Source organism: Pristis pectinata, chromosome 1 (genome assembly GCF_009764475.1).
Source record: "Pristis pectinata isolate sPriPec2 chromosome 1, sPriPec2.1.pri, whole genome shotgun sequence".
Classification (NCBI taxonomy): Eukaryota; Metazoa; Chordata; class Chondrichthyes; order Rhinopristiformes; family Pristidae; genus Pristis; species Pristis pectinata.
Window position 1 is genome coordinate 79,300,395 of NC_067405.1, and position 144,179 is coordinate 79,444,573.

At 48.3% G+C, this 144,179-nt stretch overlaps 1 protein-coding gene across 3 annotated transcripts; it reads right to left on the reverse strand.

Moving 5' to 3' along the window:
- Positions 1-1,943: 1,943 nt before the first annotated feature.
- On the reverse strand, positions 1,944-97,242 carry igf2bp2a (insulin-like growth factor 2 mRNA binding protein 2a). 3 transcript variants are annotated; one of them, XM_052012685.1, is made up of 16 exons: positions 96,733-97,242; positions 95,278-95,338; positions 38,069-38,117; positions 37,304-37,355; positions 32,985-33,048; positions 31,629-31,904; positions 30,356-30,490; positions 29,614-29,736; positions 29,007-29,142; positions 24,946-25,068; positions 19,963-20,031; positions 12,487-12,603; positions 7,434-7,508; positions 7,062-7,193; positions 5,969-6,082; positions 1,944-2,499 (listed from the first exon to the last, which is right to left on the reverse strand). In XM_052012685.1, exons 1-16 carry the CDS (start codon positions 96,902-96,904, stop codon positions 2,404-2,406), a joined length of 1,794 nt encoding a protein of 597 aa, XP_051868645.1. In that variant the 5' UTR covers positions 96,905-97,242; the 3' UTR covers positions 1,944-2,403. The 3 variants fall into 3 exon arrangements, with proteins under 3 accessions (XP_051868645.1, XP_051868636.1, XP_051868655.1); XM_052012676.1 differs by having other exon boundaries at positions 12,487-12,606; positions 96,733-96,924; XM_052012695.1 differs by lacking the exon at positions 19,963-20,031 and having other exon boundaries at positions 96,733-97,212.
- Positions 97,243-144,179: the final 46,937 nt, after the last annotated feature.

Sequence of the window (144,179 nt, forward strand, 5' to 3'; positions counted from 1 at the left end):
TTCTGTTACCATTTGCGACCACTTACTTGTGCGAAATAGCATTTTCTGCAGTCACTGCCATGAAAATCAAATACAGATCAAGACTGAATATTGAGGATGACATACACGTATGTTTGTCACACATACCACCACGTTTGGACAAACTCTGCAGTGCAAAACAGGCACAACCTTCACATTGAACTGAACACTGAAAGACACCGCTGGTAATTATCGGTGATTGAAATAGTCACTATTTCAATAGGGCCTATGTGCAGTAATTTAAGTGTTGTATGCATGAATTATCGATTGTTTGATTTTGTGGGCTTTGGGGGTCTGCCATCTAACAAGGATATGTTCTGGGGGGGGCTGCAGCATGAAAAAGGTTGAAGACCACTGCACCAGGGGACCGTTTAATAGGCTTATTGTATAACAGCGGGATAGAAGCTGTCCTTGAGCCTGGTGGTACATACTTTCAGGCTTTTGTATCTTCTGCTGATGGGAGAGGGGAAGAAGAGGGAATGTCTGGGGTGGGTAGGGTCTTTGATTATGTTGGCTGCTTTACCAAGGCAGCGAGAAGTATAGACAGAGTCCATGGAGGGGAGGTTGGTTTCTATGATGTGCTGGGCTGTGTCCACAACTCTCTGCAGTTTCTTGCGGTCTCAGGCAGAGCAGTTGCCGTACCAAGCTGTGATGCATCCCAATAGGATGGTTTCTATGGCGCATCGATAAAAGTTGGTGAGGGTCAAAGGGGTCATGCCGAATTTCTTTAGCCTCTGGTGAAGTGAGAGTCTGGAACCCAGTCCTGTGCAGCAGTACCTCTGCCCTGACCCCAGTCGTGAACTCCTGAAACACGGCAGTAACCACAGACTGGGCTGCCCACTGTTGCAGTCCTGCCTGTGAAACCTGTGGCTCTGGCCCTGCCGCTGCCTGTGCTCAGCAGGGAGCCTGGGATGTGTCCCAGCCTGTCCCACCCCTCCTGGGCCAGACCTATCCTGCCAGAGAGGGCCGTGCAGTGTGCCGAGCAGGATTGGATAGTCTGGGCATGCGGAGCCTCAGCCTCTGCTCCTCGCTGTGTGGGAGTGGGAAGAAACGGAAGGTGGAGGTCACCTCTCCTCCAACAACAGCTCTTGGCCTAAACCCGCGATTTGCAGCCCTCCTCGTCCCGTTCTCAGAGTTCCCCCACCTTCTCCCTGGTTCGATGTGGTTGTGGAAAGCCCAATCACTCCAGCCACAGCACGCTGGCCCTTTAAGAGTGGCCAGGTGAACTGGAACATGCCTGTCAGTCTCCTCGGCTGTCCCAGTGAGGAGTGGGGCCAGGAAATACTGGCCGCATGCAACAACTGCAGTGAGCAGCGCAGTTAGTGCAACAACAGCAACAGGAGCACCAGCAATGCAATGGTTGCGACAGGGAGTAACGCAGAAGCTGCAACAGGCAGCACCAGCAATGCAACATGCAATACTAGTAATGCAATTGCTGCCATGGGAAGGCCCATTACTGCAACGATCATGACATGAAGCACGTGCAATGCATGATTGCAACAGGCACACAGTTAATGCAATGACTGAAAAATCCTCGATGGAAGTGATGATGCATTGATACCTGGCCCGTGTCGGGGACGCTTGCCCAGCTGGATCCCGGTCACTGCTCAGATGGTTCCGGACACGTGGGGAACACTGCTTGAATGGACCCCAGACGTGTGGGGGATGCTGCCCAGATGGATCCCGGACATGTCGAGGATGCTGCTCGGCTGGATCCCGGTCACTGCTTGGATGGATCCCAGACGTGCCAGGAACTCTGCCTGGACAGCCCCAGTGCACAGATTGGACCCAGGACCGACCTGCTCCAGCTCCCACACCGAGCCCACCCAGTGACAGTGATCCACCAGCAACTCCCCCCTCCCCATCCCATCCTGTCACACTCGGTACAACCTCCCAAAGAATGGACCACGCACACACCACCACTTCCGGCCTCAAAAAGATATGATTTAATCTCTCAGAAAAAAAAGCAAACAAAATGAATTTTTTTTTTTAAAAAAAAGCACGTGTTATCTACAAAGCAGTGTTAAACCAGAACTAGCTTCAACTTTATTATATAAAAAAAACCCTATTCACACTACTGCAGCTCAAGAGTCTGCTCCGTTTCCTGAGCCATCTACAATTGGGGCGGGGTGACCCAGCGAGGAGGGGAGGGGAATGCGAGGGTTTCTTCACACAGACTGTAGGAGGACTGCCGGCAGTCTCCCTCCCTCCAGATACCCCCGGGGCCACAGCCTTCGGTCGCTGGCAAAGACCCCCCTTGTGTTAGTCTGCTGTGGTGTCGTTTCTTTGGTTCGCTCCCGGCCTGTCGGTCTGGTGTGTCCGTGTGTGTCGGAAGGGCTACATTCGTCTGCTGTTCCTCAACGTGACCGGCTGGCACCTCTCCCTTCACTTGGTGCGCTGGGGGCTGGGGCCGCTCGCCTGTGCCTTCTGCGTCTGCTGCTTCACCTGCTGCACGATCTCCCGGATCTTGCGCTGTGCTGTCTGTGGACGGACGTGGGGGTAAAGGGGGAGGGAGGGGGTAAAATAAGACAATCCATCAGACATAAAGGAAGGGCCCTGTCCGTCTGCTGGCTATCTGAAATAGAATCAGAAAATGCTGGAAACTCTCAGCAGGTCAGGTGGCGTCTGTGGAGGGAGAAACAGTTAATATTTCAAGTCAATGCTGGAAACACTCAGCAGGTCAGGCAGCATCTTGGAGACCCTAAGATATAGGAGCAGAATCAGGCCATTCGGCCTGAGTCTGCTCTGCCATTCAATCACGGCTGATTCTCTTTTCAACCCTATTTTTCCCGTAACCTTCACCCCCTTACCAATCAAGAACCTACCGATCTCTGCCTTAAATACACCCAATGACTTGGGCCTCCACAGCGCTCTGTGGAAACGAATTCCATGGATTTGCCACCCTCCGGCTGAAGAAATTCCCCCTCATCTCCGCTTTAAAGGGACATCCCTTTAATTCTGAGGCCGTGTACTCGGATCCTAGACTTCCCTACCAATGGGAGAGAAGCAATTTTGGGTCAAAGATGGAAACCGTCAGCAGGTCAGGCAGCATCTGTGGAGACAGAAACGTTCCTGTAACGGTCTGGATGAAAGGTCTTTGACCTGAAATGTTGACCCTGTTTTACTCTCTCTGCAGATGTTGCCCGACCTGCTGAGCTTTTTCAGTGTTCCCTGTTCTTATCTCTTAAGAATGAGGACCAGGAGTCAGTCACAGAATAAGGGCACAGTAGTGTAGCGCTTTACAGCGTCAGTGACCCGGGTTCAATTCTGGCCACTGTCTGTAAGGAGTTTGTACATTCTCCCTGTGTCTGCGTGGGTTTCCTCCGGGTGCTCCGGTTTCCTCCCACATTCCAAAGACATATGGGTTAGGAAGTTGTGGGCGTGCTATGTTGGCGCCAGAAGCATGGTGACGCTTGCAGGCTGCCCCCAAAACACACAGTGTAATGCATCTTTTGCGTAGAGTGTTTCGATGTACATGTGACTAATAAAGATATCTTAATCTTAAGGGGTGTTTACGTCAGAGAGGAGGAGAAATTTCTTCACACAGCAGGAGGTGAATCTTTGGATCTCTCCCAGTGACTGTGAAAGCTCAGTTATGGAGCTTCCTTCAAAACAGAGGTTGACAGATATTTGTACGTTAAAGGAATGTGGAGGATCCTGCTGGAAAATGGTGGGGGTAGATCAGCCAGGATGAGTGATAGAACAGGTTCGAATGGCTGAATGGCCTCTGCTGTTCCTAATTACGAGAAATTAGCAGTCCTTATTTCGTGCAACAGTGGAGGAGATCACTTGGCCCTTTAAGGTAGATAGGGCAGTGAAGAAAGCATTTGACACGCTGTACTTCATCAGTCAGGGCATTGAATAGTGTTACAGTTAGAGAACGTGCAGTGCAGGCAGACAGTAAGGGGCAGGGCTATGATGAGGGAGATTGTGAGGTCCAGAGTCCATTTTATTGCACTAGGACATTGTTTAATAGGCTTATAACAGCGGGATAGAAGCTGTCCTTGAGCCTGGTGGTACGTGCTTTCAGCACTTTTGTATCTTCTGCCGATGGGGGGGGGGGGGTAGAGAGAATGTCCGGAGTGGGTGGGGTTTTTGATTATCTCGGCTGCTTTACTGAGACAGCGGGAAGTATAGACAGAGTCCATGGAGGGAGGCTGGTTTCCATGATGTGCTGAGCTGTGGAGGTTATGTTGCGATTGTACAAGATGTTGGTGAGGCCACACTTGGAGTATTGTGTTCTGTTTTGGTCACCCTGTTATAGGAAGGATGTTATTAAACTGGAAAGAGTGCAGAAAGATTTACAAGGATGTTGCCAGGACTCGAGAGAATGAGTTACAGGGAGAGGCTAGCACTTTACTCCTTGGAGGGTAGGAGACTGAGGGGTGATCTCATAAAGGTACATAAAATCATGAGGGGCACAGATAGGGTGAGCAATCTTTTTTCCAGGGTTGGGGAACTGAAAACTAGAGAACATAGTTTGAAGGTTAGAGGTGAAAGGTCCTTGAACCCTGAAGTCATGCATGAGCCTTTGTGTCTTTGAGCATGGCTGATTTACAGCTGCCTGACTTTCCTACGCAGCCATACCAGCTCCTAGACAATCTCTCCTCACCTTCACACCAGAGCAGTATGTGAGTCTTGTGGTCAGACTTGTATATAACATACGGCATAAGTGGAGGGAGCCCCTTGCTGTTAGAATCAGAATAAACACTCTTTGTCCTGTAAAGCTCTTATGTCCTGTACCTGTCATTGTGTGATATATATTAGGAATGAGCAATAAATGCTGGCCTTGCTGATGATGGCCAGAAACCAAAATTGAATTGGAAACAAGGAGATAAACAACAGAAAGTTGCAGAGGGATCTAGGTTTCCTTGTACGTGATTTGCAAAAGGCCAGAATGGAGGTACGGCATGTAGTTAGAAAGATTGGCAGAATAGGAAATTGAATTACAAAAGATGAGAGATTATCCTTCAGTTATATAGAACATTGGTGAAATGACACCTGGAGAACTATGTACAATATTGGTCTCTGTATTCAAGGAAGGATGTTAATGTGTTGGAAGCAGTTCAGAGGAAATTTACTAAACTAATACCTGGAATGGCAGAAATGCAAAGAAAGGTTGGACAGGTGGCTCTGTACACATTGGAATTTAGAAGAGTGAGAGGAGACTTGATTAAAACGTATAAACTAATCGTGAGGGACATAAGGTGAGTGCACGCAGTCTTCTTCCCAGGGCTGGGGAATCAAGAACTAGAGGACATGGGGATAAGGGCTAAACATAGGCAAATGGGACCAGCTTAGATGGGCATCTAGATCAGCATGGACGAGTTGGGCCGAAGGGCCTGTTTCCGTGCTCTGTGACTCTATATCTCCGGAATCTGAGGGGATCCAGATGTTGGGACAGTGTTTCTCCGCAGGACGAGCCTCCTGGTCTGTACGTTGGTCACCTGCAGGCAGGTGGAGAGACGCACTGATGCACGTCGTCATGGCGAGGGAGGATCGAGTGGTCCGGGGGCCAAACTTGCAGCGAAACGTGAGCAGAGCCCACGTGGGGAAGCCCCGGCGTCGATAGATCAGGGCGCAGCCCGAGGGTACCGGGCACTGGATTGGAACAATGTGGGGATGACCCGGGCTCACAGGTCCTGAGGGCTTCGGGGACGTGGAGATGACCCCAGTGTGGGACAGGGTCAGGGATCAGTGGCTGGAGCTGGCTACAGCCGATGCCCAGGGCACCAACTGTGGAACAGCATCACCCGCTCTCACCATACTGCCCTGGCAGTTTGCTTTGCACAGACTGGCACAGTGCCTTGTGCTGCAGCTGGTAGGAACCTGACCGGGGTTTCAGATGGGGTTGAGGTGGGAAGGGATAGTGTACTCTGCTCACACTGCAAACACACGCACACACTCCCTCGCCCCTCCCCCCGTGGAGAGAGCAGGGCCTGCAGCCTACCTGACTGGCGAAGAAATGTCCGACAATCTTGACGATGACCTCGTCGTTGCTGTCGGGTGTCTGGTCCCGGGGGACAATCACCTCGGCACTCGTGATGTTCTGCAGTTCGTTCACCTGGCAGGCAGAGAGGGTGGCGGTGAGGGGAAGGGTCAAACACGGGCCATGCAGAGTCACACAGCACGGAAACAGGCCCTTCGGCCCAACTGGTCCATGATGACCAAGATTCCTGTTTAAGCTAGTCCCATTTGCCCGTGTTTGGACCATATCCCCCTAAACCTTTCCTATCCATGTACCTGTCCAAGTACCTTTTAAATGTTGTTATTGTACCTGCCTCGACCAGTTCCTCTGGCAGCTCATTCCATATACTGACCACCCTCTGGGTGAAAAGGTTGCACCTCAGGTTCCTATTAAATCTCTCCCCTCTCACCTTAAACCTGTGGCCTCTAGTTCTTGATTCCCCAACTGTGGGAAAAAGACTGTGTACTCACCCTGTCTACGCCCCTCATGATTTTATACACCTCTATAAGATCACCCCTCATTCTCTTACGTTCCAATGAATAAAGTCCTACCCTGCCCAACCTCCCTCCGCAACTCAGTCCCTCGAATCCCAGCACATCCTAGTAAACCCCTTCTGCACTCTTTCCAGCTAATGACATCTTTTCTATAGCAGGGCGACCAAAACTGAACACAGTATTCCAAATGTGGCCTCACCAATGTCCTGTACAACTGCAACATCTCTGCCTCATGGCAGAGAGACGGGCACTGAGGGGCAAAGGGCAGGACATAGGGCTGCGGGGGGGGGGGGGGTGGGGGCATTGCCTTGTGCCCTCTCCCCAGGTATCCCAGAGAGGAGGGGAGTATTGGTAGGCACTACCCACTCCCCTCACCCCTGCCCCTCACTGCAGTGGATATGAGGGCTCAGGCCGGGTCACATGTACCGAGGGGGGTAGAGTGGCATGGGGGTAGGGTTTGGGTGGGGGGGGGCAGAGCACCAATTGTGTCCCAGACTGACCCCTCTCCCCTGACTCAGCCTCAGGCCTGGCCCAGTGAGGAAGCCCTCCCTGGGGCAGGGGGAGTGGTCCCTCCTCCTTACCGTCTTGCCTCCCTTGCCGATGACCCTCCCAGCAGCTGAGGCGGGCACCTTGATGTGAGCCTCCAGCTTCACCTCCTCCTTGGGGTTGAAGAAGTTCTCCTCCTTCAGCTTGCCGTAGATCCGACCCTGAGCCTGAAGCACAGCACAGAACGTCATCCCAGGAAGTCAGAGCCCAGCACAGACACCGCAGCCCCCAAGACATCGACCCCCAACCCCGGGGGGGGAAGGTGGAGGAAGAAGGGGGGGGGGGGGGTGGTGGGAAAGAAGAAGGGGAGGGGGGAAGGAGGAGTGGGGGGGAGTGTGTGCGTCTGAAGTGATGCCCTACCCGAGACCCTGGTACCCCTCTGCTCCGTCCTGGGCTCATCCACCAACCTTAAACTGTGCCTCCGGGGAGCCGGTGATGATCACCATCCGCTCACTCGCGTCAGGACCCTCCGCAGGAGCAATCTGTGCACACACACAGCACCGTCAGCAATCCTACCCCCACTGGAAACCACCGAAACACCCTCCCTCCCTCCCCCACCCCCCCATCCCCTCCCACCCAACCTTTCCCTGGGATTTGCCAAGAGCCAATGTTGCCTTCCTCAATCAGCAGCTGGGTGTGGGTGGGTGAGGGTCAGGGGCAGTGGTGGGTGGTTAGACCACTCACTGCCTTGTTCCCACACAGACGTTAACCCCACACAGCACAGCCCAGGTCACAATCAGTACTGCCTCTATGTAAGAACAGCCCACTCCCCCACCCTATCCCCACAGCCCTGCAAATCCCCTTCAGAGCATCTGAAGGGGAAGGATTTGCAGGGCTGTGGTGAAAGGGTCCCTCTGAACTCTGCCTGCACCACAGCTCCCACCAGCCGTGAACCCCAGACCCCAGCCACTGCGGGGAAAACCTTGCCCTCACGTCGCTCCTGGTCCCTTTGCCCATCACCTTCATCCAATATCTCCTGGCTTACGTCCCTTTGGCTAACGGGAACACCTCTCAATCTACTCTGATCTCCTCACAAACCCCCACAGAACTAAAGTCCCTAGTCCCTGGAGTCAAAGAACACAGAACAGTACAGCACAAGAACAGGCCCTTTGGCCCACCATGTTGTGCCAGACTAATTAAGCTAAAAATGCTTAATTAAACTAATCCCTTCTGCCTCCATATCCCTCCATTCTCTGCAGATTCGAGTGCCTATCTAAGAGCCTCTTAAATGCCTCTCTCGTACTTGCCTCCACCACTTCCTCTAGCAATGCATTCCAGGCACCCACCACTCTCTGTGTACAAAACCTGCCCCGCACATCTCCTTTGAACATACCCCTTCTCACCTCAAATGCGTGCCCTCTGGTATTAGACATTGTGACCCTGGGAAAAAGATACTGGATGTCTACTCTATCTATGCCTCTCATAATTTTATAAACTTCTATCAGGTCTCCCCTCAGCCTCCGCTGCTCCAGAGAGAACAGCCCAGGTTTGTCCAATCTCTCCTTATAGTTCCTGCCTTTTAATTCAGGCAGCAAACCAGTAAACCCCTTCTGCACTCTCTTCAAAGCCTCCACATTCTTCCTATAATGGGGTGACAAGAATTGAATCCAATATTCCAGATGTGGCCTAACCAGGGTTTAGAAAGCTGCAACATAACTTCCTGACTCTTGAACTAAATGCCTTGACTAATAAAGGCAAGTGTGCCATACACCTTCTTTACCACCATATCAACTTGTGTAGCCACTTTCCGGGAGCTGTGGACTTGGACCCCAAGATCCCTCTGTACATCAACTCTGATAATGGTGCTGCCATTAACTGTGCACTGTCCCTTTACACGATCTCTTAAAGTGCAACACCTCAAGATTCAAGAGTCACTCAGATAAATCTCTTCAGTGTACCTCCAAAGCCTTCACATCTTTCCTGAAGTGTGCTGCCCAGAACTGGGCCAAACACTCCAGTTGCTGCCTAACCAGTGTTCGACTTTCTTGCTCTGTGTCCAGGATCTCATGCTTTTTAAACCACTTTCCCAACCAGCCCTGCCACTAGCAACAGACCTTATACATATAGCTCCTGTCTCTCTCTCTCTGTACCCTCTGCTTCTCCTCACCCTTCCCTGCAATCATGGCTGATCTGCCCCAGGCTTCTCTCCTCTTCAATGCTAGTGTCCCAAAGACCCCAATTCCCAGATCTTTCAAAAATCTATCTACTCCCTCTTCAAATACCTCCAGTAATTTGCAACCCTGCAGGTTAGAGAATTTCAGAGATTCACCAACCTCTACGAGAAGTTCCCTTGCACCTCAGTTTTAAATGACCATCCCCTAATCTTGTTACTAAGTCCCCTTGTTCGAGATGTCCCCATCTCAACATCCACCCTGTCATGCTCTGCAAAGACCTCATGTGTTTCAATAAGATAACCACTCATTTTTCCAGACCCCGAAGAACAGACCTAATTTCTTTAGTGTTAGGACAACCCTCTCATCCCAGGAATTAGCCTTGTGAATCTCTTCTCCAATGCCAGAATTTCCTTCCTTAAATAAGGGGATCAAAACTATGCACAGTACTCCAGTTGTGGCCTCATCCAGGGATTTCCCCAGGGTTGGGGAATAGAAGGCACAGGTTGAAGGTGAGAGGGGAGAGATTTATTAGGAACCTGAGGGGTAACTTTTTCCACTCAGACAGTGGTGAGTGTATGGAAATGAGCTGCCAGAGGAAGTGGTTGAGGCAGGTACATTAACAACATTTAAAAGACACTAGGTACATGGATAGGAAGGGTTTCAGAGGGATGTGGGCCAAACGCAGGCAAATGGGACTAGCTCAGATGGTAATCTTGATCGGCAATGGACTCGTTGGGCTGAAGGTCCTGTTTCCGTGCTGTGTGACTCTATGACTCTCCGACTCTCCAGTCCCCTGTACAATTGTAATACAGGGGCTCCCCAGGATACAAATGACCTGACTTATGAAAATCCAATCTTTCTGCAAATTCTCACACACATTTTTAAATAATTTTCAAGATTGTAATACTAACAAAATGTTTCACGGTGTTCATAAATGACTAGGTACCGTATATATTCCATTAGATTAGAGAGTCAGTATTCAATGAAATTAAATTATAGCAAGTGCATATAGAGCGATACAATATGGGTAGCTATAGAAAACAGACGTTTCTGACTTATGAATAAATTGGCTTAGGGACACTTCTCAGGAAGGGAACCCTTAGGTAACTGGGGACTGCCTGCAGTTCCCCATTTCTAAACTCCAACCCTCTTGCCATAAAGGTGAATAATATAAATCAATCACACTGAAAAAGGCAGCGTTTCTAACAGAGCAAAAGATCTCTGCTCTGTATTTCCCTCCAGTCCCTGAAACAACGTTCCCCAACCCTCTGAGCCCCGTCACTCAGCCAGTTTTGCACCCTCACTGATGCAGCCCCTAGTATTCCACCCATAGCTCTCCCCTCAGCACTGGACGGAGGCCCCAGCACGGTGCTGGGACAAAACTGCTTGTGCATCAGTATCCAGCTAGCTTGGAATTTAATTTATCATTTACAGGCGCTTTTCAATTTTGTAATGATTTGTAATGAACTTTGGTGCAGAAGGATTGCACTGATCAATGCAGTGACAACAGCGGTAACCCCCAACAACCCTTCCACTGCAGCGCTGCCCTGCAGTTTCTCACCCTTTGCTGACAGGCACATCAGTATCTCACCTCACATAATTTTGTACACCTCTATCCGGTTCCCCCATCAGCATCTGCTCCAAGGAAAACAAACCCACTCTATCCATTCCCCCTCCCCCATTGCTGAAAATTCCCATCCCAAGCAACATGGTGAATTCCCTCTGCATCTTCTCCAATGCAATCACATCCTTTCTATAGTAACACAGTTCTCCAGTTGTGGTCTAACCAAAGTTCTGTTCTATGTCTTTTCAAGGCAAGTACCCCATATGCCTTCTTCACCACCTTATCTACCTGTGTTGCCTTCAGAGATCCTTGACTTGTGCAACAAGGTCCCTCTATTTCTCAATTCTCCTTTGGGACCCAATGTTCATCCAACCCTTAGTCATCCTCCCAAAGTGCATCAGCTTATTACATTAATCAAGACTAAAATCCATCTGCCACTGTTCTGCCCATCTTATCAGGTGATCAGTATCATTCCGACGATCAAATGATTGTCAGGTCATCTGTGAACTTATAAATCATATCACCGACATTTATATCCAAATCATTAATGTAAGGGTCCCAGCACCAATCCCTGTGGTACACCACCAGTCACATGCTTCCAATCACAAAAGCAAATTTCCACCATCACCCTCTATATTACCGTGCCAACTTCGGATCCAATTTGCCAACTAGTCCTGGATCCCACGAGCTCTAACCTTTTGGATGAGTTTCTCATGTGGAACCATGGCAGAGGCCTTATAAAATTCCATGTAGACTCCATTAACCACACTGCCCCTCATCGACATACTTGGTTAGAACTTAGAAAAATTTCACTGCATTGCATCTTTTGCAGATTTGGAGTTTGTCCACCCAAGACCAAGTCATTAATGTAGGCAAAGAAAAGCAGTAGTCCTCGTACCAACCCTAGGGATCTCCATGGCACGTTTCCCTCCAGTCCCAGAAACAACCTTTCCCTACAGGCCACCCATGGGTTACAAACACCTGGCTTACAGACACCCTCACACACGAACAAGCTGCCATAACATTATTAAATTCAAATGTCCGACGTATGTTCGATCCTCGTTACCTCTCTCTCTTCATTTTTAGTAATTGTTCTTTCTTATCAGTCTTGTGTGCTTTTGATGTCGTTCATTACCATACTGCGCAGGTGTGGTCACTATATTGAGCAACTTTTGTGTATTTTCCTATTTATGGACAAAATCGACTTATGGATGTCTATAAAGACAGAACCCATTGATTATGTGGGGACGGTCTGAACTATAATTTCCTGTGAGGCAGACAACTTTCTATCCGTGCTGCTACAGACCCTTCTACTGCATGGCCTTCAGTTTCGACCACAGGACAATGACCCACAGGAAGTTGAGGGTAAGCTGACAATGACCCACACTGCCAGTCACAGTCACACAGCAGGGAAACAGGCCCTTTGGCCCAACTGGTCCATGCTGACCAAGATTCCCATCTAAGCTAGTCGCAGTTGCCCATATCCCTTTAAACCTTTCCTATCCATGTACCTGCCTCAACCACTTCTGCTCGTTCCATATCTGGACCGCCCTCTGGGCGGAGAAGTTGCCCCTCAGGTTCGTATTAAATCTCTCCCCTCTCACCTATGCCCTCTAGTTCTCGATTCTCCAACCCTGGGAAAAAGACTGTGCGCAGTCACCCTACCTATACCCCTCATGATTTTACATAGGTTGCCTAGTACGAGGGGCAGGGAGCTGGGTCCTCAGCCACAGGCAGCCTAGGACGTGGTTCCAGGAGTGGCGACCAGCGAAGGGTCCTTACCTTAATCGAGGCACCAGCGAACCTGGAGAGCTGCTTGATTTGCTGTCCTTTCTTCCCAATAATGGCTCCCACTGCCTGGGTGGGGATGAACAGGTGAACCACCTCCTGTTCCGAGGTCTGCTGGGAAAGAGACGACAGGTCAGTCTGGTGCAGGAAGCATAGACTCTGAACCAACTGGGCAGCAGGAAACACCCTGGGGCACACTGCATAGGCTAAGCCCACCGAACCGGCAGGGAACAGCGGTCAGCCACCAGGTCCGGGTGAGGGGATGGAGGAAGTGAAGGGGAGGGTCAGGAGAGTGAGAAACCCAACCCTATCTATCTCGGGGGACGTGTCACCACCATTTCCTTCCTCGTGTGCGGGGGAAATCGAGGGCCGGTGCGAACTTCTACGCGGATAGTGAAGGGTCGGCGGGCTTGCTCACAGCCGAGGGACAGCAGGAGTAGATGGGAGAGTGGCCACCACAGGAGGCTGCCACAGACCAGCAGAGCTGCAGTGACACCGGTGCAGGCATCCACCTGATGCACCTGTGCTTCACTGCAGCCTTGCAACTGCTACGCATTTCACAGCTGGCGTACACCACGGGCTATTCAACAACAACAGCTGCATGACACTACCCCCTTCTAAGGTAGGACTGGAGGCTGCAGCGGGAGGTGGCTGGATCAAATGGGGGGTGTGGGAAAGGAGTGGGTGGGGGGGGAGGGGGATGGAGGAGAGGAGAGAGGAGTGAGTGGTCCCAGCCCCCAGGGGACGGAAGTGTTGGGGAGGGTCGGTCGAGGATCTGTGTGGAGCTTGGGGTTTCCTCTCACATCCCAAAGACGTGCAGGTTGGTGGGTTAATTGTCTGCTGTAAGTTGCCCCTTGTGTGTAGGTGAGGGGTACAGTCCGGGGGTTGATGGGAATGCATGGGGAAAATACAATAGGATTAGTGTAGGACTGGTGTAAATGGCTGGATGATGGGCAGCACGGACTCAGTGGGCCGAAGGGCCTGTTCCCGTGCTGTCGCTTTGCACGGCAGTGATGACAGAGGAACTTCGGAGGGTACGCTGCACTGCTGCCTGTGGTCTGGTTGCAGGAACTGCTGCAGGGATCGTCGCGGGTAGCAGTTGAGAGTCAGAACCAACCCAGGCCAGCTCCAGGCCCTCAGGCACAGCTTGCAGCAGGGAGATTCCCTCCCTCCAGCAGCTGCCCTGGAGAGGAGGGGTTCGTGTGGGATTCTGAGCCACAGCCACCACAGGATTGTGTGTCCTACAGCTTCCACCTTCAGTGACCTGACAGGGAATGCCACAGCTTGTGTGTGGCACCGTGCTCCTTGTATACAGCGCAGTGCACCTCCATTTATAATGCAGCTTGCAATCTGAGATGGAAGTCGCGTTGCAGCTGTATGAAACTCTGGTTAGGCCGCTCTTTGAGTATTGTGTGCGGTTCTAGTCGCCCCATTACAGGAAGGATGTGGAGGCTTTGAAGAGGATGCAGAAGAGGTTTGCCAGGATACTGCCTGGATTAGAGGGCATGAGCTACAAGGAGAGGTTGGACAAACTCAGGTTGTTTTCTCTGGAATGTCAGAGGGTGAGGGGAGACCTGATAGAAGTTTATAAAATTACAAGAGACATAGATAGGGTAGACAGCCGGTATCTTTACCCCAGGTTCAAAATGTCCAATACGAGAGGACATGCATTTAAGGTGAGAGGGGGCAATTTCAAAGGAGATGTGTGGGACAAGTTTTTTTTTTTACACAGAGAGTGGTGCCAGGTGTGGTGGTTGAGGCAGATATGATAGAGGTGTTTAAGAGGCTGTTAGATTGACACATGAATATGCGGGGAATGGAAGGATATGGACCACGTGCAGGCAGAGGGATTAGGTGTCATTAGCTTAATTAATTCATCATTTAACATGGTGGGCTGAAGGGTCTGTTCCTGTGCTGTACTGTTCTATTTTCTATTGGTGGGGGTAGGAGTAAGGGGCCAGGTGAGGGGGCCCTTGGGGTTGGTCAGAGGAAGGGGTGAGAGGTGACACGAGATGAGGGGAGGTTTGGGGTTTAGGCATGGGTCACTTTCCTGCACTCTGACACCTTCAGAACTATATGCTGACACTCCCCCCTCCCTCCCACAGTGGGGATCTTCCTGCGGTCGGCTCTTCCCCTGATGTTGGACTCGATCACCGTCTATATACAACGTGGCATCTGGAACTGAGACAGTCCAAGATCGCCCAGTCCAGGGGGGAGAACCAGTGACGCAGGTTCCCTACACATTGACTGCCAGTGAAATCTACACATGGTCTGGAGAGACCCGCGCATCCTCATGAACACGTATTGTCACCTTGGCAACCAGAGCCGTTAGCGTCATCGTGGGGATTGGAACCATCACCGAGGAGCACTGTCAGCTTCACTGTTACCATTGGAATGGAGACGTTACTGCGGGGACCAGAGTTGCGCTGTCAGCATCACCACGTGTACCGTCACCAATGGGACCGTTACAGTGGGACTGTCACCAAGGGGCCATCACTGAGGGGGCCGTCACCAAGGGGACTGTCACAGTCACCATCAGCATCACCATTACCATGGAAATGTCGCCATGGGGGCCAGAGCCGACACCTTCACCAAGGGGACTGTCACCATGGGGACCAGAGCTGTCACCCATGCTTTCAGCATACCATCCTACACTAGTTATTGTGACGGGGAAGGACTAACAAACAACATTGACGTGGGTGGTCCTTGGGGTAGAATGCCCATTAAAGTGATTGAATTCTTCATTAAGATGGAATGAGAAACTCGATTCCAAAGATAGGCTCCCAAATCTAACCAACAACAACTATGAAGGTATGAACTGGCTGTGATAGATTGGTTAACATTGACAGTGGATAGGGAATAACAAACAAGTAATGAGTGCCTAGATGAAATACAACAATCATTCTTTACTGCCCTTTGCAAAAATGACACCGCAAAGGTGGCTCAACCACAGAGTGCAAAAGAAATTAGGATTAGTATTGGATCCAAGGAGGAGAAATACAACAAGGCCAGAAGAAAGCATCAACCCTTGAGGATTGACAGCAGTTTAGAATTGAGCTGAGAACAAAGGGATTGTTCAGGGAGGGGAAAATACACAATGAGGGTAAGCTTGCTGACATCATAAAAACTAAAAAGTAAACTGTAAATGGGAAATATAAAAGCATCAAAAAATATGTGAAGAGAAAAAGATTACTGAAGACATATATAGGTCTGTTATGGTCAGAAAAGGGGGAACTTATGATAAAACAAAGAAATATAAAACTTTGGTTAGGCCACACTTGGAGTACCATGTGCAGTTCTGGTCACAGCATTACAGGAAGGATGTTGCGACTGTGGAACGGGTGCAGGCGAGGTTCACCAGGATGTTGCCTGGATTGGAGAGTATTAGTTATAAGGAGAGGTTGGACAAACTTGAAACAAAAGCAGAAATGCTGGAAATAATCAGCAGGTCAGGCAGCATCTGTAGGAAGAGAAGCAGGGTCAAGGTTTCAGGTTAGAGCCCCTCCATCAGAACTGAAAAGGAGAAAAGAGAAGCTGGTAAAGCTGCAGGGAGGTGGGGAGGGGGATGTCTCTGATGAGGTAAAACCAGGGTGACCTTGGAGATAAACTGTAAACAAGGTTATCTGGTCAATGAGTAGATGGAAACAGTTAGAGTGAGAGAACATAGATAAAAGAACCTCGTCAAAAGAATGTGGGAGTTGTGAAATGCAGAGTGGCAGGACAAGGTCAGTAGTGGACAAACTTTACTTATTTCAGTGCACAGAATATTACAAGAATAAGGCAGGTGAACTGTCAGGCATTGCAGAGACTTGGTTGAGAGAAGGGACAGGACTGGCAGCTCAATGTTCCAGGATTCAGATGTTTCAGACGTGATAGAGGGAGGTAAAAGAGGTTGAGGAGTTACATTGCTAATCAGGGAGGATGTCACAGCTGCACACAGAGGGGACATACTGGAGGGCTCATCTACTGAGGCAGTATGGGTAGAGTTCAATAATAGGAAAGGTGCAATCACTCTGATGGGATTATACTAGAGGCCTCCCAATAGCCAGTGGGAGATAGAGGAACAGATATGTCAGCAGGTTATGGAAAGAAGTAAAAGAAACAGAAAGTTGTAGTGGGTGACATTAACTTCCCCAACATTGAATGGGACTTCCTTAGTGACAGAAGTTTAGATGGGGCAGAATTTGTTAGGTGCATCCAGGACAGTTTCTTGACACAGTATGTAGACAATCCATCCAGGGAAGGGGGCCATGCTGGACCTTGTTTTGGGAAACCTGGCCAGGTAATTGGAGTTTCAGTGGGAGAGCATTCTGGGAACAGTGATCGTAACTCCACAAGTTTTCAGATAGTCATGGATAAGAATAAGTCTGGGAAGTGCTAAATTGGGGAAAGGCTAATTACAAATGCATTGGGCAGGAGCTGGGGAGAGTAGATTAGGAGCAGCTGTTATTGGGCAAGTCCACATATGACATGTGGGGGTTGTCCGAACACCAACTGATCCGAATTCAAGATCAGCAGGTTCCTGTGAGGGAAAAAAGACAAGGATGGCAAGGTTCAGGAGATGAGAGATGTTGCAAATTTAGTCAAAAAGGATAAGGAAGCGCAAATAAGGTTTAGGAAGTTAAAATTGAACAGGGCCCTTGAGGAGGCAGGTGAGAACTTAAACAGGGAATCAGGAGGGCTTAAAGGGGCCATGAACTGTCCTTGGTAAATAGGATACAACAGAATCCCAAGATATTTTATATATACAGTATATACACACTTAAAACGAGAGGGTCACTAGGGAGAGGGTAGAAGCACTCAAGGACAAAGGAGGGAATTCATGCTTGGAGTCAGAGGAAGTGGGCAAGATACCAAATGAATACTTCACACTGATATTCACCAAGGAGAAGAACATGGAGGGTAGTGAGATCAGGGAGGGGTATGTTAATATCAAGGAGCAGGAGGTGTTGGGTCCAAGATGGGTAAGTCCCCAGGGCCTGACAGGGCATACTCTTAAGTTATTGAGAGAGGCAAGAGAGGAGATTGATGGGTTCTTGACAGAGATCTTTGTGTCCTCTCTAGTGGGTTCCCAGAGGACTGGAGAATAGCCAATGTTGTTCCTTTAAGAAGGGCAATGGGGATAATCCAGCAAATTATAGGCCAGTTAACCTTACATCAGTGGTAGGGAAATTATTGTTGTAGATTCATAGGGATAGGCTTTACTTGCATCTGGAAAAGCATGGACTTATTAGGAACAATGAAAAACACGACAATGCTGGAGGAACTCAGGCCAGACAGCATCCACGGAGAAAAGCAGGTGGTCAATGTTTTGACTTATTAGGAACAGTCAGCATGGCTTTGTGTGGGGCCGGTCATGTCTAATGAACTTGACTGAGTTTTTTTTTTGAGGAGGTGACAAGGTGATTGGTGAGGGCAGGGCAGTGAATGTTGTCCACGTGGATTTTAGTAAAGCTTTCGACAAAGTCCCTCATGGTAGGCTGTTCTAGAAGATGGGATCCATGGAGACTTGGTAGATCGGATTCAAATTAGGTTTGCCCATAGAAGACAGAGGGTAGTGGTGGAGGGGCATCATTCTGACTGGAGGTCCGTGAGAGTGGCAGGAATCAGTGCTGGGACCTCTGTTGTTTGTAATATATATGTAAATGATTTGGACAAAAATGGTTAGTATGTTTGCAGTTGACATAAACATTTTTCCCCAGAGTAGAAATGCCAAATACCAGAGGGATCAGTTTTAAGGTGAGAGGGGGAAAGTTTAAAGGAGATGTGTCAGGCAGGTTTTTTTTTAAAAACACAGTGGTAGGTGCCTGGAATGTGCTGCCAGGAGAAATGGTGGAAACAGTCATGATCACAATATTTAAGAGGAACTTATGCAGACACATGAAAAGGCAGGGAACGGAGGAATATAGACCATAAGCACCCAGATGGAGGTAGTTTAATTTGGCATCATGGTTAATGCAGAAATGCTGTACTTTTCTATATTTCTATGTAAGTGGCAGACCCATTACATACCTATTTTGCTTCCGTCTTTGCAGAGGAGGATACAGAAAAAATCTCCCAGAAATGTTGGAAAACATTGGGTCTAGCAAGGGGAAGGAACTAAACGAGATTAGTTTTAGTGGGGAAATGGTGTCAGGGAAACTGAAGGGATTCAGGATAAATTCCCAGCCTGATGGCCAGTGTCCCAGAATACCCGAGAAAGTGGCACTGGAAATAGCAGATGTGCTCACATTTTTTAGACTCTGGAACAGTTATAGTGGATTGGAGGGCAACTAATATAATCCCAGTTTTTGAAAAGCAGGTAGAGTAAACAGGGAATTATTGACTGGTTAGCTTGACATTAGTGATGCTGGAGTTTATTATAAAAGATGCCACAGCTGAGCATTTGCAGAGTGTGACAGGATCAAACAAAGTTACATGAATTCATGAAAGGGAAATCATGCTTGACAAATCTACTGGAATGTTTTTGAGGATGTAATGAGCAGAATAGATGAGGGAGAACTGGGTGAGTACATTTGGACTTGCATACAGCTTTTGACAAGAGATTAACATGCAAAATTGAAGTACACGTACTGGGGGTAAGGTGCTGATATCATTGGCTGATAGGAGACCAAGTGGGGGCAAGACAGTGATTGGTGGGGCACTGCAGAGACCCCGGTTATTAATAAGATATATTGATGATTTGGACGAGGGAATTAAATATAATGTCCCCATATTTTCAGATGACACAAAGTTGGGTGTGTCGCGAGGATGCAGAGATGCTCCAAGTTGATTTGGAGAGGTTGAGGGAATGGCTAGATGCTTTACAACCTCAATAACCGTGAGGTTGTCCACTTTGTTGACAATATTTTGATTATTATCTGATTGGCGACATCAGGAAGTGTGTGAAACAAGACCTGGGTGCCCCCGTGCACCAGTCGCTGGAGATAAGCACATGGGTGCAGTAGGCAGCTCAGGGGCAGAGTGTAACACCGCTGCCTCACAGCTCCAGAGAACCGGTGATGTCTGTGTGGAGTTTGCACGTTCTTCCCATGACTGCATGGGTTTCCCCTGGGTGCCCCGGCTTCCTCCCACGTCCCAAAGACAAGCGGGGTGGGAGGTAAAGTAGCCTACCTAAATTTCCAGCAGTGTGAGGGGGAGTGGTAGAATCTGGGGGGATGTTGAGGGCAGTATGGGGAGAATAGGTCACAAGGAACATTAGTGCACCTATCCGTGCGACCTCTTTCTACCTTGTCAGGGAAGATAGATGCTGCATTTAGCGGCACTTTCACCTGGAGCTTTGAGCTATGGTCAGCAGCTGGGTTGGATATCAGTGAGGTTTCTGCCTCCTGCCGGGGGGGGGGGGGGGGGGGGTGGAGGTTTTGGCTGGGTTGAGCAGCAGATAGCAGCCCACGGGAAGGGTGCACGCGTGCGGACAAGCTCGGCTCAAGGCTGTGCCTGCTTGGCACTTGTTTAGTGTGTGGCACTTACAGTGTACGGCTGGGCCATTGCACCGACTGCCGCTGTACTATACAGAGCCCCTGGGTAGCACAGTTGACTCTACATTGGGAGAGGAAAAAGGCGTCAGTCCCTGCCAGCCCGTCACAAGTCATCATACTTATCACAGCGTTAATGTCCTCACTCCCACCAACCACGGGCACAGAGGAAGGGAAGTCAGTCTGCACATGGGGAGATCGAGCGTCCACCTGCACAGTGCAGCACACGTGGTGCACACACACATACCACACCTGGTGTGCTGGTGTGCGCACACACCACAAACACGCACATGCTACAAACGCACACCTGCAGATGAATGCAAACACAGACAAAAAGGGACAAATGGACACACACCAAGACCAGGGGGGATGCTGAGGGCATGACACTGATTCCTGTCACAGCTTGGCAGATGTGGAGTCACTCCCTTTGTCTGTGGCTCTCACTCCTTCCTCCCCGGGCCACCAGCTCCACCGTGTACTGACAGGCTGCTGGTATTAAGAAATGGAGAGAGGCAGATCAAGAGAGTGTGCAAGGAGGTGGTGAGAAATCGGAGGAAGGGAACAGGGAGTAGCTTAAGAAAGTAGCTAATAGGAAGGAGCTTAAGGAGGAGATTAGGAGAGCCAGAAGGGGGCATGAGAAGGCCTTGGCGGGCAGGATTAAGGAAAACCCCAAGGCATTCTACAGGTATGTCAAGAGCCAAAGGATAAGATGCGGAAGATTAGGGCCTATCAAGTGCAACAGTGGGAAAGTGTGTATGGATCCAGAAGAAATGGCGGAGGTACTTAATGAATACTTTACGTCAGTATTCACTACAGAAAAAGATCTGGGGGATTGTAGTGGGGACTTGCAGCGGGCTGAAAAGCTTGAGCATGTATATATTAGGAAAGAGGATGTGCTGAAACTTTTGGAAAGCATCAAGTTGGATAAGTCGCCAGGACGGATGAGATGTACCCTAGGCTGCTGTGGGAGGCGAGGGAAGAGATTGTGGAGCCTCTGCCGATGATCTTTGAATCGTCGATGGAGACGGGAGAGGTTCGGGAAGATTGGATGGTTGCGGATGTTGTTCCCTTATACAAGAAAGGGAGTAGGGATAGCCCAGAGAATTATAGACCATTGAGTCTCACCTCAGTGGTTGGTAAGCTAATGGAGAAGATCCTGAGAGGCAGGATTTATGAACATTTGGAGAGGTATAATATGATTAGTTATAGTCAGCATGGCTCTGTCAAGGGCAGATCCTCCTTATGAGCCTGATTGAATTTTTTTTGAGGATGTGACTAAACACATCAATGAAGGGAGAGCAGTAGATGTAGTGTATATGGATTTCAGCAAAGCGTTTGATAAGGTACCCCGTGCAAGGCTTATTGAGAAAGTAAGGAGGCATGGGATCCAAGGGGACATTGCAGTGTGGATCTAGAACTGGCTGGCCCACAGAAGGCAAAGAGTGGTTGTTGATGGGTCATATTCTGCATGGAGGTCGGTGACCAGTGGTGTACCTCAGGGATCTGTTCTGGGACCCTTACTCTTTGTGATTTTTATAAACGACCGGATGAGGAAGTGGAGGGATGGGTTAGTAAGTTTGCGGATAACACAAAGGTTGGGGGTGTTGTGGATAGTTTGGAGGACTGTCAGAGGTTACAGAGGGACATAGATAGGATGCAAAGTTGGGCTGAGAAGTGGCAGATGCAGTTCACCCCAGATAAGTGTGAAGTGGTTCATTTTGGTAGGTCAAATATGATGGCAGAATATAGTCTTAATGGTAGGACTCTTGGCAGTGTGGAGGATCAGAGGGATCTTGGGGTCCGAGTCCATAGGACGCTCAAAGCGGCTGCACAGGTTGACTCTGTGGTTAAGGCGGCATATGGTGTATTGTCCTCCATCAATCAGGGAATTGAATTTAGGAGCCGAGAGGTATTGTTGCAGCTATATAGGTCCCTGGTCAGACCCCACTTGGAGTACTGTGCTTAGTTCTGGTCGCCTCACTACAGGAAGGATGTGGAAGCCATAGAAAGGGTGCAGAGATTTACAAGGATGCTGCCTGGGATGAGGAGTATGCCTTATGAAAGTAGGTTGAAGGAACTCGGCCTTTTCTCCTTGGAGCGACGGAGGATGAGGGGGGACCTGATAGAGGTGTATAAGATGATGAGAGGTATTGATCGGGTGGATAGTCAGAGGCTTTTCCCCAGGGCTGAAATGGTGGCCACAAGAGGACATAGGTTTAAGTTGCTGGGGTGTAGATATAGAGGGGATGTCAGGGTTAAGTTTTTTACTCAGAGAGTGCGTGGAATGGGCTGCCGGCAACGGTGGTGGAGGCGGATACGATAGGGTCTTTTAAGAGACTGTTGGATGGGTACATGGAGCTGAGAAAAATAGAGGGCTATGGGTAAGCCTAGTAATTTCTAGGGTAGGGACATGTTCGGCACAGCTTTGTGGGCCAAAGGGCCTGAATTGTGCTGTAGTTTTTCTATGTTCTGTGTTCCAGGAAGGGAGTGATGAGAGAGAGAGGGAGGGAGAGGGAGAAAGGGAGGGGCTGGAAGGGGGGGAGAAAGAGGGACAGGGACAGAAGAAATGAGAAAGAAAGAAGGTGGGAGGGGAAGATGGGTGCGTGGGGGCGAAGGGGAAGAGAGTGGGAAAGCACAAGGGAGGGCGGGAGAGAGAGGTTGTGAGGGATCAACAGAGGGGATGGGGTGAGAGAGAGGGTGAAGGTGAGGGAGGAGACCTGCAGTGCGACGGAGACTGCACAGGCACCAGGAGCACAGCGCAAGGGTGCAATATTCAGTGTAGGCAGGCAGGGGCTGGTGAGAAAAGGTGGAGAGAAACTGAGGGAGGCAGAATGAGTTAAGTGAGAAAATGAGCCAAAGTAGGGGAGACACAAGGGAGAGCAGATGCTGGAGTCTGGAGCAACACCATCTGCTGGAAGAACTCAGCGGGTCGAGCAGCATCTGTTGTGGGGGGGGGGGGGGGGGGGGGTGTTGGAATTGGTGCAGGGTCTTGACCTGATCTGCCAACAGTTCCTTTCCTCCCACAGATGCTGCTCAACCTGCTGAGTTCCTCCAGCAGACCGTGCGTTGAGGCAAAGTGTGTGTGCGCATGAAAAGGTAAAGAAAGAGTTAGATATATAGAGCAAGGTTGGGGTGGGGGTGAAAGAGAGCGCGTTTAGTTAAACAGAGAGAGCTGGAGGAAAACAGTGAGAAGGGATGAGTGTGAGATAAACGATGAAATACAACGGAGTGGAAGAACAAACCTTGGAAGATAACTCATGGCTCTAGGGAAGGTGCAGCATCAGCACTTGTGCCATGGGGAACTACTATCTGACCAGACACTCCCTCCCTGATGGCTTGGAAGCAGAGACCTTCACTGTTAAGCACCAGCCTACAGTCTAACATTGTGAAGCTGCTCGCTGCAGTTCAGGACATCACCAGTTGTATACTGCACCAATGTGAAACTTCAGGTGCCCCTGTCGAACAACCTGGCCACACTGAGCCAATGGGAGTGAGTGCCTTCATCCCCAGAAAACCCCAGGATTGGACCAGGATCAGGGAGTCTGCTGATATTCCCTGGAGAGGCAAGGGACTGCAGATGCTGGGATTAGGAGCCAAATCCACCCATCACCTGCCAGCCCCCATCTCAGCCTTCCCCTCACCTCATTACCCTGACCATCTCCTCTCTACACTCCCAGTCCTGATGTAGGGTCTCGACCCTGAAACATTGACCATTCCCCTGCCTCCACAGATGCCGCCTGACCCGCTGAGCTTGTTTGCTGCTGCCGATATTTCCCAACTGCCGGACAGGTGAATGGCCCCCGGATCCCATCCCTCTCATGTTATCTTGGCGCCTGTTCCAAACCAACGCCCACTCTGTCCAGCTCACTGAGAGCGGTCCCGCTCCCCCCACCAGATGTCAGCATTCAGCACTAGTTTGGTCCTTCCACAGTGGAGCCAGCAGGCGGGAGAGGTGGGTGTCCAATGCACGAGGAGCCCATTCTCCATTAATAAGTTTGACCCCATCAGATGAACTGGGAGCTGCAGGGCCTCCTGCTGCTGGTGTCTACGAAAGGAGCCTGGTGTCACGGCACAACTGGGGACGAGACGGTGTGGGGGGTGTCCAGCAGGGGAGTTTCATGGATAAACTGTCAGAGGGGATGGGGAGGGAGGATTTAAACATGCCTACACGTGTCCGCCCCCCCCCCCCCCCCACCCCAGGAGCACCGTTCAGTCAGACTGCACTCGGGACCAAAGTGCACAGAGCTCATGGCCCAGCAGATGAAGGGCTCAGGGAGATGGAGAGCAGCCAGTGCTCCCTGTGCGGCGAGAGAGGATGGAGGTGGGGGTGCAGAGATGACAGCAACCCCGCCCAGAGGCCATGCGTGAACTGGAGTTTCTCCAGCCAGAGACTGGCGAATCTGTGGCCACAGAGGGCTGTGGAGGCCAACTCACTGGGGGTACTTAAGGCAGAGATTGATTGGTTCTTGATTGGTTGGGGGGGGGGTGTGTGGTTAAGGGTTATGGGGAAAAGGCAGGAGAATGGGGTTGAAAAAAATTCAGTCATAATTGAATGGCGGAGCAGACTCGATGGGCCGAGGTAGCCTAATCCAGCTCCTATGTTTATGGAGGTTCTTGTAGAATGGCAGCTCCCACATGCTGCACAAGAGGGCAGCTAGCATGTGTGGGAGGGTTGTGGAGCCGGTGGGTCAGGAGAGGCTGACGGGCAGCCCTGTCCCAAAAATACCTAACAGACAGGGCTGGGCAAATGGCCAAGTACGGGAATGATCCCATAGACCCTGGGGAGGTAGGGGGACCCGTTCCACAGACCCTGGGGGGGGGGTTGGGGAAAAAAAAAGAGGGGAATTTAATCCCAGGAGCCTCCTTTCCAGAGGTAGGGGTCCCGCCCACGACACCGCCGCCACCACCTCCCCCCCCCACACTCTTGCCCATCCCTGGGCACCACCAGGACCACAAGGTTGCAGGATTACAAACTCACCACAAAGGGACTGTAGGAGCCCCCTCCCCCTCGGGGTCGACCCGTTGACGGAAGGACCGACATCCCCGATGAGAAGATCCCCAGAGCGTTCAGGTTCAGACCCGGGATCAGGTTGGCTTGTTGCTGAAAGAGTAGCGGGCAAACCAGAGTCAGCTTTCGGCAGTGTGGTCCTCCCGTTCCCACTGCCCCTCCCTCTCCTCGACCCCAACTGAGCCCTGACCTTAGAACCTGGAACAGCACAGCACAGGAACAGGCCCTTTGGTCCACCATGTTGTGCCGAACTAATTAAGCTAATGACATCTAATTAAACTGATCCCTTCTGCCCACACATGGTCCATATCCCTCCATCCCCTGTATATTCATCTGTCTATCTAAGAGCCTCTTAAACACCTCTATCATATTTGCCTCCACCACCATCCCTGGCAGCACATTCCAGGCACCCACCACTCTGTGTAAAAAAAACTTGTCCCGCACATGTTTGAACTTACCCCCTCTCACCTTAAATGCAAGCCCTATGGTATTAGGCATTTCGACCCTGGGGAAAAGATACCGGCCGTCTACTCTATCTACGCCTCTCGTAATCTTATAGACTTCTATCAGGTCTCCCCTCTGCAGCCACTGGCAACCCTTGGGTCAGGGGTGGAATCGGGATCGTACCACCAAACTGGCAGGTACATTGTCATCGAACCTGGTGACTCAACCGCCAGCTGCCCGCCACTGCCATTAACGTACAACTGGGCCGACTGTCGTCAGCGCCCTCAGACACTGCAGCAGCCAGTATTGCTGAAAGGCAATGCACTGACCGATACACCGCTCCTACAGTGTAACCTGAGGCAGGTCAGAGCTTCAGACTGTGGCGTCAAGGAGACTGGGCAAAGTGGAAGCCATTTAACAGTTGGGGGGGGGGGGGGGGGGGGGGGGGGGGGGGTCGGTGAGGAAGCAATAACCAGAGAGATCCTGCCGTTATCTGCGTGTTTGGATTTCCCAGCAGTTGCGTTTTGCCTCTACCTTCACATTCCCTGCCGCTGCAAGGGTTGGGGGTGTGGCGCATATCGCCGGGTGGTTTCATTCTAACCAACAGGGCCCACTCTCCACACCTGAGGTGGTGGGACAACAAAAATCACAGCTGGAGACCTAAGAGACCGCAGATGCTGGAACATGGAGCAACACACCCGATGCTGGATGAACTCGGTGGGTCAGGCAGCATCTGTGGAGTGAAATGGGACAGTCGATGTTTTGGGTCAAGACCTTTCATCTGGACTAAAAGATAGAGGGGAGACGGGTGGATCTGAGTGAGGAGGGATGATTGGCAGATGCAAGAGGGGAGACATTGAATTCTCCAACCTCTGGTAAAGTGCTCCCTCTCCATGCCTTTTCTTTCTTCTCCTGATCTACCCAGTTCTTCCTCCACCCACTGCAGACCCCATCACCCTGTTTCTTTCCCCTCCTCCACCCATCTGCCCGTTACCCACACATTCCTCCAACTGGGTTCCCTCCCTCACTCTTCCCATCTCCCTCCCTTTATTCCAAGCTTCACTTTCCTCTCCTATCAGATTCCACCAGCCCTCGGTCGCCTCCACCCATCACCTCCCAGCTTCTGTCGCTACTTCCACTCTCCCCTCCTCCATCTGCCTACCACCTGGATCCACCTATCACCTGCCAGCTCTTGCTCCACCCCTCACCTCTTTAGACTGGCTGTCTCCCCTCTATCTTTTTATACTGACTATCTCTCTTCTATCTTTCAGTCCAGATGAAGTCCCTCGACTCGAAACATTGACTGTCTATTTCCTTCCACAGATGCTGCCTGACCCAACAAAACCAGAGATTCAAACAAGACGGAGGTGGTGGTTTGGTAAAGTCAGAGTTCAGTGGAAGTTTACAGACACAGCAGAGGTGACACAGAGAGGAAATGCTTGAGAACAAGTCATCCCAGGTGTAGCGCCAATGTTTATGAAGGCCAGGGTAGTAGAAAGGGGAATGGTCCCCAATCCAGTTTCATGTCTCTTGTCAACCAAAGTGATAGAAGGTGTCGACAGCAGTGCTGTCAAGTAACAGCAACTCACTGATGCCCAGTTTGGGGTTGCCAGCTCCACACCACATCCCAGCCTTGGTCCAAAGAGCCAAATTCCAGGGGGCAGGTGAGTAGGACAGAAAGCTAAAGGCACTGTGACACTCTCAGGTCTTGAGGGACTGAGTCATTGGGAGAGGTTAGACAGGCTGGGCCTTTACTTTGGAGCATGAGACTGAGGGGTGATCTCATAGAGGTGTATAAAATTATGAGGGGCATAGATAGGGCAAGGGTTTTTTTTTCCCCTGGGGTTGGGGAATCGAAAACTAGAGGTCACAATTTTAAGGTTAGAGGTGAAAGGTTTAATAAGAACCTGAGGGGCATATATATACGTCCACACAGTGGGTGGTAGATCGATGTAGATCGATGGAACCAGCTGCCAGAGGAAATGGTTGAGGCAGGTGCATTGAAGTTGTATGTGGACAGGTATATGTCTAATATATTACATATATAGACATGCATGGGCCAAAGGACATTTTTCTGTGGTGTATGACTGACTTTCCTTTATTACCCAGAGCACAGAATATCAGAGCAGGGGACTATTCTAGAACCATGCGCATACCATACCCAGTTTTACCACACTAAAGGAGGGATGTAACTGCACTGGAGGGGTGCTAAGGACATGTACAACAGTGTTGCCAGCACTGGAAGCAATGAGGAAAGTTGGATCAGCTGGGGTTGTTTACTTTGCCACAAAGGCTGAGGGGAGACAAGTGAGGTGTATAAAGAGAGGCCCAGACAGAGGAACTAGTAAGGATCGTTTTCCTGAGCACAGGGGTCAAAACCAGGGGCAGACGTTGAAAGCAATTTGTGGATGTATCAGAGGGGAGGAAATACTTTATTCACCTGGTGAATATTTGGGATCTGGATCTCACTGCCTGTAAGAGTGGAGGGGTCAGAAACCCCCATCACAGCTAAACAGTGCTTGGGTGTGTACTTGAAGAGGGGTGACCAGCAGTGAGTGACTCACCTCCTGACACCCCAAGGTCTTCCCATCACCTACAAAGCACAAGTCAGGAGGGTGATGGAAACCTCAACATCATCCAGGACAAAGCAGCCCACTTGATTGGTGAGCCATGTGCCACTCTCCACACCCCTGCCCTACACCACTGGCACACAGTGACTGCAGTGTGCACGGTCTACAAAATGTACTGCAGTTACTCGCCCAGGCTATTCTGACAGCACCTCCCAGACCCACGACCTCTACCACCGAGGGCAACAGGTGCAGGGAACCAGCTGGAGCTCAGTATTGGAGATCACCCCTATTTCACCCTGGCTCCTCGATGCTGCATCTGGTCAAATTCGTGACTGCACATCTTTCGGCAAGTTTAGAGCAGGCTTTGATGAACTCTGGAGACAAGTGGTCCTGGAAGCACAGTCACATCTCTTCCCTACCTTCGAAAGCATCTACAGGAGGTGCTGCCTCAAGAAGGCAGCATCTATCAAAGACCCCCACCATCCGGGCCGTGGCATCTTCTCGCAGCTACAGTCAGGCAGGAGGTACAGAAACCTGAAGTCCCACACCACCAGGTTCAAGAACAGCTACTTCCCTTCAACCATTCGGTTCTTCAACCAACCTGCACAACCCTAATCACTACAGTTTACCAACACTATAACCACTTTGATCACTTTGCACTAAAATGTTTTGTTTTGTTCTAGTTGTGTTTTCTTGTAAAAGTTGTGTATAATATCTTTGTTTCCCTTGTGAATGCTGCTTATATGATGCTGCGTGCCTGTGATGCTGCTGCAAGTAAGTTTTTCATTGCATCTGTGCATACATGTACTTGTGCAGATGACAATAAGCTCAACTTTGACTGACAACCCACACGGGCCTCGGTGAGTAGGTTATTGGCAAGTGCCACTCTAAAACACATGAGGCTGTGCACTTGGGTAAAACATCAAGACAGACCACTGGGTGCTGAGTGCCAAAGACACCTCTCATCACAAGGGAAGTCTATCCTCAGTACAGTCGCTTGCCCCACACGGAACTTACATTCATAGCAGCAAGGTCATTCTCGTAAGCTTCTCTGAGTTTCTTCATGATCTCCGCCTGGGCTTTGGAGCAGGCTTCAATGCTACCCTTGACAGTGATGGTTCTCTCGGGGTTGTACAGCGTCAGGTCATGTAACCTAGCAGCCACAACATGCAGCATTAGAACACCAGCACTCCCGGTCACAAGACCTACCACCTCCCTCTCCTCCATTCACTACCCCTGGTGGTAGGAGTGCTGCCTGTGGTGGGCTGGGCACAGTGGAAGGAGGCGGCGGGGGACGATGGAGGCTGGGAGGGGAGGGATTGCACCGATGGCCGTGCTCTCTCTGCTGCCTCTCCAGCTGGGGAGGGGGCCTATTCAGAATGCACCCTCCCCATCAGCTTTCTCCCACCGTCGAACCCTTGGAGCTCCCCTCCTCAAGCTCAATGTGCCCCACTGTTGCAGCGAGAGACCTCTGCCCGCTCCTCAGCTCGTGCCCCAGAGCTGGCTGGCCTTTCCCCAGCTCGGGATTAGCCCGCAGCCCAGCAATGGGGGGGGGGGGGGGGGGGCAAGGTCGCCCATCACCCAGCCCCACTCTCCACATCTCCACAACCCAGGCTTAACTCACGAGGAGATGGTGATCTTGGTGCCAGTCTCCTGCTCGATTTTCTTCAGGTTGCGACCCTCCTTGCCAATGAGCCGGCCCACAAAACTGTCATGAGCGAGGATCTTGAGCGGAATCTCCTCAGTGCTGGTGACACAAGGACAGTCATTACACATGCAGCCACTGTCTCCCTCACACACTCCACAGCACTACTGTGCTGCAACTGTCCTCCCGAAGCCCGATTCCAGTGTGGAGGGTGCATTCCTCAACGCCTGCTGCCCCGGCCCCGCACGTGAGTGACTGAACTGCGTGGAGGAACTTTACTTGTACCCGGTGCCCGCTGTCCCTGCCTCGGCAATGTGTGACGGGAGAGGGCAGAGGAAGCTTTACTCTGTGCCGAAGCCACGCTGTCTCTGCCCTGAGAGTGTGTGGTGTTGCAGTGCAGAGAGGAACGGAGCAGGAGAGGGGGAGTGTGCAGACAAGCAAGGGGAGGGAGCTGCGCAGGGAGAGAGAGCGAACGAGGGAGAAAGGTGGCCAAGGTCGGCTCTTCCTTGGTGTTTAAAGCAGTCCGGCCACAGCTCTGGAGTGCACGGGACGCAGCTGTCGAGGGTCCACAGTGGTTCCTGCCTGCTGAGCCTCAGGGAGGGTGAGCAGAGATTAGGGAGGGTCAGAGCGAGACCAGCTCCTGCAGGGAAAGAGAAAGGGAGAGAGGGATCCACCCACGGCAGAGAGGGGGTGCAGATGAGCTGCGGGCCCAGGTGCTTACAATTTGGTGTCCTGTGCTTCCTTGTGCATGATCTCCAGGATCATCTGGCAGGCTGCGGTGCAGCCCCCGGCCGTCGAGTGGATGGTGATGGGCTTCTCCGCTGCGCCTGCGTTCTCTTTCCGATGGATGTCCACCCTGGGGGAGAGGTGGGGTGGAAGAAAGAAAGAGAAAGGGTAGAGGGAGAGTGAAGAGTGGGGGGGTTGCGTCAGCATCGGGGGCAGGATTGCTGAGGGTCACTGGGAGACCGTCACTGACCACCACCCACCGCCCCCCCACCCACAACCAACAGCAGGGTACTTCAGTGTGTCCCAAGGGCTTGGGGCTCTGGGCTTGGCCCAGAGCCTGTGTTTCAGCCACTGGGGCAAGACCCCACGCCAAAGGGGAACCTGGCCCACTCAAAGGGGGCTCCAACCTCACACCTGTGGGAATCCCTGACAATGGGGCGGCTGCCCTCCCCAATTGACCCGACGGTAGGATCTCAGTGATTCCACCACCCCGGTCCCCCGATGGGAATCCCAAACGTCTCCAGCCCAACAGGCAGCTGGTCCACATTGTCACAATGTGGGAGCTTGGCTCTCCTGTGGCCCAAAGGAGAGCTTGTCCTCACCCAATGGGGATCCCAACCTCAACCCAACGGGGATCCCAACCCTCACCGGCCAATGCAAAGCACGGCCCACTATCAACCCACTGATGGGATCTCAGACCTCCCCCAACCCAATGAAGTCCAAAGTAGCCCAATATCCATGGGGAACAGAGGTCCCACCAACCCAATGGGTGATTGGGGAGGGGGTGGGTGGGGGGCGGTGGAGATCTCAGCCTCCACAAAACAGGGATCCCAACCCTCGCAACAGGGAGTAGAGCCCCCAAACCATTCCCCCTTGACAGGGAGTGTAATATACCCTACCTCAGGCCAAAAGGTACTCCCACCCAAGGGGAACACAACCTTCACCACCCCCACCCAACCATTGAGCTCCATCCGCTCTACTTAATCTCATCCAACAGGAGGCAACCCACCCAACATATTTAAACTTCTTTCCTCCCCCCCCACCTCTCTGGGGGTTCAAACCCCAATCCCTTCCGGTTAATGGAAGAGCGGACCAGGGTCCAACTGCATGGATGGGTGTCCCACCCACAACCCCCACCCTCTTTGGGGGTTCAAGCCCTAATCCCAGGGTGAGGTCCGATCCATCGCGGATGGGTGTGGATCATCAACAACCCCCACCCCGCCCCTAGGTTAACACCCGGATGCCCCAGTGTGTGGGACTCCACTTACTTGGACTGTGTCTGCTGCGTGACGCTCTTGATGGTCAGCCCCTCCTTGCCGATGATAGCCCCAACAAACTGGGTGGGGACCAGGATGCGCAGCGGGACGTCCAATGGCTTGTGGGAGGAGCCGGGGGTGGTGGAGGAGCCATGGTCCCGGCTGGGGCGAGCGGCTGCCCCCCGGCGGGGTCGGTGGGCCGGTTGCTGCGTTGCCTCCTCATCCGGGATGTAGGAGATCCTCAGGGCGTGGCTCTCGAACTGGTGGCCGTTCAGCTTCTCGATTGCACTGCGGCACAAGACAAGGTGGCAGTCCGTCAGCGCCATGACTCGCCCACGCCCCAGCACCACGCTGTCCAAAGCCCACAGAGGTCTGTTGCCATGACAACACAGGCCTCTGGGATCAGGCACAGGCCTCTGGACATTCACCCTCCGTACCCACAAGCAGATTGAACCACCATCAGCTGCTCCTTCGCACAGATTCTTCCTTGGGAGGGGTCCGGGGGCTATTGGCAACCTTTGCCTCCAGGCAAAGTCCCCTCCTACACCCATGCCGTGTTCCTGTTCTACTTCAGAGTCTCGGCAGAGAAACAGACCCCTGGGGCCCACCAAAACCTCACCAACCATTCACACCAAGTCCCATTTCACTCCACCCACAGTTTCTACCACCTACCCACACGAGGGGCAATTTACAGCAGCCAATAAACCCACCAACCTGCACGTCTTTAGGATGTGGGAGGAAACCAGAGCAAATCCACGGGGAGAATGTGCAAACTCCATGGAGGTAGCACCAGATGGAACCCAGGTCTCTGGAGCTGGGAGGCAGCAGCATTACCTGCTGCGCCACTGTGCCAAGGCAGTGTGTGGATTCCCCTAACTATTCCATTGGTGCTGTCAGTGGCGCAGTGGCTGCATCACATGCACCCAATGTCAGGTTTGGGTCCTTTCACCTACCCCACTCTACCCAAATCCCTCCCCACCTTCAGGATTCCAAAATCTCTAGATGCATGTCGTATTGATAGAGAAACATTCAACTATCCAAAAAGTTTCTCAGGGTTCTTCAAATGTTTGATGCAAAATAACCTGGGCTACAGTATCGGTGGGGACGGGTCTGTCATTGTATAACACTGGGGTGTAGTACTGGTGGGGACGGGTGTGTCACTGTAGAATACTGGCACTGGTCTATCTGTACTGCTGGGGATTGGGTGCTAGTTCGAGCTGACAACATTACACAATGGCAGAAGCAACCTACCAGAGGCGAAGGCGTTACTGGGCAGTGTTCTTATTGTGTTTGGTGCCAGCTTGCAGAATAAATTCAATGACAACACCGAGACCTTTCAAAGTGTAGAGAGCCCCCATCATCACTTACGTCTTTGCGTGCTCCTTTGTTTCGTACGTCACATTCACAACTGCTGTCTCACTGTCTGTGTTAACTGAGAGAAGGAGAAGAATGAGTCAGCACACAGACCGTGCACAGCACATCAGGTCCTGTGCACCCCTCTAAACCCATGACCTCATAGTTCCCGGCGCAGACTGGCACTGACCTACTCCGTCACATGGGTCAAAATTACCGGGCCTCACACACCAGGGTGGGGGTGGGGGGGGGGGGGGGGGGGGGGTGAGGTGGGTGCAGTGGGGTGCTCCAACTCCTGGTCACTCACCATAGATGGCAAGTGACAACAGGGTCCTAGGGTGCACTGGTACCATTCAGGATCCCTTCCCCGAAACAAGAATGCTGAGTGCCTCTGAAAGGGCCCTGTACCCTTTGGTTTTTCTTGTACATATTTTTCATACATAAAGTTTATTTCTAAAATAAAAATAAGGGGATCATTACCTATTCCACTCTCACTTGGCACGCGCCCATTATGTGCCTCACTCTCATTGGACGAGTGGTGTCATGCACTGTCACTGTGCCAATGGCGTTTGTGTTCTCATTGGACGGGTGATCACAGCCAACATGGCTGAGTTGGCAAATTTTGATCATTTTACTGAAATAAAATTTGGAAACAAAAAAAATGATATTTTTTCCCCTAAGCTTGGGCTGTTGTAACTGATCTAACTCTACAAGGATTGCCAGTGTAATGTAGTTTGGGTGCAGGAGTCTAGGATCCAAGGGCACATCCTCACAATAAAGGGAAGTGTCTTTAAAACTAAGATGAGGAGGAATTTCTTCAGCCAGAGGTTGGTGGATCTGTGGAACTTGTTGCCACAGAGGGCTGTGGAGGCAAAGTCATTGGGTGTATTTAAGGCAGAGGCTGATCAGTTCTTGATTGGTCAGGGGATTAAGGGTTGCAGGGAGAAGGTGGGAGAATGGGGTTGAAAAAGAAAAAAAAATCAGCCATGACTGAATGGCAGAACAGACTCGATGGATCGAATGGCCTAATTCTGCTCCTATATCTTGTGGTCTAGGATCATTTTAATTTGGACGTTAGCTAGGATTAGGTGCCACCATTAACCATACATCAAAGCTTCAGTGGGGTATCTGAGGTATGGAGAATGTTCATTCATGTTCCTGACAATTGTGACTTTTTGATGACAGTGCTGTTCTTTGGAAGACCATTCTCCACTTCATTAACTCTGTGCTAAGCCATGCACTGGGCAACTAGAACTCCTCAGATTCTGCTCCACAAACCATGCTGCAGAATGCAAGCTGGCAGCAGGACAACACTGTGGGGTCTTGTCCTCACACGAGAAGTGTGGGGCTATGCAATTTGATGTCCTGTACTCGATGGGAGTTCAGAAGGATGGGGGATCTCATTGAAACCTACTGGATACTGAAAAGCCTGGATAGAGTAGATGCAGAGAGGATGTTTCCATTAGTAGGAGAGTCTAGGATCCAAGGACACAGCCTCAGAATAAAGGGATGTCCCTTTAAAACCGAGATGAGGAGGAATTTAACCAGAGTGGTGAGTATGTGGAATTTATTGCCATGGAGGGCGGTGAGGCCAAGTCATTGGGTGCATTTAAGGCAGAAATTGGTAGGTTCTTGATTGGTAAAGGGGTTAAGGGTTACAGGGAGAAGGTGAGAGAATGGGGTTGAGAAAAGAGAAAAAAAAAATCAACCAATGGCGGAGCAGACTCAATGGGCCAAATGGCCAATTCCACTCCTTGGAGACTGGATTCCGGTCAGTAATCTTGGAGACGGGAACACACACCGGATGGAGGGAATATTGCATTGTGCTCAGATGAGACATTCACCTCCCATCACCACAAGTGACCGAGCAGGAGAGCGTCCCACCCCTTCCCCTAATGCGGATACAAAGCTCCTGTTGCCCATGGTGCTATCCCTGATGTCGAGCCCAATATTCGACCACTGGTCGTTCTCACCTGTGAGTGTGTGGTCACCACAACTGACAGGACACCAGCATCAATGTTTGTAAAGCACCATGGGCCATGTCCTGAGCTCACCACAGGGACTGCAAAGGGCACCTCCCTCTGCCCTTAGCTACCAAGATTGAAAGGGACGCCTCATTCAGCAGAGGATTGAGGCTGCAGTGTCAGCAGTGAACTCCTATGGAGGTTGGGGGGATTGAGGGGCGAGGAGGCAAATTGACACAGCCTCTTCAGCAGCAATTTACCACAGCACCTTCTCTTGCCCTCAACCTCTCATGGCTCTCAACTACGGTCGATAGTCACACACTCAGCACCTCCTCTGTCCTCAACTTGGGAGTACTGTGTTCTGCTTTGGTTGCTCTGCTATAGGAAAGGTGTTGTTAAACTGGAAAGAGTGCAGAGAAGATTTATGAGGGACTCGAGGGCCTGAGTTATAGTTGAGCAGGCCGGGACTTTATTCCTTGGAAGGTAGGAGAGGACTGCAAGTCTTTGGGACTCTTGCCGCAGACAGCTGTGGAGGCTGAATGTGTGAATATGTTCAAAGCCGAAGTGGGTAGATTGTTAATCAATGAGGGCTAGTGGAGAGAAGGTGGGGAAGTGGACCAGGAACATTGGATCAGCTTGAGGGGCCGAATGGCTGGCTCCTGTTACTTATGGTCTAATTTGTGGGGGTGGGAAAGGGGGAGGAAATTCAGAGGAATTCCTCTCTGATCCAACTGCCCTCCGGAAACTGGCGCAGCAGGTGAAATAAAGGCATCCAGTCTCTATCTGTGCGGTGGCTGAAGAATGTATAACACCCTTTCTGCGGAGCACAAAACAAAGGATCTTCTCAGAGCCACCCACCACCTCACAGAGGGAGCAGTGACCCAGGAGTGGGGATAGATGGAGATTGTAATTATTTGATTTCACTTTAATGCATTTAATGAAGTGTAGAATTCACTCTGCAGAATGGTGGGATGCAGTCCTCCTTGGATCTATCTGCAGCTCCTTTCTTACAGCAGGTGACTCCCACAAAACCAGTTACAGAGGAGATTTGTGAGGCTGTTTTTGGAATTGGAATTGGTTTATTATTGTCACATGTAGCGAGGTACAGTGAAAAACTTGTCTTGCATACTGTTCATACAGATCAATTCATTACACAGTGCATCGAGGTAGTACAAGGTAAAACAATAACAGAATACAGAGTAAGTGCAGTGCAGGCAGACAATAAGGTGTAAGGCCATAGCTGAGGTAGATTATGAGGTCAAGAGCCCATCTTATTGTACAAGAGGTCTGTTCAATAGTCTTATAGCAGCGGGGTAGAAGCTGTCCTTGAGCCTGATGGTACATGCTTTTGAGACTTTTGTATCTTCTGCCTGATGGGAGGGGGGAGGAAAGAGAATGTCTGGGGTGGGTGGGGTCTGATTATGTTGGCTGCTTTACAGAGGTAGCAAGAAGTGTAGACAGAGTCCATGGGGGGGCGGGGGGGGGGGGGTGCGGGGGTGGAGGGGACAAGCTGGTTTCCGTGACACACTGAGCTCTGTCCACAACTCTCTGCAGTTTCTTGTGGTCATAGGCAGAGCAGTTGCCATGCCAAGCTGTGATGCATCCAGATAAGATGCTTTCTATGGTGCATGTATAAAAATTGGTGAGGGTCAAAGGTGACATGCCAAATTTCTTTAGCCTCCTGAGGAAGTAGAGGCACTCGTGAGCTTTCTTGGCCCTGATGTCTACGTGGTTGGACCAGGACAGGCTACTGGTGATGTAGGAGCTTGAAGCTCTCAGCCCTCTCACCTCAGCACCGTTGATGTGAGAGAATGGTGGGTGCCTGGAACTCACTGCCAGGGGAGGTTGTGGAAGCAGATACGATAGCAACGTTTAAGTAGTATTTTAATAGGCACATAAACAGACAAAGAATGGAAGGATATGGATCACGTGCAGGCAGATGGGATTAGTTTAATTTGGCATGGAGGATGATGGGCTGAAGGGCCTGTTCCTGCACTGTACCGCTCTATGTCTGAGAAGTAGCCACTGCCTGCTGGTCAATGAGTTGGGTCTGCTCTCATTCTTTCCCCACAGTGATGCCTCCACACTCTCCGCGCTCCTGCATCACTGCTCTTTGTTCCGCATGCACTGCTAACACTCAGCTGTACACCTCCCTGCTCCGAAACCAAGCCATCCACTGTCTGGGAACTCTGGAATTTAATCATCAAGGAACATTGCACAAAATGCCAAGATATTCTTTGGGTACACAAACCCGATGGGAAGAGGGGTGGGCAGGGGACCTCCCGTTCCCCACGACCCTCTCTCCCACCGCACTGATGACAACGGGGAGAAGGATCCAAAGGAAATGGGGTGAGCACAAGCCCTGCCTACCTTGCTCTACATTCTCCACTGTCCCGTGCTGAGCCAGGAGTCCGTCCAACACCTGAAGGAAACCAAAGGCTGCAGAGTTAGATGGAACTGTCCAGGTGTTGCCCTTCACCATGCCACCAACCTCAGACCTTGCCTGCCCCACAAAGGCTTTGCCCCCCTCCCATTCACCTTGCCCACACTGACCCAACTCTCACTCATCCCGGCCAGTGCTTCAGAGCTTGCAAATCCGTTCCCGGATGGACACAGTGCATGACCCGGACACAAGTGCCGGATGCAATTCACAATTCCAACAGCCACAACAGCAGTGAGAGTGTCATTGTGGTGGGTGGGTGGGTGAGCAAGTGCATTGGTGGGTGGCCGTGTGTGGCACAGTGGTTCAGCCAGTAGAGCCGCTGCCTCCCAGCTCCAGCGTCCTGGGTTCAATCCTGACCTTGGGCACTGTTGTCTGTGTGGAGTTTGCACGTTCTCCCAGTGACTACGTGTTCCCCCTGGATCCCAAAGACGTGCAGGTTGGTAGGTTAATGGTCCCCTGTAAACTGTCCCGAACGTGTAGGTGAGTGTTGGAATATAGGAGGGGAAAATAAAATGGGTTCAGAGTGGGATTAGTATAAGAACGGGGGTGAGTATACTCGATAGTCGGCAGGGAACCTGTAGGTGGAAGGGGCTGTTTCCTGCTGTACCTCCCCCCACAGCTTGCCCTCCCCATGACACCCACTGAGGCCAGCGATGGGGAGTGAGGTCCCGCTCCCTCCTGTTGCCACTCACCTCCCACTGCAGATGTGGAGGGATGTTTCGGATCTGAATCTTCCGACTCCTGCAAAGGAACACACGGTGCCCGTCAGTACAGGAACGCACACCGCTGCCCCTCCCAGCCCAGACCACTCCCTCCTGCCCTCGCACACCACAGCCCGTGGCAGGGGACAAGCTGAATGAAGGGCACCTAGTCCCAAAATCTGGGGCACCAATGGAAACAGCCCCCCACTTCACCCCAACATGCAAGGTGTGGACACCCTGGGACGTGTTCTGGCTGCTGGGATCCAGCCCACACCCAGAGGCACCCACATACTGCAAGGCTCACCAGGAGGGTGACAAGTCCCCAGCCCCTCAGAACATCCCATCCAAGGGAGGCAGAACCCAACACCCCTTGCATCATATACACCCCACCCACTGCAGGGGGCGAGGGGGGGGGCGAGAGAGTGGGGGGAGTTTCCTAGCTCTAACCCAGGGAGATGGTCCCAGTCCTGACCCACACACTGTTCCACGTTGGAACTCTCGGATGGTGTGAGACATTGGTACTGGAGGGATCCACGCACGTGGCAAAGCAAAGCATGGACTGACCCCCAGAGCTTGACCCAGGCCACACAGCATGATCCATGAGAGAGAGAGAGAGAAAAGCAGGGTGTGTGGGGCGAGCGGAGGGGGAAAGAGAACAAGGAGATCCAGCCACATGGGCAGAGGGAGAGGGGATGTGAGGGGAAAGAGGTGTAATGTGGGAGGGAGGGAGGGAGGGAGGGAACAAGTCATCAGCACAGGACTGTGGGAACCAGTGATCTTGGTCAGGGACCAGTACCCTGTGCTGGGCCCTGACATCAGCAGAGGCTGCCAGATGACAGTGACCAATGAGTGGCCACACTCCCTTTATGACACCTGTTCCCGCCCATCCCTCGAGTGCCCCCCACCCCTCTTCCTCACCCACCTCCACCACCCAAGCCGACAGGCTGTCTCCCCAGCTCGATTGGAGGACAACGCTGCTTCACAGCGCAACTTCCTTCAATGCAACAACCCCCAGGCAGGACACAGGGCCCTGTGGATCAGGCACTTGGAAGGCCACTAAATATTTTTGGGTTGACGGGCTGTCAGGCACTTTTGGGTTTGTAATAATTCCATTCGCAAAGGGGTACAGGGTCATCCGGGCTGTTAAACCCATCAGTCGGTGTGGTGCACTGAAGAGATGGACTAGGGCCAGATTTCCTGAGAGTACCGGTTCAACACAGCACAATATGGAATGAGGAGTATTCTCCCCATGGTTCCTCAGTGGTGGCCACAGGGGTTCAAACACTTGCCCCACTTTCCTTGGTCTGACAGCAGAGGGAGCCTGGAACAAGAGTCTCCCCACTGCGGCTTGACAAGGACACCGCACCTGACATGGCAGTGACAAGTGTGGACCTGGCCCCAGAGCTGATGGACCCAGCCCAAGGTGCCCCCACGTACACAGCAGCGGGACCCGAGAGAAGGACACCTGGTCACGGGTATGTCCCACCACTGAACATCATGGCCGATCCGCCAACCTCCTCTCAGCCCCTGCCCCCTTAGGAGGGCCCAACAGTCAAACATCCACGGTCCTCACAACAGCCACCAACTGCAGGGCGGCTGCTTGTGGTTCGAGGTATAATGGAAAGGAGACAACTCGGGACAGTGAGCTGGTACAGAGCTCATGTAACAGCTCCTGCTCTGGCCCATGTATAATTAAACAATCACTTCTGACAAAGCATCAAGTTCCTGGCCAGTGTCTAAATCGCTCAGCTTGGCTCGTACTCCTCAGCCACCTCATCACTGGGCTTCCACCTGAAATCCGATCACAGCCGACCGTGATCATGAGAACTGCGGCGTATGGTGAAGGATGCCGACCCCAGGAGCCGCACACCTTGGGGCCTGGCCAGAGACCAGAGCAGGGCCTGGCGGCCATCCTCCATGGAACACAGATACGAACGGGGGTTCCATCATCAGCACGGTCAAAGCAAAACCCGTCTCTCTTCAGTCCAATATTTAAACAGATAACTGAAAACTTCCATCACAAATTACAGGCTTTGGTTACACTGCAGCAACGTGATACGAAGCTGGTACCAAGTAACAGCAACAGTATTAGTCACTCTCACATCAAACCAGCCTCCCCTCCACGGACTCTGCCTATACTTCCCGCTGCCTTGGGATAGCAGCCGGCATAATTAAAGACCCCCACTCACCCTGGTCATTCTCTCCCCTTCCATCGGGAAGATACAAAAGCCCAAAAGCACGTACCACCAGGCTCAAGGACAGCTTCTATCCCACTGAACGGACTTCTCATTTGCTGAAGATGAACTCTTGAACTCCCAATCTACCTCGCCAAGGCCCTTGCACCTTTATTGTCTACCTGCACTGCACTCTCTCTGTAACTGTTACACTTTATTCTGCATTCTGCTTTCCTTTTCACTGCCTCATTGTACTCATGTATGGAATGATCCAAACAGATGGCATGTAAACAAAAGCTTTTCACTGTTTCTCAGTACATAGAAAAAAGAATATGACAATTCATCATTTTTACAATAAAATATTTGAGTTAGATTAAGTTATCAGATATCTTTCAGTGCGCATAAAAGTTTTACTTTCATCATCACTTTATTTATTGCATCTTTTCCAGATTTACATACAGTACAGCTCAGGAACAGGCCACGATGTTATACTAAACTAGTAATTAAATGCCTAACTAAACTAATCCCTTCTGCCTACACAAGGTCCATATCCCTCCGTTCGCTGCACATTCATGTGCCTACATGTGACAATAATAAACACTACCAATGCAGCCCCCACGGTGTTCAAACATGACTTCACGCCCAGCTAGAAGCACATAAGCAATGCACACCCCCTTTTTTCACGATGCTATCGCCTGAGGCTCAGTTATTTATCTAGTGCCTCCTCTCTTACTTTGTTTTGACTGCTTTAGAATCACTTATGGTGCAGCCCCATGCAGGGCACGGCTGTGGGATGAGAGAGGTAAATGCCAGCACACTTGGTCATGGCCACAAGACCCCAAGCATAGAAATCAGACACTGGCCCCAGAACTCAGCTCCACAAGCACAGCACAGCTCCCTTGCTCTCCCACATGGAGGCATCGCTCCACAGCACTTGCCCAAAATTATACTTGCTAATGTCACCAATGCACCTCACAACACAACCCACACCAGCTTGGGACAGTGCTCCACCAGCGACAACCCAGCTTCGCACACACTGGGAGGCTTCGGTCCCACGGCCTTCCATTTCCCACACACATCAGCGGGAGCTGGGTCACACCAGGCCGGCTGCATGCAGCTGGTGTGTGGGTCTGCAGTCTTATTGCAGCGAATACCCCGGCCCTTGCCCCACTCTCTGCAGTTTGATCCTCTCAGAGTGTGCCAGCTTGTGGTGAGCTGGCTTAGCCCTGGTCACTGCTCTCTGAGCGCTCTCCCACTCTTCTACCAGGTCAGCCGAGATTCAACGCTGAAACAGCAGCAGTTGCTTCACTCTGTCCCGGGCCAACACTCGAGTGGCATCCAGTTTACCCTAGTCCCAGGGCGGTCCATTTCCAGAGCAAAGAGGCTTTTAAAAGTGCGATATCAAGAGTCCAGGGACAGCACATTCCTGTTAGGGTGAAAGGCAAGGCTGGCAAGTTTAGGGAACCCTGGCTGATGAGAGATATTGAGGCTCTGGTCAGGAAAAAGGAGGCATACATCGGGTTTAGGCAATCAAGAACAAGTGAATCACGCGACGTGTATAAGGGATATAGAAACATAGAAAAACTACAGCACAATTCAGGCCCTTCGGCCCACAAAGCTGTGCCGAACATGTCCCTACCCTAGAAATTACTAGGCTTACCCATAGCCCTCTATTTTTCTCAGCTCCATGTACCTATCTAACAGTCTCTTGAAAGACCCTATCGTATCCGCCTCCACCACCGTTTCTGGCAGCCCATTCCATGCACTCACCACTCTGAGTAAAAAACTTACCCCTGACATCTCCTCTATATCTACTCCCCAGCACCTTAAACCTATGTCCTCTTGTGGCCACCATTTCAGCCCTGGGGAAAAGCCTCTATCTACCCTATCAATACCTCTCGTCATCTTATACACCTCAATCAGGTTCCCCCTCATCCTCCGTCTCTCCAAGGAGAAAAGGCAGAGAAAAAGAGAAAAGGGAACTCAGCCTGCTTTCATAAGGAATGCTCCGCATTCCAGGCAGCATCCTTGTAAGTCTCCTCTGTACCCTCTCTACGGCTTCCACATCCTTCCTGTAGTGAGGTGACCAGAACTGAGCACCATACTCCAAGTGGGGTCTAACCAGGGCCCTATATAGCTGCAACAATACCTCTCGGCTCCTAAATTCAATTCCCCGATCGAAGGACAATACACCATATACCTTCTTAACCACAGAGTCAACCTGCGCAGCCGCTTTGAGTGTCCTATGGACTCGGACCCCAAGATCCCTCTAATCCTCCACACTGCCAAGAGTCCTACCATTAAGACTATATTCCGCCAACATATTTGACCTACCAAAATGAACCACTTCACACTTATATAGTACACTTAAGCGGGAAATCAGGAAATCACAAGATGGATCTTGTAGGCAAGGTTAAGGAAAAGTCCAAGAAATTCTACAGGTATATTTAGGGTGACTAGGGAGAAAATAGGTCCGCTTAAAGATCAGCAGGAGGTGGGTGAGATTTCTAATTAATATTTCTCATCAGTTTTCACTGTGAAGATCATGGAAGCCAAGGAATTTGGTAATTGGTTTACTATTGTCACATGTATCAACGTACAGAAAAAAACTTTGATTTGCATGCCATCCATACAGATCATTTCATCATATCAGTACATCAAGATAGTACAAGGGAAAAGCAATAACAGAATGCAGAATATAGTGTTACAGTGACAGAAAAAGTGCAGTGCAGATAGACAGTAAGGTGCAAGGACTGTGGCGAGGTAGGTTGTGAGGTCAAGAGTCCATCTTATTGTACAAGAGATTCATTCAAGAGTCTTATAACAGCAGGATAGAAGCTGTCCTTGGACCTGGTGGTAACGTGTTTCCAGGCTTTTGTGTCTTCTGCCCAATTTGGTGGGGGGGGGGGGGGGGGGGGGGGGAGGAGCGTGGGAAGAAGAGAGAATGCCTGGGGTGGTGGTGGGGAAGAGTTGTGTGCAGGTCTTTGATTATTTTATCTGATGGAAGCAAATAAATTACGATGTCTTGGACCACATGTAAATTACCAGGAAATACTGGTGGTTCTAAAGTACATCGAGATGGATAAATCTTTAAGTTTACTGGGAAACGGGCCAAAAGCAGGCAAATGGGACTGGCATAGACGGGCAGCTTGGTCAGCATGGACCAGTTGGACCTCTTCCTGTGTTGTATAACTTTAAGGATAACATGTAGGCGGGATGGCAGGTATATTGGGGGAACCTCCTACTTTGTCTCAGCAACGAGCCCTCGAGGAGTCTGTTCAAGCCAACTGCCTGCTTCTCTTCTAACGATGTATTGGTGCCCAGGTGTCCCTGGAGAGGAAGCTTGCTGGAGGCCTTCAAGCACTGCATCCTGGACATTGAGGACAGGACTTCAAAGTTCTGTGAATCTTTGGTTACTAAAAAGAAAAAGCTCAAAATACAAAATGGGGGCTTTGGAATAAAGATGCCCATTGAATACCCAGGCAGAATTTTGTGGGAGGGCTTGCCGAAGGTTGGCCCAGAGGGCACCAGTTGATGGGACGCCCCGCTGATGCTGGTGAAGCTGACCGTTGCCCCCCACCAGCTCCAGAGAGGCAAGCAGCTGGGCAGGATGGGCAGACCATGGATCTGTGCTGGCCCACTCCAACGCAGTCCCAGACCGGTCCAGTCAGGGTAACATCCGACTGGTCCAGGGCCTGGTCCACCCTTTCGCAGACGGTTGGTGTGTCAGTCGCCTTTCTCTCCCCTCATCAGGGAATGGTATCAGTGGATCACAAATAACTCTGCGTAGCTCTGTACGGGTTCGGATTTGGGTGGCAAGGGGTCTGCTGAAAGTTAACGGGACCTTGTGGGGTGCCCCCCTTTGCTTTGGGAGAGGAGTGCGCTAGGGATGCCCCATGTCCGACCAGCTGCGTCCCGTTTGTGCGGAGCCATTTCTGTGTCCTCTTTGGAGGAGGTCGGTGGGCAGTGAGGGAGCAGAGCGACAGGGTTTATTCCGAGGCGGATTTCAGCCGGGCTGCACCTCTGCCTTGTGTTAAAAGCCTGGCGTACAGCTGAAGGCTGCAAAGACAGCATAGAAACTGAAAGTGAAAGTGCTGGCGGGAGTGGAGGCTGGGAGCTGGCCCCACAGTCTCTGCTCCCACCACACCCTCCTCCACCCAGCTGTCCCCAACAAGACCCTGGGCCGTGACAGGTGGGCTCCACCAGCCAGCCCCCGGAACCTGGTGCCAGCCACTGGCTCCCAGTACTGGGCACAGTCCCAAATGGCTGTACACCCAGGTCCCGGGCCTGGTTATAGCTTTGAAGTAAATTTAACCTAGTGCTTGTAACACCAAGTTGTCTGCTGATGACCACAAAAGCTGCTCCGGAAGATTCCATGGCTTACTTGCAGGTCAGCCAAATCCCTGCTATGACTAAGCCCTGCTTAACGTAGTAAGCCCAACACAGAGAACCCCCCCGCTGCCAACATGTGAACAGGTAGGCACAGACTTGCATTAACATAGTTGTGTGTGTATACACACACACACACACACACACACACACACACACACACACACAGAGTCTCTCTCTCTCCCACACACACACACACAGCTGTGGCCTGTTTGCTCACAGCCTCCCTGCAGGGACGACTGAACCTGCACAGCCAACTGTCCAGACAGCACCTGTCTCCCAGACCCAGGCAAGTTGGGGGGGGGTGGTGGGAGCAAATGAGCCAGAAAGCAGCAGAAATAGGAGGAGAAAGCAGTTTAGCCTCTTGTACTTGCAGCCCCATTCAATGACATCACGGCCAATCCTTTACCTCAGCACCACTTTCTTGCACTATCCCCATATTCCTCGATTCCCTTACTCTCTCAAAATCTGCCGATCTTTGTCCTGAATATACCCTGCCTCCAAACACCTTAACCAGGGAAACATCAACAACTGAAGGAACTCTGGAGACACAAGAGACTGCAGATGCTGGAATCTGGAGCAACTCACAAGATGCTGGAGGAACTCAGCAGGTCAGGCAGCATCTGCGGGGAGAAATTAGGTGCTGCCTGAACCACTGAGTTCCTCCAGCATCTTGTGTGCTGTTGGAAGAACTATGTAGGTTTCATGGAGATCACCTCACATCACAAAATCAGCCTCCCCGCCACAGAGTCTGTCTACATTTCTCGCTGCCTCGCTTAAAGCAGCCAACATAATCAAAGACCCCACCAACCCCAGACATTCTCTCTTCTCCCCCCTTCCCATCGGGCAGAAAATACAAAAGCCTGAAAGCACGTACCATCAGGCTCAAGAACAGCTTCTATCTCGCTGTCATAAGACTATTGAATGGTCCCCTAGCACGATAAGATGGGCTCTTGACCTCACAATCTCCCTTGTTATGGCCCTTGCACCTTATTGTCTGCCTGCACTGCACTTTCTCTGTAACTGTTGTTTTACCTTGTACTACCTCAATGCACTGATGTGATGAAATGATCTGCATAGATGGCATGCAAAACAGTGTTTTTCTCTGTACCTCTGTACATGTGACAGTAATAAACCAAGTCACCTCTAGACTGCACTGTCTGCTTAACTTCATCACACTCCTTAAGCCCCACCATCGCTGGAATCAACATAGTGATCCTCCGCTGCTCACAAGTGTACCCTTCCTTCAGTAGGAAGGTCAGACCTCTCCACAATATTCCAGATATGGCTTCACCGGGGCCCAATTCAATTGCAGTAAGACACCTGCACTCTCTCACTCAGATCCTCTTGCCATTTACCTTCCTAATTTCTTGCTGTACCTGTGTGTTAACTTTCAGTGATTGGTGTACAAGGACACACAGATCCTCTGAAACACCAACACCTTCCACTCTCTCTCTCTCTCCATTTAAAAATTTATATCTTTTCCTCCCGAAGTGAAGTGACCTCACATTATGTTCCCTCTGCCACGTTCTTGTGCTATCCCGCAGCGTGTCTGTGTTATCCGGAAGCCTCTCTGCATCATTCCCGTGGCTCACTTGGATTCAGATTAGTTTGTCACCTTCACCAGGATGCAATGAAATTCATTGTTCGTATGAAGCTCACAGAGTAAACAGTACACTCGTGGTGGTAATAAATACAAAACAGCTATGAGTGCAAAACAACAGGATGGTGCAAAGATTGCAGTGCAAACTAAATAACATGAAAAGAAATGCTAAAGTGACAATAACGGGAAGAGATAGAGTTAAGAGTCTGAGAACGTGGCAGCACCACCAGAAAGGGGAGGTGAAAGAGGAGGTTGGTTCAGAAGTCTGATAGCAGTAGGGAAGAAGCTGTTCTTCAGTCTGGATGTCCTGTATCATCTCCCAGAAGGTAGAAGATAGAAAAGGGAACGGCCAGGGTGGCAGGCACCCTTGGCGAAACTGTTAGCCTTCCTGAAGCAACACACCGTGAAGATGGACTGGATGGAAGGAAGTGACGAGCCTGTGATGGACTGGGCACCCAGCTTCGTATCGCCAGCAAGCTTGAATACATCAAACTCAATCCTCACCTCCGAATTATTGGTATGGGTTGCGAAGAGCCAGGATCCCAGCACTGATCCCACTGCTCTCAGCCTCCCAACATGGAAGTGACCCCTTTGCGCCTACTCTGAGTACAGTACTGGTGGGTCTGTCACTGCAGGCAGAGGCTGGCTACAGGGAGGGGGCCAAGGGTCAGCAGTGGGGACGCAGGTAAAGCCCGTCTACGACTACCTCCTAGTACCCACGGGTGCCTGAACTGCGAGCTCACTGAGCAGGCTCCCTCTCCTCAGGATCACTGCCCGCTTGAGGGTCCGTCGACGTCCCCTCCCCCTGCAGAGCCCGAAACTGCTTCCCTCGGCTCATACTCCCCTGCGCGGGGTGGGGAGGGGCTGGACATTACCCTCCCCAGGCACCGGAGTATGAGCTTAGACGTGAACCCGACACTGCATCTGCCAGGGAAGATCCCACAGTGCTCAGTCATGGAGAGATACAGCAAGGAAATAGGCCCTTCGGCCCACTGAGTCTATGCCGACCATCGACCACCCATTCACACCAATCCTATTTTATTTTCCCCCACATCCCCATCAACTCCCCCCAGGTTCTACCCCTCACCCACAGACCAGGGCCAATTAAGCCTCTGACCCCCCCCCATCTTTGGGATGTGGGATGAAACCGGAGCACCCAGGGAAATCCCACATGGTCGTAGGGAGAACGCGCGAACTGCACGCAGACAGCGCTAGGAGTTGGGATCGAACCCGGGCCTCTGGAGCTGCGAGGCAGTGGCTCCACCTGATGCACCACTGCCTCGTATTGTTTGAGGAACCACAGGGGTTTTCTCCCCAGGTGTGATTTTACTTCTCCAATCATTCCCACTAGTACTGACGGCCCAGTCATTCAGCCCCCTGCTCATGGGGGTGGGGGAGGAGGAAAGAGATTGGGTGCTGCCCCGCCCAACCAGTTCCAGGGAGCAAACGCCCACGGCCCTCAACAGGATGAGGCAAGATCGAAGGTCACTGGCAGACTGCCTGAGTGTTTGACCACCTGCTCTTTAAATGCCCCCCCCCCCCCGCCCTTTCCAATTGAGGGGCATTCCACAAGAAATGCCACCTTCCAAGCACCTTCAGACCAAAATCTGCCCCAGGTACCCGGGGTACAGTTGGTATCTCGCCCTGTCCAGCCCATCAGCTAGCGGACAATGGACCTGCCCACAGCCAAGGTAGGCAGGGTTCTGATCTGGACACAGGGACCTACAACCTCTGCTGGACAGCACAATGGTGCAGCAGGTAGAGCCTCACTGCTCCGGAGACCCAGGTTCAATTCTGACTTCAGGTCCTGTCTGTGTGCAGTTTACACATTCTCCATGTGAACGTGTGGGTTTCCTCCAGGTGCTCCGGTTTCCTCCCATTGCTCCTGGGTGAGTGGTAGAACCAGGGGTAAGTTGATGGGAACGTAGAGGGAATGAGGAGATTGGTGAAGTTGTGGATAGTGTAGAGGGCTGTCAAAGGATACAGCGAGATATAGATCAGAAACAGATATGGGCAGAGAAATGGCAGATGGAGTTTAATCCAGGCAAGTGCGAGCTGTTGCACTTTGGGAGGTCAAGTGTAGGGGAAAGTACACAGTTAATGGCAGCACACATTACAGCATTGATGCACAGAGGGATCTTGGAGTCCAAGTCCATAGTTCCCTGAAAGTGGCTACACAAGTAGATAGGGTGGCAAGGAAGGCATACGGCACGCTTGCCTTCATTGGTCGGAGCAGAGAGTACAAGAGTAAAGAAGTCATGTTGCAGTTGTACAAAAACTTTGGTTAGGCCACATCTGGAGTATTGCATACAGTTCTGGTCGTCCCATTATAGGAAGGATGTGGAGGCTTTGGAGAGGATGAAGAGGTTTGCCAGGATGCTGCCTGGATTAGAGGGCGTGTCTATAAGGAGAGATTGGATTGTTCTCTCCAGAGCATTGGAGGCTGAGGGGAGAACTGATAAAAGTTTAAAAGATTATGAGAAGTAGACAGCCAGAATCTTTTACCCAGGGTAGAAATGTCAAGTATTAGAGGACATGCATTGAAGACAAGGGGTGGGGGGTGGGGATGTTTTAAGGAGATGTGTGGGGCAGTTTTCAATATATTACACACACACAGTACAGGTGCTTGGAACTGGCTGCCAGAGAGTGGTGGAAGCATGGAAGCAGATACGATAGTGGCATGTAAGAGGCTGTTAGGTAGGAAATGGAGGGATATGAACCAAGTGCAGGCAGAAGGGATTTGGTTTAACTCAGCATTATGTTTGGTGCAGACATTGTGGGCCGAAGGGCCTGTTCCTGTGCTGTACTGTTCCATGTTCTAACAAAAAATGGGATTAATATAAGATTAGAGCAAATGTAGTATAGTGTTGGTGGTCAGTGTGGCCTTGATCAGCTGAAATTCTGTTTCCGTGCTGCATTTGTCTACAACTCCCTCGCTCAGCTGACAGAGAGGACATGCAGCTGACTGCCAGGTGCAAAGACCGGGACTCCGCACTGGCACGGACTCTGCATCAGTTTTGCCAACAGCACCAGGGCTTGCATTGGAAAGCAGCAGTTTCCCTGAACACCGTCAAACTGAAGCACACACTACCTTTGAGTGGCATCCTCCTGCTTACCTTCAAGGGTGTGACAATTCACCTCGAGTCCCTCAGCCTCATCCCACTCCCTCCAAACAGATGGCACTCACTCCTCCCCCAACCCTTCTGCCCAAAAGGCATCCCTTACACTTGGGGCTTTCCCCATTTCATCAGTGGACTGGCTCCTGCTGTTGGTTGTCACTGCCCTACTCACGACTGACTGTGACTGCTCTACCATGAGGGGAGAATACACACAGCTGGCTCAGGGGAGCTGTAGTGTTGTCGAGTCAGGGCCCTGATCACTCCCAGCAGTAACACACTCCCGTCCATGTGCACAGGCTAACTGCACCAGAAATTCCCCAGCATTAACTAACACGCATACACGTGCCTGCTTGTGCACACACATCGTCCTGCTCACATGCAGCCACAGGACCGCACACTGAAACACAGACACACATGCACAAACACATACACAAGTTTGAAGACCAAGTGGAAACAACCAGAGAGGTTACAATCAAGCAGGAATTCCAGGGAGGTGAATCATCACCACAAAACTCTTTATCAGACTCAGCTGAAAAGTAACTAAAATTAACTTGCAAAGATTCAGCATTCTGCACTATTTTGCAGCAACCCATGCAGCCGGCAGAAACAGCACCACTGCCCCATTTCACTTCAATGTGACAGACACACGTGCAAATAAAAACAAACTTACTTGTAGCCCGCAGTGAAGATGCGTTCAGTGTGGATTGTGAGCCCGGTGCAGACAGAGAGATTCGGGTGGGACCTCTGCTCAAGGGCCCAACAAACCCTGCAGAAACTGTAGGCGTTGCGGCACCGGTGGGATCAAAAAGACTCCCTTCCAAACACGTACATGGAGTCATAAGAGTTACGCAGCACAGAAACAGGCCTTTCGGCCCAACTTGTCCATGCTGACCAAGGTGCCTACCTGAGCTGGTCCCATTTGCCTGCATTTGGCCTATCTCCCTCTAAACTTTTCCTATCCATGTACCTGTCCAATTGTCTTTTAAACATTGTAATTGTACCCGCCTCTACCACTTCCACTGACAGCTCTCTGGTCCACTTTAAATTTCCACCCCCCCCCCCCCCCCACCTTAAACCTATGCCCTCCAGTTCATAATTCTCCAACCCTAGGAAAAAAGATTCCTTATCTCTGCCCCTCGTGATTTTATATATCTACAAGGTCACCCATCAGCCTCCTACGCTCCAGAGTAAAAAGTCCCAGTCTGTCCAATCTCTCCCTATAACTCAAGCCCTCCGGTCCCAGCAACATCCTTGTGAATTCTTTCTGCACCCTCTCTAGCTTAATCCAGAGAAAACAGTTAAAAACAAAATATGGAACACAGAAATTAAAGGCAAGCCAAGAACTTTCCACACAGGAACACGAGTGGACCATTCAGCCCCACGAGACTATCCTAACACCCCCCAGAACATGGTGATTTAAATTCTCCCTGCATGTAATCTGTTGGGGGTAAGGTCTTGAACATTTTCAGCGAGTCAGCTTAAACCTTGCAGAATGAATTCACATCCTATAAACACGTCAAGTCTAACAAAAACCACAGGATGAAGGGCGAGCAGCCCAAGACAGTTCCTCTCTCCATAGATGCTGCCCGACTGGCTGGGAATTTCCAGCAATTTTATTTCAGAAATCTATCAGTCTCCCTTTTGAAATCAGCCGAAGGTCGTGATGGGATCTGAGCCCCAAGCAGCCCAGAGCTGAGACCACATCTGCTGCTCAGTGTTTAATAGGCATGGCTGTGCGTTGTGGGTCGAGGTCCTACAGCAGAGGTCCCCATGCTCTGACATTGCCCCTGGCTGCAGTGTCCCACCAACAATCACGTGAAACCCCTCCTTTGCCCATACACCCTCTCCCTTCACAAGCCAGTGCCCAACCTCAACATAACCGTGTCAGCCTCCACCCCCTCTCCTGCCTGCCTCAAACTTCTAACGGACCAGTGTTGTTACCTCACACTTCACAGGTTGCTCTCCTGCCCGTGACCCAGTCTCACTCTGCCCAACCCACAGTCCCTTTGTCAGCTTCCTGATGTACCCTGCCCACGTTAACCCCACACTCCCCCCAATCTGCCCATGTTAACCCCACACCCTCCCGTCTGCCCATGTTAACCCCACACTCCATCCCCCAACCCAATTCCCCCAGCCCTCTCTGGACTGCCACATTAACCGCGATCCCCTCTCTCCCCCCCAGCTTCCCCACATTAACCCCACACTCTGCCAAATCCCCCTCACTCTCCCCGGGAGCTGAGCTGCTCACCGGAAAGCCTTGCAAGACTCTGAACTCCCTGCAGTTGGAGATCAACCCTGACCATTGCTCATCCACCCATCCTCTGCACCAGACCACAGGGGACCTGGGCCACACTCCCTGCGGTTCACCCTCAGGAGGAACGAGCCCTCCGTGACATCAGCCACCCTGACCACACCACCCTCCCACTTCTGCCAACTCAGCAGAGAATGCTGCTGTCCTCTCTCAGAGCCACAAGGAGCTGACCTTTGCCCCCAGCCTGGGCTCCACCACCAGACCTCCTCATCTGCCCCACCCCTCCCCCCCACTAGTGCCCATGTTGGTCGAGTTACCAGGTTGTTGTGACACTGAAGCCACGCTGGTAACTCTCCTCACCTCCAAATCGACAGCTTTTGTTTTAAAAAATCGCACATTTAAAAAGACCCAAAGGACTTTCAGACCTCATTGCAAATGGCCCCAGGTAGCTGGGTCTTCAAGCAATGCCAGTAGTGACCCTATCGTTTGGTAAACTGGACCTCATGGTCAGTGTCTGCTGGTCAAAAGGGTGGACTGGATGAAAAGGTTCACTGCCTGTAGTGACTCTGCACGAGCCAGCAGTTGCAATTCCCCCTCGCTCTAAGGGAGGGCTGAGCGAGGGGGAAAACACCGCACATTGTCCACAGATCAACAATTCTGCCAATGGAGAGGGCAAACCCAAAGCTGCCCCGAGCACACCAATAACTGGCTCTGGAAATGGGGCCACTGTGCCAGCCCTCTCCCCAGGCCAGGGTTAGGCCAGTGACCACTTACTATTACTGTCACTCTGTAACCAGAACAAGTGCAGGAGGATTCCCACCATGCACATTAAACACTCACTGCCCCATCAACAGACAGCAGACACTGGTGGGAGATTAACTTAATACAAACCAAGGAAGCCCAAAAAAAAATCACGCAATGAACAGGAATTCACTTGGAAATAATTTCAACCATTCCTTCTGTAAAACCAGAATGAGGAAGTGGTGACTTAATGAGTTCCACCTGGTGGAGAGAGTGAACAACCAGCAGTCTCTGTTACCTCCCACTCCATGCCCTCCTCATCATTTCCCCAGCCTAGACTGCAATGGCAAACAGTCAAATACCAGTCATAGCCCCCCCCCCCCCCACCCCGCACTGCCAAAAACACACCCCAGGCGGGCCACAGATTAAACACAGAATGAAGCTCCCTCTGCACTGTCCCACCACACATTCCCAGGGTTCGATACAGAGTGAAGCTCCCTCTGCACTGTCCCATCACACACTTCCCCCACTTTTTCTAGTCACAAACAAATTTGAGCATCTGGGAAACTCTCCACCCTGACTGCAGCGCCTTCACCTGGAGGATGAGGCCCTGGAATCGACTGTCTGTATGTTCTGCAGGAGGACTTCTCTTCAGCCAGTGCTTGGACCACCACCTAGTGTGAGTGGGGCTCATTCCACTGCGCAAGAGTGCACAGTCTGCGCACCGGCACCTCAACAACTGGGTGCTGGAGGACGAGCCGTTCCAGGATTCGTTCCGTCTGTTTGGGCCAACTGGGAAAGGTGGATAAGGGCTTCTTCTCCTTGAGGTTACGGTGGGACCTGGGCAGGACTCACTTCTGCCTCATGTCGGGAAAACACGAAGGAGCTGCCCGAGTTGTGGGACTCTGAGATCAGACAGCTGGAGAGGGAGGTGCTGAACCTGCAGCCCAAGGACCCAGCCCTGTGGCAGATGGACAATGAGAAGGGCGCAGTGAGGCACCTGCAGCTCAAGGAGGTCCTGGGAGGTGCATCTGGGAGGCTGTGGATCTGGATCCTACCCAATTTGGACCGTGCCTCTCCTTTCTTCTACCGCTGGGCAAACAGCAGGGTGTTCGTATGCAACTCACGGAGCTGATGGCTGATGACAGCCCCTCCATCGTGGATCTGGGCAGAAAGGGAGACATCGTTCATCTCCTTCACAGGGCTCTGCCCTCTGCTAACTTGTCCGGCGAGAACCTGCACAGAGTCTCTTGGGAGGACCTGCTGAAGGTCAGCCAATTGACCACATGCTCAGACAACACTGGTGGAGCCGACCAATGGCCCCTACCAGATCTTGAGAGGCAAATTCCTGCAGACGGAGGGGCTGACACTGGAACTTTCTGGGATGTCCTGGGGAGTAACTAGGTGAGGGTCCAGGGGAAAGCCTGATGACCAGAGAGATGCCCCTCGTGGCATAGGGTAGTCAATGTCCTGCTGCCTACAGCAGGGAGAGATCTCTGCCTCTTAAGAATGGGCATCCACTCTACCTCATCAGCATGGATTACAAGATCTTTATCCAGGTCCCATCCTCCCATCTGGGTTTGTGCTGGCCCACGTTATCCACCTCAGCCAGTCTGTCCAGGACAACATCTGGTCCACCTTTCCCAGGGAGCTGGTCTGTCAGTTACCTTCAACCAGAGGAAGGGTGAGAAACCAGCTCTCTGGGAAAGGTGGACCAAGTTGCCCTGGAATGGATCAGGAATATCTTTTCAGGGCTCTGCAAGCAATCGGACTCTGGGGGGGGAGGGGGAGACGGAGAGGCCGGGGGGGGGGGGGGGGGAGGGGGAGGGAGAGGCCGGGGGGGGGGGGGGGGGGAGGGGGAGACGGAGAGGCCGGGGGGGGGGGGGGAGGGAGGGGAGACGGAGAGGCCGGGGGGGGGGGGGGGGAGGGGGAGACGGAGAGGCCGGGGGGGGGGGGGGGGGGGAGGGGGAGACGGAGAGGGATTAAAGTAATGTAAGGGTTTTTCAGGTCAGTTCAAGAACCTGGTGTCAGTGGGGAAGAAGCTGTTGTTGAACCTTGAGGTGTGGGTCTTCTGGCTCCTGTACCTCCTGCCTGATGGCAGCATTGAGAGGGCATGGCCTGGATGGTGGTGTCCCTGATGATGGATATCACCTTCCTGAGACATTGCCTCTTGTAGATGTCCTTGATGGTGGGGAGAGCTGTACCCAGGATGGAAGTGGCCGAGTCCACCACTCTCTGTAGCCTCATGTTCCTGTGCGTTGGGGTTTCTGTACCGGGCTGTGATGTGACCAGTCCCCTTCGGGAGAGGAGTGTGACAATGATGTCCCATGTCTGGCCAGTTGTAATCCATATGCATGGAGCCATTCCCTCCGGCCTTCCTCAGAGCAGATGGACTGGTCTGGTTCTGCACAGGCCGGGCACAAGGTACATCCTCTCATCCTGTACTGACCATGTGTTCCTCATGGTCACAGATCTGCAGTGGTCACAGGTCTCTCCATGCGGGAGTGCTCCCCCTTTACATCAGGGACCTGGGTGGAGAGTGTTGCACAGAGTAGTGCTAAGCAATAGGCTCTTAAGCTGGTTCACAGACTTCTGAGTCATGGCCTGGAGGAGTCCGTGATCCAGACTGGACTGCGAGAGGCTGAAGTCCCTCTTTGTGTATTTGAAGGAGTTACTCCTCATGTTCTGGTTGCACTTCAGCCCCATGCTCATGATCTTCGGACACCTGATACAGAGAGGGGGCCGAGTTTGTTAGGGGATGTCAGTCTGCTCCTGGTGCCTGACCATGGCAGCCATTCACAGGTCCAGGCAGCGGGCCATGGAGGGGTTCAGCCAATCAGACTGCCTACCCCTCTTCCAAGGATACATCCATGCCTGGGCGGTGGGGACAGGGGCACGCAGCAGCCACTGGCTCTCTAGAGGCCTTCTGGGACAGTAGGCAGTGCAGGGGCTACAGTACATCCTGGACAGGGATGATAATGTTTTAAGTTGAAAATGATGTGAATTTTGGAAATATTTAAACGAAAATAAACATCTCTTAAAGAAAAATAGGTTAGATGCAAAGAAATGCTTTCTCCACACCTCACTCACACATGGATGTGCATTGAGCATCAGGATTCTCAGTCAGCCTGGGGGGCCTTCGACATTCCCTCAGCAAGTGCTGGCTTCAACCTGTCCCCTCTGCCCCCTGAAGTCCAAAATCCCACTGTCTCCCACACACTTTCTTATCCCAGCTCCGATCCAGGGAACTTCACCATAGGAAGTCACAATAGAAATCCTGGCTTCTTCCTGCAGGTTTGAATCCCAAGCTCAAACCTTCCTGAACAACAACCTTTCCTTCAAAGAGCTGGTTATTGACTTCAGGAAGCAGGGCAGAGTACACTCCCCTGTCTGTATCAATGGTGCTGAGGTGGAGATGGTTGAAAGCTTCAAGTTCCCAGGTGTAAATATCACCAATAGCCTGACCTGGTCCAAACACATGGATGCTATGGCCAAGAAAGCTTACTAATGTCTCTACTTCCTCAGAAGGCTAAAGAAATTCAACATATCCCTCATGACCCTCACCAATTTTTTATAGATGAGGCACAGACAGCATCCTATCTGAATGCATCACGGCTTGGTACGGCAACTGCTCTGCCCAAGACTGAAAGAAACTGCAGAGAGTTATGGACAGAACTCAGTCCGCCATGGAAACCAGCCTCCCCTCCACGGATTCTGTCTACACTTCTCACTACCTCGGTAAAGCAGCCAACGTAATCAAAGACCCCACCCACCCCGACGTTCTCTCTTCTCTCCCCTCCCCATCGGGCAGAGGATACAAAAGCCTGAAAGCACATACCACCAGGCTCAAGGACAGCTTCTATCCTGCTGTTATAAGAATGGACGGACCTCTTGTACAATAAAGATAGACTCCTGATCTCCCAATTGACTGCATAGTGGCCCTTGCACCTTATTGTCTGCAACTGCAACACTATATCCTACATGGTCTTATTTTCCTTGTGTACGACCTCAATGTACTCTCAGGTTTGGAATAATCTGTCTGGATGGCATGGAAACACAAGTTTTTCCACCGTATCTTGGGACATGTGACAATAATAAGCCAATTACTAAACCAGGCAGCATCAATGTCGTCAAACTGCATATAGGGGCCACAGTAACATTTGCCCTCTCCCTCTCAAAAATCAGCGAGTTTCCGCCCACACACAGTGTGGGCCGAACACTCCAATCCAATGGCTGCCCTCTCATTGCAGGTTTGTGGGCCCAGACGGTCACTAAAAGTGCCAGTAAATAAAAACCCTCCCATAACATTCAGGACAGTTTATTAACATCCCGTCAATCCGCGTGCTCAAACCACACAAGCCTGTCAGCAGCACAGGGGCATACACATAGTGAGGGCAAGCCCAAGGCACCACAGGCTGCCACACAGAGGACAGTGGTCATAATGTGATACAGCACTACATCACAATTGAAAGCATTCTGGTTCAACCTGAAACTAGGGTGTTAAATGTGAACGCCAAGTTCCTGCAAGGACTCATTTGAGGAAGGAAGTTAACACGCTGGAAGCGGTTCAGAAAATCTTTACTAGGGTGACACATGGAATGGGACATTGTCTTACATTAGGCAGGCTGGGTTTGTTTCCACTGGAATCAGAGACAGACATGAGATCCTGCTGACTCTTCACAGGTGAATGCAGTCAGGATGTTTCCTCTTGTGGGAGAACCTAGAACCGGGGGCACGGATTAAAAATAAAGGTTGCCCGTTTAAGACAAAAAGATGAGGTGAAATATTTTGAGGGAGCAGCAGGTCTTTGGAACTCTCTTCCTCAGAGGGTGGCGGAAGCAGACTCTGTGAATGATTTTTTAAAGATTGAGATAAATAGATTGTTGATAAGCAAAGAGGTGAAAGGTTACTGGTAGTTGGCAGAAATGTGGGTTGGAGATTACAATCAGATCAGCCATCACCTTGCTCAATGGCACAGCAGGTTTGAGGGTCCAAGTGATCTACTGTTACTCATTTGCATGTTCATATGTAAAGGAAAATCACATTTGATGAGTTTATTTTTGTTGAGGCTGAACCCACAGAATTAGAGCACACAGTAGTGTGGTAAAATACTGGTGCAGACGGAGGATTCATTGACGGACAGACAGCGGAGACCAGGAATAAACAGGATGTTTTCAGGTTGGGAGACTGTCACCAGTTGGGAGCTGCAGGGGACAGTGCTGGGCCCGAGCTGCTCACAACCTGTATTGGTGATTTGGATGAGGGGATCGAGTGTAACGTACCTAAGTTTGCTGACGATACAAAATTGGGTTGCAGTGCAAGGAAAATATGGAGACACTTTGGGGAATATCAACAGGCTAAGTGAAAGAGCAAGGACGTAGCAGATGGAAAAATGCGAGGGTGGACCTGTACTCTCCAGAGTTAAGGAAGAACAAGAGTTGGGAAAGTTATTAGAATCGATCCTCTAGGATGAGGTTATGGAATACCTAGAGGCACAAGGCAAGATAGGTCCAAACCAGCATGGTTTCGTGAAGGGAAGATCCTGCCTGACCAACCTATTGGAGTTTTTTTTAAGGAAATCTCAGGTAGGGTGGATAAGGGAGATGCTGTAGATGTTTTGTATTTAGACTTTCAAAAGGCCTTCGACAAGGTGCCGCACAAGAGGCTGATTAATAAGATGAGAGCTCATGGAATTACAGGTAGGATATTGGAATGGGTGGAGCATTGACTGGTAGGAAGGAAGCAAAGGGTGGGAATAAAAGGATCCTGTTCTACTTGGCTACCGGTTACTAGTGGTGTTCCGCACTTTGTACATTAACAATTTGGATGATGGAGTAAATGGTTTTGTAGCTAAGTTTGCAGATGACACCAAGATAGGTGGAGGTGTAGGGAGCATTGAGGAGATAGGAAGGTTGCAGAGAGACCTAGATAGTTTAGGAGAATGGGCAAGGAAATGGCAGATGAGATTCAATGTTGAGAAATGTGCCATTGTACACTTTGGAAACAGAAATAAACAGGCAGATTATTATCTAGAAGGGGAGAAAATTCAAAGTACAGAAGTACAAAGGGACTTGGGGGTCCTCGTGCAGGATACCTTAAAGGTTAACCACCAGGTCAGATCGGCAGTAAGGAAAGCGAATTCTATGTTGGCATTCATTTTGAGAGGTATAGTGTATAAAAGTAGGGAGGTGTTGATAGGGAGGTGTTGATGAGGCTCTACGGGGCACTAGTGAGGCCTCATTTGGAATATTGTGTGCAGTTTTGGGCCCCATATCTTAGGAAGGATGTGCTGATGTTGGAGAGGGTTCAGAGGAGATTTACGAGGATGATTCCTGGAATTAAAGGGCTTACATATCATGAGCGTTTGTCAGCTCTCGGACTGTACTCACTGGAGTACAGCAGAATGAGAGGGGACCTCATAGAAACATTCAGAATGTCGAAAGGAATGGACAGAGTAGATGTGGCCAAGCTGTTTCCCTTGGTGGGTGAGTCCAGGACCAGAGGGCACAATCTTAGAATTAGAGGGTACAGGTTTAAAACAGAGTTGAGGAGAAATTTCTTTAGCCAGAGGGTAGTGAATTCTTTGCCATGTACAGCAGTGGAGGCCCAATCATTGGAGGCATTTAAGGAGGAGATAGATAGTTATCTAATTAGTCAAGGTATCAAGGGATTTGGGGATAAGGCCGGAAATTGGAGCTAGAAAGGAATAGTTTTTTTCTCTCATGGACATTCCCCCATTTCTCATTTTTTTTCCCCCTTTCTTTGGAGCAGACTCGATGGGCTGAATGGCCTACTTCTGCTCCCTTGTTTTGTGATCTTGTGAAGAGATGATCGCATTGAAAACTTATACAATTCTATACAGGCTGTTACAGAGTAGATGCCATGACAACATTTCTCCTGTTTACCGCAGTGTCACAGTCTCAGAGCAAGATGTCCACCTTAACTGAGAAAATTCCATCATCAGTGCAGATTTTTCTTGTTTTAAGATGGTGAGAGACTGAAAGTTGTTAGTGTTCTAAGAGACCTGGGTGTCCTGATACACGACATACTGGGAGTTGAAGGTTGGTTTTGTAAGCATTTAGAAGGACATGTGTATTTGGGCTTTATTGCCAGAGGACTTGAATACAAAAGTAGATACATTTGGCTCCAATCATAGTAGGCTCTGATGAGACTGCACTGGTACACAGCAGTACAGTGCAAAGACACAAAAATCTATAAATTACAAAAATAAATAAGTGTGTAAAAAAAAGGAAAGGAATAATAAGGTAGTGTTCATGGACCATTTAGAAATCTGATGGCAGCGGGGAAGAAGTTGGTTCTGAAACGTCGAGTTTGGGTCTTCAGGCTCCTGTAACTCCTCCCCGATGATGGTAACAAGAAAAGGGCATGCAGCAAAGGTTCACCAGGTTGATTCCTGGGAAGGTGGGTTTGCCCAACATGGACAGATTAAATAGACTAGGCCCATACTGTCTAGCATCCAGAAGAATGAGAAGTGATCTCTTTGAGAAACAGCAGAGGGCTCCCAAGGTAGACGTTTCCCAATGGGATGTCTCGAACCAGGTGTCACAGTCTCAAGCTAAAGGGTCATCCATTCAGGGTGGAGATGGGATGGAATTTCTTCACTTGGGGGGGGGGGGGGGGGCAGTGAATCTTTGGAATTCTCTGCTGGAGGCTCAGTTATTGATTATGTTCAAGACAGAGATCGGTAGACCTTTGGATATGCAAGGACTCCAGGCATTGTGGGGTTGGTGTGCTGAGGTCAAAGATCAGCCATGATCTGATTGGACGACAGAGAAGGAAGAGGGCTTAATAGCCTACTCTTGCTTCTGTTTCTTACAAATTTACCTGTGTAGGTAGTGTAAAGACCGATGGTGTAAAGTGGCCATGTCCTTCACAGAGGGAAGAACAGTTCCCAGCACTTCCCGAAGGCTCGGGCAAGGGCAGTTATTTGCTGCCTTGTGGACAACTCATTTTGTTGTTTTGTGTGTTTGTACAGTTTTCACCCAACATAACAAAATGGCAAAACAGCAAAAAGCAAAGCTCAATTTAAAATGTGCTTCTCGCTGTCTGGGAGGCACTTCAGTCCTTGTGGTGCCCACCGGTCCTGGAAGGCCTCCAGAGGAGCAGCAGAGGCAGTGCTCCCTCTCCAGGAACACCCAGGCACTGATACATCCTTGGAAGAGGGGCAAGCAGATGTCTTGGATGGACCACCGGACAGCCCATATGTCTGGACCTGCAAATGGCCATCCTGGCCAGCAGCAGACAGACAAGGTGGTTCCAACCTACTCACCAACTCCAACTCCCTCTCCGCACCCAGTACCCAAAGAGCATGGGGCTGAAGTGCAACTGGAAACAGAGGAGCAGCCCTTTCAGATACTCACAGAGGTGCATTCTACCATTGCTGCAGAGGACTTGAGAGGTCCTGTAAACACTCAGTGGTGGAGCCAGGTCCGCAGAAACCAACAGCTATGGCAGCAGCCAACTGGAGACCAGGAGGCAGGAGTGGCAGGTGATGGTGTCTGACCTGAACACTCTGATTTCAGGTGGCATACAATCTGTGGACAGGACCCTGGGTGCGGGGAGATTTGGCAACAGGCAGCGTGACATTCATTAGGATCAGTGAAGAACACAATCTTGGTATTGGTTTATTATTGTCACTTGTACTGAGGTACAGTGAAAAACTTGTCTTGCATACTGATCGTACAGGTCAATTCATTACACAGTGCAGTTACATTGAGTTAGTACAGAGTAGCACAGGTAAAAATAACAGTACAGAGTAAAGTGTCACAGCTACAGAGAAAGTGCAGTGCGATAAGGTGCAAGGTCACAACGAGGTAGATCTGAGCTACAGCAGTGACTCCAGATGGGATGCAGCTACTGGACCAACTCATCCACTGCCTGCTCTTGCTTCAGTCAGTGGTCAGACTCCCTCAGCAGCTGTCAAGCCCCCTTGCTCACACAGAACACATCATCTGACAGTGTCAGTCAGACCAGTCCTTCACTGGCGATTACTCACCACTTACTGGCAGTTCAAAGAATCTGCACAGTAAAATGCTTAAAACCAACAAGATGAGATAGGTTTAAAGGAACATGCAAGTCCTGTGATAATCAGAAGATACAGCGAGGAAGCTGGTGTGGACCCAGGAGGCTGCACTGCGATCATCAGTACAGAGGGGAATTCCACACACCAAACAGAAACACAACCAGTCACTCAACAGGAGGGTCACCACGGAGCTGAGTGCACGGGCAATGCTGCAACAGGGCACAGAGGCTCAGCAAATTGTCACGCACACAACAGTCATCACAAATTCCTCTCACCACAAACGTTACAGGGTGACAGACCTGTCCCCACCAGCACTGTACCCCAGTGTTATACAGCGACAGACCTGTCCCCACCAGCACTGTACCCCAGTGTTATACAGTGACAGACCCATCCCCACCAGTACTGTACCCCAGTGTTATGCAGTGACAGACCCGCCCCCACCAGTACTGTACCAGTGGAGCAGTGATAGGGACGAGGTCAGGGATTGGAGAAGGATGTCTGTAGGTGCTGGACGGGGTTAGAGCGAGGCAGTGGGTGGGGTATTACACAGACAGGGAAGGGGGGCTGTGACAAAGACAGGAAAGGGTGAGACAAAGGAGGAATTTGAAAACAAGGATGAAACCTGTATAGTTGAGGCCTGTTTACCAGGGAAAGATTTGGAGTGGGCGAGCCAGTTTCGTGGGTCTCGCAGCGGGTTTGCACAGTCCAGAACCTTCTCCTGGTAATGGGGATTAGAATGCGGGGGACTGGCCAGGAGGGCTGGCAGCTCCTCTGGGGTACAGTGCTGGTGGGGACGGGTCTGTCACTGTATAATGCTGGGGTACAGTGCTGGTGGGGACGGGTCTGTCACTGTATAACACTTAGGGTCTCAGGGGCCCAGGCCAGTCAGCAGGCAGAGGAAGCAGGCAGCTGCAGACAGGTGGAGGTGCTTAGCACTGGTGTCAGCAGGGTCACAGTTGTGCTATGGATGAACTGAGGCAAAGGCCAGGGATCGGAGCTGGTGCCAGGGACAACACCATTGGTTTCTCTCAATACAGAGTGGAGCAGTGATGCAGCAGGTAGTACCACTGCCTCACAAGATCATACAAGACAAGGGAGCAGAAGTAGACCATTCGGCTCATTGAGTCTGGTCCAAAGAAAAGAAAGGGGAAAAGGGAAAAGAAAAAAAAAGAAAAAAGAAATGAGAAATGGGGGAAAAAAGTCTGCTCCATGAGCTTAAAAACCCCCCAAAAAACCACTTCCTTTCTAGCCCCAATTTCCGGCCTTATCCCCATATCCCTTGATACCTTGACTAATTAGATACCTATCTATCTCCTCCTTAAACACCTCCAATGATCGGGCCTCCACTGCTGTACGTGGCAAAGAATTCCATAAATTCACTATTGTCTGGCTAAAGAAATTTCTCTTCATCCCTGTTTTAAACCTGTACCCTCTAATTCTAAGATTGTGCCCTCTGGTCCTGGACTCACCCACCAAGGGAAACAGCTTGGCCACATCTACTCTGTCCAGTCCTTTCAACATTCTGAATGTTTCTGAGGTCCCCTCTCATTCTTCTGTACTCCAGTGAGTACAATCCGAGAGCTGACAAACGCTCATGATATGTAAGCCCTTTAATTCCGGGAATCATCCTCGTAAATCTCCTCTGAACCCTCTCCAACATCAGCACATCCTTCCTAAGATATGGGGCCCAAAACTGCACACAATATTCCAAATGAGGCCTCACTAGTGCCCCGTAGAGCCTCATCAACACCTCCCTACTTTTATATACTATAACCTCTCGAAATGAATGCCAACATAGAATTCACTTTCCTTACTGCTGATCCAACCTGGCGGTTAACCTTTAGGGTATCCTGCACGAGGACCCCCAAGTCCCTTTGTACTTCCGTACTTTGAATTTTCTCTCCTTCTAGATAATAATCTGCCCGTTTATTTCTGTTTCCAAAGTGTACAATGGCACATTTCTCAACATTGAATCTCATCTGCCATTTCCCTGCCCATTCTCCTAAACTATCTGCAACCTTCCTGTCTCCTCAATACTCCCTACTCCTCCACCTATCTTGGTGTCGTCTGCAAACTTAGCCACAAAACCATTTACTCCATCAGATGTTGTTCCCTTATTCAAGAAAGGGAGTAGAGATAGCCCAGGGAATTATAGACCAGTGAGTCTCACCTCAGTGGTTGGTAAGCTAATGGAGAAGATCCTGAGAGGCAGGATTTATGAACATTTGGAGAGGTATAATATGATTAGGAATAGTCAGCATGGCTTTGTCAAGGGCAGGTCCTGCCTTAGGAGCCTGATTGAATTTTTTTTGAGGAGGTGACTAAACACATCGATGAAGGGAGAGCAGTAGATGTAGTGTATATGGATTTCAGCAAAGCGTTTGATAAGGTACCCCATGCAAGGCTTATTGAGAAAGTAAGGAGGCATGGGATCCAAGGGGACATTGCAGTGTGGATTCAGAACTGGCTGGCCCACAGAAGGCAAAGAGTGGTTGTTGAAGGGTTGTATTCTGCGTGGCGGTCGGTGCCCAGTGGTGTACCTCAGGGATCTGTACTGGGACCCTTGCTCTGTGATTTTTATAAATGACCTGGATGAGGAAGTGGAGGGGTGGGTTACTAAGTTTGCGGATGACACAAAAGGTTGGGGGTGTTGTGGATAGTTTGGAGGGCTGTCAGAGGTTACAGAGGGACATAGATAGGATGCAAAGTTGGGCTGAGAAGTGGCAGATGCAGTTCACCCCAGATGAGTGTGAAGTGGTTCATTTTGGTAGGTCAAATATGATGGCAGAATATAGTCTTAATGGTAGGACTCTTGGCAGTGTGGAGGATCAGAGGGATCTTTGGGTCCGAGTCCATAGGATGCTCAAAGCGGCTGTGCAGATTGACTCTGTGGTTAAGAAGGCATATGGTGTATTGTCCTTCATCAATCGGGGAATTGAATTTAGGAGCCGAGAGGTATTGTTGCAGCTAGATAGGACCCTGGTCAGACCCCACTTGGAGTATTGTGCTCAGTTCTGGTCGCCTCACTACAGGAAGGACGTGGAAGCCATAGAAAGGGTGCAGAGGAGATTGACAAGGATGCTGCCTGGAATGCGGAGCATGCCTTATGAAAGCAGGTTGAGGGAACTTGGTCTTTTCTCCTTGGAGTGAGGGAGGATGAGGGGGAACCTGATAGAGGTACATAACTTGATGAGAGGTATTGATCGGGTAGATAGTCGGAGGCTTCTCCCCAGGGCTGAAATGGTGGCCACAAGAGGACATAGGTTTAAGGTGCTGGGGAGTAGATATAGAGGAGATGTCAGGAGTAAGTTTTTTTTACTCAGAGTGGTGAGTGTGTGGAACGGGCTGCCGGAAACGGTGGTGGAGGCGGATACGATAGGGTCTTTCAAGAGACTGTTAGATAGGTACATGGAGCTGAGAAAAATAGAGGGCTATGGGTAAGCCTAGTAATTTCTAGGGTAGGGACATGTTCGGCACAGCTTTGTGGGCCGAAGGGCCTGAATTGTGCTGTAGTTTTTTCTATGTTCTAGCATCCAAATCGTTAGTGTACAAAGTAAAAAGAAGCGGCCCCAACAGCAACCCCCGCGGAACACCACTAGTAACCGGTAGCCAACCAGAACAGGATCCTTTTATTCCCACCCTTTGCTTTCTGCCAACCAGCCAATGCTCCACCCATTCCAATATCCTACCTGTAATTCCATGAGCTCTCATCTTATTAGTCAGCCTCTTGTGCGGCACCTTGTCGAAGGCCTTTTGAAAGTCTAAATACACAATATCTACCGCCTCTCCCTTATCCACCCTGCCTGAGATTTCCTCAAAAAACTCCAATAGGTTGGTCAGGCAGGATCTTCCCTTCACGAAACCATGCTGGCTTGGACCCATCTTGCCCTGCACCTCTAGGTATTCCATAACCTTACCCTTGAGGATTGATTCTAATAACTTTCCCACCACCGATGTCAGACTAATAGGTCTATAATTTCCTTTATGCTGCCTCCCACTTTTCTTATGCAGCAGAACTACATCTGCGACCCTCCAGTCCTCCGGAACCATGCTGGAGTCTATTGATTCCTGGAAAATTATCTCCAGTGCTTCCGCAATCTCTAAAGCCACCTCCTTCAGAACCCGGGGATGCACCTCATCCAGTCCGGGAGACTTATTTGTCTTTAGTCCATTTAGCTTTCCTAGCACCTTCTCTCTAGTGATCTTAATTGAACTCAGCTCCATTCCTTGAGACCCCTGACTATCCGGTATATTGCTGATGTGCTCCACAGTGAAGACTGATGCAAAATACTCATTTAGTTCCTATGCCATCTTTTATCATCCATTATAATCTCTCCCGCACCATTATCGATTGGTCCTATATCAACCTGTCTCTCTCTTTTGCTCTTCATATATTTAAAAACTTAGTATCCTTTTGAATGTTATCTGCCAACTTCCTTTCATAATTCATCTTTTCTTTCCTAATGACCTTCTTAGTTTCTTTCTGCAGGTTTTTTTAAGAAGTTTCCCAGTCTTCTGTTTTCCCACTAATTTTTGCTTCCTTGTATGCCCTCCCTTTTGCTTTTATTTTAGCCTTAACCTCTCTCGTTATCCACATTTTTGCCTTCTCTCCATTCAAAACCTTTTTTCTTGGAATATATCTATCCTGCATTTTCCTTATTTCTTGTAGAAATTCTATACATTTCTGCTCTGCCATCCCTCCAGATGGCTTACTCTTCCAATCAGTTTGGGCCAGCTCCTCTCTCATACCACTGTAATTTCCTTTGTTCCACTGAAATATTGATGCACCTGCTATCAGCTTCTCCTTCTCAAATTTGAAACTGAACTCAATCATATTGTGATCACTAGTTCCTAATGGTTCCTTTACCTTTAGTTCCCTAATCACCTCCGGTTTGTTACACAGCACCCAAACCAAAACAGCCAATCCCCTGGTGGACTCATCAACAAGTTGCTCCAAAAAGCCATCCCATAGACCTTCCACAAACTCACTCCCCCGAGATCTACTGTCTTGCTGGATTTCCCAATCCACCTTCATGTTAAAATCCCCCATATTTATTTTAACGTTGTCACTCTGACACACTTTTTCTATTTCTAACTGCAACTTATAGTCCACATCCGGACTGCTGTTAGGGGGCCTATATATAACTGCTACTATTGTCCTTTTACCCTTGCTATTTCTTAGCTCCACCCATAAGGATTCCACCTCTTCTGACCCAATGTCCTTCCTTTCTATTGATTTTATATCATTACTAACCATCAGGGCTACACCACCCCCTCTGCCTACCCGCCTATCCTTCCCATACACCGTGTACCCCTGGACATTTAGTTCCTAATCACATCCATCATAAAGCCATGACTTGGTGATTGCCACAATGTCGTATTTATTAATCTGTAGTTGGGCCACTAGGTCATCCACTTTATTCCTAATGCTACGTGCATTTAAATATAGTACATTTAGGCCAGTATCTGCTACTGATTTTGTTGTACTTCTATTGTTCGGCAAATTATCCTTACTTTTCACCTGCCTGTCCTTCTTACCGTCCTCACTGCACACTGTCTTGGACTTGTTAGGATAGAGGAGGTGGTTTATAGAAACATCTTGTATCCTAACATCCTGGTTTCCATCCCCCTGCCAGATTAGTTTGAACCCTCCCCAATAGCTAAATTAAATATTCCTGCCAGGATATTGGACCCCTTGGAGTTTAGGTATAACCCATCCTTAGTGAATAGGTCATGCTTCCCCCAAAAAAAGGTCCCAATGATCCAGAAATTTGAAGGCCTGCCCCCTGCACCAGTCACTCAGCCACGCATTCATCTGCCAGATCTTTCTATTCTTACTTCCGTTAGCACGTGGCACAGGTAGTAATCCTGAAGTTACCACCTTAGAGGTCCTACTTCTCAACTTCCTTCCTAACTCCTTGTATTCCTCCTTCAGGACCTCTTGTCTTTTTCTACCTACATGTACCAAGACTTCTGGCTGATCACCCTCTCCCCTCAGAATATTCTGGATGCGGTCCGTGACATCCCGTACGCTGGCACCAGGGAGGCAACACACCATCTGGGATTCATTGTCGGGTTCACAGAATCTCCTGTCTGTTCCCCTCACTATAGAGTCCCCAATAACCACTGCATTACTCCTTCCCTGCTGGACCACAGCAACAGGCACGGTGCCAAAGTCCTGGTTGCTGTGGTCTTCCTCTGTCGGGTCATCCTCACCAACAGAATCCAGTGACTCTGGTTCTGTCTTGACCTGAGCTGCTGCCAGTGTGGAGTGTGCACATCCTCCCTGCGACTACATGGATTTCCCTTGGATGCTTCAGTTTCCTCCCACATCCCAAAGATAAGTGGGTTGGGAGGTTACTTTTCCTTTGGTAGGTTCATTAATAGGTTAATGACCCCCTAGTGGGTAGGTGAGTGGTGGCATCTGGGGGGAAGTTGATGCGCTTGAGACATGAGAATAAGTTGCTGGTGTTCAGAGACACCAGAGAGTGGAATGGGACTGGTGGGATCACTTGCTGGGAGCCAGTCAGTCACCTGGCTTCCTCCTGTAAGTGAATTTTGAGTTGTAGGAGATTCTTGCTCATCCAACCTTGAATGGCGGGGAACAGTCCGGTTTGAGGATAGCAGGGGGTTCAAGGCTGATGGGCGAGAGAGGCTCGTACTTATGTAATGGCGTCACCTGTCCGATGGTACGGACAGAAGGCACACGGCATGCTTGCCTTTATTAGTTGAGGCACTGAGTTCAAGAATCAGGAGTTTAATCGCAGCTTTATAAAACTCTATAAAACAGCTTTATAAAACCGACCTCCACTCATTTCTGGTCGTCCCATTTCAGAAAGGATGCGGAGGCTTTGGAGAGGGTGCAGAGGAGATTTACCAGGATGCTGCCTGGATTAGAGGGCATGTGCCATAAGGAGAGGTTGGATTGATTTCTCTGGAGTGGCAGAGGCTGAGAGGAGACCTGATGGAAGTCTATAAGATTACGAAAGGCATAGACAGATATCTGGTATCTTTCTCCCCCAAGGTCGAAAATATCAGGCAGCATGCAATTTAAGACAACGGGGGAAAATTTAACAGAGATGTGTGGGGCAAGTTGTTTTTTCACACCGAGTGTGATGGGTGCCTGGAATGCACTGCCAGGGGTGCTGGTGGAGGCAGATTCGATGGAGGTGTTTAAGATGCTCTTGGACAGGTACATGAATGTACAGAGAATGGAGAGATATGGATCATGTGTAGGCAGAAGGGACTAGGTGTCATTAGTATAATTAGTTCCTCACGACATTGTGGATCCTGTGCTGTACTGTTGTATGCTCTAAACAAAGCTTTTCCTTACATCTCAGTATGTGACAATAATAAACCAATACCACAGTCCCTAAGTGAGCAGTCGTGAGAAAATCTGGTGATTCAATCGAGTCTCAGATACACCCTTCACCTCCATCAGTGGGTCCCCTCCTCAACAAACACGGCAGGGGGTGGGAACAGGCTACCTGTGCCTTTAACCCCCTCCAACCAGATCCTCACCCTGCCCTGCCACCCCAAAGCAAAGCAGGATGTCCCTGCCCTGGGTGCAGGGCTCCCAATCACACACAGTGCAGCCCTGGGCGAGTGAGTCAGTGCGCTGCGATGGGAAGTGCTGAGTGTTCAGTGTGCAATCACACGTTTGTCTCCCTGCTGACTCACAGCTTTTAATTCCAGGCACTCTGTAACGCTCCCTGCCCTTTTACAGATCAGGAATCAGTAATCAGGAATCCGGGAAGAGAGGTGCAAGGAGGCAGGTGAGATCATCCACTTCCAGAACCTGCCACACAGCAGCCCGAGGAGAGACCGAGGTCACCACAGTAACCGTTCCCCCTCACTGATGCTGTTCTCAATCACTACTCCCCTCCCCAATAACATCATTCATAACCCCCCCCACCACTGACACCATCCTCAATCACCTCCCCCTGTGCACCCCCGCGCGCCCCCCCCCCCCCCCCAACTTCACTGACACCACCCCAAATCAGTCAGTGCTGTAATGCACTGGAGCAGGCTCCGGATATCTCCCAGTCAGGTGTCTAATGTCTGCCTGGGATAGACACAGAGCAGTCGAAGCACAAGGGCTCTGTTCTCTGGCTGCACACACTCACCGGACCCGTAACCTAGAGTCAAGAGTTCACACCCCATCGTGGCAGCTAAGGAATTTAAAATTCAGATCATAATCTGTAACTTAATTAAAAACTAGTCATCGGTAACAGTGACCACCAAACCACTGGTCACTAATCTTCAGTAAATCTGCCATCCTTCCCCATTCTGGACTGTATGTGACTCCAGTCTGACCAAGCTGGTTAACTCTCCAACGGCGAGCCACTCACTTCAAACAGCAGGGAGGCATGGGCAGTACTTACTGGCCTTGCCAGCGACACCCGATCCCCAGCACAGCTGGGCACCAGCAGGAGGCTGCAAGGTCCATCAGGGGACACTGGCCACACCCTCGTGCCCAAACCGTCCCTTGCCTGAGCATACTTGGTCAGCGTACACAGGGAGACCAGAAATCTCCCCGGGGAATGCACTCACACACGTGTGTAACATGGGATGGAAGGAGCGCACAGGATGGAACCATCTCACGTTGCTGTCACAGCGTGAAGTACACCTCACCGTGTTGGTTCTACGTTGTTCATACCCAGTCAAGGCACAAAGTAATATCAGCATGTCAGCTTGATAATTGAATACATTTTACATACAGGATGAAATACCATGGAATATTTATGAAGACCTTTCCTCACTCGATGATAACTTCATAGATTCATGGAAAGATACAGCAGGGGAATAGGCCCTTTGGCTCAAAGAGTCCGCACTGACCATCAACAACCACCCCCCCATTTCAACCATAAACCACCAGAAATTCCATGTCCTCACCGCCAACTCCATCCTGGTTCCCAACGAGCTTCAACTAGACTGGCCCTAGCCAAGTTTCTCCCCATTGAGACTTCCTGCTCTCGGTGTGGAAGCAGACCGATGGGCTGAATGGTCTGTTCAAGCTGTTGCCTGGCCCCTCCCCATTCCACTATCCCCACATTGCCTTGGCTGGCCTCACATTTCCCACCTCCTGCAGACCTCAACTCTTCCCAAGCTTAGTACGGCAACTGCTCTGCCCAGGACCGCAAGAGATTGCAGAGAGTTGTGGAAACAGCTCAGTCCATCACGGAAACCAGCCTCCCCTTCATGCACTCTGCCTACAGTCTCCGCTGCCTCGGGAAAGCAACCAACATAATCAGAGACCCCTCCCACCCCAGTCACTTCCATCAGGCAGAAGATACAAAAGCTTTAGAACATGGTCCACCAGGCTCAAGGATGGCTTCCGTCCTGCTGTTAGAAGACTGTTGAACGAACCTCTTGTACAATAAAAGATGAACTCCTGATCTCTCAATCTACTTCGTCACAGCCCTTGCACCTTAGTGCAGTACAGACAGACAATTTCTCTGTAAATGCAATGCTTTATTCTGCATTCAGTTATTTGCTTTCCCTTTTATGCTACCTCGATGGTACTTATGTATGGAATGATCTGTCTGGATGGTGTGCAAAACAAAGCTTTTCACTGTAACTCAGTACATGTGACAATAGTAAACCAATCACCAAATTCGGACCCATTGCTTACCCACTTTAGTTTCCTGAGCCCAACCTTTCCAATTTAAAATTTTCAGTCTTATGTTTAAATCTTGTCAGTCCCACATCGGTCTCCATCTCCACATCTTCTCAGCAGCAACCCCAGACAGGCCACTGTTCATTCGACCCTGGACCTTGATGCAACTCAGTTCCCACTGCGGGCAGCCGTGCCAACAGCCAACATCATCTTGCCCTCAAGGTCCCTTCTATGATTCCCTACATCCTTCTTAATTCAAGGTGCTTATGTAGACCTGGTCCTTTCTCCAAGCTTCTCACAGCATTCCCCCCAGTCTCAGCACCCAGAGTTTGATTCCATCCTTGGCAGGTTTTTGAAGTGTTCTACAGAGCAAAGTCTACATGGCATTCTACATTGATGCTGACAATTCCACAGTTTGGAGGGCTGTCAGCCTGTATATTTGCCCTTAGCTTGACATAAAACAGAGCAGGATTGCACTTGAAAACTAAAAAAAAACCAGGAGAAAAATTACATAGAACAGAACAGCACTGGAGAGGCCATTCGGCCCATGACATTGTGTTGATTTTGATGCCAATTTATACTAAATGTCCGCCTCCTGTGTATCATCCATTCCCCTCATATTCATGTGTCTATCTAAAAGCCTCAAGCTCCACCAAAATGCCTACTTCCATTACCACCCCCGGTAACCCACTCCAGACACCTACCACTTTCTGCGTAAAAAAAAACTTGTCCCTCACGTCGCCTTTAAACTTCCCCCCTCTAACCTTAGAAGCATGTCCTGGTGTTTGACATTTCTACCCTGGGGAACAGATTCTGACTGTAGTCAGAAATTGACCTAAAACAAAACAGAGTTCCTCCCTTGACCATATCTTCAGGGTGAGCAGTTGCTAGTTTTTGTGGGATTTCCCTGTGTGCGATTGGCATCCCAGTTTGCAACAGCTACTGAACTTTCAAAGTCTCGCTGTGTCAAGCCTGGGACACTTTTGAAAGATGTGACAATAGATGAATGCAAGTCTTTCTTCTCTGTACTTGTCTGGGAAAGACATCACATAAGAACACTGCTTTCCCACTACCCCGTCACCATGGATATCCAGTCCCTGTACAGTTCCATTCCCCATCAGAAAGACTATAGGTTTCTCCGTTTCTTCCTGGAACATAGATCCAACCAGTTCCCCTTCACTAACACTCGCTTCCGCCTGGTGGAACTTGCGCTTAACCTGAACAATTCCCCCCACTTTCTACTTACATTGGCCCCACCAACACCTGTCATTTTGTTGGCTACATGGAGTAGTCTTCATTCCAAACCTACTCTGGATCCACCTATCACCAGCCAGCTCTTTTCCCACCCTTTCCCTCCACCACTTTGTACCAGTCATCTCCCCACCTCTCTCAGTCCAGATGAAGGGTCTCGACCTGAAATGTCGACGGTCCATTTCGCTCCACAGATGCTGCTCCACCCACTGAGTTCCTCCAGCAGTTTTTTTCTGGCTACAGATTCCAGCATCTTCAGTCTTGTGTGTCTACATAAGAACACCTGACAGGAGCAGAGGCCATTCTGCTCAACATACCCACGTTCATTCATTAAGGTCCCAACCAACCTTTCACCTCTGCACCAGGCCGACATCCCTTCATATCTAAAAGTCTATCTACCTCTGTCCTGAGTATACTCAGTAACTGAGCCTTCACAACCCTCCTGGTTAGAAGATTCCAAAAGACGAGTCCAATACACACTGTGCTTGATATCCAAGTGAACATTCCCAACAAGGTCAGACATTCCCCTGGATCCTCCAGCATAAATTAACACAGAAATGCTACAAACACTCAGTGAGTCAGGCAGCATCTTTGCAAAGAGAAAATAATATAACGTTTCAGTTGAAGGCCTTTTGTCAGAACTAGGTAAGAGTTCCATCACCTTCTCTGCAAATTAAAACTAAATTTGTTTTTTCTCTCAGTTCAACCTGAGACCTTAACTCTACCTCTGTACCACAGATGCTGCCTTACATAGAACTGTACAACACAGGAACAGGCCCTTCAGCCCATCATGTTGTGCTGAACTAACCAATTTAATGACACCTAATCCCATCTGCCTGCACAAGGTCCATATCCCTCCATTCCCAGCACACTCATGTGCCTATCTAATAGCCTCTTACACATCTCTATCATATTTTCCTCAACACCACCCCTGGCAGCACATTCCAAGCACCCACAACTCTGTAAAAAAAAAACTTATCCCACACATCTCCTTTGAATTTATCCCCTCTCACCTTGAATGCATGCCCTCTAGTATTACACATTTCAACCCTGGGAAAAAGATACCTACAGTCTGCTCTATCTTTGCCTCTCATAATTTTATAAACGTCTATCAGGTCTCCACTTACCCTCTGCCGCTTCAGAGAAGACAATCCTAGTTTATCCAACCTCTCCTTACAGCACACGTCCTCTAATCCAGGCAGCATCCTGGTAAACTTCTTCTGTACCCTCTCCAAAGCCTCCACATCCTTTCTATAATGGGGCAATCAGAATTCCACACAATACTCCAGATGTGGCCTAACCAGAGTTTTATACAACTACAACATATCTTCCTGAATCTTGAACTCAATGTCTTGATGAATAAAGGCAAGTGTGCCATACACCTTCCTTACCACCCTATCGACTTGTGCGGCCACTTTCAGGGAGCTATGGACTTTGGGCCCCAAGATTCCTCTATGCATCAATGCTGTTAAGGGTCCTGCCATTAAATGTGTACAAGAAACTGCAGAGAGTTGTGGACACAGCCCAGCGCATCACAGAAACCAGCCTCCCCTCCTTGGACACTGTCTTTACCTCTCGCTGCCTTGGTGAAGCAGCCAGCATAATCAAAGACCCCACCCACCTGGGTCATTCTCTCTTCTCCTATTAGGCAGAAAATACAGGAGCCTGAGGGCACATACCACCAGGCTTAAGGATAGCTTCTATCCCACTGTGATAAGACTATTGAACGACTCCCTTATACGATGAGATGGACTCTGACCTCACAATCTACCTTGTTGTGACCTTGCACCTTATTGTCTACCTGCACTGCACTTTCTCTGTAGCTGTAACAATTTACTTTGTACTGTTATTGTTTTTACCTGTACTACCTCAATGCACTCTTTACTAACTCAATGTAACTGCACTGTGTAATGAATTGATCTGTACGATTGGCATGCAAGACAAGCTTTTCCACTGTACCTCAGTACAAGTGACAGTAATAAACCAATGCCAATACCCTTTACATTTGATCTCCCAAACTGCAGCACCTCACACTTGCCCAGATTAAACTCCATCTGACATGGCAGAGGTATCAAAAACAAGAGGGCATAAGTTTAGGGAAAGAGGAAGGAGTTTTAAAAGGGATTTGAGGGGAAAGTTTTTCTTTTACAAAGAGAATGATTGTTATCAGGGACTTACCGCGAGAGGTGGTGGTGGAGGAATCAGATACCATCACGATGTTTATGAGACATCTGGACAGGCACTTGAATAGGCAAAAAGGTTAGCATGAATGTGGTATGACCTGCTGGGCTTACCCAGTACTTTCTGGTTTCATTTCAGATTTGCAATTTTTATTTTGTTTTGAATTTCACCTCCCTCATTCAGGGTACTGAAGCCAGTTGACTGAAATGAGCATTGAGGCCAACCACATCTCAGCCAGGACACTGTAAGGGTAAGGAGTGCTACCTTGCTCAAGATGAATTAAAGCCCAAAAGATAAAGTATCTTTGTTTCTTTGGAGGGAAAAAAAAGCTTTCTTATAAAACCTTCTGTACCAGTAGTTCTAGAACAGGGAGATCCTGCAAGGCTGGGCCACCTTTCAGATAGATCGGATCCCAAGTAGACTTGCCTTTGAACTGTGACCCTGTACCTCCTACTGCCTTCCCTCTGACATCTGTCCAAGATCACTTGCTTATCACAGGGATGAGACAGAGTGGGGGTGAAGAGCGCATCTCATGCACTTCCACAGCAAACCATCCACAGGCTCACTGTACCTGGGGTCCCTGCATCTCACCAACTTGTCGCGGCTATGGAGTGTCAAGTGCTCGTTTATCTCAAGTCAGGCCAAAGGGTCGAGTGCTGGGAAATGGGATTAGTACAGATTGACAACCAGCACGGACTCAGTGGGCTGAATGGCCTTTTACCATGCTCTGGCACTCTATAGATGAAAATGTGGGAGGGTAGGTGAGTAAGCTTGTAGATGACACAAAAACTGATGGTGCTGTGGATTGCATAGAAGATTGCCAAAGGATACAGTGGGACAGATCAGTTGCAGATATGGGTGGAGAAGTGGCAGATGGAGCTTAATCCAGACAAGTGTGAGGTGCTACACTTTGGGAAATCCAACATAAAGGGAGAATCTGCAGTTAATGGCAGGATCCTTAACAGCATTGATGAACAGAGGAATCTTGACGCTCAGATACATGGCTCCTTCAGGTTGACAGGGTGGTAAAGAAGGCATGTGGCATGCTTGCCTTCATTAGTCAAGGCACTGAGTTCAAGAAGCAGGAAGTTACAGCTTTATAAAATTCTGGTTAGGCCACATTTAGAGTTTGCATTCAATTCTGGTAACCTCATTGTAAGGGGGGGGGGGGGGGGGTGGAGGCTTTGGAGAGGGTGCAGAGGAGGTTTATCAGGATACTGCCTGCTTTGGAGGAGATGTGTTAAGAGGAGAGGTTGGACAAGCTGGGGCTGTTTTCTCTAGGGCACTGGAGGCTGAGGGGAGATCTGATAGAAGTCTATAAAATTATGCAAGGCATAGATAGACAGCCAGTATCTTTTTCCCAGGATTGAAGTGTCTACTACAAGAGGGCATGTATTTAAGGTAAGAGGGGGCAAGTTCAAAGGAGATATGTGGGGCAAGTTTTGTGGGTTTTTTTTTCAAAAAACACGGAGAGTGGTGGGGTCCTGGAATGCACCACCAGGGGTAGTGGTGGAGACAGATAGCATCACAGCATATAAGAGACTCTTAGATATGCACATGAAAATGTAGAGGGATATGGCCAATGTGCGGGGAAGAGGGATTAGATTAATTAGAAGTCATTGGTTTAATTAGTTTAGGCACAACATCATGGGCCGAGGGGCCTGTCTTGTTCTATGTTCTGGAGGAGAGCAGACACATTCTTGCCCTTCAATTTGCCTGGTTCTTGCATTCTGCCCAGTGCCAAGCCTGCTCTGGACTTGCATGGGGAGAAGCCAGGCAGACCAAATATTACGCACAGCACGCAGTGACTAAAGCCAGGTCACCCAACACCTCCAGTCAGTCATTCACTCACTCCGCAACCTGGTGAGTGACTCACTGGTGTTACTCAGCCAGGGGGGGCCCATGGGACTTTTCAGTATATTCAATCAGATTGATGAACTTGCTCTCAATTCCATCTTTCTTTCCTTGGTTCCCAGCTGGAATAGAAACTAAGCTTTTTAAAGCTACGTACGGCCTCAACAGCGGTTCCAGGGGACCTTCTTCCCACCAGCTCTCACCAACTATCTAGCTCTGACTTGGAGGCAAAGTGTTCTCAAAGGCTCCAATAGGTCAGAGTGTGCTGATTACTGTACAACCACAAGGAAGGTGCACCAGCATCTTTACTTTCTTAGAAGGTTAAGGAGGTTTGGCTTGTCACTGAACACTCGAACAACTTAGAACATAGAAAAACTACAGCACAATTCAGGCCCTTCGGCCCACAACACTGTGCCGAACATGTCCCTACCCTAGAAATTACTAGGCTTACCCATAGCCCTCTATTTTACTCAGCTCCATCTACCTATCTAACAACCTCTTGAAAGACCCTATCGTATCCGCCTCCACCACCGTTTCCGGCAGCCCATTCCACGCACTCACCACTCTGAGTAAAAAACTTACTCTGACATCTCCTCTATATCTACTCCTCAGCACCTTAAACCTATGTCCTCTTGTGGCCACCATTTCAGCCCTGGGGAAAAGCCTCTATCTACCCTATCAATACCTCTCATCATCTTATACACCTCAATCAGGTTCCCCCTCATCGTCCGTCGCTCCAAGGAGAAAAGGTCGAGTTCCCTCAACCTGTTTTCATAAGGCATGCTCCGCATTCCAGGCAACATCCTTGTAAATCTCCTCCGCATCCTCTCCATGGCTTCCACATCTTTCCTGTAGTAAGGCGACCAGAACTGAGCACAATACTCCAAGTAGGGTCTGAACAGGGACCTATATAGCTGCAACAATACCTCATAGCTCCTAAATTCAATTCCCTGATTGAAGGACAATACACCATATGCCTTCTTAACCACAGAGTCAACCTGCGCAGCTGCTTTGAGCGTCCTATGGACTTGGACCCCAAGATCCCTTTGATCCTCCACACTGCCAAGAGTCCTACCATTAATACTATATTCCACCAACATATTTGGCCTACCAAAATGAACCACTTCACACGTATCTGGGTTGAACTGCATCTGCCACTTCTCAGCCCAACTCTGCATCCTATCTATGTCCCTCTGTAACCTCTGACAGCCATCCAAACCCCCAACCTTCGTGTCATCCGCAAACTTACTAACCCACCCCTCCACTTCCTCATCCAGGTCGTTTATAAAAATCACAAAGAGTAAGGGTCCCAGTACAGATCCCTGAGGTACACCACTAGTCACCGACCTCCACGCAGAATACGACACTTCAACAACCACTCTTTGCCTTCTGTGGGCCAGCCAATTCTGGATCCGCACTGCAATGTCCCCTTGGATCCCATGTCTCCTCACCTTCTACTTCTACAGATGTACTGTTGAAAGTATCCTGACTGATTGCATCATGGTCTGGTACAGCAATTCAAATGTGCAGGGACGCAAAAAGCAGCAAAGAGTAGTGGACTCTGCCCAGTACATCACAGGCACATCCCTCCCCACCATTGGTAGTATCTACAGGAGGGGCTGCCTCAAGAAGGTAGCATCTATCAAAGATCCCCACCATCCTGGACACACCATCTTTTCCCAGCTATGGGAAGGAGGTATAAGCCTGAAGTCCCACACCAAGGTTCAAGAACAGCAACTTCCCTTCAACCATTCAGTTCTTGAACCAACCTGCACAACCCTAATCACCTTAGTATTGCAATACTATGCCACTTTGCACTACAATGGGCTTCGGTTCTTTTTGTTCTAATTGTGTTCTCTCTCATAAAAATTGTGTATAATTTATGTCTAACTTATGTTTTTCTTGTGAATGTTGTGTCTCTAATGCTATGTGTCTGTGATGCTGTTGCAAGCAAGTATGCACAGGTACAATGAAAAACCTACTTGTGCACATGACAATAAGCTTGAATTTGGACTTTTGCCTGAAAAGCCCTGCATCTTTCTCTGCAGGGGTACCTGACCTGCTGTTAACGTCAGACTTACAACATCCACAACAGTCTGAAACTTCACATTGTGCTGTTCTTGGCTTGCAGTAGCAGAGCTTGCCTCTCTCTGCCCACTCGACCAAGAACTCGGACAGTGCAACAGGGTGATTATCAAGGAAAATCAGGGGCTGTGGAGATAGTGCAGGGCAATGCCGCTGATGAAAAAGATCAGCCGCAATCTGGCCAGAGACACAAGAGACCCCAGATGCTGGAATTTGGAGCAACACACAAAGGAGCAGGAGGAACTCAGTGGGTCAGGCAGCATCTGAGGAGGGAAAGGAACGGTTGACATTTAGGGTGATGAAGGGTCTTGATCAAAAACGTTGGCTATCCATTTCCCTCCATAAATGCAGCCTAACCCACTGAGTTCCTCCAGCTCCTCTGCGTGTTGTTCAATCTGGCTGGATTTTCCTTGGGGCGGAAGCAGCTGAGGGGGACCTAATAGAGCTATGTAAATTATATGTGGGACATCGACTGGATACAGGTAACCCCCACATTACAGCCACTCAAATGACAGAAATTCATCCTTACAGAATTCACCAATCACTACCTGAAAATTTGTGACATGGAATAAAATTCGCTGTCATGGAATTTATGTCAAAAAGTAGTAAATAAAATCAATAAAGTTTTTTTTTCTCTCAACGAGCGTTTCTTGAAGCCAGCGGAGGTGACACAGCTGTGCGTTTTGGAAAATCACCGTACGCACTGTTTTCTAGAAACGCAAACCCCTGCGGTAGGAAACTTTTCCCCGTGGCAGATGCATCTAAAGTTAGAGTATTGTTAGAGGATAGGAGAATTAGGAGGGGATCAGAGGAAGAAGATTTTCACCCAAAGGACAACTGCACTATGGAACACACTGTTGAGTGGGTGATGCAGGCAGAACTCACAACATTTAAGTATCTAAATGAGCACTACGAAAATATAACAAAGTAGGACCAGGAGAAGGCCAATCAGCCCCCTGTTCTGCCATTCGATACAATCATGGCTGCTCTACCCCAGGCCTCAACTCCTCCTCCATTGCCCTCAATGTTCCTAATCTTTATCCACCTCCACTTTAAATACCTCCAATGAGCTAACCTCCCGGGGTCGAGAATTCAGAGACTCGCCAAACCACGGGAAGAAATTTTCCAGGTATCTCGGCTTTAAACGACAGCCTCTTAATCTTGTAACTACATCCCTTTTTCAAGATTCTCCCACTGGTGGAAACATCTCAATAGCCACCCTGTCATGCTCCTCGGGATCTTGTACGCTTCAATAAGATCACCTCTCATTCTCCTCCAAAGAAGTCAGATCTGACGAGACAGGGGGAGGGGGGTGGAAGAGGAACCTATTGGATACGGAAAGGCCTGGACAGATTGGATGTAGAGAGGATGTTTCCGTCAGTAGGAGCAGTCTCGGATGAGAGGGCACAGCCTCAAAATAAAAGAGATGCCCCTTTAGAACTGAGATGAGGAGGAATTTCTTCAGCCAGAGGGTGGCAACTCTGTGGAATTCATTGCCACAGAGGGCGGTGGAGGCCAAGTCTTTGTGTGTATTTAAGGCAGAGATCAATGGGTTTTTGATTGGTAAAGGGGGTTAAGGGTTTGGGGAGAAAGCGGGAGAATGGGGTTTAAATAAAAAAAAATCAGCCATGATTGAATGGTGGAGCAGATTCGATGGGCCGAATGGCCTAATTCTGCTCCTAAATCTTACACAGTCTTATAAGACAATCTTCTCATCCCAGAAATTTGCCTAGTGAATCTTTTGCCATGCCATCAGAAGCTGGTAGATCAAGAGCTGGTAAGTGGAGGTGCTCTGGATGGGTAGATGATGGCTGGCGCAAATAGGCCGAAGAGCCTGTTCCTGTGCTGTAGGAGGCTACGACTACGAGCGAGCTGAACAGAATGCACGTTTGAGTGACTGAGAAGCCTCCTGATACCCTAGTCCTTACGTTATTATGTTCCCAGTCTGATTGTCATTTGTTGTAAAGGTGGGAATTATGAATAAAACAACTCAATAACCATGGACAAAATCTCAGCAACCTGACAGGACAGACAGAGCCAGTGGCCTTGAGCAGAAACTGCTGATTACCCGGAGACATCAATTCAGCAACACTGCTAATTTTAGTGCAAAATTTCCTACACATTTGCACAATGCAGGTGCAAAGGACACAAAGAATTCACGATCAGAGAAAGTACCGTCAGTCCTTGCCCTGCAGCCCTTCACTCCACCAAATCCATAGATACAGGACAAAGTTCATGGGCACAGTCCATGAGGTGGGCTAGATCACATGACCAATAATGTTGTTTATGTCTCTTAAAAAACAACCTGACAGCTGGCGTGATAAGCCACATCTGGAGCCCTGACTGGGCCACTGTAAAAGTTGTAAGGTGTTCAGCCGAAGGGGACTTTATGTTGGGATCCTGTCAGCTGACACGAGATAAAAAAAGCTCAAAACAAAGACTTTGGAAAATTATCATCAGCTCAGGACTCTTCAGGACCTTGGATTTTTGTGCCATACCTGCTCTGCACTGTGAGAGAGAAAAAACTCAGCAGTGGTTTCATTGAGAACGTGCGAAGATATGTGTGGTTCAGTGAAAGCAAGGCGTGTGTCCCAGCCTGTGCTCTGGCAGTCATGTGACACCCACTGATGACATCACTAGAGCAACTGGTGTCTACTTTCAAAACCAAAACAAACTAAAAACCCACGAAGGAGCTGAAGGCTCACTTCCACTTTCACTTCTCAGCAGTTTGTCACTGGAGACATCCTGCAGAAGGGCTGGAGGCATGGGGGACATGTGTGGGGTGTGGGGGGGGGGGGGGGGGGTGGAGAGAGGTGTATATCAAACCCTACAAAATTCTGTTAAATTAACAGTTCACAAAATTTTCCAGATCAGTGTCATCGCGATCTGCCAACCTCCCTCAATTACCGGAGTCTCTGGGAAAGTCTCCAGGCAAATGTGACAACGCTCTCAGATGCATTGAAGAGAAGAATGGTGTGACCTTTCTCCCCCTGGGGTTTTCCTTGAACACAATGTCAATCCACTCCACAAATATCAGGATTTGGGGTCTTTGATAGAGAGTCAAGAACTGTCCTATTGGGAACAAGCACCGGTTCTTGTCACAACAGACCAGTCAGGAGACCTTGGTGGGAATGGGGGAGGAAGGTGGTCGGACACAGGCGATCATGTGATGAAACCAGAGGCAGCGACATGCGAAGCAGCTCAAAGTACAAGAGTGCTGATGGTACAAGAACCAATAAATCTCTATCCCACAAATGGGGCTTCTGGCTGCACGGGCCTGTCCAAATCTGACCTGAGATCTTGAAGAAGGATGCAATTTGTATTTGGGACAACTCAGTGAGACTGTCACAGCTGCCTCAGACCCCAAACACCGGCACAATCTTTCTCCCTCACCATCTATAGAACAATGGTCAACTCTACCCCAAGCTTTTTATTCTTGATCCTCCCAAACTCTGACCCCACACGCTCTGTAAATGCCTCATCCCCTCCCCAGTTTGCTCACTCCTCCACAAGCTCCCAAGAGAAAGGGACGCATTTCCCCGAGGTGCTCTAGTTTCCTACCAAAGACATTTGGGTCAGAGGCTTGACTGGACACTGCAAACTGTCTCCAGTATGTAGGTGAGTGGTAGAATCTAAGGGAGAGGGGTGGGAGTTGTTGGGAATGTGGGGAGAATAAAATGGCATCAGTGTAGAATTAGTGTAACTGGGTGGTTGATGGTCAACACAGACTCAGTGGGCCGAAGGGCCTGTTTCTGTGGTATACAACTCCATCTATTACCTCGTCACTTCTCCCAATCTTTCGTCATACAGCAAAGCACCTCGATTTGTTTTGAGATGCAAATTTAGGTGTCAGAACTCCCTGTTCATTCTGATTGCTCGTTAATCTCGGATAACTGTCACTTAAGGGTCATACACGCACCAGCTTTGGATCAGATATGCCTGGGCAGATTATTCTCCCCTACATCCCATGCCTTGTGTGCTCACAGCAAACAAACTGTACATTCCGATTTCAGGAGAGGCAGAGGTTTAACGATGCATTGGAAAAGGGGGGGGGGGGGGGGCAAGAAGGTCGGAGAGAATATCTCGGGCTACCGGCCCTGTCAGTTGAAGGCAGTGCCGCAAGCAGTGGTGCAATTAAATCCAGGCAAGATGGGGGCAGTGAAATCCGTGGGTTGTAGGGCTGGAGATTGTAGTACAGGCAATCCCCGCCTTGTGGCTGTTTGGGTAATGGAAATTTGCCCTTAAAGCATTCACAAACCACTGCCCAGAAATTTAAAGTACAGAATAAAATTTGCTCTCATGGAATTTACATCAAAGAAGTAGATAAACAAACAATTTCTTCCCCCCCCCACCCCTCTCCCACACCCAAAGTTGTGTTTTTTGACACACACACACACACACACACAGATGGCAATGGCTTCACATTACGGAAAATCACAATTCGGGCCATTTTTTTGGGAACACATCCCCCTGTCACAATATTTTCAGTCCCTGTCCATAATCAGGGAAACTCTGATCAATTTGTAAAGCACATCGGATATTAAGAAATTGCAACATTGTTAGTGTAAAGCTGGGTGGTTGGGCAAGGACTGATCTCAGGAGCACAATTTCACCACAGTTGTAGAAAGAGGCTGGAGCACTAAAGCTCAGTCAGAAAACCAGGCTCCCTCACCAAACCAGCTGGGACAGTGCCCACAGTGACCAGGAAGCTACGAAAACTCCAGCTGGAACAGTCTACTAATGGCCTGATCATAGTGAAATACCAATCCACAGCTCCCCAATGTGCATCAAATGCCTCGCCCACTCACGCAGTCAACGCCACACCCAGCCATCAGCACAGGACAAAGCAAATCTGGTTGCACACATCCCAACTCCAGCACTCTTGGGGCACAGAGGGGCTTGGGACGGAGGTCTACGGTCCTGATTCACACAGGGTTGGTATGCAGGTGGAGGGTTGGTAGTGAGGACGGAGAGTGCAATGTTGGGTATTACTGCTGAAGGTAGGGAGCATAAAAACAGGGAAGTTATAGAACCCTACAGCACAGTACAGGTCCTTTGGCCAACAACATTGTGCCAACATTTTATCCTGCTCTAATATCTATCTAACCCTTCCCTCCCACATAGCCCCCTATTTTTCTATCATTCATGTGTCTATCCAAGAGTCTCTTAAATGTCCCTAATATATCTTCCCCCACAACCTCTGCAGGCAGTGTGTTCCACGCACCCACCACTTTGTGTAAAAAAAACTTACCCCGATATCCCCCTTACACCTTCCTACAATCACCTTAAAATTATGTCTCCTTGTGTTAGCCTTTGTCGCCCTGAGAAAAAGTCTCTGTCAACTCAATCTATGCCTCCTATCATCTTGTACGCCTCTATCAAGTCACCCTTCCTCCTCCTCCTCTCCAAAGACAAAAGCCCAAGCTCGCTCAACCTATCCTCATAAGACATGATCTCCAATCCAGGCAACATCCTGGTAAATCTCCTCTGCACCTTCTCTAAAGCTTCCACATCCTTTCTATAATGAGGCGACCAGAACTGAACACAATATTCCAAGTGTGGTCTGACCAGAGTTGTATAGAGCTGCAACATCACCTCGCGCTCTTGAACTCAATACCCCGACTAATGAAGGCCAACACTCCATACGTCTTCTAAACAACCCTATCGACCTGCGTGGCAACCTTGAGGGATCTATGGACGTGGACCCCAAGATCCCTCTGTTCCTCCACACTGCTAAGAGTCCTACCATTAACTTTTTATTCTGCCTTCATATTTGATCTCCTGAAGTGCATCACTTCACACCTATCCGGACTGAACTCCATCTGCCACTTCTCAGCCCAGCTCTGCACTCTATCAATATCCTGTTGTAATCTACAGCAACCTTCTACACTATCCACAATACCACCAACCTTTGTATCATCAGCAAACTTACTAACCCACCCTTCCACATCCTCATCCAAGCAATTTATATATAAAAAAAATCACAAAGAGCAGGGGTCCCAGAACAGATCCCTGTGGAACACCACTGGTCACTGACCTCCAGGCAGAATACACTCCATCTACCACCACCCTCTGTCTTCTGTCTTCTATTGGCGTGCCAATTCTGAATCCACACAGCCGAGTTTCCCTGGATCCCATGCCTCCTGACTTGCTGAATGAGCCTTCCATGAGGAACCTTATCAAACGCCTTACTAAAATCCATGTACACCACATCCACTGCTCTACCTTCATCAACATGCTTTGTCGCATCCTCAAAGAATTCAATCAGGCTCGTGAGGCATGACCTGCCCCTCACAAAGCCATGCTGATTGTCCCTAATCAGATTATGCTTCTCTAAATGCCCATAAATTCTGTCTCTAAGAATCTTCTCCAGTAATTTGGCCACCACTGAAGTAAGACTCACTGGTCTGTAATTCCCAGGGTTATCCCTACTCCCTTTCTTGAAGAAAGGAACAACATTTGCCACCCTCCAATCATCCAGCACTACTCCTGTGGCCAGTGAGGACACAAAGATCGTTGCCAAAGGCGCAGCTATCTCTTCCCTCGCTTCCCATAATAACCTTGGTTATATCCCATCTGGCCCTGGTGACTTATCTATCCTAATGTCTCTCAATAGTTCCAGCATATCTTCTTTCCTCACGTCGATGTGCCCTAGCATATCAGTCTGTCGTACGCCATCCTCACAAACGTCAAGGTCTCTCTCTCTCTGGTGAATAAGGACCTCCCCTACCTCTTCCGTCTCCAGGCACACGTTTCCTCTTTTATCCCTGATCGGTCCTACCCTCACTCTAGTCATCCTCTTATTCTTCACATACGTGTAGAATGTCTTGGGGTTTCCCTTGATTCTACTCGCCGACGACTTCTCATGCCGCCTTCTAGCTCTCCTAATTCCGTTTTTAAGCTCCGTACTGCCTACCTTGTAACTCTCCAGAGCCCTGTCTGATCTATGCTTTCTAAACCTCGGGTAAGCTTCTTTCCTCTTGACAAGATATTCTACATCTCGAGTCAACCAGGGTTCCTTCACTCTACCATCCTTACCCTGCCTCAATGGGACAAACCTATCCAGAACCCCATGCAACCCCTTAAACAATCTCCACATTTCCGCTGTGCACTTCACGAAGAACATCTGTTCCTAATTTACACTCCCAAGTTCCTGCCTGATAGCATCATAATTCCCCCTCCCCCAGTTAAATACTTTCCCATATCATCTGCTCCTATTCCTCTCCAAGGCTATGGTAAAGGTCAAGGAGTTATGGTCACCGTCTCCAAATTGCTCTCTCACTGAGAGATCTGAAACCTGATCAGGCTCATTGCCTAGTACCAGGTCCAGTATGGCCTCTCCTCTTGTCGGCCTGTCCACATACTGTGTCAGGAATCCTTGCTGGACACACCGAACAAACTCCGTCCCATCTATCCCCTTTACACTAAGAAGGTGCCAATCAACATTAGGAAAGTTGAAATCACCAATGACAACAACCCTGTTATTTTTGCACCTCTCCAAAATCTACCTCCCGATCTGCTCCTCAGCATCTCTGCTGCTATTAGGGGGTCTGTAGAATACTCCCAATAGAGTGATTGCTCCCTCTCTGTTTCTGACTTCCACCCACACTGACTGAGTGGACGATTCCTCCAGGACATCCTCCCTTTCTACAGCTGTGACACCATCCCTGATCAGCAACTTGATGCAACTTCACCAGGCGTTGGTGAGACCACACCTGGAGCACCGTCTATGGTTTGGTCCCGCAGTCAAGGATTAAACCTACATTGGAGGAATCTCTCTGCCCCTTCATCACTGGACAAATGCCCTTCCTGCCCCTCCACTCCCCTGAACTCCACTGCTTCAATGACAGTAAAAATATGTCCATTCATGGTGGGCTGTTCCTGTGCTGTACTGCTCCATGTCCCTGACCTTCCCAATGACTGGCTGATACCAACTTACATCCTCAGGATTGCTGCCCACCAGGGCCATGGATCTGATGTCCCACATTTACCTCAACATGACCTCATCCCAACCCCCTCGTCACCTTCACGCCCCTCCCAGACACCACAACATCCTCCAAAAGACACAGGCTTGGCTGCACAATGTACAGGAATGCACTAGGCACACTTCTGCTCAAATTGAATGATATCCCAGAGCAACGGCCACACAAAGAAGCGAGGACACGTGGCCTGTGTTCCCCTGGGCTGAGATGTCAATGGGCAATCAGGTTGGGGCATTTCAACTGCTGAAGAGGTTCAGGAGCATGGTCACAGATGAAACCATTTAATGCCAAATGGAAACCCAAAACAGAGGATTTCAGAGCTCAGGCTTTCAGAGGGAAACCAGGAGACATTCATAAGTAGAGCAGCGGTCCAAAACTGGCACCAAAACTGAAAACAGTACACAACAGACCCGTTCCCAACAGTACAGTACCCCAGTGTTATACACAGCGATAGACCCATCCCCACCAGCACTGTACCCCAGTGTTATACAGTGACAGACCATCCCCACCAGCACTGTACCCCAACATAACAGGGACAGAAAAGTTCCCACCAATACTGTACTTATGTTACACAGTGAGAGACCTGTCCCTGCCATACTCTACCCCAGTGTTAAACAGAGACAGACCTGTCTCCACCAGTATTGTACACCAATGTTATACAGTGACAGACCAGTCCCCACCAGTTGTGTACCCAGTGTTATTCAGTGACAGACCCATCCCCACGAGTACTGTACCCCAGTGTTATACAGTGACAGACCTGTCCCCAACAGTACTGTACCCCAATGTTATGCAGAGGTACTTCTCACACCACATGCACTGTACTGCCCTGACAGATCTGCCCACATTAGTATTGTACTGCAGTATCTGACAAACCCGCCCCAACTAGTGCTATACCATAGTTTTACAGTAATAGGCCCATACCCACCAGTATCTTACCAAAGTGTTATAGAGTAACAAAGCAGAGACCACTGATACTGCAGTCCAGTGGTATAATGACAGACTTGTCCCCACGCACACTATACCCCAGTTATACAGTGATAGACCCAGCCCTGCCAGTACTGTACCCCAGTGTTGTACAGTGACAGACCGTCCCCACCAGCATCATACCCCAGTGTTATACAGTGTCAGACTCATCCCTACCAGTACTATACCCCAGTGTTACACAGTGACAAACCGGTCCCCAACAGTACTGTACCCCAGTGTTAAGCAGTGACAGACCCACCCCCACGAGTACTGTACCCCAGTGTTACACAGTGACAGACTGGTCACCAACAGTACAGCACCCCAGATGCAAGCTCTGATGTTCCCTTCTCTGACACAGTTCCAATATAATACACTTCCAATACTGGCCCTAATTCCAGGAGTATACAAGGTGACCACATTTTGCTGCCTGTTCTTTTATTCAAATTCCACTCAGTCACCATTTCTCAGGACTGCCTTCCCAGCCACCACTTCCTGTATTTACATCCCTCCTGTACCATTCCTCCCCACCCCCCTACAGTCCCTGCAGATCCCCAGCTGTCCCTGGGAGGTTCCTTCCAGGACACAGCCCACGACTGTGGTTTGAAATATATAGAATGCCAGCAGTCGTTATGGGCAGCCTCCAGTTCTACTGCCCTGATCCCTGAAAGTGATCTCGGAACACTGAGCTGGTTACTGAAACATTCTCCACACACACACGCACACACACACACACACACACACACACAGATAAGCTCACGCTCAAGTCTACAGTCTGCTCTAGGCTCAGGTAGTTTCATTCCTCACGCACCACAGCAGCCCAAACAAAGGCATCCTCCGTGAATTTTGTGTTTTTGAAGTCAACAGCCAATATTCATCATAAAAATATGAATTACAGAAAGTACTGACTAAACATAAATATGCTTCCAGTAAACTGCACAACATCACATTGCCACTTTGAGCCCAGTGTTTTAAATCCTGTCGGCTTTGATTATGTCACCACCCACCAACTCCCCCCACCACCAAAACATGACATGCTTACATTAAGAGTATGTTTATCTGCCTGCTCAAAATGGTACAACCAAAGGATTTCACCAAAGAACTCTGGTGTTAAATCAACAAAATTGCTGGTGGGAAAACAGCTCATTCAGTTTAGAATTCATTATTTCTTTGCAATTGTGCACCTCTTTAAAAATAAAATAAATTTAGACCTTGATTTTCATCTTTCTGAATTAAAACAGGAACAATCTACTAAAACTAGTTGTGTGTCATTTTATCGTAAATTCAATTTGGCAGAGGCTAAAATAGAAAATTGAATACTTATTTCCATTTGAAAGTAACAAAATCAATCTATACTTTTTCTCACTTTCTAGATCCAATTATTTTTAACCCTGTTCACTCCCTCAACCAATATAGCAAATACTCAGATTTGCAGACAATTCAGTACAAAATCCATCTCTCACATCCAGCCTGCGGCATTTAATGAAATGATAATTCTACCCTATCTTCTTTTCCTGAACTTCATTTCAAAAACTGGAGAGGCGATAAAATGCAAGAAGTAAATCTTTTAAATTCAACTAATCGATCTTGCACTTTGTTTTATAATTTCAGACATTCGCTAAGGATCCTCAAAACTGTTTTCTAAACTGGGAAAAGACCATTTAAGAAAACAACCAATTCATTTCTGAGAGGAATAGAAAAGAGAAAATGCTGGAAACACTCAACAGGTCAAGCAGCATCTTTGGAGAGAGAGAACAGTTAACAGTTCAGCTGGGTGGTGCAGAACAGAGTTCTAAGCAGGACTTGGAGCATCCCTGTAGGAAACTAATGACTGAAATTCTGGAAAAGATTTAGTCCCTAAAATGTAACAGCTTTCACCAGCTAAACTACTGATTAGACAATGTCAAATCAGCAACTAGTGTCCCCCATTCAAACTCATTTCCAATTCAAGCATTGCCAGTGATCAGATCAACACATGTGAACCAGCCAAAGAAAAAGCCATTGGCAAAAGTGTGAACTTACAACTTTTGTGCTATTAATTGTTGGGTATTTAGGATTATTATTTACATACATCAACAGATTCTAAATCTATTTAAAATTCATTTTTAGTTGGAGTGACATAAAAAAGCAAATGCCTTTGAACCCAAATAAAAGTATTCCTTCTTTCAGAGATGCTGGAGGTTGAAGAGACAACATACACGCCTGACACACACACAACAATGAAACTACAAAGAGGGTGAAAAACAGGGCATTCAGAAGTTTAGGTGTATTTTAAAAATAAACAAGCAGCAGAAACCTTTGTGTGAAAACAGTGCTTATGGAAAAGTACAAGAATTAAATGTATAGAATAAAGGATAGATTCTCTTCATTAAAAGTTTAATACACAATAATCTCCACAACAACAGCTAACATGCCTTTTGCCTGTCAGCTTCATTTCTGGAATCTTCTATTTTAATCAAGCGTGATCCCCACAGGTTCCCAAGAGAACACTGCATCTTCACTCTCTGTCTCCAACTCAGCAAACATCCCAGCCCCAGCAGTGAACAGCATTTACAACCACATTCTGCCTCTGCTCGGTTTGGTGACAATTCCATCTTGGGGGTGGACTTTCTGCTCTTCCGACATTTCCGTCACGTCCAGGCACAGTGGAAGAGCAGACTACCCTGTACCACAAAGGCACATGCTCAAACATCACTTCTCTGCATCAACTCCAACTTGCAAATTTGGACTGGGCAATTGTGCTTTTTTTTTAAAAAAAAAGGAAAGGTTTGCACCTGCTGCCTCCGAGATAAATCCTCCACCAGCATGTTCAACTGTGAAGCAGTAACATCACCAGGACCACCACAATGAGAATGCTGGCTCAGGGGCTTGGCGTGTCCCAGACCAAACACTGGTCTTCAGGAGATGGACATTTCTACACATACTGCAAATCAACTCACTCAAGACAGATCACAGGACTGTCTAGACTACAGAAATATGAGTCAAAGATTTCATTCCCCTGCATAAATCTGATTGTTTACTCTCAACTACTCACAGCCAATGGCAAATAATTTACCTACTTAAAAAGGGGAGGCTGTAACTAAATGTTTACTATCTGGAAAATAATTTTCTCTCATGCCTGATCTTCAATTTATAACTGATAAATGCCTAATAATCATGCAGAAGATTTTATATTTCCAGCGTTAAACACTTAAGGTACTTTTCACAAAATTGTCTCCATTTTTTTTTGCTTTTCCTGATGTGAGGAATTTGAATGGTATTTTTTGGTTGTGATTTAACAACAGCACCAACCTGACAGCTCCAATGCTCCCCAGTTGATATGGACATTTTTTGGAAAAGATGGGAATTGAGTGAATAATAAATAATTTTACAAAATGAGGCAGAATTAAGTAAATGTCAGCTGAGGCGGTTACTTAGTTCTGCAGGCTGAATGAAACATGTTAAGTCATCTCATCATCAAAAGTGGATTTGGGTGAAACTTCAAGTTGTGCAGACACTGAAAGCAAATCAAACGCAAATTGATAACAAGGCTTTGCACCATTTCTTCCAACTGGGCTTCTTCCCGAGTCTCAGGCAGACAATTGTGAGCATATTATACTCAGGGAATTTTTAAACACCAAAAAGCAGCATAACATCAAACTACAGAGCTGCCTAGGAAGTAATTGGAGTTTGGAAGATAACTAAGTCATAGGTCCCAGAATTCTCAATGAATGCCATAGAACAAAGCAGTTAACTCAGAATTCAAGCTCCCTCTCAAGTGACTTGTTACTACCAGGAGCCTGAAGACCCACACTCAACGATTCAGAAACAGCTTCTTCCCCTCCGCCATCAGATTTCTGAACAGTTCATGAACACTACCTTGTTATTCTTTTTTTTGCACTATTTTTGTAATTTATAGTAATTTTATGTCTTTGCAGTGTACTGCTGCTGCAAAACAACAAACTTCACGTCACACAAATCAGTGATAATAAATCTGATTCTGCTTCAATTAATCCCATAGATATTTAACATACTAACACTGTTGTCTAACACTGTAAAACTCTGAACAACCTCTCTAGATAAAAGTCCAGGTGGACAAAGTCTATACTCATAAATGGGTGTTTGTCATTGATTCAACATATTGTCACCGAGCATTAAATTAATAATAAAGGTAATCTTTTCTCACTTGTAAAGTGGGTCACACTGAAACTCTGAAACTAGTTTACTTCTGACAATCAATAGGTTAACTTCCCCCCTTCCTTTCACAGCAGAAAGGCCAGTTATGGACAGCATCTACATACAGGACAATACAGCTCATTTAACTTGGTGTGGGGGGAGACACAGGTTTAAAATGATGGGCAAATGATACAATGGGGAGGAGGTGGAACACGAGGATATTTTTAAATAGAGAGAGCACGGTGATGCTCTGCAGCTCATTGCCTGCGAGGGAGACGGAGACAAAAATAAATCTTTCAAGACAGAACCGGACAGGCATAGAAGAAAATTACCTGCAGGGTTACAGGACAAAGAGCAGCCAAGCAGGACGGAGTGGATTACTCAACTAGCCTTCCACGCAGTAATTATTCTGTGGCTCCTGGGAAGACCTAGCCAACTAGTCCCACACTTCTGCCCTTTCAGCAGAGCCAGAAACTCTCCCCCACCTCAAGCGTTTAGAAAGTATAAATTGCCTGGCAGTGCTCGGTATCAAAACTTGCCGTCGTACACATCAAAAGGGACAGGGAGCTGAGATTACCGAAAGCAAGACCACAGGGAATGAGATTTAAAATAAAGTCTGCAACATTCCACTGCCCAATACCTCAACTGCAGAGGGCAAAACCAAAGTGAACATGCAGCAACACATAGGAAGACACTCTTAAATCCTTTCATCCTGGTAATTTGCAAGAACATTTTATCTATCAAACTGCTAAAAAGTACAGCAGGGGTAGGGGGAACTATGAAAATCCTCAAAGTGCACAAGTCATTGATTTTTTTATAAACAGAAGCTGAGACCTGCATTATCTTTATTCTGAAACCCCATGCAAACCGATTGCATGAGCTGATGATCTCTCAGTTTGTTGTACCCAAGAAATTCAAAATTTCTCCAATGTGATTTTAAAAAGAATTGTTTCTCTCACCCAAAACACAGTTAATGTGTAACAACGAACAGGACAACTAAGAAAATAATAGAGACTTTCTGAAAAGACACCTGTCCATTGATAAGCTTTTCCTGGCTGAAATTACAGAAAACAAATTTAACGATTTATCCAGGAGCTCATTTTCACATAATACAATCCCTTTTGCAAAGTTACAACATCGACAAGCTCTCAATATTCACCAAATCCAAAATCTAAATTTATTTTCTGCAAAATTTAGTCATTGTACTCACATAAACTTGCATTTCTAACCACTTATTTGCGAGTTTCCTATTAATGTGTTCAAATACATAAGGCACCTCTTCTTCAAAATAAAAGCTTGGTATTCTCCATTTAAAAAAATCCTTAATTACAAGGTCAATATCTTCCTATCACAATTCATCAACTATCTTTTTCTCAGTTACCGTCAAGAAAAATATCTATTGCAAAAGTGGATCTCTTTAATAACAATTAAACATGCAGCCACCCCACCGGCCTAACAGTTATCAAACCCACCAGTATGATGAGGTTTACCACTCCTTCCCTGAACGAAATGGGAGTGACGCACAGGAAGCGATGGTGGACCCAAGACCCAATCCAAGGTTTTTGCTGAAAACCAGCTACGAGGTAAAAGGAACAAGCTTGTTCTGGTTTCTCGTGTGCAACAGGACTGTTACAGAAAGGCAAAGCCTTATTTTATAACTAATTAAATAAAAGAAAATTCTGCCTTTCTATAAATGGACAGAAACATTTTAACTGTTTGTTTTGGAATTCCCATCATTATTAAAAAGGCGTACATTTTCTGCAGTTTACACTTCGCAGGACAATGCAAGTTTCAAAGAGCACAGCAAAGATACAACATAATCCATTGGCACACATTTAAAAAATTGCATTAATTTCTGTTTCCACTCTAACAATGAATCATCTTTACACTGGACCATAGGTGATGTTACTCGTACACTAATACCTCACCCCATTGCTATCTGCACCATTTAATACTGTGCAGTGCATACCGTTCTGTTTTCAGTTTTTATGCAACAATAAAAGATCTTGTGTGACATACAACTGCAACTCCTGACTACGTATTCCTGTTCTGTCTAGAAGCATATTCCCAAAAAATAATTGTGGGAGTTGTGTTTTTTTTTGGAGGATGTGTTGCCGATGTTTCAAGGTCTCTGTAACAGTTAGCAGCTGAACAAGCTTATCAGGCACTACTAATGGAAGGTCTCTCCAGCAAAGAATGTGGATTTCTCTACTTGGAGTTACCAGTATTTGTTTGCTCCCAATGACCCGCTACTATACAAAAGCAGGAAACAGGCACAAGGTATACTCAGAGTTCACCCCCAATATTTTGAGGCACCCTCCTACTTTGCAATGAAACTGTTCTCACATCCCTATTCTTTGAAATGAGCCCATCCTCACCTAATCAGGTCGCACAGTTCTATCTGATTAATACAAATAGTATTAATGTTGTAGAACCCGATAAACCCACTCCCTCAAAATAAGATGGGCTTGGAATGAGAGACATGGAAAGATACAACAAGACCCAAACAGTCATTCATCTCGGTCAACTTTAACACCCCAACACCACAGGCAAATTATCCAGATGTGCCCCTCAGCTGACAAACACACAACTACATTCTTTTCAAGGCAGCTTCTCGTTTTCAAAATCCCATCTGCTACGTATCACTCATAGATCAGTTTAAAAATAAATGGTTCAAAACACATACAAATTGACACCTTCAGAACACTCCACCATTATAGACAAACAAATATATCATTGCAACTGGACTAAAAACATGGCTGACTACAGCTCAAGCCACAGGAGTTTTAAATATATATTGTACCTGACTGCATTTACAATCACATTGTTTACAAAATGAAAGAAGAACCTTCTCTAACGATACTGACTGTGAGGAATCCTCTTCCAACAAGTCAGTTTTGCTTTATCCTGTTGCTGCCTTGTTATAATATGTTTTCACTTTTCTTAAAATACTTTTGGATTATCTTGTTTTAAATTTAGAAAGGGGAGGGGGGGATGTTGCTGAGGAGATTATATTCTAGTATCTAGAATAAACTAGTTTTTGCAATAGCTAGTAATTGTTGGAATATTATCAGGCTGCATTATCAGGGACAATTAACCAACTTTTCAAATAATCATCTTCCACTGCTGTCAAAGTTTAACTAGACTATTTTTGTACTTTATTTGTGAGTTGAGACAACAGAAACAAAATCCTTCCTTGAGGGGAAGACACGAATTTCAGACAAAAAATATAATTTGTTTTTGAGTTTGGAGGGAAAAGATTGAGGATGGAATCTTTTAAAAGTCAGTGCAGTCAATAATATAGCTACCATTAAATATTATTCATTCCGATTACTTTATGAAAATTAATTTTGCACAGATTAGGGACAAAGTTAGTTTCAGGACTCTGTTCTTTCAAAGAGTGAAGTTTTCTTAAACTGCAAAACAGGAAACTGCAAAAATGAAAGTCCCAACAATTACTGACTATTGCAAAAATTAGTTTATTCCAGATGCTAGAATATAAAATTTCCAAGTTTAAAACAAGATAATCCAAAAGTATTTTTTTAAAAAAAAGAAAACACATTTATTACCCTGTTACTAACACGTGGTGTCCTTTACTGAAAATTACATTCGGGTTATTTTTACACATTAAACACACGGGACTCTCGGAAGTGGGATTACACCGGTCAACAAATCTAAACTCTGAAGAAATAATTATGATCAGACGGGTGGGGATTTAAACAGGCTCACAAAACGAGTCACAAACAGCGAACCATTAAAAAAATATATATACATTAAAAATGTGCAGGCTCACCTCTGCTTTTTGGGGACAGAGTAGTCAACTTCGATTACCTTGCCGTGGAGCTCCACTTTGCCTGGTGGGGATAAGGCAGGAGGAGGAGGTGTTATTTTGTTTGGGGAGAGCGGCGGCCGGCGCCAGCCGTGGGGCTGTGAAATTGACACATGCCCCGAGCAACCCGGCAACGTTACACATGAAATTGCAACAATCCGCACTAGTTGCCCCATGCGCTCCTCATTCCCTCTCTCTCTCTCTCTTTCTGCTGCCCAACTTTGTGGCAGGACCTTCGGATGGTCAAACCCGGGGCTTTAATACAAACAGAAATAAGTGCTTGTATTGGGCTGGGGAATCTTGTTTTTTTTTCTCAAAATTTTGCAACGGGCTTGAATTGAACCATTTAACGGGGCATATATTAATATCATCTGAAGCAATGCAATCCGTGTGTTAAAAGAAAACACACAAAACAAAAAAAAAGCGGCGCCAAAGGGGAGAGAGTGAGATCTCTTTTTTTGATTCACAAAATGAAGGACAGAGCCGCCATGCTTCTGAACCACCTCCTGAGCCCGCTCTGAGGAGCAGGCGAGGGGAAGAGGTGGTGGGGCACCTCACATCCACCCCAGAGGCTGGGGAGGCTCTCTGCCCCAGCCCTTGGAAGGGGTTGGAAAGCCCTCCCCAGCTCTCTCTCGTCTTCCTCACCATCACCCCCACCACCCCCACCCCCCCCTTCCCTCACCCACCCAATGCACACCCTGCCCACCCACCCACCCTTTCTCCCCTATCTCTTGGGCTCGGGGTCCCAGTGCTTTTAAAGTTGTGTGTGAATGGTTGAGAAGCTTCCAGCATGTTGAGAGTGTGTGTGTACCATGGCCTGGCGCAGCTCTTCCACCCCCCCCTCCCTCCCCACCTCCCCCACCACCACCTCCTCCTCGCTACCGATTTACAGGCACTTTGCTCCCGAACGGCGGCTCCTCCAGCTTGGACACCTCGTAAAATGATGGGCACCTTCCCGGGGATCACCGGCGCGGGCTTTTCTGCGCCTGAACTCTGCCAGCGGTCCATGAATAAAATCAGGACAAAAAATTCGGGAAAAAAATAAGAGTGGGAGAGAGAGAGATGGGGGCTGCGCTCTGCGCTGCCACGGGCTCCTCGCAACTTGGGCTCCCTATGGCAGAGCCGTCCCAGCCCGGCCCCCGGGGGAACCGATCACCCCCCACCTCCCCTCCCCTCCCCCTGTCCTGCAGTAGCACCTCTTTTATTCTTTGCTGCGATTTGTTTTGCCTGGTGGATCCCACACCTTGTGTGTGTGTGTGTGTGTGTGTGAGAGAGGGAGGGAGGGACTCAGCGTGCAGCCAATGTGGCAATGGGTAAGTGTCCCGGCACCCGGGAAGGGAAACAAAATACCCCCCTCCCTCCCTCCCTCCTTCGCCCTTCTCCCCACCCTCAGCCTGCAGACAGGAGGATCCCACTCACCGGACAGCGCCTCGATGACTCTGATAGCCGCGTTGTCGTCGGGGCAGTCCACGAAGGCATAGCCCGATTTGAGCAGAACTTGCCCGACTGAGAGCTTCCTCTCCCCAAAGAGTTGCTGTATATCGGCGGGGGTCACAGACGAGCTCAGATTCCCAATATACAACTTATTCATGATCTCACTCCCTCTCCCCCCCACCCCCCGCCTCCTCCGCCTCCTCCTCCTCCCCTCTCCTCTCTCTCGCTCTCACACACAATCGAAAATTATCAACAACTCAAATCCTATGCACTCCTAAATTAAAATAGGAGCTCACTCCTCAACACCTCCCAGCCCCCAGACAGAGGAAAATATAGAAGGGGGAGGGAGGGGGGGAAATAAAAATAAACCAAACCCACACAACATACAAGTCAGCCTGCAAACAACTAAACTGTAGCAGCAGCAAGACAAAAGCGAGCGAGTCCGGCTCCAAGTGTCACTATGACGCTCCTTTGGGTTAAGCACCGCCTCTAAATAAAATCAGGCTCAAAAATATCAGAGAAAAAAAGATTGGCGTCCACGTGGTGCCGAGCAAAGGCAGAGGAGGTGGTGAGGGTTGTGAGAAGGGATGGGGGTGGAAGGAGGGGTGGATCAGGACACCTGTGGCTCCAGACCCCACTTCCCTGTGCCCACCTAGTGGTTGCGCCACTCGCTCCGCCAGCCCCCAGACCGGGGGTAGTGACTGGCGATGAGCTGGGCGGAGGGTCCCTGCACCCCCTTCCTCTTTCCCCACACACCCCTTTGTCCCACCCCTGCTGATTGGGAGGGGGCTACCTGTCAGGAACCTGCTCGCCAACCTGAAACCTGAGAACCGTCCAGCACGGCTGATCCTCTGCCCTATCACCACACCCCTCCCTCCCCCTGATTGCCCTAATGCCCAGAGATCTATCCAGCTCCCCTTTGAGTGGGCTCGGTCCTGAACCTCCTCAGCCCCGCAGGGTAGAGAATTCCAAAATTCACCTTCTTCTGAGGGAAGTTATTTGTCAGTCCCGAACGGGCACAATTCATTCCGAAACTTCGAGCCCTGGTTCCAGACTTCACAGTCAGGGGAAGCATCCTCCCCACCTCACCCCTGTCAAACCCTGAAAGAATTTTGTAAGTTTTAATTAGATCCCTTCTAAATTCTAGAGAAGCAGCCGACATAATCAAAGACCCCACCCACCTCGGACATTCTCTCTTCTCCCCCCTCCCATTGGGCAGAAGATACAAAAGCGCTGATATCAGGTACCACCAGGCTCAAGGACAGTTTCTATCCCACTGTTATAAATCTACTGAACGGTTCCCATGTACGATAGGATGGACTCCTGACCTCACCATCTACCTTGATATGGCCCTTGCACCTTATTGTCTGCCTGCACTGCACTTTCTCTGTAACTATAACACTTTATTCTGCATTCTGCTGCAGTTTTCCCTTGTACGCTCTCAATGCACTGTTGTAATGAAATGATCTGTGTGGATGGCATGCAAAGCAAGTTTTCACTGTACCTCGGTACATGTGACAATAATAAACCAATTAATTTACCAATATGGGCCCCAGCTCAATCTCTCTTCGTATAGCAAACTTGCTGTCCCTGGAACCAGTCGAACCTTCATCCATGGCAAGTCCATCCTTTCTTAGGTAAGGGGCAAAAACTGAAAACAATACCCCAGATGTGGTTCTACCAAGCTTTGCAAAGTTGCAGTACACTTCCTTACTCCTGCCCTCAAATCCTCCAGCAACAAAGACCAATGTACCATTTGCCTTCTGATCCACTTTCTGCACATGCATGTTGACCTTCAGTGACTTGTGTACAAGCACATCCTGGTCCCTTTGAACATCAACACTGCCCAGTTTAACAAATACTCTGTTTTTCTGTTTTGTGCACCTCACATTTTTCCGCATTATATCCCATCTGCCAAGGACTCACCCACTCACTCAGTTTGTCTGTAACCCCTTGTAGCCTCTCTACCTCCTCCTTCAAAACTCAGAATCCCGTCTAGTGTAGAAACATCAGCAAACCTGGAAATACATCCCCTTAGCCAAAATCTTTATATAATTGTGATCCAAAACACCAGTCCCTGCAGTACGCCACTACTCACAACCTGCCAACCCAAGAAAGACTTGCTTATTCCCATACCTTGCTTTCTGTCCGAGAACCAATTCTCGATCCATGTTATCTAAAGTATCTTGCATAAATTCCATGACTCCATCACCAATTTATTTCCACTAATTTGGTTTCCCAATCTATGTGTTGGTTAAAGTCCCCGATGATTACCGTATTACCCCGGTACACATATCCCTATTTTCCAGATTTATGCTGTGCCCAATATCACACTGCATTATGTTGATTGCACTGGAGAGGGTGCAGAGGAGGTTCATCAGGACGGAGATATCAGTCATGAGGAGAGACTGCATAGACTGGGTTTGTCTTCCCTGGAATGGTGGAGGCTGATGGGAGAGGGGGGGGGGCGGGAAGGTGTGGGAACCTGATAGAGGTATAAATTGGTAAATTGGTTTATTATTGTCACATATACTGAGGTATAGTGAAAAAATTTGTTTTACATGCCATCGATACAGATTATTTCATCACATCAGTGCATTGAGGTAGAACAAGGGAAAACAATAACAGAATGCAGAATATAGTGTTACAGTTACAGAGAAAGTGCAGTGCAGGCAGACAATAAGGTGCAAGGCCATGACAAGGTATATTGTGAGGTCAAGAGTCCATCTTATCATACTAGGGAACCATTGAATAGTCTTATAACAGTGGGATAGAAGCTGTCCTTGAGCCTGGTGGTACTTGGTTTCAGGCTTTTGTATCTTCTGCCCGATGGGAGGGGGGAAAAGAGAGAATATCAGGGGCGGATGGGAACTTTGATTATGTTGGCTACTTCCCTGAGGCAGTGAGAAGTGCAGGCAGAGTCCATGGAGGGGAGGCTGGTGTCCGTGATGTGCTGGGCTGTGTCCACAACTCTCTGCAGTTTCTTGTGGTCCTGGGCAGAGCAGTTGCCGTACCAAGCCGTGATGCATCCAGATAGGATGCTTTCTATGGTGCATCTGTAAAAATTGGTGAGGGTCAAAGGGGACATGCCAACTTTCTTTAGCCTCCTGAGGAAGTAGAGGTGCTGGTGAGCTTTCTTTGCCATGGCGTCTACATGATTGGAGATTGCTCTTGGTGATATTTATACCCAGGAACTTGAAGCTCTCAACCCTCTCGACCTCAGCACCATTGATGTAGACAGGAACATGTGCACCGGCCCCCTTCCTGAAGTCAATGACTGGCCCTTTTGTTTTGCTGACATCGAGGGAAAGGTTGTTGTCATGACACCATACCACTAGGCTCTCTATCTCCTTCCTATACTCTGACTCAGATTTGGCCCACTACAGAGGTGTCATCTGCAAACTTGTAGATGGAGTTAGAGCAGAATCTGGCCACGCAGTCAGGAGCATATCAGGAGTAGAGTAGAGGGCTGAGGATGCAGCCTTGTGGGACACCAGTGTTGAGAGTAATCCTGGCAGAGTTGTTGCTGCCTATCCTCTGTGATTGTGGTCTGTTGGTCAGGAAGTTACATTTGAGAGTATAGAGAGTATGCATTATGAGGAAAGACTAAGCGAGCTAGAGCTTTAATCTTTGGAAAGGAGGATGAGGGGAGACATGATAGAGGTGTACAAAATATTACGAGGAATAGATAGAGTAGACAGCCAGCGCCTCTTTCCCAGGGCACCAATGCTCAATACAAGAGGGCATGGCTTTAAAATAATGGGTGGGAAGTTCAAGGGAGATATCAGAGGAAGGTCTTTTACCCACAGAGTGGTTGGGGCATGGAATGCGCTGCCTGGGGTGGTGGTGGAGGCACATGGGTCAAATTCAAGAGATTACCTGATAAGCATATGGAGGAATTTAAAATAGAGGGATATGTGGGAGGAAGGGGTTAGATAGTCTTAGGTGAGGTTTAAAGGTCAGCACAACATTTCAGGCCAAAGGGCCTGTATTGTGCTGTACTGTTCTATGTTCTATGTTCCATGTAAGTCAAGGATCCAGCTGCAAAGGGAGGTGTTCAGTCCTGGGTCTAGGAGGTATACAGAATCCTTAGGGGCACAGACAGGGTAGGTAGTGAGAAACTTTTCCACAGAGCTGTTAAGAACGAGAGGACATAAGCTGAGTGTAAGGGGTAGGTGGTTTAGAGGGGATAGGATAAAGAACCCTTCCACCCAGAGGGTGGTTAGAATCTGGGACACACTGCCTGAGTGTGTGATGGAGGCAGAGACCCTCACAGCACTTAAGAAGTATCTGGACAAGCACTTCAAACGCCAAGTCATGGAAGGCTGTGGACCACATGCTGGTAAATGGGACTAAAATAGATGGGTTCTTAATAGTCAGTATGGACATGATATGCTGAAGGGTCTCGTTGTGTGCTTCTGATTCTATGTCTTCATGAGGGCCACTATTTGGTGGCCTATTAAGTAACCCTCCCTCCCATGTTTTCTGCCCTTTGCTGTCTCTTCACTCTGCCCAAGCCAAGACCAACCACATGCCTCATACAGGCAGGGTCCTTTGCTGCCTTTGCAATAAAAAGCATTTTCCTCAACTCCCTCCATCTCTGCCTCTTCCCCCTCCTTCCCCATCCCCCGTAAAGTTAAATCACATCAAAGGAAAGCCTTCCACAATCTCAGGGCAAGCAAAGAGCTCTGGACATCCCAGCTGTAATAGAGGAAGCATGACAGAGTGACTCCTTCAGTACTCGGGAAGATGACAGGCGCGCTGCCGAGGGGTCCACAAGAGGCAGGACAGCAGTGAGTCCCACTAATTCCAACGCACAGGAACACAAGAGGCTGCAGAGAGTAGTGGATTCAGTTCAGTCCATCACAAGCACAGTCCTCCCCACCATCGACAGCATCTACAGGAGGCGCTGCCTCAACAAGGCAGCATCTATCTTCACGGATCCCCGCCATCCAGGCCATGCCCTCTTCTCGCTGCTACCGTCAGGCAGGAGGTACAGAAGCCTGAAGTTCCACACCACCAGGTTCAAGAACAGCTGCTTTCCTACAATCATCAGGTTCTCAAACCGACCTGCACAACCCTAATCCTACCTCAGGAACGGAACACTACAGACCACCTCTTGCACTACCATGAACTTGTCTCTGACTATGTCTTTGTTTTATTTTGCACTAAGGTCTTGCGTTTGCACAATCTTTTTTTTCACTGTATGGTATAATTTTATGTATAATTTCTGGATAATTTATACTCTGTGTGTTGTCTGTACCTATGTACCCGTTATACAGCTGCAAGCAAGTTTTTCATTGTACCTGTACCTCACTATACTTGTGCACATGACAATAAAGTCGACTTGACTTGAATTACAGGGTAGCATTGACTCGGGCGGCACAGACTTTTCATTCTCTGCAGATTACCATTGAAGGAATTCGGCATGTTCCTGTTGACCCTCACCAATTTTTATAGATGCACTATAGAAAGCATCCTATCCAGCTGCACCATGGCTTGGTACGGCAACTGCTCTACCTGGGACCGCAAGAAACTGCGGAGAGTTGTGGACACAGCTCAGCACATCACAGAAACCAGCCTCCCCTCCATGGACTATATTCTACACTTCTCGCTGCCTCAGGAAAGCAGCCAACACAACTAAAGACCCCACCCACCCTGAACATTCTCTCTTTTCCCCCCTCCCATGGGGAGGAAGATACAAAAGCTTGAAAGCATGTACCACCAGGTTCAAGAACAGCTTCCATCCCACTGTTATAAGACAATTGAAAGGTCCCCTAGTATGATAAGATGGACGCTTGACCTCACAATCTACATCATTATGACCCTTGCACTTTATTGTCTGCCTGCACTGCACTTCCTCTGCAACTGTAACACTATATTCTGCATTCTGTTTTTGCTTTTCCCTTGTTCTACCTCAATGTACTGATGTGATGAAATGATCTGTATGGATGGCATGCAAAACAAAGTTTTTCACTGTACCTTGGTACAAGTGACAGCAATAAACCAATTTACCATGTGTGTGCAATGTCATGGTGATTCACTATCAGCACACTGATGCACACTTCATGCAACTTGAGCCCAAAGCACACAGGGTACTGAGTACTGACATCAATGCTCCAGCAAGTCCCATTTGGCCGCACCTTATCAAATGTGGCCAAGCCTTTGCAACCAATGGACAGTGTGGGCAGCGCACAGGAGAACAGGTCTGGTCCATTGGCAGCAGTCCCACACTGTGTGGCTGGATCCGTGATGCCTTGGACTTAGGCATTGACTTAGAACAGAACCTGTGCTCATGGGGCTCCAGGTTGGAGCTGCCAGAGGTCACGGTCTTCCACAGTGAGGCAAAGGCTGGGATATTTTTGGTAACTGCAGTCTTTTAGCTGTGGCCCCCCAGGGCCTCCAGTGCAACCAAGAAGCCAGAAGATGAGACACCCACTGGAGGAAGATGGGGAGGACAGTGGTGGCCAGGAGAGGCTGTTTACGGGCACTTCCCTCTGCCTCTTCCTGTCTGAGGAGCAATCAATCTCTGATGCCTGCTGGCCACTGCCATTGCCACAATGGAGATTCCTGCTTCAAGGAGAGTGGAATCTATTTTGGTCTCCTTCAGCAGAGAGCAGCAGGCATCTCTGGGACCTTATTGGCAAGCCCAGTCCATGAAGAAATAATAAGTTCCCTGTCAAATTCCTCCATAGAGCGGCAAGCAGACAGAATATCACTGGCATCCAATGACATTCCTACTTCCCTACTTCCCTGATGACCCTTACCAATTTCAACAGATGCACCATAGAAAGCATCCTACCCGGATGTATCACGGCTTGGGATGGCAATTGTTCTGCCCAAAACTGCAAGAAACTGCAGAGAGTTATGAACAAGCCCATTTCATCACACAATCCAGCCTCCCCACCCCCATGGACTCTGTCTACACTTCCCACTGCCTTGGGAAAACAGACAACATAATCAAAGACACCTCCCACCCCTGGTTATTCCCTCTTCTCCCCTCTCCCATTGGGCGGAAGATACTTGGACAGATACACGGACAAGAAAAGTATAGAGGGATATGGGTCAAACACAGGCAAATGGGACTAGCTTAGTTGGGAATTTTGGTCAGCATGGACCAGTTGGGCCGAAGGGCCTGTTTCCAAGCTGTACGACTCTATGATATAAAAGCCGGAGAGCACATACCACCAGTCTCAAGGGCAGCTTCTATCCCACTGTTATCAGACTCTTGAACAGACCTCTTGTACACTAAAAGATGAAGTCTTGATTTCCCAATATACCTCATTGTGGCCCTTGCACTTTATTTGTCTACCTGCACTGTACTTTCCTTATAACTGTAACACTATATTTTGCATTCTGTTTTTTTTACTACCTCAATGTACTTATGTATGGAATGATCTGTCTGAAAACAAAAGCTTTTCACACGTGACAATGAATTGACCTGTACGATCGGTATGCAAGACAAGTTTTTCACTATACCTTGGTGCAAGTGACAATAATAAACCAATACCAATACCAATACCAATAATAAGCCAATACCAACTGGCAATCACCCTGGACCAGCAGTTAGTTTCTGAGGCAGTAAGAGCTCATCGGGGGCTGTGTGTTCTGTGTGAGCGATTCAGCTCCAGCATTGCAAAGACCTTCTGTCACCTGCAGAAACCTGTCACCTGATGAACCAGCCAGTTGAAACAGCTGAACCTGTTTCTCAGGAGTCCCCTCCTGATCTCAGTGCAGCCCACACCCACACCTTGGCTAAAGAACAGAGGACAAAATGTGAGAAAGCCTCGCCCTGTGCCGCTGGAGAGGACAATGCCAGACTCTATTGTAACATCTGGAATGTGATCTGCCACGTTTGTAACACGATCTCCCCGCGTGACATGGAGAACCACATGCGTGGGCTGCTCATCCATGGTGCCAGAACTGCCCCGCTACCAGCACTCTGGGGCTTCCCTCACCGCGGGCAATGCCACAGGCTGGGAGAGCAGCTCCCGCCACCTGGCGTGGCACTTTGGGTCATTAACCCATGCCCTGGGGGTACTTCATTGGACGAGCGGAGAGTAGGGGTGGCACAAATCGAGGGAAAGGAGAAGGTGACGGAGGCATCCAAGCAAACACTGGAGAGGAGGCTGGTAGGGGGTGAAGACAAGACAAGAAATGATATCACATGTACATCGAAACACACAGTGAAATGCATCTTTTTGCGTAGAGTGTTCTGCAGGCAGCCCACAAGTGTCGCCACACTTCCGTCGCCAGCATAGCATGCCCACAGCTTCCTAACCCGTACGTCTTTGGAATGTGGGAGGAAACCGGAGCAACCGGAGGAAACCCATGCAGACATGGGGAGAATGTACAAACTCCTTACAGACAGTGGCCAGAATTGAACCCGGGTCGCTGGCGCTGTAATAATGTTACGCTAACCACTACACTACTGTGCCTGCCCTTAGGAATAGTAAATAGAAAAAAATAACTGATGGAGTTATCTATAGGCCACCAAATAATAACATTACAGTGGCACAGGCAATAAACCAAGAAATAGATGTAACAGAGGATGCGGAGAGTCTACAGAGAGATATAGATAGGTTAAGTGAGTGGGCAAGGGTCTGGCAGATGGAGTACAATGTTGGTAAAAGCAAGGTCATCCACTTTGGAAGGAAAAATAGAAGATCAGATTATTATTTAAATGGTGAAAGATTGCAGCATGCTGTTGTGCAGGGGGACCCGGTAGTGCTTGTGCATGAATCGCAAAAGGTTGGTTTGCTGCAACTGTACAGGGTACTGGTGAAGCTGCAGCTACTGCATGCAGTTCTGGTTTCCTTGAGGAAAGATATACTGGAAAGATGTTCAAAGGAAGAATTGAGTTTGCCAAATTGGTACCACTGGGGAGGAAGGGACGAGGAGGACAGCAGTTCGAGTGGTGATAGAGTGAAGAGGGTCAGGATAGGCGTGGGTGCAGATGGTATCAATGTGATCAAAGCCAGTGCAGAGAATGGAGCCATAACAGTGAGCACAGTTCAAAAGGATGCCCACTCACCAGCCACAGACAGCACAGACTGACCGGAGCTACTGTCACCACAGTGATCTCTGGGGGAGGCGGGGCTGGCTGGATTTGGAGGCGGTGGTGGAGGTTGTAGATGGTGATGGTTCACACACCGTTAGTTGGCCCCCTGACATCTCACCGTGCTCTCAGTTTCACTGTTGCAGTGTGAAGGGCTCCATCTCCCCAACAGGACATTGGATGTGTAAAGTACTTAGTGTTGAGAGATACTGGTGAAGAGGGAACTTCCATGAGAAATAGGAAGGGAGCGATCACTCCATTGGGAATATTCTGCAGCAGCAGCAGAGACTCCGAGGAGCAGATCGGGAGGCATATTTTGGAGAGGTGCAAAAATAACAGGGTTGTTGTCATGTGTGATTTCACCTTCCCTAATATTGATTGGCACCTCCTTAGTGTAAAGGGGATAGATGGGACAGAGTTTGTCAGGTGTGTCCAGGAAGGATTCCTGACAAAGTAAGTGGACAAGCCGACAGGAGGAGAGGCCATTCTGGACCTTGTACTGGGCAATGAGCCTGATCAGGTTTCAGATCTCTCAGTGAGAGAGCATTTTGGAGACAGTGACCATAACTCCTTGACCTTTACCATGGCCTTGAAGAGGGATAGTAGCGGATGATATGGGAAAGTATTCAACTTGGGGAGGGGGAATTATGATGCTATTAGGCAGGAACTTGGGAGCGTAAATTGGGAACAGATGTTGTTGGGAAAGTCCACAGCAGAAATGTGGAGGTTGTTTCAGGAATACTTGCATGGGGTTCTGGATAGGTTTGTCCCATCGAGGCAGGGTAAGTATGGTAGAGTGAAGGAACCGTGGTTGACAAGAGATGTAGAATATCTTGTCAAGAGGAAGAAAGAAGCTTACCTAAGTTTCAGAAAGCATGGATCAGACAAGGTTCTGGAGAGTTACAAGGTAGTCAGGAGCAAGCTTAAGAACGGACTTAGGAGAGCTAGAAGGGGGCATGAGAAGTCCTTGGTGAGTAGGATTAAGGAAAACCCCAAGGCATTCTACATGTATGTGAAGAATAGGAGATGACTAGAGCGAGGGTAGGACCGACCAGGGATAAAAGAGGAACCATGTGCCTGGAGTCGGAAGAGATAGGAGAGGTCCTTAATGAATACTTTGCTTCAGTATACACCAGAGAGAGAGACTTTGACATTTGTGAGGATGGTGTACGACAGGCTGATACACTAGGGCATGTCGACGTGAGGAAAGAGGATGTGCTGGAACTTTTGAAAAACATTAGGATAGATAAGTCACCGGGGCTGGAGGGGATATATCCAAGGTTATTACGGGAAGCGAGGGAAGAGATTGCTGTGCTTTTGGCGATGATCTTTGCATCCTCACTAACCACAGGAGTAGTGCCAGATGATTGGAGGGTGGCAAATGTTGTTCCTTTGTTTAAGAAAGGGAGTACAGATAACTCTGGGAATTACAGACCAGTGAGTCTTACTTCAGTGGTGGCCAAATTACTGGAGAAGATTCTTAGAGACAGGATTTATGGGCATTTGGAGAAGCATAGGCTGATTAGGGACAATCAGCATGGCTTTGTGAGGGTAGGTCATGCCTCATGAGCCTGACTGAATTCTTTGAGGATGTGACAAAGCCCACTGGTATTGGTATTGGTTTATTATCGTCACTTGTACTGAGGTACAGTGAAAAACTTGTCTTGCATACCGATCGTACAGGTCAATTCATTACACAGTGCAGTTACATTGAGTTAGTACATTGATGGAGGTTGAGCAGTGGATGTGGTGTACATGGATTTTAGTAAGGCGTTTGATAAGGTTCCTCATATGGAAGACTCATTCAGAAAGTCAGGAGGCATGGGATCCAGGGAAACCTGGCTGTGTGGATTCAGAATTGGCTCGCCCACAGAAGACAGAGGGTGGTGGTAGATGGAGCGTATTCTGCCTAGAGAACGGCAACCAGTGGTGTTCTGCAGGAATCTGTTCTGGGAACCCTGCTCTTTGTGATTTTTATAAATGACTTGGATGAGGATGTGGAAAAGTGGATTAGTAAGTTTGCTGATGACACAAAGGTTGGTGGTGTTGTGGATAGTGCAAAAGGTTGCTGTAGGTTACAGAGGATAGGATGCAGAGCTGGGCTGAGAAGTGGCAGATGGAGTTCAGTCCGGAGAAGTGTGAAGTGATACACTTTGGAGGATTGAATTTGAAGACAGAATACAAGGTCAATGGCAGCACTCTTAGCAGTGTGGAGGAACAGAGGGATCTTGGGGTTCACATCCATAGATCCCTCAAGGTTTCCACGCAGGTCAAGCGGGTTGTTTGGAAGGTGTCTGGTGTGTTAGCCATTATCAGTGGGGGTATTGAGTTCAAGACCCATGAGGTAATGTTGCAGGTCTATAGAACTCTGGTTAGACAACACTTGGAGTACTGTGTTCAGTTCTGGTTGCCTCATTATAGGAAGGATGTGGAAGCTTTAGAGAGGGTGCAGAGGAGATTTACCAGGATCCTGCCTGGATTGGAGAGCATGTCTTATAAGGATAGGTTGAGTGAGCTAGGGCTTTTCTCTTTGGAGAGAAGGAGGATGAGAGGTGACTTGATAGAGGTGTACAAGATGATAAGAGGCATAGATTGAGTGGACAGTCAGAGAATTTTTCCCAGGATGACAATGGCTAACATGAGGGGCATAATTTTAAGGTGATTGGAGGAAAGCACAAGGGGGATGTCAGAGGTGTGTTTTTTACACAGAGAGTGGTGGGTGCGTGGAACACACTGCCTGCAGAGGTTGTGGGGGCAGATACATTAGGGACACTTAAGAGACTCTTAGATATCCACATGAATGATAGAAAAATGGAGGGCTATGTGGGAGGGAAGAGTTAGTTAGATATTAGAGCAGGATAAAATGTCGCCACAACGTCATGGGCCAAAGGGCCTGTACTGTGCTGTAATGTTCTATATTCTATGTTCTATGTTCCTTCACTCTGTCCCTGACCATCCCAATCTCCACCAAAGCGCAAACCATCAACATGACAGCCATTGACACCCGTCAAGTCCTTTGCACATCCAACGTCCTGGTGGGGAGACGGAGCCATTTCATACTGCAACCGTTAAACCATCTGAAGTTCACAAGCCTGGGAAAGCAGTGAGATGTCAGAAGGCCAATTATCATCTTCCACAACCTCCACCAATATACCTCCTCCAAAAAGAGTGCAGAGGAGATTTACAAGGATGTTGCTGGGACTCAAGGGAGAGAGGTTGAGCAGGTTGGGACTTTATTCCTTGCAGTGTAGGAGAATGAGGGGTGATTTTATAGTGGTGTATAAAATCATGAGGGGCATAGATAGGGTTAATGTGATAGTTAATGTAATAGTCTTTTCCCCAGGGTTGGGGAATCAAGAACTAGAGGGCATAGGTTTAGGGTGAGTGGGGAGATATTTAATAGGAACCTGAGGAGCAATTTTTTACTGAGAAGGTGGTCAGTATATGGAATGAGCTGCCAGAGGAAGAGACAAAGTGGTTGAGGCAGGTACATTAATAACATTTAAAAGGTACTTGGACAGGTACATGGATAGGAAAGGTTTAGAGGCATATGGGCTAAACACAGGAAAACGGGACTGGCTTAGATGGAAATCTTGGCTGGTATGGATTAATTGGGCCGAAGGGCCCGTTTCTGAGCTATATGAGTCTATGACCCACCTCGCCCACAGGACACTCAGTGATGGCAGCACCGGCCAGCCTGTGGGTGGGATTCTAACACCCTCCCCTGCAAGAGAGAGGGCAGTGTATAGGTGTCTGTCCTGGTTTCAGTCCTGATGCAGGGTTTTGACCTGAAATGTCAACGATTCCTTCCCCGTACAGATGCTGCTTGACCAGTTGAGTTTTTCCAGCAGACTGTTTTTTGTTGTGTATAAGTGTCTGTGTTTGGTTGTGTCCATGTCACCTGCTATCCTTGGGTGAATGCAGTGCAAGCTAAGAGTGTGCGTATGTATATCTGTTTGTGTGTGTGTGTGTGTGTGTGTGTGTGTGTGTGTGTGTGTGTGTGTGTGTGTGTGTGTGTGTGTGTGTGTGCGTGTGCACACACCAGTCTCCTATGTATCATCACTGAGCCCATAGTTTCCTGTTTGACAACTTTCTCCCTTGTTCCCTTGCTGTAAGATAGGGGGTTACCCCTTTAATGTTGTAGAAGGATTTAGTACATGGTTCCTTGAAAGTGGGGTTGTAAGTAGACAGGGTAGTGAAGAAGGCTTTTGGCATGCTGACCTTCATTAGTCAGGGGACTGAATATAGACGTTGGGATGTTATGTTGCAGTTGTACAAGACGTTGGTGAGGCCACATTTGGAATATTATATTCAGTTTTGGTCACCCTGCTATAGGAAAGATGCCATTAAGCTGGAAAGAGTGAAGAGGAGGTTTACAAGGATGTTGCCAGGACTCAAGGGACTGTTATGGAGAGAGGTTGAGCAGATTGGGACTTTTTTCATTGGAACGTAGGAGAATGAGGGGTGATCTTACAGAGGTGTATAAGATCATGAAGGGCATAGATAGGGTGAATGCGCACAGGCCTTTTCTCAGGGTTGGGGAATCAAGAACTAGGGGGCATAGGTTTAAGGTGAGAGGGGAGAGAATTAATTGGAATCTGAGGGGCAACTTTTTCACCCAGAGACTGGTCAGTACGTGGAATGAGCTGCCAGAAGTGGTTGAGGCATGTACGTTAACAACATTTAAAAGGTACTTGGACAGGCACATGGATAGGAAAAGTTTAGAGGAATATGGGCCAAATGCTGGCAAATGGGACTAGCTCAGATGGGAATCTTGGCCAGCACGGACTTGTTGGGCTGAAGGGCCTGTTTCCGTGCTGTGTGACTCTATGACTCTATACTGCAGTGAGGTGTTTGATTAAGTCATATCATTAAATCATCAAATAGTCCTGGAATTTTCTGTCTCAGAGATGACTATGTTATCACTGACATTGAAAATACTCCACTCTGACCAAGGGAACCAGTGTTTCATATGCACCCTAGGGCAGCTGCCCCTCCTGCACAGCCCTGTGAAATGGCAGCTGGCAGCTGATCTTTAAACATGGAAACACTCCCTGGGAATCCCAAGTGGCATGATATACTTCCCACTGAGTAACTGTTCCAACCATCCGTATGTGATGGGACCACCTCAGGCTGCACAATGCTTTAAGGGGGAGTGAACTCTACATCTCTACATCCTGCCTGAACCAACTCAACACACACCACAAAATTAGTGATTTGGTTTACTATTGTCACATGTACTGAGTTACAGTGAAAAGCTTTGTTTTGCACACCATCCAGACAGATCATTCCATACATAAGTACCATCGAGGTAGCATAAAAGGGAAAATAATAACCAAATGCAGAAAATAGTGTTACAGTTACAGAGAAAGTGCAGGGCAGGCAGACAGTAAGATGCAAGGGCTATAATGAGGTAGGTTGTGAGTTCAAGGCTCCATCTTATCGTATTAGGGGACTGTTCAATAATCTTGTAACAACAGGATAGAAGCTGTCTTTGAGCCTGGTGGTACGTGCTTTCAGGATTTTGTATCTTCTGCTTGATGGGAGAGAGGAGAAGAGAGAATGTCCAGGGTGGGTGGGGTTTTTGATTATGTTGGCTGCTTTACTGATGCAGTGAGAAGTGTAGACAGAGTCCATGGAGGGGAGGCTGGTTTCTGTGATGTGCTGAGCTGTGTCCACAACTCTCTGCAGTTTCTTGTGGTCTTGGGCAGAGCAGTTGCTACTCCAAGCCATGATGCATCTGCATATATAAAAATGGTGAGAGTCAGAGGAGACATGCCAAATTTCTTTAGCCTCCTGAGGGAGTAGAGGCTTCTTGGCTGTGCCTGTGTGGTTGAACCAGGACAGTCTATTGGTGATGTTCACTCCTAGGGCTAATGCTCAGTTGCAGTCCATTGGTCAATGTCCAGTCCCAAGGAAGCTTCTCCCAACAGAAGGGTTGATTTCCAGTGCCATCTCATGTCCCAGTCTCCAATGCCCAAGGCCACATGACTGGGGATACTTGTATGGTTAAAAAACTGGAGTCATGTCCTGCAACCTGCAATCATGTCGGTTTCAATTACATCCGTCGTCTTTTAGAAAGGATAATGTATCAAACACAACACCCTGTCTCGTCACGGTCATTTCCCGATTCCAAAGAAGCTTTTTCTTCTGTGAAACTGTCCTCAATTAGTCTTCCTTTATCAGGATATTTGTACTGGTTTCATATTCAGATGACCTTCCGTATACCAGAAGACTTTCATCCCAACCAGTCTTGACGTAGTTAAGTGTACACTTTGATCACTTTACACTAAAATGGACTTCGTTTTTTTTTGTTCTAACCATTCTTCCTTGTAAAAATTGTGCATAATTTATGTTTAATTTATGTTTTTCTTGTTAATGCTGCTTATATGATGCTATGTGCCTGTGATGCTGCTGCAAGTTTTTCATTGCTCCTGTGCATACATGTACTTGTGCACATGACAATAAACTTGACTTTGACTTTGAAACTATGTAATAGTAAATTCTATCACACTGTCCTTTATCTAGGAGATGACTGCATTAAACATAGTTGAAAAGCAGAAAAGGCTAATATTTGATGCCTCATCCTCTCCACCTCCCTGCCTGATTTGGAGTTGAGCTGAGAAGGTTGGAGACTTTCCAAGAGTTGGCTAGCCCAGTGACCAACAAACTGACCATGCCGGCAGGCTGACCACACACTCACACTGTCCAACCTGGGACATGTTTGAAAAGTTCTGTTCACCAAGTAACACTTTTTAAAGCATTTAATCTTTTCGCTGGATCATATGTAAAAGGATCTGGTCCTCACTGCATAGAAAGCGAACAGTGAAAGCAGGAGGAATGCTGATAGACCTTTAATATGGCTGACATCCGCCATGACCGTCTGGAGCTCTGAGTTGCCAGCCATTTTAATTCCCCTCTCCATTCCCACTCCAACATGTCTGTCCTCGGCCTCCTCCACTGCCAGGGTGAGGTTAAATGCAAACTAGAGGAACAACGCCTCATATTCTGCCTGGTTAGTTGACATCGAATTGCATGAACGTTGAATTCTCCAATTTCAGGTAAACTGCTCCACCTCTGTCCTTTTTCTCTCTCCTCCTGATCTACCCAGTTCTTCCCACATTCACTCCATCACCCTCCCTTTCCCCTCCCCCACCCTTTCCATCTGTCCATCACCCACACACTCCTCCCACTGGTTCCCCTCCCTCAGCTGTTCCCATCCGCCCTCCCCACCTCCCTCCCTTGGTTCCCTGCTCCACCTTCCTCTCCTATCAGATCCCATCATCTGCAGCCCTTTGTCGCCTCCACCCGTCACCTCCCAGCCTCTGTCGCTATTCCCACTCTCCCCTCCTCCATCTGCCTATCACCCCATGCCTGGATCCACCTATCACCTGCCAGCTCTTGCTTCACCCCTCACCTCCACCTTTTTATACTGGTTACCTTCCCTCTACCTTTCAGTCTAGATGAAGGGTCTTGACCCCAAATGTTGACTGTCCATTTCTCTCCACAGATGCTGCCTGACCCGCTGAGTTTCTCCAGCATCTTGATTTTTGCCTCAGATTCCGGCATCGGCAGTCCCTTGTCTCTGCGCTGACATACCTTTCGTGGTCCACCTGTCAACTTCAACCAGCTGATGGTTGAATCCATTTGCAGCTAACCACTAGACCACTCACTCCAAGTGTAGGATCTACCACCAAACAGGCTGGACTGAAAGCTCTTTGTCCTCCCAGCTCATCTTGTATCATCTGGGTAGTCATCATGTACAATATTAGAGTTGTTGATGGCAGTGTAGCGGTTAGCGTAACGCTATTACAGTGCCAGTGACCCGGGTTCAATTCTGGCCACTGCCTGTAAGGAGTTTGTACGTTCTCTCTGTGTCTGCGTGGGTTTCCTCCGGGTGCTCCGGTTTCCTCCCACATTCCAAAGATGCACGGGTTAGGAAGTTGTGGGCATGCTATGTTGGCATTGGGAGTGTGGCGACACTTGCGGGCTGCCCCCAGAACACTCTATGCAAAGATGCATTTCACTGTGTGCTTTGATGTACATGTGACTAATAAAGAAATCATATCTTATCTTAAATGTAGCAAACCTGAAGCTTCGGAACAATGGCACCAAGATTGCCTGCCGCTCCCAAGCCTGCTACAGCTTCCAAGTACCATTCCAAAATTGCTGTAGGACTGCCTCTCAAAATATTATTTCTGTAAGGAAACAATGTAATTTGCACATGAAAGAATTCCAACTCTGACTTCACCGTTGTTCCATAGATTTACTACCTGCTGACTGGAAAAAATGGTTCCGCAGATCGGTTTTGGATATTACCCACATTCTAGTGTCACAGTGAAGCAGTTTGTCATGCTCTATATTACCCGATGCTTTTCCATTCTGGATCCTATACTGAATCACCACATCACCTCTCAGCCTCTCCGTTCCAGTGGCAACATGTCCAGGTTGCTATTGATTCAATAGATTTCAAGCTTCTTTAAGAAAGGAATAGAAAAGGCACACATGAATTTATACAATATGCACTGAAAGTGCTGGAGATACTCGGAGATCAGACAGGTCTGCCGAGAGAGGAACAGAGTTAACGTTTTAGATCAAAGACCTTTCATCAGGACTGGAAATGTGAGAAAAGAAATGTGTTTTAAGTTGCAGACAGGGGAGGGGTGGAGACAACAGGAGAGAATGTCTATGATTGGGTGCAGACCAAGAGAGTTCAGGTGACACACATGCTGCTGTCTGAGAGGGGGTACTGAATGCTTAGCAATTATTTCTGATCTGTCTGGAGAGGGGTAAATACAGATCATAGTACAGAGAACAATACAGCACAGGAACAGGCCCTTTGGCCCACTATGTCTGTGCTGTACATGATGCCAAATGAAACTAAATTCCTTCTGCCTAAACATGATCCATATCCCTCCATTCCTTGCATATTCATTTGTCTGTCTAAAAGCCTCCTTAAACGCCTCTATCATATCTGATTCCACCACCACCCCTTACAGCCCGTTCCAGGCACCGACCACCCTTCGTGTAAAAAAACTTGCCCTACACATCTCCTTTAAACATTCCCCCTCTCACCTTAAATTCCTGTCCTCTAATACTTGACATTTCTACCCTGGAAAAAGGTTCTGTCTACTCTGTCTATGCCTCTCATAATTTAATAACCTTCTACCAGGTCTCCCCTCAGCTTCCGACACTTCAGAGAAAACAACCCAAGTTTGTCCAATCTCTCCTTTCAGCTCATACCCCTCAGCTAAGAAAAGATGTGCTGGCCCTGGAGAGGGTCCAGAGGAGGTTCACAAGAATGATCCCAGGAATGAAAGGTTTAATGTATGAGGAGCGTTTGATGTCTCTGGGTCTGTACTCAATGTTCAGAAGGATGAGGGGGGATCTCGTTGAAACCTACCGGATCCTGAAAGGCCTGGATAGAGTGGACGTGGAGAGGATGTTTCCATTAGTAGGAGAGTTTAGGATTCGAAGGCACAGCCTCAAAATAAAGGGACGTCCCTTTAAAACTGAGGTGAGGATGAATTTCTTCAGCCAGAGGGTGGTGAATCTGTGGGATTCATTACCACAGAGGGCTGTGGAGGCCAAGTCATCGGGTGTATTTAAGTTAAAGATTGATAGGTTCTTGGTTGGTAAGGAGGTTAAGGGTTACAGGGAAAAGGCGGGAGAATGGGGTTGAAAAAAATCAGCCGTGATTGAATGATGGAGCAGACTCAAAGGACCAGATGGCCTAATTCCGCTCCTATATCTTATGGTCATATGGTCTAACCCTCTAATCCAGGTAGCACCTTGGTAAACCTCTTCTAGACTTTTTCCAAAGAGAACAAGAGGCAGGGGAGAGTAAAAACAATATACTGGGGCGGTGAGATACACAACACTACAGCTGCTGGAAATCTGAAATAAAAGAGAATGCTGGAAATACTGCAGAGGGAGAAGCTGAGTTAACATTATAAGTAGATGATCTTTCACCAGAACAAGTCATTACTGCCATAAACAGGAGAGACCGGTTGTCGAAGTTAGTTAAATTCAATATTGAGTCCAGAGGACTGCAATGTGCCTAGATGGAGCCTACGATCATACAGTCACAGAGTTATACATCACAGAAACAGGCCCTTCGGCCCAACTGGTCCACGCCGACCAAGGTTCCCATCTAAGCTAGTCCCATTTGTCAGTGTTTAGCCCATAACCTTCTAAACCTTTCCAATCCATGTACCCGTCCAACTGTTTTTTAAAAGTTGTTATTTTTCCTGCCACAATCACTTCCTCTGGCAGCTCGTTCCACATGGATACCACACTTTGTTTAAAAAAAGTTGTTCCTCAAGTTCCTATTAAAGCTTTCCCCTCTCACCTTAAACCTATGCCCTCTAGTTCTTGATTTCCAAACCTGGGAAAAAGACTAAGTGCGTTCACCCTACCTATGCCCCTCATGATTTTATACACCTCTATAAGATCACCCCTCAGTCTCCTACAGTCCAAGGAATAAAGTCCTAGCCTATCCAACCTCTCCCTATAACTCAGTCCCTCAAGTCCTGGCAACATCCTTGTAAATCTTTCCTGCCCTCTCTCCACTTTAATAACATCTTTCCTATAGCAGGGTGACCAAAACTGAACACAATACTCCAAGTGCAGCCTCACCAGCATCCTATACAACCACAACATGACCTCCCAACTTTTATACTCAATGCCCTGACTGATGAAGGCCAGTGTGCCAAAAGCCTTCTTCATCACCCTGTCTACCTGTGACTCCACTTTCAGGGAACCATGTATCTGAACTCCCAGGTCCCTCTGTTCCACAACACTCCCCAGGGCCCTTCTGTTCACCGTGAAAGTCCTACCTGGAGTTTGAATTTCCAAAACGCAACACCTCACACTTATCATGTGAATTAAGAGCAGAAGGTCACTTGGTCCTTCAGGTCTCCTCCACTATTCAATAAGATCATGACCCAATTTTAATCTCAATTCATCATTCCCGTAAACCCCTGGGAATTTTTCACCCCATAGTTATCAATGTCCAACTACCCCTGCCTTAATAAATACTCAAAGGCTCTGCTTTCGCTGCTGTTTGAGGACAAGAGCTCCAAGCAATGCAAACTCATTCTGTCTTAAATATGTTTTTAAACAGTGACCCCAGTTTTAAGTTATCCCACAGGAGGAAACATCCTCTCCACATCAAGACCCCTCACCTCTGACTTTTCTGTACTCCAGCGGATACAAGCCCACCTGACCTACTTTTTTCATTAGATAACATGTCCATTCCATGCATCAGTCTGGTAACCCTTCTCTGAACTGCTTCCGAGGCATTACCATTCATCCTTAAATAAGGAGACCAGTACTGCACACAGTACTCCAGATGTGGTATCACATAATCAAACCATGACCTCCCTACTTCAGTTTCCCCTTGCAATAAACCATAACATCCTGGAGACACAAGACACTGCAGATGCTGGAATGTGGAGCAACACACAAGATGCTGGAGGAACTCAGCAGGTCAGGCAGCATCTATGAAGGGAAATGGACAGTCGACGTTTCGGGTCAGGACCCTTCATTTGGACTGAAAGATAGAGGAGAGATGGCTGGTATAAAGAGGTGGAGGGAAGGGGTGGAGCAAGAGCTGGCAGGTGATAGGTGGATCCAGGTGAAGGGGGAAGGGGGGAGAGTGGGAATGATGTCAGAAGCTGGGAGGTGGAGGTGACAAAGGGCTGAAGGTGATGGAACCTGATGGGAGAGGACGGTGGACCATGGAATAATGGGAGGGAGGTGGGGAGGGGAACCAGCCGGAGGAGTGAGTGGGTGATGGGCAGATGGAGAGGGTCGGGGAGGGGAAAGCGAGAGAGAGGACAAAAGGGACGGAGGGAGAACGGTTACCGGAAGTTTGAGAATTTGATGTTCATGCCGTCAGGTTGGAGACTGCCCAGGCAGAAGATGAGGTGCTGTTCCTCTAATTTGCATTTAGTCTCGACCTGGCAGTGGAGGAGGCTGAGGACAGACACGTCGGTGTGGGATGGGAAGTAGAACTAAAGTATCTGGCCACCAGGAGATTCCAGCTGGTACAGCAGAGGGAGCGAAGGTTCACGACAGAGCGCTCTCCCAGACTGCGTTGGGTCTCACTGATGTAGAGGAGGCTGCAACAGGAGCACCAGATACAATAAATGACACTGCGGGATTCACATGCGGAGGACTGCCTCACCTGGAAGGGCTGATTAGGGCCCCGGATGGTGGTGAGGGAGGAGGTGTAGGGGCAGGTGTAACACTTAGTGCAGTTACAGGGGAGACTCCCCAGGGAGGGAGGGGGAAAGCGGAGAGGGAAGGGGAGGGGAAGATGTGCCTGGTGGTGGGATCCCATTGGAGATGGTGGAAGTTGTGAAGAATGATATGTTGGATGATACATTGGCCTGGCCTGCTGAGTTCCTCCAGCATCATCGTGTTTTTCATGTTGAATGTGTAGGCTGGTGGGGTGGTAGGTGAGGACTAGGGAAACTCTATCCTTGTTCTGCCTGGGGGGGGGGGTGAGGCCATAACATTCTGTTAGCCCACCTCATTATTTGCTGTACCTGTCTTTTGTAAATCACACACCAAGACCGGTAGATCCCTCTGCATCTCAGAGCTTTGAATTCTCTCACCGTTTAGATCATTTGCCTTTTTATGGTTCTTGCCAAAATGGTCAATTTCACATTATCTCACTGCACTTGCCATATCCTTACACACTCACTTATCCTCCCTATATTCCTTTCTTCAGCCTTCACAACTTTTATGTTCGCTTCACAACTTTTCTACCCAGAGACATGAGAGACTGCAGGTACTGGAAACTGGAGCAACCAACAATCAGGGGGAGGAACTCAGCGGGTTGACCATGAAGTCTCTTCATGGGAAGCTATAAAGTCTTTAATAGTAGCTTCAGCACCTTCCAAACCCACCTCCTCTACCATATAGAAGAAAAAGGTTGGCAAAGGCACAAGGAACACCATCACATGGAAGTTGCCCTCCAAGCTAGCACCATCCCAGCTTGGAAGTATATCGCTGTTTCTTCACTGTCACTGGGTCAACATCCTGGAACTCCCTCCCTAACGGCACTGTGTGTACACCCACATCTCAAGGACTGCAGGGGTTCAAGAAGGCAGCTCACCACCACTTTCTCAAGGGCAGTTAGGGATGGGCAATTAAATGCTGGCTCAGCCTGAGAAGCTCACATCCCTTGAATGAATAAAAAAAAAATTCCCACAACAGATGTTAAGCTGACTGGCCTGTAGTTTCCTGCTCCCTGTCTCCCTTTCTTTTAAAATAAAGGAATTAACTTTGCAATTTTCCAACCAAATGAAACCTTCTCGGTACCCAGGAAATTTTGGAAAATGCAGCAACAATCTCATCAGACGCTTCTTTCAAAGACTTAGAATAAAGTCTGTAAGGACTCAGGGACAAGTCTGCCTGCAGCTCCGATAACTGGTTGAGTATCATTGCCCTGGTGAATGTAATTTTATAGAATCATACAGCACAGAAACAGGACCCTTCGTCCCGCCTCGTCCATGCTGACCATGATACCTACTATGCTAATCTCATTTGTTCACATTAGGCCCGTATCACTCCACGCCTTTCCGATCCAAGTACTTGTCCAAACACCTTTTAAATGTTGTAACTGTATCTGCCACCACCACCTCCTGTGGCAGCTCATTCCAGATATGTCGGCACATGTGAAAATGATAAACCAATTCACCAATTTAATTTACCAGTTTTATTCTAGTGAACCTCCTCTGCACCCTCTCCAGCGTAATCACATCCTTCCTACAGTGTGACGACTAGAACTGTGCACAGTACTCCAGCTCCATTCCTCACTGTACAACAGTGACTTTGCTTCAAAAGCACTGAGTTGCTATTCCACACAATGATGAGTCCCCACATTGTACAGTTCAGCGTTCACCCTATTCCTTCATCATTTCTAAATGTCACTGTTGGGTGCATGTTACAGCGCTGTTGCAGAATTGCAAGAGAGGGCAGCAGGAAGAGGGAGGTGCAGGTTGCAGTGCTGTGGAGGAACCGCATGTTTCGGCAGCTGGAACAGTGAAGCGCTGAGCTGGTGGCTGTCTCTGAGCAGGAGAACAGAGTGGCAATGGTGCAGTCCCTGCCCACAGCTCGCCCCCTGCTGGAAGCACTGGTGGTGGCAGGTTCTCCTCAGCTACCAGCTGAGCTAAAAGCTCTGATAGTTAATTAGCACTTTACATTTTTAGATATAAACTTATAAAAAATGTCAGCCAGGAAAGGACTGACAGCTCACACATCTGTCCCAGGCAGTGTGGTGCCCTCTCTGATAAATACGTCCCACTCCATCAGGTAATCCAAGGGACAAAATCACATATCACATTGAATTCAACCTCTTCCCTTCCCCTTTTTATGATGGCTATCTCCCCTCTCCAGTCCAGATGAAGGGTCTCAACCCGAAACATCAACTATCCGTTTCCCTCCACAGATGCTGCCTGACCTGCTGAGCTCCTCCAGCGTTTTGTGTGTTGCTCCAGACTTCCAGCATCTGCAGTCTCTTGTGCCTCTATCTGAACATTAAATTTTCTAATTTCCAGTGAACTGCTCCCCCTCTGTCCCTTTTCTCTTTCCTCCTGATCTACCAGTCCCTCCTAAACCCACCCCAGAGGAGTCCTTCACCTCCTCAGTCTGGGCTGAATTCGAGGCCAAGTTCCAAAGTGGACATCTAACTCTCCCTGCCCACATCTAGCCTTTGCACTGCACAGCATCAGGAGGGGCATGAGGCCCCCACATTTTATTCTCCTTCTCTGACACTGTTTTAAGTGGGAAGCTCATTGAATGACTGTACAATGTGATCGTGCAGGAACAAGGTCAGAGCTGCTCCTCGGACACTGGTTCCACTGCAACCCTCTCTCCAGTCACCACATCCCTTAAGCAGTCCTGATGAAGGGTCTTGACCCAAAATGCTGGATGTCCATTTCCCTCCACAGATGCTGCCTGATCTGCTGAGTTCCTCCAGCACCTTGTGTGTTGCTCCACATTCCAGCGTCTGCAGTCCCTTGCGTCTCCACTTCCCTTAACCCCAGCTGAGGTCATCACCAGCTCCTCCTCCTGGACCACACAACGGTCAGGCAACACAAACTATGTTGTTAAGTGGGTAGGAGGTAGGTAACCACGGTGAGAACCAGTCGTGGTAATTGATTTGGCCAACAGTTTATAACCAAATGTGGTAAAGCCTGTATGGAAATCTTACTCCAAGGTGAAGCCAAAGATTAACAACCCCCTGAGAGAAGAAGAGGGCAGGCATGGTAGTGTAGCGGTTAGCATAACACTATTACAGCGCCAGTGACCCGGGTTCAATTCCGGCCGCTGTCTGTAAGGAGTTTGTATGTTCTCCCCGTGACTGCATGGGTTTCCTCCGGGTACTCTGGTTTCCTCCCACATTCCAAAGATGTATGGGTTAGGAAGTTGTGGGTATGGTATGTTGGCGCCAGAAGCGTGGCGACACTTGTGGGCTGCCTCAGAACAGTCTACGCAAAAGGATGCATTTCACTGTGTGTTTCGATGTACATGTATGTGACTAATAAAGATATCTTTAAAAAATCTTAAAAAAAGAAATTATTCCTCATCTCAGTCTTACATGAGAGCCCCCTTATTCTGAGACCATGCTCTCTGATTTGGGACCCTCGTTATCCTCTCAGCATTTACCCAGTCTAGCCAATAAGAACCTTATGTTTCACTGAGATCACCTCTCTTTTGTCTAAACACCAATGAGGAGAGTCACAACTTGTTTTGCCTTTCCTGGGAGGACAACCCCTCCATACCTGGGATCATCTGAGTGGACTGTTGTCCTTTGTCCTTCCTGCTGGGTTGGGAGTTGTTGTTGGAATAATCAGGGTGAGTAACTGTGGAGTTTACCTTTAACATTTCAAAGTCCTCAAAGCCACAGAATGTGTTAAAGAGCTGGATAAAAACCTTCTTGTGTGTAATCTAGGCTCTGAGTGTGGAAAATAGTGACATTAAATGTGGTGAATATTCAGAGCAACTGTGCAGCAGGAGATTAACCAACTGTATAACGTTGTGTTCTGTGGTGATCAGTTGTTGACATTACTCAATGGTATTATTGAGTGGTCTTGGTACCAAAATAAAGGGATTCCTGCTCCCACTGATGGGAAAGTGAAGGAATTCTTGAAATAACAATTGTGGTCAATCTTTGATAAAGTAAATTTTTCTTTCAGAGCTAAAGTCCCACATTCTTCTATTATTTGGTATTCGGTATTTGATTCAGTTTATTACCAAAGACTGCTGTAAATGTCTGTAGATGTGTGGTGAAGAGCATTCTGATTGCTATGGAGGCACAGGATCACAAGAGGCTGCCGAGGGTTATAGACTCAGCCAGATCCATCACAGGCTCAACCCTCCCCACCATTGAGGACATCTTCAAGAGATGGTGCCTCAAGAAGGCGGCATCCATCACGAAGGACCCTCACCATCCGGGACACGCCCTCTTCTTGTTACTCCAATGGAGAGGTGGTACAGGAGCCTGAAGACACGCACTCAACGATTCAGAAACAGCTTCTTCCTCTCCGCCATCAGATTTCTGAACGGTCCATGAATCCATGCACACTGTCTCGTTATTCCTTTTTTTTTGCACTACTTATTTACTTCTGTAATTTATAGTAATTTTATGTATTTGCATTGCACTGCTGCTGCAAAACAACAAATGTCATGTCAGGTAAGTTAGGTAACTTTGCACCACGTTCCAAAGCTGGAGATCCCGCCGGACTTAATCAGATCAGTAACTCAGAGTAGAAGATAAAAAATAATCAAGAATGGAATATAAAAATAAGTAAAGAAAATCCAGATGTTGTTGACAGGCCAGCAGTTGTCACCCATCCTTAACTGCCCTTGAGAAAGTGGGAGTGAACCCCTGCACCCTTCTGGCTAAGGATCTCCCACAGTGCTATTAGGGAGGGAGTTCCAGGACTTAGACCCGATGAGATGAAGGACCGGTGATATACTTCCAAGGATGGTTTATGATATGGAGGGGAACCTGCAGGTGGTGGTGTTCATATGTGCCTGCTGCCCTTGTCTTTCTTGGTAACAGAGGTCCTAGGTTTGGGAGGTGTGGTCAGAGTAGATAGACAAGTAACTGCAGTACATTTGTAGATGATACAAACTGCAGCCACTGTGCATTGGAGGTGGGGAGAAATGGATGACTAGGGTGGTAGATAGGGCGTCAGTCAAGAGGGCTGCTCTGTCCTGGAATACGTTGAGTTTCTTGAGAGATTTTGGAGCTGCCCTCATCCAGACGAGTGGGGAGTATTCCATCACACTCCTGGCTTGGGCCTCATAGAAAGTGAAGAGGGTTTATGTGTCAGGAGATAGGTCACTCAACACAGGGTACCCAGTCCCTGACCTGCTCTTGTAGCCACAGTATTTATGTGGCCGGCACAGTTGAGTTTCTGGACAATGGTGACCCACAGGAGAGTGATGGTGTGGGACTCAGCAACGGTAATGCCATTGAATGTCAAGGGTAGAAGGTTAGACCATGGAGATGGTCATTGTCTGGCACATAAATGTTACTTGCCATTAATCAGTCCATGCCTGAATGTTGTCTAGGTCATGATGCGTACAGGCACAGGCACCTTCCTGAGGAGTTGTGAATGGAATTGCACACTGTGCAATCATCAGTGAACATCCCCACTCCTGAACTTATGATGGAAGGAAGATCATTGATGAAGCAGTTGAAGGTGGCTGGCCCTAGCACATAGTTCTAAATAATCTGAGGAAGTCTAATAAAATTGTTTTCTTAATAGTGAGAGACCAGGTGGTGTGGAGGAGAAGAGTAATTTAGATACTGGGTTACACTAAAACAGAGGCAAAATGGTTTACACCATAGAAAGAATCCTATCTGGATGCATCACAGCTTGGTATGGCAACTGCTCTGCCCGTGACCGCAAGAAATTGCGGAGAGTTGTGGACACAGCTCAGCACATCACAGAAACCAGCCTCCCCTCCATGGACTCTGTCTACACTGCCTCGGAAAGGCAGCCAACATAATCAAAGACCCCACCCACCCCAGATATTCTCTCTTCTTTCCCCTCCCATCAGGCAGAAGATACAAAAGCCTGAAAGCACCTACCACCAGGCTCAGCAACAGCTTCTATCTCGTTGTTACAAGGCTATTGGACGGACCCCTTGTACGATAAGATGGACTCTTGACCTCACAATCTAGCTCGTCATGGCTCTTGCACCTTATTGTCTGCCTGCACTGCACTTCCTCTGTAACTGTAATACATTGTTCTGCATTCTGTTATTGTTTTCCCTTGTACTACCTCAATATACTGATGTGATGAAATGATCTGTATGACTGGCTTGCAAAACAAAGTTTTCACTGTACATGTGACAATAATAAACCAATTACCAATTTATCGAGGTGACTGGGAGACAGGGAGGGAATTATGCTTTGGGTGTAGTGATTAGCCTTAACACTAGCCCAGCTTAGACACTCCCTCACCATGCGTGGGGCAATGTGGTAAACATTGGCAATGCTGCTGGGGGTAACTAAGACCATCAGATGCTTTAACTTTGAGTTTGGCAAATTATAGGATTAAAATGGATAAGCTGCTGAATGTTGTTTCTTTTATTTTTGAGATTAAAATTTGATCCTGGCATTTACAGGCACTTTCGGTTTAACTCTGGGTTACGGCAGGTGGAGTTGGAGTAAAGGAAGCCACTGAGCAGCAGTCAAATGAGAGCCCAAGCAACCATTCTGAACAGGACCTATCCAAAGACTGCCACACACCCACCCACAAACACACTTGGAGGATGCTCAGAGGACCTTCGATGAGGTCCTCAGCACAGACTTGAGGCTAAAGAGGGATGATAGAATAAGGGAGGACATTGGACAATTAGTTGGTCGGATAAAAGGAACTAAAGGTAAAAGTTCAGAGATTAAAGGATCGTTCCTATTTAACCACAAGGTTATCCTGGGTCTTAACGTATGAAGAAGTATTTAGCACAGCTTGGCCCCAAAGCTCTCGAGTAGCACACGTCCCAGCCCTGAGCCTTCTTCATTTAATCCCATCAGTATATCCAGTTATACCCCTCCCACTCACGTGCTTGTCTCTCATCCCCTTGAGCACAAAGATGTTATTTGTGGCAATGACTGTTTGTGGAAATAGTTGCCACGTTCTCATAATCACTCATGCATTGACGATTGGACTTTTAAATGCAGCTATTTTACATTCATGTCCCCGAGCTGTGGTTTCACCTGGATCCTGAAGGAAGTATTTCAGACAGAGTAACTTAAATGGGGAAAGGCTAATTAAAACAGTATTAGGCAGGAGCTGGGGAGAGTCGATTAGGAGCGGCTGTTATTGGGTAAGTCCACATCTGACATGTGGGAGTCGCTTAAAGGCCAGCTGGTCAGAACTCAGGACCAGCATGTTCCTACGAGGGAGAACGGGCGGCACGGTAGCGTAGCGGTTAGCGCGACGCTATTACAGCACCAGCGATCGGGGTTCGATTCCCGTCGCTGTCTGTAAGAAGTTTGTACGTTCTCACGTGTCTGCGTGGGTTCCCTCCGGGTGCTCTGGTTTCCTCCCACATTCCAAAGACGTACGGGTAGGTTAATTTGGATTTAAAATGGGCGGCGCAGACTCGTTGGGCCAGAAGGGCCTGTTACCACGCTGTAAATAAAATTAAAAAAAAGAAAGACAAAGAAGGCAAGGTTTGGGAACCCTGCATGACGAGAGATGTTGCAAGTTTAGTCAAAAAGTAAAAGGAACCACATGTAAGGTTTAGGAAGCTGAAATCAGACAGGGCCCAAGCAGGTAAGAAATTAAACAGGGAATCAGGAGTGCCAAATGGGCTATGAAATGTCCTTGGCAAGTAGGATCAAGGAAAATCCCACGACATTTTATGCATACATTAAAAACAAAAGGGTAGTAGGGAGAGGGTAGGACCACTCAAGGGTAAAGGAGGGAATTTCTACCTGGAGCCAGAGGAAGTGGTCCAGGTACGAAATGAGTACGTGGCATTGGTATTCACCAAGGAGAAGGACATGGAGGCTAGTGAGGTCAGGGAGGGTTGTGCTGATAGTCTAGTGCATGTTGATCTCAAGAAGGAGGAGGTGTTGGGTCTTTTGAAGAACATTTAGGTGAATAAGATGAGATATCTTTATTAGTCACATATACATTGAAATTCAATGAAATGCATCTTTTGTGTAGATTGTTCCGGCGCCAACATTAGCATGCCCACAACTTCCTAACCCGAACGTCTTTGGAATATGGAAGGAAACCGGAGCACCCGGAGGAATCCCATGCAGACATGGGGAGAACATACAAACTCCTTACAGACTGCGGCTGGAATTGGACATGGGGCGCTGGCGCTGTAATAGCGTTACGCTAAACACTACACTACCATGCCATGCCTGCTAGGTAAGTCCCCAGAGCCTGGTGGGATCTATCCCAGGTTATTGAGAGAGGCAAGAGAAGAGATTACTGGGATTTTGATAGAGATCTTTGTATCCTCTCCAGCCAGGTGAGGTCCCAGGGGACTAGACAAGGCAATGTTATTCCTCTGTTTAAGAAGGGGAATAGGAACAAACCAGGAAACGATAGGCTAGTGAGTCTTACATCAGTGGTAGGGAAACCATTGGGGAAGATTGTTAAGGATAAGATCTACTCACATGCGGAAAAGCATAGACTTATTAGGGATAGTCAGCATGGCTTTGTGCAAGGGAGGTCATGTCTTACAAACTTGATTGAGTTTTTTGAGGAGGTGATGAAGATGATTGATGAAGGTAGGGCAGTGGATGTCGTATATGTGGACTTCAGTAAAGTATTTGACCATGTCCCTCATGGTAGGTTTATCCAAAAGGGATCTACAGTGACTTGAAATCCACAGTGACTTGGTAGATTGGATTCAAAGTTGGTCTCCTCATAGAAGACAGAGTATGGTGGAGGGGCGTTATTCTGACTGGAGGCCTGAGACCAGTGGTGTTACACAGGGGCCTCTGTTTATGATATATATAAATGCAAACTTACTGAACAGCCCACCTACACATCAGGTGGGCTGTTCAGTAGGTTTGCAGATGACACAAAAATTGGTGACGTTGTGGATAGTGAGAAAAGTTGTCAAAGGATACAGCAGGATATAGACCAGTTGGAGATATGGGCAGAGAAAGGGCAGATGGAGTTTAATCTGGACAAGTGTGAGGTGTAGCATTTTGGTAAGTTAAATGCAAGAGGAAAGTACACAGTAAATGGCAGGACCCTTGGAGCATTGATATCCAGAAGGATCTTGGGGTGCATGTCCATATCTCCTTGAAAGTAGCAACACGAGTGGACAGGGTGGTACAGGATGCTTGCCTTTATCAGTTGGGTGGTGACTATAAAAGTCGGCAAGCCACGTTGCAGCTGTATAAAACTTTGGTTTGGCCACATTTGGAGCATTGCGTGCAGTTCTGGTCAGCACATGACAGGAAGGGTGTGGATACTTTGCACAGGGTGCAGAAGAGGTTCACTAGGATGTTGCCTGGATTGGAGAGTATTAGCTACAAGGAGAGGTCGGACAAACTTGGATTGTTTGCTCCGGAGCGTCGGAGGCTGAGAGGAGACCGGATAGAAGTTTATAAAATTATGGCATAAAGGATAGATAGTCAAAGCCTTTTCCCCAGGGTGGAAATGTCAAATACTAGAGGGCAGAGCTTTAATGTGAGAGGGGGAAGTTTAAAGGAGATTAATAAGGCAAGTTTTTTTTTACACAGAGAGTGGTACATGCCTGGAACCCATTGTTAGGGTGGTGGTGGAAGCAGATACAATAGCAAGATTTAAGAGGCATTTAGATGGACACATGAACAGGCAGGGAATGGAGGGATATGGATCATGTGCAGGCAGGTGGGATTTGTTAGAATGGCGTCAGAGCTGGAGAGGAATTGCTAATTTCGTTTAATGATGAGGGATGTGAAATGAGATGTACTGGTATCAATATCGTGATTACAGCCAACAATAAATGAAAGAGTTAAATAGAGTGAATATTGCAAACACAAATTCATTGTTGTCCTAAATTGGTATTGGTTTATTATTGTTACTTGTACCAAGGTACAGTGAAAAACTTGTCTTGCATACCGATCGTACAGATCAATTCATTACACAGTGCACTGAGGTAGTACAGGGTAAAAATAATAACAGAATACAGAGTAAAGTGTCGCAGCTACAGGGGAAGTGCATTGCAGGTAGACAATAAGGTGCAAGGTCAAACAAGGTAGATTGAGAGGTCAAGAGTCCATCTCATCGTATAAGGGAACCATTCAATAGTCTTATCACTGTGGGATAGAAGCTGTCCTTGAGCCTGGTGGTATGTGCCCTCAGGCTCCTGTATCTTCTGCCTGATGGGAGAGGGGACAAGAGAGAGTGACCCGGGAGGGTGGGGTCTTCGATTATGCTGGCTGCTTCACCAAGACAGCAAGAGGCATAGACAGAGTCCGGCTGGTTTCCGTGATGTAATGGGCTGTGTCCACAACTCTCTGCAGTTTCTTGCGGTCTCAGGCAGAGCAGTTGCCATACCAAGCCGTGATGCATCGAGATAGGATGTTTTCTATGGTACATTGATAAAAATTGGTGAGGGTCAAAGGGGACATGCAAAATTTCTTTAGCCTCCTGAGGAAGTAGAGGTGCTGGTGAGCTTTCTTGGCCATGGCATCTATGTGGTCGGACCAGGACAGGCTATTGGTGATGTTCACTCCTAGAAACTTGAAGCTCTCAACCCTCTTGACCTCAGCACTGTTGATGTAGATAGATGCATGTACACTGCCCATTTTCCTGAAGTCAATGACCAGCTCTTTTGTTTTGCTGACATTGAGGGAAAGGTTGTTGTCATAACACCATGTCACTAAGCTCTCTATCTCCTTCCTGTACTCCGACTCATCATTATTTGAGATATGGTGAGATACTATTTGAGATACTATGGTGGTATCATCTGCAAACTTGCAGATGGAGTTAGAGCAGAATCTGGCCACACAGTCATGAGTGTATAGGGAGTAGAATAGGGGGCTGAGGATGCAGCCGTGTGGGGCACCAGTGTTGAGAATAATCGTGCTGGAGGTGTTGCTGCCTATCCTCACTGATTGCGGTCTGTTGGTCAGAAAGTCGAGGATTTATAGGTTGCATGTGCTTGGAAGCCATGTGGGTAGTCCAGGGTGTATCTGTGAGAACATGGGTTGCAGTGTGTTGATCACAGATGTGGAAGTGACAGAAAGACTCCAAGGAGCTGGAAATAATATTGCAGGCGATCATTGACAATGTCTCTGATCTGACCAAAAAGAAACCCATTACACAACAATGTAATGAGGACTGGGTTATCATTGCAGAATCCTAGAATCATACAACATAGAAACAGGCCCTTCAGCCCATTATATCTATGCTGACTCAAGAAGTTGCAGAGCTTAAACTGTGAGGGAATCCAGGAGTCTGGAACAAGGGTTGCCAAAACAAGTGATTTTCTATTGCACTTTGTTTTCCAGCATTTCTCTCTCCAATAGAGTCATAGAGTTGTACAGCATGGAGAAAGGCCCTTCGGCCCATACGTGTTCCTGCCGACCAAGATGTATATTCAAGCTAATCCCATTTCCCAGCACTTGGCCCATATCCCTCTAAACACTTGTAATCCATATACCTGTCCACATACTACTTAAATGTATCTAATGTACCTGCCTCAACCACTTCCTCTGTAACTGGTTCCATATATCTACCACCCGCTGTGTAAAAAATTGTCCCTCAGGTTCTTATCAAACCTTTCACCTCTAACCTTAAAACTATGTCCTCTTGTTTTCGATTCCCCAACCCTGGAAAAAAGACAAAGTCACCCTATCTGTGCTCCTCATGATTTTATATACGTCTATGAGATCACCCCTCAGTCTTCTACGCTCCAAAGCGTGAAGGCCCAGCCTGTCCAACCTCTCCCTATAACTAAGTCCCTCGAATCCTGGCAACATCTTTGTAAATCTTATTTTCACTCTTTCCAGTTTAATCACAATCTTCCTATAACAGGGTAACCAAAACTGAACACAATACTCCAAGTACGGCATCACCATTTCATGAACTGCATAGACCATAAATAATAGGTGCAACATCAGACAATTATTAATGAAATTTTGAATGTTGGCAGCACTACAATTTCCAGAGTATGTTTCCAGCCTAATGTAACCTTACTTTTGGTTAACAAGCATCAACTTGAACTGTGAACCACCTGACATGACTGAGAACTCTCCCAAGGACTCTTAAAGATCAACATGGGGAGAAATGTGTGTTTGAAGTTTGACAATATTTTGAATGGATCTTGGCCTAGGATTGGGGTGATGGTCTTTGTTTGTTCCCCGGTTCAGTAAGCTCTTTGGATAAAGTGCAAGGGCAGAGTCAGCATTGTCTTGCTGAACTAGGGCTGCTGTATTTTGCTTTAGCCGGTGGAAAGTCCCTTTGCCTATTGCTAGTGTGTAGAACTGTGTCTGTGGGGACCTCAGAGATGCCGTCATCCAGAGCATCTTCAAGAAAGGAGACAAGTCCAACTATGGTAACTACAGAGAGGACACCCTGCTGTCTGCCACAAAGAAGGTCTTCACCAGAGTACTCCTCAACCACCTCCACCCAGTGGCTGAAGAGCTGCTCCCTGAATCACAGTCTGCATTCTGTCCATCTAGAGGTACAGTAGGCACGTGACAAGTCCAAGGGAAATGCAGGAAGCAGCACCAGCCACTGTCCAAGGCTTTTATCAACCTCACTAAAACCATTGAGTTGTGAAAGATTGTGGAACACACTCCTCAAGACCCGCTGCCTACTCAAATTCATCTCCATCTTACGTTTGCTCCACAATGACACACAAGCCATGACATTAACCAGCAGGTCTTCAATAGGACCAATCTCAGTGAAGATCACTGTCAAACTAAGCTGCATCATTTCCCCAACACTTATCTCCACCCTTCTCACTGCAATGTTTACATGGAACATGGAAAAGTACAGCACAGGAACAGGCCCTTCAGCCCACTTTGTCTGTGTCAACCCTCAACTAATCCCATCAGCAGAGGTTGAGGGGAGACCTGATAGAAGTTTATAAGATTATGAGGGGTATAGATAGAGTAGACAGCCAGTATCTTTTGCCCAGGGTTGAAATGTCTAATACTAGAGGGCATGCATCTAAGATGAGAGGGGGTAAGTTCAAAGGAGATGTGCGGGGCAAGTTTTTCACACAGAGTGGTGGGTGCCTGGAATGCACTGCCAGAGGTGGTGGTGGAGGCAGATACAATAGAGGTGTTTAAGAGGCTCTTAGATAGGCACATGAACGTGCAGAGAATGGAGAGATATGGACATTGTGTAGGCAGAAGGGATTAGTTTAGTTAGGCATTTAATTACTAGTTTAATTAGTTTGGCACAAACATTGTGGGCCAAAGGGCCTGTTCCTGTGCTGTGCTGTTCTATCTGTTTGCATGTGGTCAAGTTCCCTCCCATGTGCCTGCCTGAATGCTTCTTAAAAACTGCTTCCACCATTTCCCCTGGCAGCGTGTTCCAGACACCTACTACCCTCTATGTAAAATAAAATTTGCATAGTAAACCTTTTTTAGACTTTCTGTCTCTCACCTTAAACCAATACCCTTAAGTATTTGATATTGGAAGAAGCCTATCTACTCTATCTATGCCTGGCGTAACTTTATAAATTTTTGTCAGGTCTCCCCTCAGCCTCTGATGCTCCAGAGAAAACAACCCAAGTTTGTCCAGCCTCTCCTTACAGCACATGCCCTCTAATCCAGGCAGAATCCTGGGGAACCTCTTCTGTACCCTCTCCAAAGCCTCTACACCCTTCCTGTAAAGGGGTAACCAGCACTACACATAAAACTCCAAATGTGGCTTTGGCAAAGTTTTATACAGTAGTAACATGACATGCCGACTTTTATACTCAATGCCCTGGCCTTTTAGTGTTTCACCTCATCTCCAACAAACTTCCCTGGCACTGGAGCTAATCTTCAGAACTAATAGGAAACTGTTGCCCCTACAACAAATACACTGCAGAAGCCAAGGTCATCTGAACCCTGAAACTCAGAAGCTGAGCTGCAGGATGCAGACAACAATTGACGTCTGCATGCTCTTGGAGGTCAGCTTCTGAGCCATTGTCAGCTTACTAAGATTGTTAGCTTACTTGGCACTTAACAGCTGTACAACTGAGGTCCTCTACCAACCTGCCCCCCTGCTCCGTCCTGCCGTCTAAAAGTAAAGATTCACATTGAAACTATGGAAAACATGGACCACTTCCCGTAACTTGGGAGCCACACCTTGGTGGAGATAGGCGTCAATGATGAAACTCACTAGTGCCTTCAATGTGCCAGTGCAGCCTTCAGTCAATTAAGGAGAAGGATATTTGAAGATCAAAAGCTCAGACCTGGCACAAAACTCATGGTCTACTGGGCAGCAGCGATCCCTGCCTTCCTGTACACATCTGAGAATCGGACTACCTACAGCAGATCCCTCAGGCACTGGAGGGATACCACCAATGCTGTCTCCATAAAATCCTCTGAATTCACTGCAAGGATAAGCAAACTAATGTCAGTGTATTTTCCCAGGCCAATATCCCCAGTACTGTAGTTCAGGTTGTACTCAGTCACTCTCATGTCCGACGTCAGTCTCCCAAAGCATGCTTCACCGAGCTTTGTCCTGGAATCAGAGACTGGTTATGGCACAGGACGCCATTCAACTCATTGCATCCACACTGATTCTCCACCAAAGTATCTCTCTAGTTCTACCCCCCCCCCCCAACCTTTTGTAACCTTGCAAATTTCTCCTCACCAGTTATTTATCCAATTCCCTCCTGAAATGAGGCTGTTTCCCACAATGGAACCTGCCTCCACAACATCTGCAGGGAGTGCATTCCGGGTTCCAACCACACCCTGCGTAAAAAAGTCTTTCTTCATGTCACGCTTAACTCTTCCCCTCTTTATGTTATACCCGTGGCCTCTGGTCCCCAACCCTTCTGAAGGGAACAGCCTCCCACGCTCCACTTTATCTGGATCCCTTGTAATCGTATATTCTTCTACCACATCTCCGCTTCCTCTTCTAAAGAAAACAGTCACAGCCTCTGTAATCTATCCTAGGACCTGTTAGCCCCTCATCTATGAACCATTCTTATAAATCTTTTTTCAACCACCTCTCATGCCCCCACATACTTGAATAATGTGGTGATCAGAACTGAACACAATACTCCAGCTGAGACATGACTAGTGTTTATAAAGGCTCACAAGGTTCTCCTGATTTCACCTGGGCAGTCTCCAACCTGGTGGCATGAACATCGAATTCTCAAACTTCCGGTAACTGCTCCCCCGCTGTCCCTTTTCCCCTATTTTTTTTTCTCTCTCCTCCTGATCCACCGGCTGCCATCACCCCATGTGTCCCTCTCCCCCACCCTCTCCCTCTCCATTGCCCGTCACCCACACACTCCTCCCACTGGGTCCCCTCCCCACCTCCCTCCCTTTATTCCATGCTCTGTGTGGTTAGGTGCAGTTTAAACACCATCTATAAATTCGCTGATGACAACACTGTTGTTAGTAGAATCTCAGATGGCGATAAGGAGGCATACAAGAGTGAGATAGATTGGTTGGTTGAGTGGTGTTGCAACAACAACGTTGCACTCAACATCAGCAAAACCAAGGAACTGATTGTGGACTTCAGGAAGGGGAAGTCGGGAGAACACACACCAGTCCTCATTGAGGGGTCAGTGGTGGAAAGGGTGAGCAGCTTCAAGTTCCTGGGCGTCAACATCTCGGAGGATCTATCCTGGGCCCAACACATTGATGCAATCATGAAGAAGGCACGTAAGCGGCTCTACTTCATTAAGGAGTACTATTTGAGGAGATTTGATATGTCACCAAAGATTCTTACAAATTTCTACAGATGTATGGCAGAGTGTATTCTGACTGGTTGCATCACAGCCTGGTATGGAGGCTCCAATGCATAGGATCACAAGAGGCTGCAGAGGGTTGTAGACTCAGCCAGATCCATCACGGGCACAACCCTCCCTACCATCAAGGACATCTTCAAGAGGCGGTACCTCAAGAAGGCGGCATCTATCATTTAGGACCCTCACCATCCGGGACATGCCCTCTTCTCATTACTACCATTGGGGAGGAGGTACAGGATCTTGAAGACCCACATTCAACAATTCAGGAACAGCTTCTTCCCCTCTGCCGTCAGATTTCTGAACCATTCATGAACCCATGAATACTACCTCATTATTCCTTTTTCTTGCACTACTTACTTACTTTTGTAGTTTACAGATTTTTATGTCTTTGCACTGTACTGTTGCTGCAGAACAACAATTTTCACATCATACGTCAATGATAATAAATCTGATTCTGATTCATCTTCCTCTCCTATCAGATTCCATCATCTTCAGCTCTTTGTCACTTCCACCCCTCACCTCCCATCTTCCTACATCATTCCCACCCTCATCTGCCTGTCATCCCCTTCACCTGGATTCACCTATCACCCACTAGCTCTTGCTCCACCCCTTCCCCCCACCTTTTTTATATTGGCTATCTCCCCTCTTTCTTTCCTGTCCTGCTGAAGGGTCTTGACCAAAACCGTTGTCTGTCCATTTCCCTCCACAGATGCTGCCTGACCCGTTGAGTTCCTCTAGTGCTTTTTGTGTTACTTCTGATTCCAGCATCTGCAATCTCTTGTGTCTCTCTGATTTTATGCTCTGTGCCTCTTGATGAAGCCCAGAATTGCATATACCTTATCAATCACAAACTCACTCTACCCTGTACTTTCACTGATCTGTGCACACAAGCTCCCAGGTCCCTCTGTTCTGCACCCCGTTCAGAGCTGTATCCTTTACTTATACTGCCTCCCCTCACTAATCCACTCAAAATGCATCGCTTCGCACTTCTCCACATGAATCCCCATCTGCTGCATGTCTGCCCCTTCCACCAGTTTCTTTATATCCAGCTGCAATTTATCACTATCTGCAGTTCATGGTGTTGCCAAGTTTTGTGTCAACCCCCAAACTGAGAAATTCTGGTTTGCACTCCCAAGTCTAGGTCATTAATATAGATCAAAAAAGAAATGGCTCTAATATCGATCCGTGGAGGGTGCTACTATTGACAACCCCACTTTGGGAAACAACCACTCACCTGTTTCTTAACCAACATTGCGTCCAGGGTGTCAATGTCCTTTTCTGCTGTGTGCTTCAACTTTGCAGGTGTGCCTACAATATAGCATCTAATCAAAAGCCTTCTAGAAGCCTATATATCCACTTGCATGACCCTCATTACTTCTCTCCGTGAACTCATCAACAAAATTCCATCAAGGTGCTTAAACATGATTTGCCCTTAACTGTGCTGGCTTACCTTAGTTAATCCATTTTGCTCCCGGTGACTATTAATCCTGTCCTGGATCGAGGTTAAACTGATTGGCTTGTAGTTGCTGGACTTATCCTATCGGAGACACAAAAAATTCTGCAGATGCTAAATGTATCTGGAGCAAGACACAAAAAGTGCTGGAGGAACTCAGCAGATCAGGCAGCATCCTTGGAGGGAAATAAACAGTCGACGTTTTGGGCCGAGACCCTTCATCAGGACTGGAAAGGAAGAGGGCAGAAGCCAGAATAAGATGGTGGGGGGAGGGGGAGGAGCACATGCAGGCAGGTGAGAAATGACTTCAGGTGAGAGGGGTAAGGTAGGTGGGTGGGAGAGGGGGAGAGGATGTAATAAGCTGAGAAGTGATCGGTAGAAGAGGCAAAGGGCTGAAGAAGAAGGAATCCAGTAGGAGACGGCAGTGGACCATGGAATAAAGGATGGGGGAAGGGAGGAGAGGAGATGGGCGGGTCATCAAGGCGGGGGGAGGGAACCACCGGAATAGGGGAAGACAAAAGAGTGGCGGGGGGGGGGAGGGGAAAAAGAAGGGGTGGAGTTACTGGAAGTTAGAGAAATTGATGTTGAGACCTTCAGGTTGGAGACTCCCAAGGCGGAATATGAGGTGTTGTTCCTCCAACCTGCGGCTGGCCTCAGCGTGGCAGTAGAGGAGGCCATGGATAGACATGTCAGTATGGGAGTGGAAGTTGAAGTGGGTGGCCACCGGGAGGTCCTGGCTGTTGCGAAGGTGCTCGACGAAGCAGTCACCCAATCTGCGTCGGGTCTCACTGAGGTACAGGAGGCCACACCGGGAGCAATGAATGCAATAAATAACACCCTTGGACTCAGGTTGTGATTTGGTGAGACTCATCGGTGAGACCCGATGCAGATTGAGTGACCGCTTCGTCCAGCACCTTTGCTCTGTCCACCACAACAGCCAGGACCCCCCGGTGGCCACCCACTTCAATTCCATATCCCACTCCCATACTGACACTGCCCTTAGCATCCATGCACAAGCATTCATTTTTGTCCTTAAAAGGCCTCACTCTTCCATGGCTATACTTTTGCTGTTTAAATTCCTCTGGATTTCCATTTACGTTGGCAGCTAATTTCTTCTGATACACTCTCTTTGCCTGTCTTATTTTAGTTTTCACTGCCCCTCTGTAATCAGCCTGGTTTTGCTGACAGTTATAACCTTGGGGTGCACAGTCTGTTTACTTCATTGTCCTCTGCACCTCTTTGGTCATCCGGGGAGCTCTGGGTTTGTTTGTTCAGAAGAAAGTGCCTCAGTGGTAGCTGAACCAGTTCTTGGTATTGGTATTGGTTTATTATTGTCACTTGTACTGAGGTACAGTGAAAAGCTTGTCTTACAAACCGATTGTACAGGTCAATTCATTACACAGTACAGTTACATTGAGTTAGTACAGAGTGTATTGACGTAGTACAGGTAAAAACAATAACAGTACCGAGTAAAGTGTCACAGCTACAGAGAAAGTGCAGTGCAATAAGGTGCAAGGTCACAACAAGGTAGATCGTGAGGTCATAGTCCACCTTATTGTATATTGTATTCTTTAAAGACAGCCCACTGTTTGGCTGCAGTTTTGCCTGTCAACTCTTGGTTCCAGTTTCTCAGGGTCTGATCCACTCTTTCCCCATTGGAATTAGCCTTCCTCCAATTAATTATTTTCATTTTGGATTGCCCCTTCTCCCTCTCTACAGCCAATCTAAATCTTATGATCACTGTCTCCTAATGTTCCCATACCTAAACTTGGTCATGGAGCCATAGAGTCACACAGCACGGAAACAGCACTTCGGCCTAACTGGTCCATGCTGACCAAGGTTCCCATCTAAGCTTGTCCCATTTCCCTGCGTTTGGCTTATATCCCTCTAAACCTTTCACTTACCTGTCCAAGTACCTTTTAAATGTTGTTAATGTACCTGCCTCAACCACTTTCTCTGGCAGCTCATTCCATATACTGACCAGCTTCTGGGTGAAACAGTTGCCCCTCAGGTTCCTATTAAATCTCTCCCTTCTCACCTATGCCCTCTTGTTCTTGATTCCCCAACCCTGGGAAAAAGACTGTGCACATTCACCCTATCTATGCCCCTCATGATTTTACACACCTCTGTAAGATCACCCCTCATTCTCCTACGCTCCAATGAAAAAAGTCCCAACCTGCTCAACCTCTCTTCATAACTCAGTCCCTCAAGTTCCAGTAACATAGATCTCTTCTTCACTCTTTCCAGTTTAATGACATCATTCCTATAGCAGGGTGACCAAAATGGAACACAATATTCCAAATGCGGCCTCACCAATGTCTTGTACAACTGCAACATAACATCCCAACCTCTATACTCAATGCCCTGACTAATGAAGGCCAGTGTGCCAAAAGCTTTCTTCACCACCCTGTCTACCCGTGATGCCACTTTCTACAACACTCCCCAGGACTCTACCATTGAATGTGAATCCTGATTTGATTCCCAAAATGCAACACCTCGCACTTATCTGAATTAGACTCCATTTGCCATTCCTCAGCCCACTTACTCAACTGATCAAGATCCCTTTGTAAATTCTGATAACTACATTCACTGTTTACAACACCATCTGTTTTAGTGTCATCTGCAAACTTACTAACCATGCCTTGTACATTCTCATCCAACTCATTGATATAGATGACAAATAGCAATGGGCCCAGCACCAAGCCCTGGGGAGCACCACAAGTCACTGTACACTGGTTGGTGTACTTGTCCTACCTCAGTCCCTAGAACCAGATACAACAATGCCTCATCCTTCATTGGACCAGAAGCATACGGTGCCAGAAAATTATCCTGGATTTATTTTAGAAATTCTTCACCCTCTCTGTTCTCGACACTCCAATCATCCCAGTTTCCCCTGGGATAATTCACTGCCCTGTAGTTCCTGCACTCCTGTACATCTCTCCCACACACTGATGACCAATAGAATACACCCACTACTGTTCCCTACATTGCTTCTTAGATCAAACCAATAGATTCTGTCTTTGAACCCTCTATGCCACCCTCGCTCTCTTTAATACAGTAATTTCCCCTTAATAAAGCTACCCCTTCCCCTTTCTTTCCTTCCCCATCCTTCATGAATATTTTGCATCCAGGAATAATTAATGCCCAGTGCCACCTCTTTTGAGCCAGGTCTCTCTTCCTGCCACCACATCTCATTCCCACGTGGTCACCTTGTTTACCATTCTTCCTACATTCAAATACATGTATCGTGAACAAAATTTAGTTGTACTATCATTTCCATTTTCACTGACCCTGGTAAAATCCTTGCACTGACCTAATCTAGTGCGAACTGTCTCTCCTATTCTTTTTTGCCTTTACTCTTATAGAACATAGAGCATACAACAATATGGCAAAGGAACTGATCCTTCAGCCCAACATGTGGTGCCAAACTAATTAAACTATTAACCAGAATCAGAATCAGAATCAGTTTTATTATCACTGACATATGTCATGAAATTTGTTGTTTTGCGGCAGCAGTACAGTGCAAGACAAAAAGACTTAAAAGTTACTGTAAGTTACTATAAATTGCTAATATGCAAAAGAGGAATAACGAAGTAGTGTTCATGGGTTCATGGGCCGTTCAGAAATCTGATGGCAGAGGGGAAGAAGCTGTTCTTGAAACGTTGAGTGTGTGTCTTCAGGCTGCTGTACCACCTCCCCAATGGTAGTAACAAGAAGAGGGCATGTCCCGGGTGGTTGAGGGTCCTTAATGAATGATGCCGCCTTTTTGAGGCACCACCTCTTGAAACATCCTTGATGACGCGGAGGGTTGTGCTCGTGGTGGAGCTGGCTGAGTCCACAACCCTCTGCGGCCTCTTGCGATCCTACACACTGGAGCCTTCATACCAGGCAGTGATGGAACCAGTCAGAATGCTCTCCACTGTACATCTACAGAAATTTGCAAGAGTCTTTTGGTAACGTACCAAATCTCCTCAAACTCCTAATGAAGTAGAGCTGCTGGCGTGGCTTCTTCATGATTGCACCAATGTGTTGGGCCCAGGATAAGGTCCTCTGTAACTAATCGCTTCTGCCTACACAATGTCCACATCCCTTCATTCTCTGCACATTCATGTGCCTATCTAAGAGCCTGTGAATGCCTCTATTGTATTTGCCTCCACCCCTGGCAGCACATCCCACCACTCTGTGTAAAAACTTACCCCGCATATCAGCTTTGAACTCTTCTTAATTGCATGCACTCCAGTATTAGACATTTCGACCCTGGGGAAAAGAGACTGGCCGTCTATCTATGCCTCTCATAATCTTATAAACCTCTATCAGGTCTCCCCTCAGCCTCTGCCACTCCAGAGAAAACAACCCAAATTTGTCTAACCTCTCCTTATAGTACATGCCCTCTAATCCAGGTAGCATCCTGGTAAACCTCTTCTGCACCTTCTCCGCAGCCGCCACGTCCTTCCTGTAATGGTGCGACCAGAACTGAATGCAATACTCCAGATACAGCCTAACCAGAGTTTTATAAAGCTGTAACATCACTTCCTGACTCTTGAACTCAGTGCCTCGGCAATTAAAGGCAAGCATACCATACGCCTTCTTCTTCACCCTATCTCATTGTTTGCCCTTACCCCTCCTGGTCTTTATAACCGCATCCACTTGGAGCGTGCGCTGCTGTGCTGGGAACCCGGCCCGATCCCCAGTGGAGTTTTTGCATCAGCGAATCATCCCTCAGCTTGGTGTGGGGAGGCTGCCTGTGAAGGCTGGGGCGAGTGGTGGGACTGCTCAGTGCTGAGATGTGGTGCTCACCTCAGGCGTTGACAGGCCACCCTGATCCTGCGATATCGAGACTCTGGTGAAGCGACATCCCATTGGGCAGGTTGGCACAGCTTGAAGGGGGCGACAGGGAAGCAACACACCCACGGGCTTCACCGCACCTAGTCCACTGCATCACTGAACTGTAGGAGGGCGGCAGCACAAAAGGAGCCCACTTGTCCCGTCAAGTCCCGGCTGACTCTGTGAAAGAATGTATGGTCATTCCCATTTCCCTGAGTCATTCCCTCCATTTCTTCCTCCACCAAGTATTTCTCTAATTTCCCTTGAAAGCAAGTTCCAGTTGTTGGAGGCAGTGGAACCGAGGTCACCAACACCTGCTGACTGGAGAGGGTTCCTCCACCTCAGCCTTGGTTAACAGACCCTTCCCCTTATATCTATCCTTTGGTCCTTGGCACATCCACCAATGGCCAACCTTGTCTGGACTCTACGCTCTGACCTAATCCACATTTAGCCAGAAGTGCCAAATGAACGATTCATAGAACATAGAACAATTACAGCACAATTCAAGCCCTTCGGCCCACAACGCTGTGCCGAACATGTCCCTACCTTAGAAATTACTAGGCTTACCCATAACCCTCTATTTTACTCAGCTCCATCTACCTATCTAACAGTCTCTTGAAAGACCCTATCGTATCAGCCTCCACCACCGTTTCCGGCAGCCCATTCCACACACTCACCACTTTGAGTAAAAAAACTTACTCCTGACATCTCCTCTATATCTACTCCCCAGCACCTTAAACCTATGTCCTCTTGTGGCCACCAATTCAGCCCTGGGGAAAAGCGTCTGACTATCTACCCTATCAATACCTCTCATCACCTTATACACCTCTATCAGGTCCCCCCTCATCCTCCATCTCTCCAAGGAGAAAAGGCCAAGTTCCCTCAACCTCCTTTCATAAGGCATGCTCCGCATTCCAGGCAGCATCCTTGTAAGTCTCCTCTGCACCCTCTCTATGGCTTCCACATCTTTCCTGTAGTGAGGCGACCAGAACTGAGCACAGCACTCCAAGTGGGGTCTGACCAGGGACCTATATAACTTCAACAATACCTCACGGCTCCTAAATTCAATTCCCCGATTGATGAAGGACAATACACCATATGCCTTCTTAACCACAAAGTCAACCTGTGCAGCCGCTTTGAGCGTCTTATGGACTCAGACCCCAAGATCCTTCTGATCCTCCACACTGCCAAGAGTCCTACCATTAATACTATATTCCACCAACATATTTGACCTACCAAAATGAACCACTTCACACTTATCTGAGTTGAACTGCATCTGCCACTTCTCAGCCCAACTCTGCATCCTATCTATGTCCCTCTGTAACCTCTGACAGCCCTCCAAACTATCCACAACACCCCCAACCTTTATGTCATCAACAAACTTACTAACCCCCCCTCCACTTCCTCATCCAGGTTGTTTATAAATATCACAAATAGTAAGGGTCCCAGTACAGATCCCTGAGGTACACCACTGGTCACCGACCTCCATGCAGAATACAACCCTTCAACAACCACTCTTTGCCTTCTGTGGGCCAGCCAGTTCTGGATCCACACTGCAATGTCCCCTTGGATCCCATGTCTCCTCACCTTCTCCATAAGCCTCGCATGAGGTACCTTATCAAACACCTTGCTGAAATCCATATACACTACATCTACTGCTCTCCCTTCATCGATGTATTTAGTCACATCCACAAAAAATTCAATCAGGCTCGTAAGGCAGGACCTGCCCTTCCTAATCATATTATACCTCTCCAAATGTTCATAAATCCTGCCTCTCAGGATCTTCTCCATCAGCTTACCAACCACTGAGGTAAGACTCACCGGTCTATAATTTCCTGGGCTATCCCTACTCCCCTTCTTGAATAAGGGAACAACATCCGCAACCCTCCAATCTTCCGGAACCTCTCCCGTCTCCATGGACGACACAAAGATCATCGTCAGAGGTTCCGCAATCTCCTCCCTCGCCTCCCACAGCAACCTGGGGTACATCTCATCAGGTCCCAGTGACTTATCTAACTTGATGCTTTCCAAAAGTTTCTGGACCTCCTCTTTTCTAATATCTACATGCTCAAGCTTTTCAGGCCACTGCAAGTCCCCACTACAATCCCCCAGATCTTTTACCGTGGTGAATACTGACGTAAAGTATTTATTGAGTACCTCCATACACACTTTCCCACTGCTGCACTTGATAGGCCCTATTCTTTTGCATTTAATCCTCTGGCTCTTCACATACTTGTAGAATGCCTTGGGGTTTTCCTTAATCCTGCCCGCCAAGGCCTTCTCATGTCCCTTTCTGGCTCTCCTGATCTCTTTCTTAAGTTCCTTCCTTTTAGCCATGTACTCCTCCAGATCTCTAACAGTACCTAGCTCTCTGTACGTTTTGTATGCTTTTCTTTTCCTTTTGACTAGATTTATTATAGCCTTCATACACCACGGTTCCTGTATCCTATCATGACTCCCCTGTCTCATTGGAACATGTCTGTGCAGAGCTCCACACAAATATCCCCTGAATATTTGCCACATATCTTCCGTACTTTTCCCAGAGAACATCTGTTCCCAATTTAATCTTCCAATTTCCTGCCTGAGAGCCTCATAATTCCCTTTACTCCAAGTAAACACCTTTCTAGCCTGTCTGTTCCTATCCCTCTCCAGTGCTAACGTAAAGGGCGGCACGGTAATGTAGCGGTTAGCATGACGCTATTACAGCGCCAGCAATTGGGGTTCGATTCCCGTCGCTGTCTGTAAGGAGCTTGTACGTTCTCCCGTGTCTGTGTGGGTTTCCTCCGGGTGCTCCGGTTTCCTCCCACATTCTAAAGACATACGGGTAGGTTAATATGGGTTTAAAATGGGCGGTGCAGACTCGTTGGGCCAGAAGGGCCTGTTACCACGCTGTAAATAAAATTTAAAAAAATTTTTTAAAAACTTTCAAAAATTTAATTATGATCACTATCACCAAAATGTTCACCCACTGAGAGATCTGACGCCTGACCAGGTTCATTACCCAATATCAAATCAAGTACAGCCTCTTCTCTTGTAGGTCTACTTACATACTGTGTCAAGAACCCTTCCTGAACACACCTAACAAACTCCACCCCATCTAAACCCCTCACTGTCTGGAGATGCCAATTGATGTTTGGGAAATTAAAATCCCCCATCACAACAACTCTGTTATTCTCACACCTTTCTAGAATCTGCTTCCCTATCTGCTCCTCAATAACCCTGTCACTATTGGGCAGCCTATAAAAAACACCCAGCACCGTTATTGACCCCTTCCTGTTCCTAACCTCCACCCACAGAGACTCCGTAGACAATCCCTCCACAATGTCCACCTTTTCCGCAGCCATGACACTATCTCTGATCAACAGTGCCGCTCCCCCACCTCTCTTGCCTCCCTCCCTGTCCTTCCTGAAACATCTAAAACCCGGCACTTGAATCAACCATTCCAGCCCCGGAGCCATCCAAGTCTCTGTAATGGCCACCACATCATAGCTCCAAGTATCGATCCAAGCTCTAAGCTCATCTGCCTTGTTCACAACACTCCTTGCATTAAAATAGACACATCTCAAGCCTGTCTGAACACGTCCCTTCTCTATCACCTGCCTATGGTACTTACTCCTAGCCTCCTCTATTTGAGAGCCAAACACCTCTTCTCCCAGTCTTGGAAGGTGTTCTGAGAGATCGGATATGCAAGTATTTGGACAACCAAGAGCTGATTAAGGATAGTCAGCATGGTTTTGTGCGTGGTAGATCGTGTTTAACGAATCTTGTAGAGTTTTTCAAGGAGGTTACCAAGAAAGTAGATGAAGGAAAGGCTGTGGATGTTGTCTACATGGACTTTAGTAAGGCCTTTGACAAGGTCCCACATGGGAAGTTAGTTCAGAAGGTTCAGACACTAGGTATCCATGGAAAGGTTGTAAACTGGATTCGAAATTGGCTGTGTGGGAGAAGACAGTGAGTGGTAGTGGATGATTGTTTCTCAGACTGGAGGCCTGTGACTAGTGGTGTGCCTCAGGGATCTGTGCTGGGGCCATTGTTGTTTGTTGTCTATATCAATGATCTAGATGATAATGTGGTAAATTGGATCAGGAAGTTTACTGATGATACTAAGGTTGGAGGCGTTGTGGACAGTGAGGAAGGATTTCAAAGCTTGCAGAGGGATCTGAACCAACTGGAAGAATG

What these genes read in the sequence shown, in the direction of transcription:
- igf2bp2a (XM_052012676.1), bottom strand. Translation starts at nt 96,904, where the DNA reads ATGAATAAGTTGTATATTGGGAATCTGAGCTCGTCTGTGACCCCCGCC. An exon ending in ACAAAGGAGCACGCAAAGAC is followed by an intron (nt 31,905 to 32,984) that starts GTAAGTGATGAT and finishes CTTGTGCCGCAG; the next exon opens with TGCAATCGAGAAGCTGAACG. An exon ending in ACCAAGATCACCATCTCCTC is followed by an intron (nt 29,143 to 29,613) that starts GTGAGTTAAGCC and finishes TGTGGCTGCTAG; the next exon opens with GTTACATGACCTGACGCTGT.